Raw genomic sequence first — 106,840 nt, 5'->3', positions numbered from 1 at the left:
TGTCGAATAACAGGGCTTGTAAAGTCTTCTTCTGTGGAAATGTAGCTGCTTGTATTGTTTGTCTCGGCGTGGTTCTGGAATGGAGTTGATATGCATTCCTTTCGTACAGCATGATTTGTAAAGTCTTCTGTGGAAATATTTATGATGATGCTTGGATCATTTTTATCATCAGGGTTCTGGAGTGGATTTGATATATACTGCTGTTGAAGAACATGGTTTGTGATGTCTTCTGGGAAAATATTCATGATGATGGTTGGATCATTTTTATCATCAGGGTCCTCGAGTGGACTTGATGCATACTGCTCTTCAAGAACATCATTTGAAATGTCTTCTGTGGAACTACTCATGGTGATGCTTAGATCAGTTTTATCATCAGTGTCCTGGAGTGAACTTAATATATACTGCTCTTCAAGAACATCGTTTGAAATGTCTTCTTCTGTGGAAAGACTCATGGTGCTGCTTAGATCATTTTTATCATCAGGATACTGAAATGGACTTGATATACACTGCTCTTCAAGACCCTCGTTAAAAATTTCTTCTTCTGTGGAACTAGTCATGATGATGCTCAGATCGCTTTCATCATCTGGGTTCTGGAATGGACTTGATAAATACTGGAATGGACTTGATATACAATGCTCTTCAACAACCTCTATAAAATTGTCTTCTTCTGTGGAAAAATTCATGATGATGCTCTGATTGTTTTCCTCATCATGGTTCTGGAATGGACTTGATACATACTGGAATGGACTTGATATACACCGCTCTTCAACAACCTCTATAAAATTGTCTTCTTCTGTGGAAAAATTCATGATGATGCTCTGATTGTTTTCCTCATCAGGGTTCTGGAATGGACTTGATAAATACTGGAATGGACTTGCTATACACCGCTCTTCAATAACCTCATTAAAAGTGTCTTCTCCTGTGGAACTATTCATGATGATGCTCAGATCGTTTTCCGCATCAGGGTTCTGGAATGGACTTGATACATACTGGAATGGACTTGATATATACCGCTCTTCAAGAACCTTGTTAAAAATGTCTTCTTCTGTGGAACTATTCGTGATGATGCTCAGATCGTTTTCATCATCAGTGTCCTGGAGTGGATTTGATATAAACTGCTCTTCAAGAACATCATTTGAAATGTCTTCTGTGGAAATATTTATAAGGATGCTTGTATCAGTTTTATCATCAGGGTCCTGGAGTGGACTTGATACATACTGGAATGGACTTGATATACCGCTCTTCAAGAACATCGTTAAAAATGTCTTCTTCTATGGAATTATTCATGATGATGCTCACATCGTTTTCCTCATCAGGGCTCTGGAGTGGACTTGATACATACTGGAATGGACTTGCTATACACTGCTCATCAAGAACCTCGTTAAAAATGTCTTCTTCTATGGAACTATTCATGATGATGCTCAGATCGTTTTCATCATCAGGTTCCTGGAGTAGACTTGATATAAACTGCTCTTCTAGAACATCGTTTGAAATGTCTTCTGTGGAAATATTCGTAATGATGCTTGTATCAGTTTTATCATCAGGGTTCTGGCGTGGACTCGATGCATACTGGAATGGACTTGATATACACTGCTCATCAAGAACCTCGTTAAAAGTGTCTTCTTCTGTGGAAATATTCGTGATGAGGCTCAGATCGTTTTCCTCATCATGGTTCTGGAATGGACTTGACACATACTGGAATGGACTTGATATACACCGCTCTTCAAGAACCTCCTTGAAAGTGTCTTCTTCTGTGGAAATATTCGTAATGATGCTTGTATCACTTTTCTCATCAGTGCTCTGGAGTGGACTTGATACATACTGGAATGGACTTGATATACACTGCTCTTCAAGAACCTCGTTAAAAATGTCTTCTTCTGTGGAAATATTCATGGTGATGCTCAGATCGTTTTCATCATTAGGGTTCTGGAGTGGACTTGATACACACCGGAGTGGACTTGATACACACTGCTCTTGATGAACAGGGCTTGTAGATTCTTCTTCTTTGGAACTATCCTTGCCGATCCTTAGATCATTTTCCTCTGCAGGCTTCGGCTGTGGATTTGGAATGAACTCTACTATACGAATTGTTTTTTTACGATGTAGTGCTCTGTAATATTCTATGTCAATGGTTTCGTTTGTCTCAGCATTGGGGTTGTTGTCCATCTGAAACAAAATGAAATATTTCAGCCAGTCTGTGTAAAATGTACTCCACCTCCATCCCCAACCATCAACCATCTATCATCAGTAACCAATACCTCCTGCTAAAAGATTGCTTCTGGAAACCAGCCCTTACAGTAACTCATGAAGGTGGGAACCCATGCAGACATTCTTATCACAGAGAAAACAAGAAATAGAAGTATTGTTTAACATACGTTTCTTGTGTTGTCCTCTGCAGAACCATCTGAGGGTGTCTTCCGGAACCTATGAAGGTTAAGACGACGAATTAATATCTTCAAGGGATGTGTGTCCAGAAGTGTGGTATCGCCTTCTGGGTCATTAATCTCTCGCTCAAAAAGTTCATCCTCGTTGATCTCACTGTTTGTCACTGGATTCCACCAGATAGAGTTGACCACATCATCGTTTTGCTTTGTTATTGTCAAATCTTTCACAATGGAGACCCTTCTTTGCTGAGGGTGAACAAAACATTGGTTTTGACCTTCCCAATCTAGATTCTCTCTGAAGTGTAGACAATGAGTGATGATGTCTTCATTGCCATATACATCCATAATGTTTCTTGAATCCGTACTGAGATTCGACATACTCCATGCTGGGTCACTATCAGAAGGTGAACTCAACTCGATTTCACATTCTTCTTGGATATCCTCATTCTCCATGGTACTACACCAGCACCAAGAGCATTTTCTGCCTAAATGTACTATTAATCACTGTCCTCATAAGAGAAAAATATATTCACTCTTACTAGTTGTCCACAACGGACTGTGTACAAAGTTGCAGACTCTAGTTACTGGGGAAACCATCTGCTGACATCATCATTCTTTGTCTGTGTCATAAACATGAGTCAGCCAATCTGGACAGGGCTCCCTGTTCAAATATGGGGAACAGGGAGAGGGTGCAGGCTCAAGGTTGTATATTGTCTCAAAGGGTACAGATGAGCAGGTGAAAATCCCAGAGAAGTTTCTTGTCTACTGGCTAGCACACCAGGTCATAATACCTGGTCCAACCTGATTCAAGAAACCAAGATTCCATTGTCCTTACCACTCCCGATGATAAGGGGAGGCCTGTTTCTACCTGAGAAGTTTTGATGAAGAAACAGCCCCTAGAGAGTCCAAGCTAGGGTATTATTTACACTACCTGGGTCATGTTGGTTTCTTGGTTTCCAGTCCTCTAACGTAGGTTTGGCCTGAAATTGGTTGGTAATTTGTTGGTAATTCACCCTCCATCTTGTCTTTCTTTGGTCTCTTCCAAGTGCTCTAGCTGGTTGCTTGTGTGTGCTTTGATAGGTCCAAGGCAGGAGTGTGTTTTGATGCCAGTTTGTCAGTGTCCCCATAGTAGGGGAACACCCAGTCAAGGGCAGACAGGAGAGTCCTTGTTCATATTTGATAGTATTACTCCAAGATGTGGAGTAGAATGGAAGGGCCACAGCCTTGGCTGTACCTTGTGATCCAAACTGACCTCTGCTTGTCTCCAAATCTCATTTATCTGTGGATCCTCATAGAAATGTCATTGATTGCCATTTCATTTCTGAGGCCTGATCTTCATGGATTGTACCCCAGTGAAAATTCACATTGATAATTTAGACATGCCTAATCCAGAAGTAAAATGCAACGCTGTGCATATGAAAGCAGAAAACCTGTATGGTGAAATAAAAGTAAAATATTCTAATGACATTCACTCCCCATAACAGATGAGATTTGTGTGTGTGTGTGTGTGTGTGTGTGTGTGTGTGTGTGTGTGTGTGTTTGTGTGCATATGTGCACACATCCCAGTTCTGCAGCTTGAACTCATGGAACACAGGCTGTCCTAAAACTTGTGGTCATCCTTGCTCATTCTTCCTAGTGCTTGGATTTCATTCTTTAACTACTTCACCTGGCTTTGACTTTTTACCTTGCCCATTCTAATTGTTCATGTGAAGAACATGGTACTTAAAATGGTGAAGTAAAGGTAGTATGTGCTTAAAACCTTATTTATGCAGAGAACCAGAATATACTTGGTCCCACAAATTAACAGCAGGAGAAGAGCTTTTTTGTAGGCCATTCTTTTTTCATCATTTTGCAATTACCTTGGAATGTGGGAAGAGCAGGGCTTATCAATAACAATGTTATGGAGACCTAAACTACCTCAAACGCATAATAGACTTTCCTCAAGACAAACTACATACTAGGAAGTGATGACTTATTTAACCTGACCAATGATGATAGTCATTACAGCTTCTCCAGAACCTTTCCCAAATATAGACTGAAATAATGATCAATTAGACCAAACTTTTACTAGGTTTAATAAGTATTCTTTATTTTTCTTTAATAATTATTCATTATTCTTCCATCGCTACTTCCCTGTTCATGTATGTACCTCACGTCTATAGCCCAAAGGCAGCTGAAAATATAGTAAGTCTACTGACATGTAATAAATCTCCCTTCTCAGCCCTTTTCCTTTTCTCCTTATTTGACTTGAACTCCAGGAAATAGGAAATGGGGGTCTAGAAACTGTTGTATCATTCAGAAATATTTTTATTTTCCGCACTATGAAATGTTAGAAGAAATTAGATTGAATAATTTGTATAGGAGTTTTGTCACAAAGTAAGTGATATATGTAGTTTTAGTATCTGATTTTTGTATTTTCAGTTCAGTTATTTTATAGGCTTTCATTTATTATCTTGGGGATGGGGAACTGGGTAGATTGAATCTTCTAAAATAGACTTCTCAAAGTGCATAAATAACATACTGTAAGAACCAGTGTCACTGTTGGTAGCCTGCCAGTGCTGTAAAAGGAGAATCCAACCCCAATTTTAAGTTAGGATATAAGTTAGTATATCAGATGGTAGTGACACTGTAATAGAGGTCAATCTCTTAACAAAGACTCGGAGACATTGTAAACTTTTTGTCATCACTTAGACATTGGGTATGAGCAAACATGTACACACTTCATTAAACTATTCTTAGTCTTTCTCTTCTGATCAAATTTATTTAGAAGGATACATTGAATTCAAATTTTGTTGTTTTATCATGGAATTACCTTTGGGCCCTCAGAGAATTTTGTAAATGCAGCATTTTCCTGTTTTACGTAAAGCAGCACAACAATAATGCCTCTAAATATGTCCTCCAATTGGAGGATACTCTGCACATGTTAAAAATTAACCTTTGGATAATTTTCCTCATGAAGAAATTAAGCCTTGCCTTTGAGACCATGTTTGGAGGTTAGGTAAAGTCTTTTAATCATTACCTGCTTTATTTTACATCTAAAATACTAAAAATATGAAGCATCTAGATAAAAAAATTTTAAGAACCTACAGTACTGGGTCATGCCTTTACTCCTTTTCAAACAGATCTGATGATCGGGGTTCAAAGCCACAAGCAGGGAAGCCCATGAGACTCTTACCTCCAATTAGCAACCAAAAATGTCAGAAGTGGAGCTGTTGCTCAAGTGGTTGACTGACTCCTATTTGTTCATACTAAATGTCTTTACAATACTGCTGAACGGACATTACAGTTATTTACTTGACCATAACTCTAATGAGGGTATGTTTTCCCTGTAAAGATATTAAGGAGTTGCTTCTGAAAAAGAGAAAAAGTATTCGAATGAAAGTCAGTGCTTCAATCAAAACCATTCATTAGAAAATTGAGGAAGGTCTATTGCCTTAGGAATTTACATCTCTGAAGTTGTAGCATTTGTAAGCTATAACATGGATTTAAGGAATAGCTATGCAAACCATTAGTGAGTCCTGCCTGTAATCTGCTACAGAGGAGACTGAGAATTGCGAGTTGAGGCCAATTGGAGTAGACAAATCTGAGAGACTCTTATTTTTAATTAACCATCAAAAAGCTGGAACTGGAGGTGTGGCTCAAGTGGTAGAGTGCCTGGAGTTTAGGCCCTACAATATTCCCTACCTCCTTCCCTCCTTCTTCTGTTTCTTTATTTTCCCTTTCCTTCTTTTTTCCTCTTGTTTGCTTGCTTGCTGTCTTTGTACCGGGCTTTGAGCATAGGGACTTCCAATTGCTAAGCAGACACTCTGCTTCTGGAGTCACTTCCAACATTTTTTAGCATTTTTATTAGCTCATATTGGTTGTACAACAAAATTTTATTGTAACATTTCCATACATATATGTACAGCAATCATATTCATCTTCTCCATTCTCCCTCATCTACCTCCCTTCAGCTTGGTTCAGTGTTCTATTTTCATATCTGCATATAAATTATGCTTGTCCCTCATGCACCCTCTCCATTTCCCTCCCCATACTCACAGTTCCTACTACCACTGGAACCTATTTTTTTCATTGCCTTGTTTTAGTGCATGTTAATTGTGCAAAGGGATTTTGCCCTGGCATTTCATGAAAATCAAATGAGCATAGATTAAACTGTAAGCAAATCCCCCCCTCTATTGCTATCTTTCTTTTCGTTCCCCTCCTACCCCTTATTGTTAAAATTTTACTGAGCTTTTGCCACTTTTTCTGTTCATGGCTAATACTGTACCACTTGAGCCATGCCTCCACTTCTTTTTACTGATGAATTGAAGCTAAAATTCTCATGGATTTTCCTGCCCAGGTGGCTTTCTTTCTAGCTCCTCAGATCTCAGCCTCCTGATTAGCTAGGATTGCAGGTATGAGCCACTCATGTCCAGCGGCACGTTGTATTTTGGTATTATCCATGCTCCTTGATTTTTTTCCTGTCCACCTCTCCCTGGTTCCCCCTACACATTCCCACAATTAAAAATATGGTGTTTGTGTATGTGTATGTTTGCATATGTATAGTGATTAGGTCTGGTTTCTACAAATGGAGGAAACCATATATTTGACTTTATCACCTGGAGTTTCTTATCTCAGTTAATATGATCTTATCATCAATCCATTTTCCTGTAAATGATATTTCATTTTTCATTATACCTGAGTAATATTCTATGCTATATATGAACCATATTTTCATTATCTGTTCATCAGTTTGTGAGCACCTCAGCTGATCCCACAGCCTGTCTATTGTGAACAGAGGTGCAATAAACATGGTATGTAGGAATCTTTCTTTTGTATTGACTTACAGTTCTTAATACATATGCCCAAGAGGGGTTTGGAGTTTCTTTAAAAAACTGAAAAATAGTCTTACCTTACTTTTTTTTCCAGTTACTTGGGTTTATACTCAAGGTCTTATGCTTTCCAGGAAAGCATGAGTGCTAGACAATGTGTTGATGGGCACTGATTAAATCTTATACTTCAGCCAAATCCTTGGCCCCTATTTTGCTTTATGTTAGTTATTTTTTAGGTAGAGTCTCACATTTTTGCCCTGATAAGCCTCACACAGCCTACCTACCTAAGCTTTCCATATAGCTGGGGTTATAGGTATGTGCCATTCTGTCAGCTTATTTGATAAGATGGAGTCTCACTAATGTTTCAGTCAGTTAACCTTGACCTATGATCATATCTCTGTTTCCTGAATAGCTGGGACTATAGGCTTGAGCCCCTGTGTCTGGTCCAAAATTTTTATTATACACACCAACTAGATATTTCTAAGATATTACATGTTGTTGCTTGTGAACTGATAAACGCCTGCTATTCTATGTCCATCTTAGCAAATTATTCTGAAACCCTTGACTTCTGGATTCCACAGGGGTGTACTTAGGATTCAATTAAATCACCTACATTCCTCTTCCTCCTTTCCAACTTCTTCTGTTTCTTCATGGAGTATATTTGAAAAATCTTGTTCATAATCATGTTATAATTTCACATTTCCAAACCAATTTTGATGGTCTAAACAATCCAGTTTAAAAGTCATCCGGAACCAAATAACAAGCGGTTCATGACTATAATTCTCAGCTACTGGGGAGGTGGAAGTTGAGAGGCTATCTGTTTAACGGCAGGCCAGATAAGATGTTAACTACAACCCCGCTAAACAAATAACTCAAGAAATTATAGTACATTATAGTACATGTCTGTACTATCAACTGTGTAGGAAACAAAAATAAAATTCCTGTCTAGGCCTGCCTGAGCAAAAATTTGAAAATATCTGAGCAAAATACCTGAAAAATAACTTCAGCAAAAAGAGCTGGAAGCATGTTGAAGCTCTGGTCTAGCAAGTCCAACATGGTTACCAAACCCCAATACCATAAAAAAGAATTTGTTTTATTTTTCATGACTTAAAGTAGTTGTATAGATCATTCTATTTTCTCTAAAGGGGTCATGTTTAATTGACTTAGTGATAATAAATGGACTAATACTTTGTAGTGTTTTGTTTGCCTGCTTGCTTGTTTTGAAGTGCTGGTGGTAGTGCATAATGGGAGGCAAGCTCTGTACCACTGAGCTATACCCCTAGCCTAGTATCTCACTTTTTGGAAGTTTAATAATGAATTTGAGACTTAGTACATCTATACAGCTTATTCTCCTTTTGTATTTGCTCCATCTTAACTTTAAAACGTTATTGTCCTGCCAGGTACCTGTGGCTCATGCTTATAATACTAGCTACTCAGGAATTGTGATCTAAAGATTGTAGTTCAAAGCCAGCCCCAGCAGAAGAGTCTGTTAGACTCTATTTTAAAATATTTTATTTTATTTTTATTGTTAAAATGATGTACAGAGGGGTTACAGTTACATATGTAAGGTGGTGAATACATTTCCTCTCAAGCTTGTTACCTCCTCCTTCATTTTTCTCCAACCTTCCCTCCTCCATAATTCCTCCCCACTGAGTTGTACAGTTGGTTTACAACATATTGTCTTATAAGTATTGCTGTTGCATTGGTTCATTTTTTACCCTTTGTCTCACCATTATGATATTCCCCTTCCCTCCCCTAATTCAGATAAACATACATACAATTCCCAGGGTACCAAAATAAAATACAGGTTTAAAATAGGGCTTAAAACCATAGGGAAGATAAAAGAAAAAGACGTAATTTCATATAGGGTGTTAGAAATAACTACAACAATGGTAAACCATTTATTTCCATAACAGAGTTCATTTCGCTTAGCATATATCTTATGTGATCATATGTACATAGCTATTGAGCTATTGTGATCATCTGTTACGACTATCCTAGACATTTACTAATTATTACCAATGAAGGAACTACAGAATCTGTATTTCTTGGGGTCTGTCTCACTTCACTTAGTATGTTTTTTTCCAAGTCTTTCTATTTCCTTATGAACGGGGCACTGCCATTCTTTGTGATAGAAGCATAGAATTCCATTGTGTATATATATCACGATTCCTTGATCCACTCATCTATTGAAGGGCATCTGGGTTGGTTCCATATTTTAGCAATGGTAAATAATGCTGCAATGAAATTCAGTGGCCATACAACAGACAAGGGCCTCATATCTAAAATATACTTAGAACTAAAAAAATTAAATTTCCCCAAAACAGATCCTCAAAGAAACAACTGTTGTCCCCTTAATAAATGGGCTAAAGACCTAAAGGAGACTTCTCTGAAGAGGAAATGAGAATGGCCAAGAGACACATGAAGAAGTGCTCTATATCACTGACCATAAAATAAATGCAAATCAAAACAACACTCAGATTCTATCTCACCCCAGTAAGAATGTCATATATCAAGAAAACTAATAACAACAGATGCTGGTGGGAATGTGACCAAAAGGGAACCCTACTAAACTTTTGGTGGGAGTGTAAACTGGTTCAACCACTCTGGAAAGCATTATGGAGATTCCTCAAAAGGCTAAACATAGAGCTCCCCTATGACCCAGCAACCCCACTTTTGGGCATTTACCCAAAGGTCACATTTGCATTTCTTTTTTTTAACCAGTTGTGTGTGTGTGTGTGTGTGTGTGTGCACACGTGTGCGAGCGTGCACGCACGCTGGAGCACAAACAGGTCTCTGAGCTTATTTGCTCAAGGCTAATGCTCTACCACTTGAGCCACAGCTCCACTTTTGGTTATTTCGTAGCTAATTGGAGAAAAAAGTCTCAAGGACTTTCCTATTCAGGGTGGCTTCCAATTGTGATCGTTAAGTCTCACCTTCCTGAATTATTACAGGTATGAGCCATTGACTCTTACCCATTTTAAATAGTTTTAATGGGTTCATGATTCAGTTTTAGATATGTTTATGAAATTCTCCCATCATGTTCATGCCCCCTTTATCCCTTCCTTTTTCCCTCCCATCAGGTCTACCACCAAACAGGCCCCATGTTACTCTCATGTTTTCATTTGTTTTTAGGTACAGATTTCACTTATGAAGTATTCACTTTGGGATGTTTGTCTTTCTCAGTCTGGCTTTTTTTGGTCAGGCATGGGGCTGTAGGGGTTGAATTCTGGGCCTGGGCACTGTCCCTGAGCTTTGCTGCTCAAGACTAATGGTCTACCACTTGCACTTTGGACAACAATCATCACATCTAGCCCTCCTGAGTAGCTAAGATTACAGGCATGAGCCACCATCACCTGGCTTGGCTTATTTTGATTACTATAATGATTTGCAGTTCTATCCATTTTACTGCAAATGAAATTTCTTTGATATATTTTATTAATACTCCAGGATTTATAGCAGACCTACTTGAAGTTTTTTGAGGAATCTCCATATATATTTCCATAGTGGCTGCATTAATTTATATTGCCAACAACAGTGCATATCATATAGGTCCCTTATTCTCTACATCCTCACCAACATTTGTTGTTTCTGTTCTAGATGGTTGCCATTCTGGCAGAGCAATAGTAATACTGTTGCTCTTGTTACTTGAAACATCATATATAAATACATATGTATATTGATGTACACACAGAGGAGGAAGGGAGAGAAGGAAGAAAGGAGGAGCAGAGGCTGCTCGGAGATCCAAGACAGGCTATGAATAAAATGAAACATTTCTTAGAACTCCACAAGTCTTTGCAAATAGAAAATCCATAGTTTAACTGTTGAGAAAAGGCACTTGTAGAAGTATCCAATGGTGGGACTGGGAATATGACCTAGTGGCAAGAGTGCTTGCCTCGTATGCATGAAGCCCTGGGTTCGATTCCCCAGCACCACATATACAGAAAATGGCCAGAAGTGGCACTGTGGCTCAAGTGGCAGAGTGCTAGCCTTGAGCAAAAAGAAGCCAGCGACAGTGCTCAGGCCCTGAGTTCAAGCTTCAGGATTGGCAAAAAAAGAAGTATCCAATAGTAATTTCAGGCTAGATTATAGCAATCGTGAGGCTTCCCGTCAAGCAGAAGTAGGATGGAGTGTTCTGTCTCCATCATGCAAAGTATGGATGTTGTACTATCTCAGTGTTATTGCTGGGATGGGAGGAACTATTTCCTGTGTAGTGACTACCAGGCTATGAGAACTGGAGTATTACAGAATAGGTGAGGACGAGAAAAGAATAGATAGCATGAAAACACTTTTACACGGGACCCTGAACTTGATTCCAGCTGGGGAAAAATAGACTATATGGCCACCTCCAGGAAAACTGGGTGGTGAGGCTTTTGTGAGCTCTACTTGATGGTGACATTCTTTATGCATGGTCTCCACTTTTAGAGGAATCAAATGTGATCCTTCTGGAAACTTGTGTATGATTGTCTTGAACTTCCTCGTATGCATCCATCCTCTTGCTGATTGTGTCCAATGCCATTTTACTGGAATGACCTGTAGCTCTGAGTTTATTCCATGTCTCTTGTTATTTTCCCTAGTGTAGTGGGCCTTCAAACCTGATTCAGTGATTTGCAATCCCCCATTTGGTACTGAGGACTCAGCCCCTTCATCTTCTACCCATGGTGTTGTAGATTGGGACACTGCTGAGAAAAATGGCAATGGAAAAGCTTTCATGAGTACTATCTAGATCTCAAGGTCTGTTCTCAGTGGTTTCCAAACATCCAATTTAGTGCTCACCACTGACCTTTGCAGTGGATTCTGTCATTTTCCACACTTGGTGATAGAAATGACTTGCACTTTTGCTGTAAGCCTGGCACTACACTAAAATCAAAAATTCCGTTTAATGAAGAATAGATGCTAGTGGGAGAAGATTAGGGAAGGAAAGTAGTGCTTAGAATATGATTACCATGGTGGTAAAGGTCTTGTGTTAGTTTTTTGCTCTTCCATCTACTAGCCTGGCCTCAAAGCAGCCCAGATTTGAAAGTTATCACATTGTGTCTAAAGAAGGAGGTCTGTGTAAAGGTCCAGCCTTTACAGTCCACAAATGGAGAAGGGGCCTCTGTAGAATACAGGGAATGGGACAAAGCATATTTGGATCCTGAGGGCCCTTTCCCCAACTTGTCCTGGCAGTATCTGCAACAACTGGGCAGACACCTAAAATTCTCAAAAGAGGGAATCCAACTCCTGAGAAGAACATTGGTTCAAACATGAAATGTTTGGATGTGAGGAAATCACATGCAGGTACAGGCTAGCAAAATGACTGAGACCTCCAGAAGGGTATTAAAATCCTTCCTTTCTCTCACAACTCGGTCCTATGTCAGTAGGTCTCCTTACTGACAGCATGGGAATAAAAAGTGAAGGAACTGTAAATCGTTTACCTCACTTGAAAGATCCTAAGCCAGGTATAGTGGTGCCTGGCTGTAATCCCCACATTGAGAAGGCTGAGGCAAGAGAATCTGGAGCTCACTGCCAGCTTAGACTACATGAGTTCCACACCAGTCTGAATTACAGGGCAGGACCCTACCTCAAAGAAAGAGAGAGGAAAACCAGAGGAGGTGGATAAGAATAAAAAGAAAGAAAGGGGGAGGAAGAAGAGGATAAAGAGTCCATAGTGAACCTGAGGCAAGTGGACAGATCCAAAAAGAACAGCAGAGGAAAGTTTAATCTCTTCATCTTTCATATCAACAAACAGTAAACACAGCCTAGCTCCTACTCATATAGAGAACAAATTCACATTGAAGCCTACTTTCCTCAGTGTCATGTAGTTAATACATGGAGTATTGCTTTCAACACAAATTTACAACACATTCGAAGAGATTAAAAGCACAGAAACCAGTCACTGGTGGCTCACACTTACAATCCTAGGTATTGAGAAGGCTGAGATATTAGGATCATAGTTTGAAGCCAGCCTGGGCAGAAAAGTCCATGAAACTTTTATCTCCACTAACCTATCAAAAACGCCAGAAGTGGGGCTGTGGCTGAAGTGGTAAAGTGCCAGCCTTCAGCAAAATAAGCTTAAAGAAAGCATTCAGGCCCTGAGTTCAAGTACCAGGACTGGCAAAAAGAACCAAAACAAAACAAACAACAACAAAAAAACCTGCACAGGAGGAAGTAAGGAGTAACTATCCGAAACAAACTTAGATATGGAAGTGATTTTGCTTATATTAGACCAAAACAGAACATTACAGAATCTTACGGGCATGAAAAGGGAAGACATGAGGGCTAGTAGTGTGTGAACTTTTTTGTTTACCTGGCTGAGTTACTGTTGTTGTTAATCTAAGTATCAGGGGCTAGTTTTCCTTAAAGACCTTTTCTGAAATGCACTGGTCTTCAGGTTTGATTTCCTTGCTGACATGGGCTTCTGTAGGGCCCATCAATTGTCTGTGTTACCAGTAGGACAAGTAACTCTAGCACCTTCCAAGGAAGGGTTCAGGAAGGGCTAGGAAGCAGGAGAGCAGTGTAGAATTGGAAGGGAGAGCACATGGAGAGTGAAGAGGTTTTAAATCAACGAAGTATTGACAGAAATTTCCACATGTGACCAGAATCACATCTCAGGAACCAACTGCAGGCAATCTGCTACAGTTTGGTTTGCACTGTTACTTGTTTATGGTTGCTTTTAATGTTGGCCTTTTCAAGGCCCTTATTTGGTCACTAAAGAGACATTGTGAAATGTTGAGAAGAGACATGACTGTGAGTCAGAAGGTCAGCCCTAGGCTGGTATGGATGAGTTGGAATAGCATGCCCTCCGGATGAGACCTGAGGTCTCTTTTTAACCTGTCACGTACTAAAGTGATTAGAGGAAATTCCACAGGTTGTGGGCCTCAAGCTCTTCATCACTGAGGAAAGTCTGACAAGGGTTATCCCGTAGGACTGCTTGAATAGGATGCATTCTCTATGTTAGCCCCCTGATGTAGTGGTTTTCGTCAGAGCTGCAGTTAATGGCAGTTGACTGTCGAATAGTGTTGCATCCCAACCCTGTCTACTCTGAGATGTATCACATTCAGTACATATTCCTATTAAGGGACATTTTTTTCAGTTTTAAATTTTTATTTTTCAATTTCACATAAAATTGTCATATTTCTATATACAGTTTATTGTCTTAAAGTATATACATTGTGGAAGAACTAAATCTTGCCTGGTAATCCATGCATTACCATTTTTTAGTGTGGAAAAAACTATGCTTTTGCCACTCAGCATTCTTTCAAAGAAATAATGTATTGCTACTGTAGTCACATAGGGTAAATGGAGTAAATAAGACGTTTCTCACAACTTCTGAAGGGCTTTCTTTGAGCCTGCACTTCCCAAGGACTGGGATTCAGTGAGGGAAGTATAACCATATAACCTTGGGTCATGTATACATGCATTACCTTAGATAACCCTGAATGTAGCCTTGATATTGGGTGAACATTCATAGCCTTTTGCGGCCATCCTTTTCCACATGCCACTTGTGTTTAGAGAAGGAATTAACATATACCACTGGAGGAGGAGAAATGGGATGGTACCACTGTTGGATACTGTGTTGCCATTGAAGGACAGAGGCTAAAGGTGTACTGATGGACAGAATGTGAGCCTGTAAAGCGGGCTAATATTGTTAATTAGTCTATGAGCAGGACAGTCCATGAATAAAACTGTGATTCCTATCTCCACCATACTTGGCATCTTTGTGTGGTCTGGCTGAATCAAAGGAAAACCTGAGCACCTACAACATAAGTCACCAAACTATACAGTAGATCTGTACAGTAGATCTCGAACTTACTCATCCTACCTAATTGAAACTGTATATATTTCAATAAACATTTTGCCAACTCTTAGAGGATATATTTTAAAATCTGCTTTGGAAGACTCTGTCCTTGCAAGGAAACTAGAATTTGAAGCAAAGGGCCAGTCTTTCCTCCATTCCTTCCTCCCACCTTCCCTACATCCCTCCCACTCTTACTCCTGCCTCTCCCTCCAAGGTGCTTTTCCATCCACACAACTATTTGTATTCAATTCATCACCACCTAAAATCTGGTGTTTACATCTGGGTGCTTGTGGCTCATGTCTAGAATCCAAGCTACTCAAGAGGTAAAAATATGTAGGTTCAAAGTTTAAATCCTACCTAGGAAGAAGAGTCCATGTGACCCTAATTAACCAACAAAAATGCCAGAGCTGATGTATAGTTCATGTAGTAGAGTGTCAACTGTGAGCCAAAAAAAAAAACAACCTCCAATGAGACCATGAGGCACCGAGTTCAAGTCCTTGTACCAGCCCCTCTCTCCCACTGCACTAACATAAAATCCAGTATTTGCTTACAGTGGGACAAATTACACTTGATATAACAAAATAAAAATGTTTTTTAATAATAGATTCTGGCACCTCAAGCTAGGCAGAGAGCACTTGAACAGGAGGTTCTAGACCTTACGTAGTCAGATGACTCACCTACGTACTGTACACTTTAATTGTACTTCTTGTATTTGCCTCAGGAAGAGATTCTTCCTTATCTTGTACCCAGAAGTAACTGCACATTGCAGCTTACCATTCTCTCAGACTTAAGACACATCATCCTAGGATATGACCCTGCCCACCATGCTGTTTCAGAGCAATCGACTCCTACACAAGGAATTAGGATTTTCACAAATGGTAGCCTGACTTGGCTATGGACATTGACCATGGGCTGCTATTCCTGGATCCCCAACTCCTCATCCAGACCTCATGTGTTCTTTTCATCTTTGAGGACATCTCCACAGCCTCCTGACGTGAGTGCTACTCCTACATACCACCATCTATGCGGAAATGTGGACCTGACTGAACCCAGTTTACTAATATCTCCACTACTAATCAAAGACCATCCAAAGAGCAAATGCTCAATGAAGAATTGAAGACTGAATCAAACAGTAAGTTGAGGAAAGTATTTATTAAGATTTAGTTTCATCTATATTCACAATGAGCCTAGCAACCCAGGAAAACATACACATTTTTTTTTTTGGCCAGTCCTGGGGCTTGGACTCAGGGCCTGAGCACTGTCCCTGGCTTCTTTTTGCTTAAGGCTAGCACTCTGCCACTTGAGCCACAGAGCCACCTCTGGCCTTTTCTATATATGTGGTGCTGGGGAATCGAATCCAGGGCTTTAAGTATACAAGGCAAGCATATTTGCCACTAGGCCATATTCCAAGCAACATACACATTTTTTAATGTTACAGAGAAGACAATTGAAGAAGGCAACAATTAACATTCATTTCTCCAGGTCTTTATATCATGTTTAAATCTTCAGTTTGTGCAATTCGTTGGAAAATTAGAAAGATTTGCTCCTAAATTATATTAACAATAGTAGATGTGACTACTGTCACTAATAATCGTCCATTCTGAAGTTAGATAAACATTCAGTTGAAAGGGAGAGTCACACAAATACAATAGAATGACACAACTGTATACAGTACTTTCTCCTCAACATGTCCTGGGCTCTAGTAAGAAGTCTTTCTTTTTTCAAATACAATGTAAAAAATGGTTTCATGTGACACAGAACAGGAGAGGTTACTGGCAATTAATGAGCCTCCTACCCCAATACATGCACGACTATTATTCATGGGTAGGTGCTCTGTTGGTCAGCTCTCAATGCTTCTTCATATAAAAATGGAAAGCTTCTGGGATCACACCCAGTAAACTTAGCCCAGTGTTCCAAGACTTTAACTTTGGTAGTTTCAGCATGGGCTCTTGGGCCCCACAGGAATTCAAAGCGGGCAGGAAAACTGCTGGGCACATGCTGGTACTCCAGGTACTGCTCCTGTATAAAATCTACCATTACTAATTTTCTAGGATCTCCATAGACGTCGTGGTCTTGATCGACACACACACCCATCTTACAAAGAATATTCCAGACTGCAGCTTCAGGAGCATGGTTGCCCTCCATAAATACTATGGCCAGGATAACTATCAGGAGGCCAGTCTTGGGCAAGCCCTGGATATCACTAAGCATGCCATCATACGTGAGCCCCAGGGCAATGGCAAGGATGTAGGAGTGACTGCTGGGCTCCACTTCCTTCACATCAATGCCAAATACTAGCTGCATACAATCAATCACTCTACTAAAGATGACAGGAAAATAATCACAGTGGCTTTTGATGATGCAGGTCATCATTTCTGCCCTGGTTATTACCTCATTTTTCTTATATTTGAGGATCATGAGGAGCACTAAAGATAGTACATCCTCCTGCAGAGATTCAGGGTCTATCATGCTACCCTGGAGACATAGGTTTTCTTGGGTCCAGGAAACCTGACTGAAGTGGCTACGCAGAATGGAACTCAAACCCATGGGGGTAGCTGACACTCTCTGAGAACTCGGGAAATCATGTAATATCCCAACAGGCAACCCAGTATGGGTGATGGGGATCTGTGCAGTCGGGAAAGAGGTAGCAGCAAAAGTGGACACATGTAAATGTATGGGAATCTGTTGTATCATTGGGCTCGGTGCCTCTCTTTGGGCCATAGGGCCAAGTACATGCTTGCTGTGCTGGCCTTTCTGAGCAGGACGCCTCATAACTTTTCTTGAACACAGAAGGCCACAGTTGGCAAGACGTTAGTGATGGGGACTCAAAGACCTGGGAGAGAGAAGGAACATGTGAATGACCTAAGCTGAGAAGTGTAGCCTTAGCAGCTCTCACAAAAGTCTGCTGCTAAAATGCCTATTACTGGACTTCTGTTTGTGTGGTAGTCTAGGGTCACACATTTCTCAGCTGGTCTTGTCGCATGAATGCCTAAGAAAAGAAATAAGATGCTAATAGTGCTAGTAGTTCTCACAGTGTGAGAATCTAGAGGCATCAAAAGAGCATGTGCAGATGGACAATGTTTGGTGTCCTGTGTTCTGGGATAGGTAGAGACCGTGGTAGGCATTCAGGGTGTAATCTTGCTTTGACCCCTGAAGTTGTCTGAGCATTATCTCCTGTGTAATCAAAGGAAATGGCTCAAAGCATTCTGTCAACTCCTGGCTTTGGAGCTCTTGTCGTTCCTTGATCTCTACTTGCATGTGCAGCTTTCAAAGACTCCAATCATATGGGAGAAGGCGTTCCTCTCTTTGAGATCCATACTCCTCTGGGGAGGGATAATAAGGTCCCCTCTGTGCTTACTCTGGATATGAACTTTATCCCACTTGGGAGGAGATCCCACATTCCCTTCAGCTGGCCTGAGGCAAAGTCTTAGAACAAAGTCTCACCTCTCCAAGATGGAGCAAAAGGCAGTGTGAGAACTTCATATGGCTACAGCTGCCCAGGGGCAACTCCCAGACAGAGGAATTTTGTGGCCCCTTTGGATATGGGACCAGTAGGTTCTCACCCTCACTCCTGGAAGATTCTGGGGAGCTCCTTCTGTGGTCCAAGAATGACTCTTGTCAGTCCAAGGTTACAACTGTGGGAGAACTGAGGCACAAAAGTAAGGATGTATTTCATGTGAAGTAGGGGGGAGGGGTGGGAACTATGCTACTTTAACTAGAGGGTCCCTTGTGGTACTGCTGGGAGAGGGGTAAAAAAGGGAGGCAGGGATGGATTATCTAGGAACCTCCCATGAGGGGCTTTCACTTTGATCCTTCCTCAGCTTTCACCTTGATTGCACAGAGTCCAATGCCTTGCCTCTGTATAGACTTCAGAACAAGACTATCTTCCATCCTTACCTGAGGTGAAAGGAGTAGGGGAGGGGTGGAGGATGACAGGGACAAACGGCAATGGACAGTTAGACCCTTTGTGGTCATGGGGTAGAAAGGAAGGCTGAGGTGGATTATTTAGAGACAGAAGGAGGGGGATCGCTGTGTACTCTTCATTCTCAGTAAGTCCTAGGCTGTGACTCATGGTACCCTGGGGGCCAAAGTAGGCGTGGTGGCAGTGATCTGGCTATACACCCTCATGTGTGGCTCAGATGATACTAAAGGTAAGGTATAAGTATTTGGGCCCCTCTTTGGGGAGACATCCATTGCCCACCCTCATATTTTACCTTCATCATTTAGGGAATGTGAACTCACCTCGGAAGCATTTAGACCAACGCTGCAACTGTCCAGCTTCCCTCAGGCAGAAGAAGTGAGGAGGGGAAAGAACGAAAGGTGAGGTGGGAACCGGGAATGAGGACACAACTGTGCCAATTCACTGACGTGAAATATATTTACCGACTAGACTTCTTACAGCTCTCTCCCTTCAGGGCGGAAGTGGTGAAGTCGTATTAGCTCCTTTGCTCGGGTTCTCCAGAGGCCCTTCGAGGCTCCCTCAGCGCCTCAACTCTGTGGTACCTGGGATAGAAACGGAGGCAGGGATGGAGGTCGTCCACCAGGACATGGGTTGGAGGCTTCCTCCGCAACTCTGCTCTCAACTCACAGATTCCAGTGACTCGTTACTCGTCCATTTACTTGTCCATCCACAAACGCCAGCGGTAGCGCCTGCTCCTCAAGATGGCCGAGGGCAAGTGCAAGGGAAAGGTGGGAGAAATGGGAGGGCTGATTAGAAACAACGACCGGAAGCCGGTGGAACAGACCAATACCCTAATGGCTCTGCCCCTTCAGGGCGGAAGTGCGGAGGTTGCTTCAGCCTGTGGGAGGGGCGGAGCTCCGTTCTCTGGAGTCCTCTCTAGTCTCCTCACACCTCCACTCAGTTCATGGCCGAACCTTCACCCTTGTCCCCTATGCCTGCCACAGTCTCCTGAGCTGGAAGGCAGCTGAGGGCCACGTCACGCCGACGGCCTTTTCAGGACTCTGCAGAGCTGACCCCGTGGGCGGTGGACATGATGACATAGTGTCGCCAACAATGGCCCACCTTGCTTCCTCTGAGCACACTTATCCCAAGGTTTCTGGGGTTCAGTTCAGGGCCGAGGTGCAACACCCCACGACTGCGCTGCCAGTGGGAGGAAAATCTATCAAGCCTTACTTACTGTGGGGGTTTCTTAGCCTCGTGGGGCACAGACAAATTTCACTCTTACATAAACGTGTCAGCATCCAATGATCTGGGCAGGTTGGCTTTTGTGAAGTTACTTCACACTTCAGAGTCAAGTGTTGATCTTCATTTCACATTTTCACTAAGAGTCAAAAACTTATTTTTTTAACTCAACTATACACTAACATAGATTTTATGGATGTGTACACACATATGTAACTTGAATGGATTGAACTGGATTGGCCAAGGTGATTACTAAAAGGTGTGTGTGTGTGTGTGTGTATGTGTGACAGAGAGAGACAGAGAGAGGAGATGAGAGGAGAGAGAACTTCTAGGGATAGATACATCACATGGGCTCTGACATTATCAATGGTTTATGTAAGAGACAGCCAATGTCAGCCACAAATTGGTGATCTTCCACCCATAGATACCAGGGCTCCCGTTGCAGGCTTATATTACCAACCATGGTCTAATCAACTCTTTAGTCCATTCATGGACTTAAATTGCAAATGCACTATTGACACTGCGAATGGAAGGTTGTCTCAATTACTATCATCCCAAACTCTTGGTGCCTCAAACAAACAACCGAACAAAATGCACACAAGAAATTTGAGAAAAGCACAGTTTTCTAAAACTAAAAGTAAACCTGAAGTGGGAATACACTCCACAGTTTGAGAGTGGGCCTCACCAGGAAAACTCTCGGTGTTTGCAGTACTGTCTATAATGACATAACCTTAGTTTGCACTCATGAAGGAAGTTCATAGAGTCTCTCCACACCATGATCCCTTCCTGATACCCATTTTGGATTGGCCAGTAGTGGCTATATTATCATTTTCTACCTTCACAGATCCATCGATGAAATGGGGAGTTAGGAGGGGTCTGGGGGCTTTTCTTGGATAGAGGTAGATCCGTGGGTCTGTCTTAAGAGTGGTCATAGGGATGGGGATATAGCCTAGTGGCAAGAGTGCCTGCCTCGGATACACGAGGCCCTAGGTTCGATTCCCCAGCACCACATATACAGAAAACGGCCAGAAGCGGCGCTGTGGCTCAAGTGGCAGAGTGCTAGCCTTGAGCGGGAAGAAGCCAGGGACAGTGCTCAGGCCCTGAGTCCAAGGCCCAGGACTGGCCAAAAAAAAAAAAAGAGTGGTCATAGACAGCATAAGCTTTGTTGCCTCAACGAACTGTAGTAGTTTGAGCCAACATGAGGAAATAGTCCCTTGCAGTCATGGTTTTTGAAAGTTATTGTTTATTTCTCCTCCATGGAACACTTTGTGCATCACAGATCACCCATGGTCTATGCTCTCACTGCAGACCCAGAAACAGGAGGCCAGTATGGTTGTACTGGCACTTCTGTAATCGTGACCTGGAATAAATGCTTCCTCCTGTATATTGTTCTTGTTGCAGGTGTTTTGTCACAGAGATGAAAAGCTACCATATAAACACACTCAGAGGCATTCCCCCCCCCCGTTCCCCCCCCCCCCCCCCGCACACACACAACCCTACTGGAAGTTGATGTGAGGCCATTCATGTGAAAGTGACTCATATAATTACATACAGGCTTTCTATGCCCTGAAACTTTGTGGGAAGAAAGGTTTTAAGGTGATAGATTAATTATTGTTCAACAGGACATCTGGAGGAAACTTAGCATTCAGGCTGTGCCATGAGTTTATGGGCTCCTTTGGGGCCCATTTATACTGAGAATTGTAAACAAAAGTGCAACAGATACATTTGAAACCTTGCAATTTCCCCAGAAAATAAATGCTTGTGAAGTTGGAGCCAAGGAAAGTGTGGTTGCTGAAGAAATGAGGGCCAGGAAACAAAAACGCAGTATTTTGCAATGGAACTAAAGGATATATCTCCATTGGGTATCTTAGTAATTAGCTAGGTCTCACTCATCACAGCTGCAATAGTGGAAATGTTTTAACTCACTTGAAAACTCCTCTCCCAGAAGAAAGAACTACAGGGTATCCAGCTGGCAGAGGACACCCAGGGAAGTGTTTCCCTGTGTGCATCCCTCCGGGCACTCTGAAACCTGCCCCCAAAGCTCACAGGATTGAGACTACTGAATCCACTAGATGAACTGTTTGAACTAGCAGCAGAGCTACGCACTGTGGGTGTCCACATGATGCTTGTTTTCAGGCATGCAGAATACATAACTTTCAATAACATGACGGCATCCACTTATTGCCAAGGAAGACCTGGTGAATCCTGAAGTTGTAAGTTGTAACAGTGGACTCACAGATGCAATGTACAGCCTACAATTTTATATTTGTGTGTGTGTGTGTGTGTGTGTGTGTGTGTGTGTGTGTGTGTGTGTATGCTAGAATTTAGGGCCTCATATTCTCATTGGACTTTTTGACTCAAAGGTGGCACTCTACATTGTGGGCAAAACGTCCACTTTTGGCCTCTTGCTGGTCCATTAGAGATAAGAGTCTAACTTTTTTTTTTATGGATCCTGGCTTCAAACTGCAGTTCTCTGATATCAGCCTCCTGCACAGTTACGATTCCAGGCACGAGTCAGCAGTACCCAGCTATAACAACAGGGTGTGCAACAACTTCCAAGGGGCAATGAATGGAATCAAACCCCCAAAGAGGCTCTGTGAACTGAAAATGGCCATAGGAGTAGTGCTGCCCAAGTCCTTCACATGAAAGGTATGGAGCTCCACGATTTTCTGTTTGCCCTTCTAAATTTTCTTCTCAGTTTAGTGTAGCCTCTCATTATGACTATCCTATTACCTCCTTTTAGAATTAGTCATTGTGTCTTGGGAGAATATTGTAACCAGAAGTTACTGCATTTGGTACGACTCCAAAACTTTAATTTCCCTGGATGCATTTATTTCTTTCATGCTTCATCTCTAATGATTTCCTAGTTTACTCATTCCTAAAATAGGGATAACAATAGTATAACATGAGACCGTTGGTATGATGTTGCCCTTCCCTGGGGACTGCTATAACAATATACCATAAACTAGGAATTAAGGAAACAGATTTTCATTCTATCGTGATTCTGGTAGTTGAAAGTCTAATATCAATGTGTGGGCAGGGCTTAGCATCCTTTGAAAATTTATAGGGGCTGATACGTTTTGCCTTTTTCAGCTTTTGGTTCCCCACAGCATCACTCTAGTTTCTACCTTCATTTTCACATTGCTGTCCTTCCTGTTTCTGAGTCCAAATTTCCTTTTTCTGTGAGTCATATGGATTAAGAATCCATTCCAATGATACATGTCAACTTGACTACATACACAAAGTCACCATCATCTAATGAAGTCACTTCACAGGCATTGGGAATTAGGTCTTCAATATATCTTTTGGGGGGGGAATTTATTTATTTTTGGTATAGTTTTATTTTCCTTAGGCAGTTGTACAAAGGAGTTGCCATTTGGCAGAGCAGTTTATAAACACAGTGCCTCTGACCATGATCAATGTAACCCCTTTCAAAATTCCCACCCCCCCTTTCCCTCACTTTTCTTAATTTTCAGGTTATCTATTGGATGTTTACCATTTAACACAACAATTTATGTATACAATGAATCTTTATCTGTGTCATCCCTTCAACATTTTCACCCCCCTTCCACCCATCCTTTCTCTTATTTTTCTCAGTTCTCTGACATATACAATGCATTCTTTCCTACATTCTACCCGTTTCCCCATATTCATTCTTTGACCCTTCTCTTGATTACCCCTAACTTGCAAGGTCCCATTTCCTAGTACTAATGTTATTAGGCTTTGAGTTAGTCTTTCTAAGGAATTATACTATTTGCATTCTCCATAGATTCTATTATGATTCAGTTAATTAATTTATAAGTGCTTGGGTGCTACCTAATGTACTTACTTCTAGATTTATAGGCATATTTTAGTTCCCACTAATGAGGGAAACCATTAAACCTGTGCTTCTCTGGGTCTGGCTTACTTCACTTAACATAATCCTCTCCAAGTCTCTCTATTTCCTTACAATTGATTCAATGTCATTCTTTCTGATGGAAGCATTGAATTCTATTGCATATATACACCACATTTTCTTGATCCATTCATCCACCAAGAGCCATCTAGGCTGATTCCATATCTTGAGTAGGGTAAATAATGCTAGAATTAACATGATTGTGCTGGTAGCTTTAGTGTATCCTTGTTTGTGCTCTATTGGATGAATGCCCCAAAATGGAATTGCTGAGTTATAGAGTAGTTCTATGCTTCATTTTTTGAGGACCCTTCATTCTGTTTTACAGGGTTGTTGAACAAGTTTACGTTCCCACCAACAGTGTAATAGAGATCCCTTTTGGCTACATCCATGCCAGAATTTGTTATTTTTTAGTTTTCTTGATAATGGCCACTCTAACTTGGGTAAAGTAGAATCTCAATGTTGTTTGATTTTCATTTCCTTTATGACCAGAGATGTTGAATATTTTTTTCATGTATCTATTGGCCATATTTACTTCTTTCGAGAAGTCTCTCTTTAAGTCATTAGCCCAATTATTAATTGGGTTGTTGTTTCTTTGAGTGTTTATTTTTTGAGGGTTCAATTTTTTGAGCTCTAAGTATATTTTCAATATTAGGTCATTGTCTGGTGGTTAGCTAGTAAAAATCCTTTTCCATTATTTGATCTATTTAGCTTCTCAATTATGTCCTTTACTGTGCAGAAACGTATATAAGTTTGATGTAGTCCCTTTCATCAATTATTTCTGTGATTTTTTTTGTGTTTCTGGATTTTTAGTTACAAAGCTGTGCCCAATAGCTCTAGTATTTTCCCTACCCTTTCCTGTAAAAGTTTCACGGTTTCTGGCTTTGCATTGAGGTGTTTGATTTGTTTGGAATTGATAGTGGTACGAGGTGATATATGGGTATCTAGTTTCAGTTTTCTGCACATAGATGTCCAGTTTTTCCAGCACCATTTGTTGAAGAGGCTACCTTTCTTCTAGCCTATATTTTTTCTGCTTTATAAAATATTAGGTTACTCTCGGTCTGTGGGTTCATTTCTGTGTCTTCTATTCTATCCAGTGGGTTTGGAGTGCAATTTAAATCTATACTAAAGATTATTAAATTTCACACAAAGTAGGTGGTTAACACAAAGGAATTAATTGTACTGAAGGTCTAAAATGAGCTTTTTGGGGATTTTAATATTTCTAAGTCAGTATGTCTCATCAGAGTTCAGGCCGTTTTCTGTTTTCCTTTATTATTTGATGTCAAATGGATAGTTCATTTCACATCTTGGAATTATGTGAAAGTGGTACAATTTTTTTGTATAATAAGGTAAAAAAACCCAAACAGACTTAGTGTGTCCACGACATGAAAGAATCTGGTAGGAAAACTGGAGGGTGGTTATCCACAGAAAATACACAGCCACTAGAACCCTAGGAAGAAAAGATTACTGTCCCAGCAGAAGTAGGGCACCCATTATTTTCACTATTCTCCCTTGAGGACCTAGTGTATGCCAAGCTCCATGGGCCTAGGCACAGCCTCACCACATTACCTTGTAAACAAAAAATGATTCCTGCTCCCTTCAATTGGAAGCTTTCTGCATAAAGGATGATGGTATACTTTCTCCCAGGGCCATCCTGGGTTATCCAAAGCCCACTGGTGCACCGCCTTCTTTGTCTCTCAAGAACTGCATTTTGCAAGTCCCAAGAGAAAGTTCCCTGAGGTAGTAGCTCTTTATAAGCTCTGGAAGGAGACTAGAGGGCATTTACAGATCCAATTCTGAATATATCAATTTTACTGGTCTCCTAACTATTCCTCCATACCTTTAAGCCTCCAAACTCAGCACTGCATTTATCTAACCCTTGTCCAGACTCCAGACACAACTAGAAAGCTTGCATGTGTAAACAAGTCAGGAAAAAGTTGCCAGGAACAATAGTTTGTGTTGGTTTGAAAAAGCAGGTTGTATTTTGTTAGTAGAAAATATCCTGTGGTCTCCAACAATTTCACAATTGAATGCACTCAGAGTGTGCAGTTTAGAGAAATTACAGTTGAGCATATAAGGTTGAGAGAGGGCAGTCTCATGTTTGCAGGCTGACACAGTTGTTGGTCAGACAGGGAGGAGTTCTTAAGAAGGTCTAGTTACCTTCCCTAGGGCTGGACACCAATTGTTCCTCCCTTACCAGCAGTGGTAAAAGTGTAGTTTAGTGGAAGTATTCTAGTTCCCTATTCTCTCCAATCTACCACTGAATTCCAGGGGAGGAACCCTGGTGGTATGGATATCTGATCCACAACCACTTCCTTCTCAACCTCTGGCTGATAATCAAAATGTCTTAATGTAGCAGAATTCTCTCCTCCAAGGCCCTGCCTGGTCTTTAGAAGTCTATCAACCAAGTCATCACATTGGAACCAAGATGTATACTAAAATCGACAAGCCACCGACTTATCAGAAGTGTGGCACACCTCCAAGGTAATCTTTAAGCCATGGTCCAGACATACACTGATGTTTGGGAACACTGTAAGATATGTCAGGTCCCAAATCACATGGATATACTCATTGGCTTATTTTAATGCAGAACTATAACTTGTCCTTGGGTGGAGAACGTTAGGAGCCTATCATAACCTGCTCCTGGAACACATTGGTATATCAAAGGGAAGGATACAACAAAGTTCAAATCAATCTTTGCTAGAGTCAAGGATGAAGATGTCATCCTGCATATGGGCAAGGGCCTTTTCTCAATTTCAAGGTCACTTATAGGTCTGTGTATACAGGTCAGTGAAGCTTTGGACCTCCATTCAGAATGAGACATCAGGCATGGCATTGAACTGAGCAGCAGATTAGCAGAAGGTTCCTTTGCAGTTGCTGGAGAGAGGGCACTAGTTTTTGGCTTTTGTTTCCATAAAAACACTGGCACAAGACAGGGTTGTATGTTCAGTGCTTTTAAGGCAGTTGAGATTATCCATGTCTTTAAGACCAACATCCTTAAGATAGTCCATTTTTTTTGTGTGTTTATTTTCATGGGCTGGCTCATGTGCTTCCCTTGGCAAAATGGTCAACATAAAAGAACACACTGACAATGGTTTGTGTATTGGTGTCAATATAGAAGGCAGTCAAGCCCCATGGTCTAGCCATCTTTAGGGGCACTTATAACATTGAATCTGTGGGCCTTCAGAACAGTGGTTCAGCTGCAGAATTCTCTGGCACCTTATCAAAGTAGCATGTGGACTCTGAGCAATCTGCCTGGATGGTATTCTTGGCTCCTCCATATCCACCTGCTAGGTGGCATGTGAGAGAAGCTAGTCTGTGGTTTGGTTTCTTTTCTGGTTTCAGTGTTCATCTGTAACCTGCTTATTGGTAGACCTTGAGCATCACGTGAAAGATGAGCATGGGAGCTGACACAGGGTCCTGGTGGTTCGGTGGCTGAAAACTTAATTCGAGTTACTCATCTGTAAAAGCAGCTGGTGTAATTATATCCATTTCCAGTGGGCGTTGGAAAGCCTAATTACCACTTGTGAAATGTTTTGAAGTTCTCAGAAGAAAGCTGACATATTATGGCAAAGTATGACTCTGACAATTGCAATCCTTTTCAGTTTTCCTTGAGGCTAACCAGTATTAATATTGCCAGTCATGAAACTCTGTTGTAACAAAGTATGACTACTATACATTGTGATACTAGATTAATGGTTAAGGTATTGCTATCGTCATGAAAAACTCTTAACTAGAAATGAATATGACAAAGCAGATTCCTTATTATGAAGTTGTACTGGTTTGGGATTTGAAAAAAACAAATAGAAGCTTTATGGGGCATTTGAATGAGCATGATATAGCAACCATATTCTTTGGACATCTAGTATACACCAGCGCGTGTGTTACGCTGTTTTTCCTTGAATGTACTCATGAAGGTGGTAGAGTGTGATTTGTTGTCTCTCTTTTGCAGAAGAAAAAAAGGGGAGGTTTAATAGCGTTGACTCTGGAATATGAAGTTGTCCCTTGTAAGCAGGATGAAAGGTAATGGAGATGAGAATGTGAAATAACCACAAAGTCCAGGCAGAAGATAACTTTCGCATGGTCCAGTTTAGACATCACCATCAACAGGGTTGCTGCCAGAAAGAGTGAAAAGCCAGGAAAAGTCATTCACATGGAGAAGCGATTATTTTGATTCAGGGTCATGTGAGTTTCAGGTTGCCAGTGAATCAGGGTGCCTGAGGTATGGAAGGGAAGTTGGTACACAAAATGTGGCTCCCCCAACAGAGCTGATGGGTGAGATTTGAAACACATCAACCAAATGCAACATCTTACTCATTGCTATAACTTGTGTGTCCCCAGACTCAGTTGTCTCAGGGGAAAGCTGTGGACAGCAACTTGAGGCAAGGTGACAAGCGTCTAGGAAGACCTTACCAAGGAATTACTTGGTGGAGTGCTCCCTCCTCACAGGCGTTCGCCCAGTCAGCGTCTCCGTGCGGTTTTCCACTCCCTTCCTCAACCTCCCAGTCTCCACCTCCCCACGGCGTGCAGTGCTGACAGCTGGAGTACAGAGCTACACCCGTCCCCGAGGCCGGAGATCTCGAGGAGCGGCTCCGAGCGCATGCGCGTTCGCTCTACGGAAGCCCGCAAGGAGGGGCGGAGGGTGTGTGTGTGTGTGTGTGCGGCGGCTCAGGTTTCTTGGGGCGGCGGCGTTGTCGTCGGGGACGCGGCGAGCGCTGGCAGCATGAACCCGCTGTAAGGCGCAGGCTGTGCGGCGCGGGGGGAGGGGGGAAGAGGAGGACGCCACCGTCAAGTTCTCCGCCATGAACCTGAGGGGCCTCTTCCAGGACTTCAACCCCAGGTGAGGCTATGGCGTTGGCCGCGTTTCCAGGGCTACGGGAGGGCGGGGGACTTAGGCGCGAGCTGGGGCTTTGCTTGTGGGGAGGCGAAGCGGCCGAGATGCTGCAGCCTGGGGGACCCCGCGTTCGCCTCCTTAGGGGAATCCGCGGTGCTCCGGCCAAGCTAAGGGCCTCTTGGCTGCCTGAGCGCTCCTCCCGCGCCGACCAAAACCACTGGGCCACGGCCCAAGTCGCCCAGCTCCGAGTCCTGTCCTTCCCCGGGGGAAGGCTCCTGCTCCCTGCCTGCCCACCTTCAGTGGGATCCCAACTTACCCCCCTCGTAGCCATCGTTTCCAGTTCCACTTTCACTTCCCATTCTCTGTGCCAAGGCCATTCCCTTCCTCAGACGCCCACCCTCCCACACCCGCCTCTTTCCTCCAGTTCCTGTCACTCCCTCAGGTTTTCCTTCCATGGGTGCCCATCCCTCCTTGGCTTGCTTCTTTGTTGAACGGATGTCTAAAACTCTACGCTCCTTGAAGCCCATGGCAGGGTATGTCAGTGCCTTACATAATTTGGGGGTGAACGCGATAATTTTCTACACACATTTTCCCATCCATCTTCACTGTTATTTGTGAGAAGTAGATACTGCTGTCCTTATTGCCCAGATAGGAAACATCCAGTCGACAGTAAGGAGAAAACTCTAGCGAAGGAATTAAATCTATATCCTTGCACTTCCTAACTCTTCTAAAACTCCTTCCTTTCCCACGCTGTGAGCCCTCTGAAGTAGAAACCACCTCCTCTCTTCTCCCTTTCAACAGAAATGTACTGTGTACCTGGTCCGGTACATAGTAGGCAGTTTCCCAAATACCAGTAAAAATAAACTGAGCCAACCTACCTGCATTGTACATCATGCTATATGGAACCAAATGATTGTCTGCCCTTTGGCCCATCTGTAATATAATGAATTAGTCTAATACAGCTCTTATAACCTGTACTCACGGTAGAGGCTGTCTCCTTTATTTCCAACTAGGAAGCCATACAACCAATAAGCCGTTTGTGTTCTAAGTCCTATACTAGGTACTTCAGATACTGGACATTCCCACCGTGTGAGTAATGAAGGGCCTTTAAATACATCATTTGCCAAATAGTGCAGTACTGAACTGTGAGAACATATCTTGGCTGCTTGTTACAGATACAAGGGACTCTTTGGACAAATGTACGTGTGTTCACGGTGTACTCTCCTTAGGGATGATGACTTTTTAATTTTTTTATCCTTAACTGTTGTACAAAGGAGTTTCAATTCAACATGAAAATTTTTGAGCACTCTTATCAATGTCAGGGGACATTTTAAGCTATGAACTATTGTGACTTCCAAGGTACTCTTATTACTTTGAGTTCATATTCTAATATTGTGTAACAACTCCTGTCCCTGAGCAGTGATTATGATTGTTGGCATTGAAGGTACTCTGGCAGAGAGGAATTTATTTAGGGTACATACCAGAGAACTAACTGTATTGCTTTTCCCTTCTGCTTGTTGGAGTTAAGCTTGGTTTCTAGGGGAACAGCTGGAGCTGGACATGCCTTGTGTGTCGTCACTGTTTGCAGAGAGGGTAATGAGAAAGAAATGTAAAAGCTGAATTTGTTTTGTGTCCCTGGGTAACCCTCTTATCTGTCTGTTTAATCTGTAGAATAAGTGTAATTCCTCCCTAGTCCAGGGAGACTCAATTAATGATTGACTGCAAATGATTTACAAACAGAAACTTCCCAAACTTGTTTGCCAGATGATGAATCAAATAAATCTATCAGCCAAACAGACTTGTGACACAAAAATAGTACTGCACTGTTAAAACCTTTAACCATTTTTTCCTTTACACTTGTTTTTCCCCAAGTACCAGTATATGAACATTACAATGAAAGACTGTGAGGAACATATTTATAAGAATTACCAACAGGGAGGGAAGGGGGTATGAGGGAGGAGGTAACAAACAGTACAAGAAATGTACCCAATGCCTACGTATGAAACTGTAACCTCTCTGTACATCAGTTTGATAATAAAAATTTGAATATAAAAAAAGAATTACCAACATACTTATCTGTATCTGATTTATACCTGGTTAAAATGCATCTCTACCTAAAATGTTTAAAGGTATTTTTTTTAATTTTTATTATAAAACTGATGTACAGAGAGGTTACAGTTTCATACGTTAGGCATTGGATACATTTCTTGTACAGTTTGTTACCTTGTCCCTCATACCCCCCTTCCTCCTCCCCCTTTCCCTTCCCCCCCCCCCAGGTGTTCAGTTCACTTACACCAAACAGTTTTGCAAGTATTGCTTTTGTAGTTGTTTGTCTTTATTTACCCTGTGTCTCTCAAATTTGGTATTCCCTTTCAATTTCCTACTTCCAATACCAGTATATACAGTTTCCAATATACTCAGATAAGATTACAGAGATAGTGTAGGTACAACCACAGGAAGGTGATACAAGACCAGATCAAAGGAGCCATCTACAAAGGTATTTTTAACTATGCCATTTTTTGGATTAACACTTGTGCAGGGCTCCCAGCTTATCCTCTACCTGTTTCCATCTCTGGCAATATAATTGGTTGATTATCAACTCTTTTCTACCTGCTTTTTAGTTACAGATGTTAACACGTACTGACTGATATTCTGGACCCACCAAGAAGTTCTTTCTTGAATATCTGAGGCTTCCTTAACAGCTTATTAACTCTGTTCGTAGACTAGACTAATAGATCTGATTCCTGGACATTCCTGGGAGGTAGAGGTCTAGGAGTAAGTGGATTTCAACAGGCACTCTGGACAACATCACAAGATCTTAGATTTGCTTTGTTTCTTTTTTATTGTAAAGATGATATACAGAGGGGTTGCAGTTATATAAGTAAGATAATGAGTACATTTCTTTTTGAAGTGTTACCCCCTCCCTCATTTTCTCCCGCTTTCCTCCCCCTGACTCCCCTCCCCCCAAGTTGTAACTTTCATTTCCGACAGAGTATCTAGTGAGTATCCCTGTTGCACTGGTTCACCCTTTGTCCTACCATTTCTGTGATTCCCCTTTCCTTCCCCAAATCAAATGAAGTGAAATACAAAACAGGGGGCACCGAAATAAAAAACAGTGACAATGGGGCATAAATCAAAGGGGGAAAAAAGAGAAGAAAAAGAAATAACTACAAACAGTACATTATAAAAACCTCTTGTTTCCATTTCTTGAAGCTCATTTTGGTAAGCTTCATTTTATATGGTCATATGCTATTGAGCTATTGTAATCCTCTGCTAAGAATATCATAGACATATTTTGGTTATTACAATGAGGGTAAACCATGTAGCTTGTGTTTCTTTGAGTCTGACTTGCTTCGCTTAATATCATTTTTTCCAACTCTATTTCCTTATGAATGAGGCAATGTCATTCTTTCTGATGGAAGCATATAATTCCATTGTGTATGCATATATATATATATCATATTTTCTTGATCCATTCATCTACTCACAGACATCTGGGTTGGCTTCATAGCTTAGATATGGTAAACAATTCTACAATGAACATGGTTGTGCGGTAGTATTAGTATGGTCTTGTTTGTGGTCATTTGCATAAATGCCAAGGATTGCTGGGTCATAGAGAAGCTCTATATTTAGTCTTTTGAAGAACCTCCATACTGCTTTCCTGAGTGGCTGAACAAATTTACATTCCCACCAGCAATGAAGTAGCATTCCCTTGTGGCCACATCCCAGCCAGCATCTGTTATTACTAGTTTTCTTGTCCATTCTAACTAGAGTAAGGTGGAATATCAATGTTATTTTGATTTGCATTTCTTTTATGGCCAGATATTGAACATTTCTTCATAAGTGTATTAGCCATTCTTTCTTCTTCAGAGAAGTCTCTCTTTAAGTCTTTAGCCCAAGATCTTTATTTTCTACCACGCTCCTGGAATTGTGAACAACTAAGGACCAAAAGTCTTTTAGCTCTCCTAGCCAGGCAGCACTGGAAGGCTGTGAGAGCTTTGCTAATCATTCTGAGTGATCTTTACTGGGCTCCTGATGGGAGTGTGGTACATTTCTCAGATATGCTAAACTAGGAAAAGGCTAATAAATGCCTTGGGGGTTCATAATAAAACATGAGTGACTATGGAGGATTGATAAGGTGAGTGTCTTTGAAACTTCTGTGTTGTGTGTGCCAGCACCAGGGCTTGAACTCAGGACCTCATCGTCTTACTCGGCTTGCTCACAACTGGCATTCTACCACTTGAATCACACCTCTAATTCCACTTTTTCTTCCTTTTTTGTTTTTGCTGGTTCACTGGAAAGAAATTCTCTCAGACTTTTCTGCCCAGACTAGCTTCAAACCTCGATCCTCAGATCTCAGCCTCCTGAACAGTTAGGATTATAAGTGTGAGCAACCAGTGACTGATATTTGTCAATATGTGTATGCTGCATCTTCTGAAACCATTCTGTGGACTTTATAAATTATCTTCTTTTATTTGAAATCAGCAAAAATGAATGTGTTTGCTGTGTACAAAAGGCAGCTTACCTGGCCTTTGTGCTTTGTAAAATATCTTGAAAGCATCATTCATGGAACAGCTCCCAGGTTCTTGCCATGTGGCAAGAGGTACTCTTGGTGTTCTAAGTACAAAAATAAAAGGATGTAGCCCCTTTTCAATGTTCAAGCCTAATGGAAGAAACTTTTGATGATTAATTCTTGGTCAGCATGAACGTATTGTCAGTTCTGTTAACAAACTACTCATTACTGAAACGATGGCTTTTCTCTTCTGCCATATTAAGCCACCTGTAGTTAGAAAATTATCTTAGTATTACTGGTTGATAGTTATTAATAATAGGTATGACTCAATGAGGAACTACCTTGTGCCAGACATAATATATCAACTTTGTATGCATTGCCTCTACTCTTTTTGTGTGCGTTGGTTCTGGGGCTTTACTTCAAGTCTTGGGCACTGTCCTTGAGCCTTTTCATGCCTAGCATTTCACCCCCAGCTCCATTTCCAGGTTTTTGGGTAGTTCATTAGAGATAGGTGCCTCATGGACTTTCTTATGCATGCTAACTTCAAATTCTGTTCCTCGGATCTCTGCCTCTTGAGTACCTAGGATTACAGGCATGAGTTACTGGTGCCCAGCATCATTGTGTCTTTTTAAAACTACAATATCAACCTCATTTTTAGAGAATTTTACAGAACTTATGATTTCCCTAAATTCACATAGGCAGTAAGGAACCAAGTCAGGATTTTAATTCAGATCAGTATTCTGAAATCTGGGTTCGAAATCTGGGTTCCATCAGCCCAATCAAGGCTCTCTCTCCCATTTAGTGACAGCCTTTTCTCCCCATAGCAGAGTAAGTGCAGGGTACTAGGGAACATTCTATTTATGAGTTGTAAGTCATTAATAAAACAGACCTTACTTACATTTGAGGTTGTGTATCCAAATGATGAATGTCACTCAGAGAACTTACTTAAAGAAAAATATTTTATAATATTCTAAGTTCCTCAAATATATAATGTGTATAAATATATGTAATATACAAATATATTTATGTACACGCATCCACATATACACACATGTATAGTATGTTTATATGACATAGTATACTATGTTGATGTGTATACATACACACACCTATTTTATTGCTTATATTCCTTGTTACTCATCTGAAATTCCCTTTCAAATCAGTTTTACAACTCATATAAGAAAATCTGCCTCATTACATTATAATCACACACTATTTTGAATCAAAAGAGTGCCACCTGATTTAATCATGTATCTTATTCACTACACTTGGCTCTAGTTGACTTTTGGCAGTTTATAGAACTGAAATCCACTCTTGGTGAAGGCTTGGCACCATTTCGGATATTCAAAATAATAGACTGCAGGCACTTCTATGAGGAATGATCCAAAGATGGGTTAAGCCATTGCATATTGGAATTTAGTTCACTGCCTCCCAAAGGGGCCACTTAAAGCAGTACAAATGTAAAACTTATGCTTTTGAAATTAGCATTTTTACTACTTTGGTAGCTGTATATATTTTTTCCTTGGCTGTTCTTCGAGGGCCAGTCCCTGAGTAAATGTGTTGAATGAGTAAATGTTTCCTACAAACTCAAATTGAGTCATGTACCTCTACAAAGTCCTTGCATTTCCTAAGACTTTGGGAGGTAACCTTACTTACATTGAAGCTAGAGATTTCTAACTGCTTTATCTGGTTCAGGATCATATTTGTATATGCTGACTAGAATCTCAAATAAAAGCTGTGATTCTACCTCAGGAGATAGATGCTTTATAGCTGGTAATTACTCCATCCTTTGTTGTGAACTGCTAGTGAGAAACATGATTACTAAATGAGATTGCTATGACAATGTGAAAATTTCCTATATCCTAATACTACTAGAACTATAATAGTTAAATCGTATAATAGATACATTGTATCGTTCACCCATGCTTTCACACACCATTTTCCTAATGAACCAATACATGAGAAATGAGGAAATAGACTTAGAGGAAATAATTCACCTAAAACCACAGTGTGAGAAATGGCCGATAAGGAACTTACACATGCATCTACCCAGTACTGTGGGCTCTTTCTAGTTTTTCTTAAGAGTGATTTGGTTTCATTTGGATTTTGTGGTTTTAAATATTTTATTTTATACTTTTAAAAGATAGCTACTAGTTAGGTGTCCTTAAACTTTTTTGTTTTAATAAATTAAGACAGTTCAAATTTCTACTACAAGATTATACATTTGCTTAACAAGATAAGAAGTACAGTCTGTTTTTAACAGTTTATGAGAATATGAGTAGTACTATGCCAGTTGGAGCCATTGCCTCAAGCCATGAATGTGTGTGTGTGTGTGTGTGTGTGTGTCTGTGTGTATCTGTGAGTGTCTGTGCATTTGTACAGGCTCCAGTTAAGCCAGAAGCTTCCAGTAGAGATACCAGATGAGCCTAAGAGTTCAGCTGCATTTTACATTTTTTTCTGGTATTGGGGCTTGAACTCATGGACTGTTACCCTTGCTTGGCTTTTATTTTTTTTAATTTTTATGATGACTGGCACTTGACCACTTAAGCCAATGTCTCTACTTCCAGCATCTTGCCAATTCTTTGGAGATAAGACCTCTGAGGATTTATCTGTACTGCTGTTAAAATTTAGGCTGGTACTGGGGCTTGAACTCAGGGCCTGAGTGCTGTTCTTGAGCTTTTTGTGCTCAAGGATAGAGCTCTACCACTTTAGCCACAGCTCTGCTTCTGGCTTTTTTGGTGGTTAATTGGAGATAAGAATCTCATGGACTTTCCTGCTGGGGATGGCTTCAAACTTTGATCCTCTATCTCAGCCACCTGAGTAGCTAGAATTACAAGCATGAGCCACTGGCACCAAACTTTCAGCTGCAATTTTTCGATTTGCACAAAATAGATATTAGACCTTTTACACTTAGGTAATCTTTTTACTACATTCCCTCTCTTCCTTCTTCTCCCCATCAAATTTAGCAGAAAGAATTTGAGCCTAAGTAGAAAACTGTATATAATTTTCAGAGAGGACATGAGGTCTAGCCCATGTTATACTACTCAGTAATAATGTACTGACATTACTGATTCAGAGGTAAGTCTATGTTAAAGATATTGCTAGTTTGTTTCCTCATGTGTTGGATATCTTATCCAAAAATTCGTATTTGAAGGTGGAGCCATTGAGAGGTAATTAGGATTAGATAGGATTATGAGGATAGCATAACTCATCATGGCATTAATGATTTTATAAGAGGTGAGATCCAAGCAAGCATACTTATCCTGTCTTGCTTTGTAATGCCCTCTTCTATGTTATGATGCAGCAAGAAGCCTAGTTCCATGGTCTTGAAAGTACAAGATAATTTGGACTAGTATCTAAAATGATAAGAAATCAGTTTCTCTAATATATAAATTATGTAGTCTTAGGTAAGTTATACTATATGGAAGTTTTGGCAACTGAAAATTTGTGTTGTACAAATACCTAAAAATCTGGTAGTGGTTTTGGAACTAAGTAATGTCTATAAGCTAGAACAGTTTTGAATCAAATACTAGAGAAATTCTGTATTGCTGAGAATGGTATTAAGGACAATTCTGGTCAATGCTCAGGAGAAGAGTAGGGAAAGTCTGGGATATATTACACATTACCTTAGTGGTCATGACCAGGATATTGATAGACCTATGTACACTGAAAACCTTTCAAAACCCGATTAAGTCTTAAATGGAACTGAGGAACAGATATTGAAGCCTGAAATAAGAAGACCATGCTTATTACAAAATTGTAAAGAACTTGCCTGCATTGTACCCATTACCTAGGAGTTAGTAGAATGCAGAATTTAAGAATAATAAATAATGCTAATCCAGGGAAAGTAATTTCTTTGTATGCTTGAACTCAGGGCCTGGGCCCTATCACTGAGCTTTTATACTCAAGGCTAGTGCTCTATCACATGAGCTCCACCTTCAGCTTTTTTGCTAGTTGATTGAAGATAAGAGTCTCGAGGACTTTCCTGTCCAGGCTTGCTTTGCATAATGATCCTTACATCTCAGACTTCTCAGTAGCTAGGATTACAGTACAGGCTTGAGCTGCCAGCAGCTGGCTTAGTGGAAGTAATTTCTAAGCAACAAAGCATTTAGGTTAGTACATGAACATTTGTAAATGCTTAAAGTGAATAGAGAGAGCAAAAAGGTGACTTAGAGCCAATTTATAATTAAAAGTAACTGGTTATAGTTGTGAAATTCTCTGTAACAGTGCCATAGAGAATGAAAGAGCATTTCCTGGAGAGGAAACCAAGAAAGTGGACAGATGACTGTTTTAGCTAAGTAGACCAGTTTTGGATTGGGTGGCTCATGGACACAATGGGAGAAAGACTCCAATGACATTTTAGAGATCATTAAGGTTTCTTTTCCCAGTTCAGTTCCACAAGTGTAAGAGGACAGAATGGTTTTAGGGGTCAAGTCTGAAGCACTGGCCACAGGCCTAGGACCACCTGAGTCTCTGTTCCTCCAATTCTGGAATCGTACTCTTTGACATTCCAACTAGGGTACTTGTTAAGGCCACAAACCTTAAATCTGGATAACATCCATGTAGTACTAGTTTTGTGAGCCCTCAGCTTGCAGAAGTTGAAAGGGTATGGTTTTGTCCACCCAGATTTTAAGGTATGGATCGGATTGCATATAGGCCCAGACAGAACCTGCCACAGAAGCCCAACTGCCGCTGAGACCTCCACTAAAGCAGTGGAATGGAAATGCAGGGTTGGAAGTAGACCTCCTCAGAGGGCATTCCTAGTCAAGCCATTGGAGCAGGACCACTGCCAGGACCCCCAGAAATGTAAGGTCACCAGAATTCCACTTCAGCTTGAGAGAACTAAAGGCCTGGGAGGCTGCCCTGGAATTGCTGAGTGGACTAAGCTCAGAAAATTCATAAAGTTGGGGCTTTCTAAAGTCTTACAATAGCCATACCAGCATTTCTAGGAGGCAATATATGGTTTGAAGGATGATTCTGGAGTCTTGGGGCTTAATGTCTGTTTCATTGGGTTTTGTACCTCATTTTAATTTTCACCCTTTCAAATGGCTGGGCTATTCTTGTGTGAACCATCATACTTTGAAAACGGGTAACTTGTTTAGATTTACAGGCTGGTAGGTATCTTCTTCAAGGTGAATCAAGCCTTAGTTTCACCCATGTCTGATTTACGGAAGACCTTGAACTTTTGAGTTGATACTGAGATAACTTAAGACTTCGGGGGCCATTAGGGCAGAAAGCATGTAATTTGCATTATGTGAGGTACGTTGATTTGGAGAGGGGGTAAGAGAAGAATTCTATGATTTGAATGTACTCAGTGTGTCGATGATATCTGGAAGTGGAGCCCAAGGTTGCACTACTTCCTTTGGGGAGTCACTAGGACTGGAGGAGGTCACGTGGGTGGAGCCCCATGATGGCCTCCGTGTTCTTATAAGAAAAGGCAGGGAGAGCCAAGCTGGCTTGCCCTGTCTCCCCATGTGATGCCCTCCACCAGGTTTGCTGCAGCAGCAGGTAGGTCGTCACCCAATGCTGAGCTCACCCAGGTGCCGTGCAATGCGTCTACACCTCCCAGCCTCCAGAACTGGGAGCCAAATAAACCCAGTCTAGGGTATATTGTTATAGCAACAAGAAAGCGACAGAGACAGATATAGTTGGAAAAAAACACAAAATTTTACAAGTAATAGTTAATGCTAAAGCACCATAATTTGAAACTGTAGTTTGTAGACAATTAAGGAAAGTTTAGGCTCTGACCATGACTTTTAAAACAAAACAAGCTTTCTAGTCGCTCTGTTAACAGCATCATTCTCTTGCCAGTCAGGCTTTATATTTCTTATTTGCTATTCAGTCAAATAAGAACTTGGCTCCCCCCCCTCAAAATAAATAAAAATTAAAAAAAGAATTTGGCTCTGAAATATATTAATATAATTGAGATAAAATTTCTTTTCCCCCAATTAAAAATATATGTGCATTATGTACTTTAAATTTCCTTTGTTATGAATATGTTTTATTTGGTCAATTTTCTACTATTTTTTTAAGAAACAGTAAGTTTTCCTTACGAACTGTTCTGTGTTTCTTTTTTCTTACTTTTGGTAGTATTGCCATTTGAGTTTAAGAGTTTGTGTTTACTTGAGCCAAGCCCTAGTCCCTTTTGCTTTTAGTGTTTTTCAGATAAGGTCTTTAATTTTTACCCAGGGTCAGCCTTGAACAAGTAATTTTCTTACCTAGCTGGGATTTTAGGGTTCTACCACCATATCCAGCTTGTTCATTGAGATTAAGGGCTCACTAAGATTTTGCCCAGGCTAACATAGAACAACAGTTCTCCTGATTTCTCCATTCATATACATAAAGGGGGTTACAATATAATTTTATATGTATTTCTACTTTTAGTTCTTTATTTCCCCGCTTTGACTGTATGCTTAGTCCCTAAATTTCTTAGAAACACTGTTCATTAGGGTTTTGTTTTTTTTTTTTGCATTTTTTCCTTCAGTTTTTGCTCTATTTAAACTTTTGAAATGGCTACATTTTTCTCTGTTTGTTGCTTTGGCAGCAGCCAATGAGATTTTTAATATCTTATTTGTGTTTTAAATATTCTTCAATAGCATTATGTTTTAGACTTAATCATTATTGGAGAAAGGAAACTAACATTAAGTGTAATCCTCTCAGCTCTACAATAAGTGCTAATAGGATATTTACTTCTTTGCTTTGATGAGATCTGCCTCTTGTCTGCTTGCTTTTCTTTTGTGAGTACAATTTGTCTTACACATATGTATATCCCTTCTGTTATTCTCTTTTTGTGTGTGCTGGCCCAGGAGCTTGAACTCAGGGCTTGGGTACTGTCCCTGAGCTTTTTTGCTCAAGGCTAGTGCTCTACCACATGAGCTGTCGCTCCACTTCTGACTTTTTTTGGTGCTTAATTGGAGATAAGCATCTCATAGATTTTTCTGCCTGGGCTGGCTTTGAACTGGGATGTTCAGATCTCAGCTCCCTGAGTATCTAGGATTACACATGTGAGCCATAGGTGCCTGGCTTTTTGTATATGCTTTTAAAACTTTCAGGTTAATTCTGTGTTCTGTGGTCATGTGGCTCAATTTTCATCACTTATGCCTTTCTTATTAGTTTTTTTTTGAGTATTTAAATAATTTTCCTTTAAAATATAACTTACCAAATTACTTCTGTGTTAGACTGCTTCTCTTATCCCTGTCTAGGTGTGCCATCTCAGATTTTCTCGTAGTCGTTTTGGTCTTTGATATTGAATCCAAGTGTGACACTTGAGGACAAGTTTAAACTTTGTTTTTTAATCCAGTAAGTGACATTTGACACGTACGTGTGTGTGTGTGTCCTGGTCCTGGGTCCTGTCCCTTAGCTTTTTTTTTTTTTTGCTGAAAGCTGGCACTCTACCACTTGAATTATAGTTCTACTTCTGGCTCTTTTGAGTAGTTATTTGGAGAAAAGTCACAGGCTTTCCTGCTGCTGGTGGTTTCAAACCACACTCCTCAAATCTCAGCCTCCTGAGTAGCCAGGATTACAGGTGTGAACAACTAGGTTCCTGAGTGACGTTTCTCCCCCCACCCCCCTTTTTTATAGAATGGCAGTAAGCAGAATAATTGGCCTTCCCAAATATACTATGTCCTATTTCTTAGAATGTGGTGATATGCTTCATTTTGTGGCAAAGGGAATTATGGTAGCTGATAGAGTTAAGTTTTCTAATTCGGATAGCCCTGTATAATCAGAGTCCTTAAATGTAGAGGGAGACAGAAAAGGTCAGTGTTTCTGGATGAGGACTGAATTCTCTCCAGTGCTGACTTTGAAGGTGGAAGAAAGGGCTGCTAAAGAATGTGACGCATAGGACTATACATAATGAAGTGTATCAAAATGAACTCCAAGAATTGGAAACAATGGGTTCTTTTTATGTCCCATATGCAGTTACTTCTATTTTTTCTTTCTGTTTTCATTTTTTCTGTACCATATGTCTTGTATTCTAAGCTCATCTGATCTGTGGAAGGGAAAGGGAATCACAGAAACAGCAGGAAGTTGAGGGAAGTGGAGAGTGGTAAGCCTGAGAAAAAGAGCAAAGGAGAAACAGTGTTTAAGAAGAAATGTACGCATTACCTTACTTATGTAACTGTCAGCCCCATGTTCATCGCCTTTACAATAAATAAGTAAAATAAAATCAAAAGTGAAAAACTACAAGAATGTGGCAGCCTATCTTAGCTAGAAAAGGCAAGAAAACACTCTTTTAAAGCTTCCAAAAGGAATGCAGCAGCCTTGCTGACACCTTCAAATTAGAGAACCATAAGTGAATGTCTGACCTCCTAAGTGAAGAAACTTGCACCCTTGGCTTTTATAGTAGCTTTGTACAGGAAATAAACACCAAGGCCATGCAACCCATTTATGTTCTTCTAACTCCAGTAAGTGACTCACAAATTCCACTTTATATCATTATTTGTCTTCTTCCAGATTCTTCTTGTTTCTTTTTTTTTTTCATGGAGTGCACATAAAACTGTTAGTTTCCCTTGAAATTATGTGAAAAACCTCGAGATAATAACTTTTCTAATATTTCAAATATTTTGGTATTTGTATTTTTATTAATTCTCCTCTTATTAAGAAAACTGTTTTACAGAAGATAATGAATTTAGCTCACAATGTTTATCCTCCCATTTATTTTTTGTTATAGAACTCTTTTAGAAAACGTTTTACTTCTGCATATTATCTAAGTGTCATATCTATCATTATCCTTGTATCTATTAATTTTTCAATGCATTGATTTCTTTAAAAATTGTTTTCAAGGGGGGCTGGGGATATAGCCTAGTGGCAAGAGTGCCTGCCTCGGATACACGAGGCCCTAGGTTCGATTCCCCAGCACCACATATACAGAAGAAAAAAAACGGCCAGAAGCGGCGCTGTGGCTCAAGTGGCAGAGTGCTAGCCTTGAGCGGGAAGAAGCCAGGGACAGTGCTCAGGCCCTGAGTCCAAGGCCCAGGACTGGCCAAAAAAAAAAAAAAAATTGTTTTCAAGGGCTTTGCTCTAATGATATGTATAACCATAGGTTTTGTTTGACAAAGTGGTTCTGATTTTCTCAATTTTGGGACACCTCTTGTGGTTTAAGAAGTGAAAACAAAATTGTCTAGCCTCTGTACTGTCTTTTATAACAAACAGTACAAGAAATATATCCAAGGGCTAACGTATGAAACTGTAACCTCTCTGTACATCAATTTGACAATAAAATTTTAAAAAATAAATAAAGCAAAGAAGCACAAAAAAATCTATTTCTTAGTTTTTGGATCTCCTCCTCCATAAGTCCTTTTCTTCTCCAAAATCTAAAGAATGAAGTCATTCTTACCTTGACATCCTTCAGTGTTAGCCATCTTATTCTTCGTAACATCTTGTAAAAGTCTGTCTTTGAATGGACCCAGACTTCTCCATAGACCCCCGGAGGACCTTGGGACCCTTTCTAGTGATCTGTAAGGTCAAATTTGTTTTCATTATAATACTATAATTTCCTTTGTTGTTTTCTCTGTGTTAACAATTGGCAGTGGTAGTGCAAAATTAGTGGTGGGTCAAACAGTAGATAACTGCACAAGAGTTAGAACAGTGCAGCCAACTACAGTAGTTATCATGGGATAGATCATCAAACACACAGTTAAACTAAATGCCTGCTTCCAAAACAGAAAATAAACACTACTCTTATTTCATTTTAATATCCCATGTGACAGAATGGCATTAATAGGAAGTCTGCTGTATAGCTATGTGGGAAGTTTTGAGTCAAGGAAAAACACTTCTGCACCTCAGTTTCAAGCTGCTGTTTTCATGAAGTACTATTTTTATTTGAAGGACAACTAGCTGACAAATGTGTAGTTATTTCTGTTAGGATTTTCTTTTGAAAATGGCAGAACTGAGCCTGCTCATTGAAGGAAAACTATTCAGTTTTTGGACAGGGTGAAGATAGAGGTCAAGTTTCATTCTCCTTCCATCTACTTTTCCTGACATCATTTGTTGAAGAGGCTCTTTTCTCCCGTGTATATTTTTGGCTTCTTTGTAAAAATTAGATGGTCGTGGCTATGTAGAGTTATGTTTGAGTTTTCAACTCTGTTATATTGGTCTTTGTGCCTGTTTTCATGTCATTACTATGCTTTCTTTAAACTGTGTCTCTATAGTGTAATTTGAAGTCCATTATTGTGATACCTTCACTCCTGTGTTGCTGTTTTTACTTATGATTGAGTCTTTCATTCTACTATATGAATTTTTGGATCAATTTTTCTATTTCTGTGAAGAATAACATTTGGACTTTAATGGGTAATGCACTGAGTCCATTTTAAGGCTATGATGAATGGGGTGGTTTTTCCTATTTCTTTCTCCGACTATTCATTGTTACAAAAATCTGCCAATTTTTGTATGTTGATTTTGTATCCTACTAAAATTGACCTACCTTATACCCCTGTCATATTATTATTGAGTGCAAATCAATGGAGTGTAAAGCAATATGCAAGGAAGATAGCTGCATAGCCATGTTTATTACAGCACTGTTCACAGTAGCACAATAGTAGAATCAGCTGAGTTGCCTAACAACAAATGAGTATGTAAAGAAAACATAGTATGCATGTATGTATGTATGTACATATGTATATGTATATATATATGTTAGAGTATTACAAAGAAACAAAAATATATTATGTCTTGTGCAGAAGGATTATGGAATTAGAAATTATTATGTAAAAGCTGAGGCAAACTTGGGCTAGGAATGTGGCTTAGTGGTAGAGTACTTGCCTAGCATGCATGAAGCCATGGGTTCGATTCCTCAATAACACATCAATAGAAAAATGTGGAAGTAGCACTGTGGCTCAAGTGGTAGAGTGCTAGCCTTGAGAAAAAGGATCTCAGGAACAGTGCTCAGGCCCAGAGTTCAAGCTCCAGGACTGGCAAAAAAAAGCCTAACTCAAAAAGCTAACATGATGTGTTTGCTCTCTTTTGTGGATATCGGAGCCAAAGGCATATTCATGGACATACACATATGACTATGTATGTAATATCAAAATATGTACACATATGTAGAAAATAATTCTAACTGTGGAACTCTGCAAGGGGATATGGAGAAGAAAGATATGGGGAAAAGATAGAGTGAATAAGTTTGAAATACATAACTGTGTATGAAGATGACATAAGCAGTCTTAAAGTGCATGATTGATAGGGGATTGTAGGGCTGTGGAAAAGAAAGCAGTAGACAGTATTCTAATTAACATAGCATATGCACCTCTGAAAAATCATGGCAAAAACTCTTGGTACAATTAGGACACACTAAAAAACATAAATGAGAGGAAAGTAAAATGAGCTCTGTAGGGGAGGCAGGTAGCAGTGGGAGGGGATAAGTGAATAGAGAGTGAATGAGGATGAGTATGGCCAAAGGAATTTATTTGCACATATGAAAATAGAGCAGTGACATCTGCTAAACTTGTTCTAGAAGGTGAGTAGTGAGAGTGATTGAGGAGGTGAGTTTGGGGATACAGAGGCCTTCCTTGGATGCTAAAAAAATGTATGCTAATAAAAGAAGGAGAAAAGCAATTTGAGCTTTTCTGAGAAAATCATATTTTTCTTTTCTTTTCTTTTTTTGTGCCAGTCCTGGGGTGTGGACTCAGGGTCTGAGCACTGTCCTTGGCTTCTTTTTGCTCAAGGCTAGCACTCTGCCACTTGAGCCACAGCACCACTTCTGGCTTTTTCTATATACGTGGTGCTGAGGATAGAACCCAGGGCTTCATGTATACGAGGCAGGCACTCTACCACTGAGCCACATTCCCAGCCCCGAAAATCAGATTTTTCTAACTTGTATCTACTTCTATGAATTTGATAACTTCCAAGTACTTGAAACATTGCTGGTGAACTAGGTAATAATCATAACTAGTATGATTATTTTGGATTATATAGTGAATTGTGTCATCATTTGATAGATCTTCATGACCCAGTGAACCAATATTTTCCAGTTGACCTACATGGCATTACACAATCATGTAAGAACAAAGGAGTCATTCAGAATATAAAAGGGACTCAAAGATTTTAACATAGCAGAGTACAAAAACATCATTGATAAGGTTCCACACTTCACATTGCAATTAACCTTTAAGAAGCTACCTTTTGTTGAGTTATGGTATTCTATTGAGAATATCTACCATTATCTGAAAGTGCTATTTTAAATACTCAGTTCTTTTCTTACCACTTGTCTTTATAAGGCTAGATTTTCATTGTATATTTGGTTTTGAAAAATAATTTTAATAAAAATTTATTTAAGGTGCCGTGTAATGTGTTTACTCAGGTTACTTTTATTCTTTTTGTGTGGTGGTGAATTCAGGGCCTGAGCACTGTCCCTGAACTTTTTTGCTCAAGGCTCACACACTACCACCTGAGCCATAGCCCCGCTTCTGGTTTTTTAGTAGCTAATTGGAGACAAGAATCTCATGGAATTTCCTGCCTGAGCTGGCTTCGAACCATGATTCTCAGATCTCAGCCTCCTGGGTAGCTAGGATTGTAAGCATGAGCCACTAGTACCTGACTTATGTTACTTTTAAATAGTAATTTTTATAACTACTTAGATATCTGAAAAATATCAATATGAACAACTACTATGAATAAAGCTCCTTGGGCTTCCTCAATAATTTCTAAGAGTGTAAAGGAGTCCTGATACTAGGATTTTTCAAAACTATAATGTAGTATTTTATTGAAACCACTTTTCATAGCTATTATTTTATAATCTTCTATAAGATACGAATGGTGACCTAATTTTATGAATGAGAATACTATGATACAAATTCCATATATAATTATATACATATAAAATATATACTATGCATTCATGTATAACATTTAATAATAAAATAGTGATAATATATAGAAACCCATTCAGTGATGATATTCCTTTAATTTACTCTCATGTGAGGTTTGCCTCTGAGTTTATACATTCCATCTCCTACAACTTCTATTTACTTTCATCCAATTGAAGCTTCTTATGTCATTTTTCAGTGTAAAAGTATTACTTGGACCTTGAAGAAAACTAAGATATGCCAAGCAAAAGCATGTAAAGACCATTGTTAATCTTCCCCAGAGGAGGTAACTATGAAGTGTTCAGTGTATATTTATTTATTTATATAGATGCTCTTCTAAACATATTTATCAGTGTGAAATCATTATAGCCTAGTACTCAATTAAAATGACTTTGGAGTAAATAGATGTTTAGCTTGATTGTTGATTCCAAGCCTTTAAAAAGTAAGCCTCTGTTCCTCGTGGAATATAATTTTTTTCTTTTTCTTTTCTTTTTGTTCTTAGTTTTGTGCAGATACTCAGGCTTGAACTCGGGGCTTGGGTTCATGACTTAGCTTTTTTGCTCAAGATTAGTATTCTACCACTTGAGCCACTGCTCCACTTCCAGCCTTTTGATGCTTTGATGGAGATAAGAATTTTAGGGACTTTCCTACCCAGGCTGGCTTTGAGCCATGATCATCCTATCTCAGTTTCCTGAGTAGTTAGGATTATAAGCATGAGCCACTAGCACTTGGCTTGGAATTTTTATTTCCCGAAATGGAAATAATTGCAGTGCCTATTCCACAGGGTTGCCTTGAGCCATAGGTGAGATCATGCATGATGAATAGATTAGTGCCTGACATTCCATAAACATTCAGTAAATAGTAGGTCCTGATTTTTTACATATATGTGCAGATGTATCTGTAGATATGTTAGATTTAATGGGAACATAAATATACCCTTTTTGTTGTATAGTTCTACGAGTTTTCTTAGACCCAAATATGTAAATGCCATCCCAAGGTACAGATATAGAAGAGTTTTGGCACTGCAGATAAGTCCCTCATTCTCCTTGGTAGTCAGATTTTTCCCCAGAATAACCACTAGTATCTACACTGGAGTTTTCTCTGTCTAACAGTTTTGTCTTTTCCAAAATGTCAAATAAAAAAATGGAGTTATATGTTGTGTTTTCACTCTGTTATTTTACTTAGCATCGTGCCTTTGCGGTCCATTCATGTTGTGTGCAGGTTACCATTTCATTAAATAGTTGTGTCACAAACAGTTTAATGCTTGACTAATGGTTGTATCACAGTTTAATGGTTCACTAGGTTATATACATTTGGGTTATTTTTAGTAGTTTTCATGATTTAAACATTTGGCTATAGGCCTTTATATTTTTATTTCTCTTTTTCATTGGTAAAAATCTAGTTGTGGGATTGCTGGGCAAAGAGTTAAAACTTTCTAAGTAACTGCTGACATGGTTTTGAATGTGACTACTCTTTTGTGTTCCTACCAGTATATGAGAGTTACAGTCCTCTTTGGCCTTGACCTATATTTTCTTGTGTTTTTTAAGCCTTTGTATATTTTCTGTGATGGTGTATCTCTTTGTAATGGTTGCCCAGTGTTAATTTTTAAGTTGTTACATTGTCAAAGTTGTTCTTATAAACTGGATACAGGTACTTGTTTATATAGTTTTGGAATATGTTTTCCTGATTTAGAGCTTTACTTTTCATTTTCTTAACTTTATATTTTGGAGCCTAAAAGTTTTTAATTTTGATGAAGTACAGTTTAATATCACATCTAAGAAATGTTTTCCTATGCCTAGGTTGCAAGTAGTGTTTACTATTTATAGCTGGAGGTATTGCATTTAAGTCTGACCCATCCATGCCACAGGAATTTTTGTATGTGCTGTGAAGGTAATAGTTAAGGTGCATTTTTCTCATTTATCTTGCTGGTCTAGCAGCAAAGAATTTCTGCAGTGGCAGGACTGCTCTACTACATCTGTATCTTTTGGTAGCATTTACATAAGTATATGTATTTGTCAAAATTCACAAGAATGTACAGTGAAAAGGGCAAATTTTACCATATGTATAATGCTTTCTCCACTGACGTACCTTGACAGTGTCTTCTTTCAGAAAATTTCCTAACATAAAGTCGTTTATAATATTTTTTACTTCTACGTATGAGTAGTACTTGTAGTGATAATCCCTCCTTTCATATTTTTGTGTTCTGGTACTGTGAGTTGAACTCGGGGACAGGGTGCTGGCCTTTAACATTTCTGCTGAAGGCTAATGCTCTACTACTTGAGCCACACTGTGGTCAATTGGACAGAAGAGTCTCATGGAGTTTTCTGCTTGGGCTGGCATCAAACTTTGATTCTCAGATCTCAGCCTCCTGTGTAGCTAGGATCATAGGTGTGAGCCCCCAGTGCCCAATGAATTAGTGGCTTTTTATGAGCTGAAAAGTATTGCTTTTATCCCTCCATATTTAAGTATGATAGGTTTGTAGAAATGCATCTTCTTGAGTAATTTTCTTTTTCTCCTAGTAAATTCCTCATCTACGCCTGTTTACTGCTGTTCTCTGTGCTGCTGGCCCTTCGTCTGGATGGCATCATTCAGTGGAGTTACTGGGCTGTCTTTGCCCCAATATGGCTGTGGAAGCTCATGGTCATTGTGGGAGCCTCAGTGGGAACTGGAGTCTGGGCACGAAATCCTCAATATCGGTAAGACTACCTTTTAAAATCCACTGAGCTCTATCCTGAGGAAATAATATCTCATTTTCTCTCATTCACGAAAAACGGAGTCATTTTCTTTTCTTTGGGATTTTACAAGAAGTGTTGTAAAGGAAAACTGAGCTCATTCAATTTTTTCAAAAATTGTTTTATCAGTAAGTATTTTCTTCTAAAAGCCACGTAAGTTGCAGTGATTGAGAAGTCAGCCAGCACACAAATGCCCACATATGATCCAATATGTCCCAAATACACACCTGTTAGGCTGCACTGGGCTGAGTTGTGAAATTACTCTGTGGTCTTCCAGCCTTGACCCCAAGGGATCTTTCCCCACTTTACTTTTAAAACTGGAGTTCCAGTTTGGCTCCACTCTCCTCACTCCTGGGTTTTTAAGACTGGAAGTGCTGTCAGGGAGGTAGAGTGGCCTTCAGAAGGCTATGAGTGCCTTGGAGTGGGGCTGGAGAATGAGGAAAATTAAGAACCAACTGCAGACACAGAAGGCAGCCCTTCGGGAAACAAGGCAGAGGGTACAGTGTGTTGTTGCTGAACACTATGGGTGGCTTTCCTTTCTCTCTCCAAGAAACAAACTACATAAAAGCAGGGTGTGGAGGACTGCAAAATTGGGCTTTTCTTAACCTTTACCAGAAAGATAAGGAATGAAGCAGTGCCCACAGGCAAGTGGAAAGGATAGGGGTGGTTCATTCAGCTGCTCATATGGGAAGAGTGTACAAGTTGGAGGCCGTCTCAACTTTAAAATATTTTAATTTTTTCATTTTAGGAAGGAATTGTAAGCACATTATTAAAAATAGAAATTTCTATTTAATGAATCTAAGGGACTTCAAAACACATACACAAAGAGACTTAAGTAGGTAAGGACCATTCATACAGAGGAATTTTTAAATTCTGAGATTTTTTTCCCCCTGAAAGATTGGTTGCCTGTATAGCAGTACTTTTGTTTCATTTTTGCATGTGTTCCTTTAAAAAAGGAAAGAAAAGAAAAGTTAACACTTCAGTTTCCATCAGTTGATATTTCAGACCTATTTTATCTGCTTCTCTGTTGGCTCAAGATGTTTGGAATTATGTATTTGGTTAAATTGAGGAAGGCCATATGAACTAGTGAAATCCTATGGAGGTCCTATGGAAATAACTTCTTTCCTGAGCTCATGTATACTGACCACTCATAAGGTATTTCAGAAATGTTCATCTATACTTTCAGTAAACATTATAGGCCTTTTATAGATTTTTAAATGTGTTATAAAGCAATTTTCTGATTTGTGGCCTTAATTTTAAGCTGATAATCTATTAAGTTCCTGATGGTATTTAAACAACAATTATAACTAGTTTAGTTTGTATACAGTATTAGCTCTTTGGTTCTTTTTCTTTCATCTGCAGGTTTTCATTTGTCCTAATGAAATAAAGAAAAAAATTTAAAAATTATATATTTTTGCATTTTAAAATAGCACGTAACAATGTAACTATGCTTTCTTGACTATAACCTATAGTTATTCATAAAGCCAATGTTATTACAATATTGCATGAAATGTGATTTATATGGTATTTCATTTATTGAGATATGAACATCAAGAGACTTAAGAGATATTTCTTGGTTTTCAACAGTAGAGACAATCCTTTTTTGTGCCAGCACTTGGGCTTGAACATATGGCCTCACATTCTCGCTTGGCTTATTTGCTCAAAGTAGTCATTCTACTACTTGAGTCATACCTTCTCTACTGGTTAATTTGAGCTAAGAGTCTCATGAACTTTTCTGCTTGAGCTGAGTTTGAACCAGTATCCTCAGATCTTAGCCCCCAGAGTAGATAGATTTATATACATGAGCCACCAAAGTGCAGCGGAAGCCATCAATTGAATAATCTTGAAAGTAGTTCTTATATTTGTTATGAGCAAAGTTACGTATATTTGTTATGAGCTAAAGTATGTATGAATATTGTCAGGGAAGTAACAAGTGTGACCATTACTTTTGAGAATATACATACACACATTGTAGCATTTATTTCTTCTTATATACTGACTGGTTCTTTGATGTTTGAATGACATGGCTGTTGGGCTGGGCATGGTGGTTCGTGCCTGTAATCCCACCTACTTTTGAGAGGGATTGGGAGGATTACTCCCATCTCAACCAACCAGTTATCCAGATGTGGTGGCATGTTTGTGGTTCCAGCTATGTAAGAGTACAGTTTGAGGCTGGCCCTGGGCCACAAGCATGAAACCTTACCCAAAGAAATAACTAAAGCAGAAAAGGACCCTAAATTGAAATGACAATATCGCAAAGAGAGAGAGAGAGAGAGAGATAATGGAGTGTTAAAGTTATATTTCTACATGATTTTCTTCTGTTTCCTGTCAAATTTCCAAGTAAAATTTAAAGTGCCAACTGGAGTTGACATTATTGTGGATTGCTTGCTTCCAGCAGAAGCTCTGAATTGAAGGTGTGTTTCTTTCTTCTGTCACTTTTCAGAGCAGAAGGAGAAACATGTGTGGAGTTTAAAGCCATGCTAATTGCTGTGGGCATCCACTTGCTGCTGCTGATGTTTGAAGTCTTGGTCTGTGACAGGATTGAGAGAGGAAGCCATTTCTGGCTTCTAGTCTTCATGCCACTCTTCTTTGTTTCCCCTGTGTCTGTTGCTGCTTGTGTCTGGGGCTTTCGACATGACCGGTCACTAGAGGTGAGAATTGGTGTATTTAAGGATATGCTCTAAACAGTGATTTTAATGTAATTTTCTTGCCTTTTGTAAGGAACAGATTGATCTTAACCCTAGGTCGTGCTATATAAAGAAACAAATGACAATAGAAATAGATGGTTCTCTTTCTTGACTTTCTCCCCAGGCTGTCAGGCTTCTGTCTTTCCAGTCCATCTGTATCCATCAAGCTTCTCCAGAAAAAAAAAAAAGGAATCAATAGGATGGGTAGAAATATAGATGTAAAACAGTTTTAAGGAACAGACCCACATGGCTTTTGGTGCTAGCAAGTCTGAGATGTGTAGGACAGGCAGCTAAGCTGGAGAGTGATCTGTTGATGCAGCAATTCTAAGGCTAAATTTCTTCCTTGTCAAGGAACCTTAGACATTGCACCCTAGATCCTTCAGTTGATTGAAAGAGACCCACCCATGCCACATTTTCAAGGATAATTTTCTTTGTGTAAAGCCAGTGCCTTCACAACAGTATGTACCTTATTGTTCGATTCAATGACTAGGTATTATACTTAGTCAAATAGATGTATAAAACTAAGTAACTCAGTTGAACACTGGCGGCTCACACAGGAAGCTGGGATCTGAGGATTGCAGTTTGAAGCCAGCCTGGACAGAAAATTCCATGAGACTCTTATCTCCAATTAATCACAGAAAAAGCTGGAAGTGACTCTGTGGGTCAAGGGGTAGTGAAACGGGGAATTCCCAGGAGCCACCACCCAGACAGAATATATAGCCAATGGAAAGTCTTCATTAGACTGTCGGCAACCACACTTCGGTGTCGGCTACCCAAGTGTGATAGCCCACCTTCCTACCAAGTCAGCTTAATATACCCCTCACTTGGGCTTTGGAAAGTCCCTTTGTCCTATCTACAGCTGCAACCAAGCAAGCAGGAAACAACACCATCAAATCTAGGTGTATTGTCTTCATCCACCCGAACCAAGCCATTTCCTAAAAGTAGGCTCTTTCTGCAGCTTTTCAAATCCAAGCACATGGGAACTAAGCTGTTTCCTGAAGCTTATTATCCTGGGGCAAGCAGGAACTGGCTGGGAGGAAGAAGCAATGTATACATGACCGGATGGAGAAAGTGCTTGCCAGGGAGGCAGGGCGATAGGGATGCTGGGAGGAGGTAAAGTGTATGTGACAGGATGGTGCTTAGTCATAAAATCTGTTCACTATGTTATCACCATAGGGCATTAGTAGTCTTGAGTAAAGGGAGGTCAGGGACAGCACTCAGGCCCAGAGTTAAAGCCCCAGGACCAGCAAACAAACAAAAACAACAACAAAAACCCTAACTCTCACCATCTCACATCTCATGATCTGACTCCACATCCGTGCCACTTACTCATGCAGTAAATCTTTATTGAGTATTTATTATATGCTATGCTCTTTTGCCTAAGAATAGGAGCTACACGGATGAATTCAACTTCAGCAGTAGAAATAGTGGTAATGGAAATAATTGTGGGGAATATTTATTGTCTTCTTACTTTGTAGAGAGGCACTTTACATGCAATACCTTTTTCAACATTCTCACCAGGCTTGTGAATTAGGCACAGCTTTTTTCCAGAAAACATAATTTGCTCATCATGTATTCACTAAGGTCCATCTTAGTCCCCTTGATTCCAAAGCCTGTGCAGTTTTACCGCATGTAAGATGAGACCCTAAAGCTATGTTGTAATGGGTTAAAGGAAGAACTAGAAGCATAGTCCCCCTTATCTGTGGTTTTGCTTTCCATGGTTTTAGTTGCCTGGACAACTGCTGTCTGAAAATACACAGTACAGTGCAATGAGATGTGTAGAGAGAGGGGGGAGGGAGAGAGAGCCTACATCCACATCACTTTTATTTCAGTATATTGTTACACTTGTTATATTTTATTACTTCTTTTGCTTATCTCTCCCTTGCCTAATTTATAAATTCAGTTTTATCACTGGGGGGTATGGACTGGGCAAACACAGTACATAAAGGGTTGGGAGTTCATCCTCTAGGAGTCTTGGACCGTATCACCTGTGGCTAAGTGGGGGCAAGTGTTGATGCCTTGTTCTAAATCATGTAGAGCAGAGTAGAGGAAGGAGAATGCTTGCTGTTGGACTGGAAGGGACTTAGGAGCTGAGACTGAGCCATGACCGCGGGTGCAGTTAAGAAAGGAAGGTGCCCAGAGAGAGGAACAGTGGTGGAGCAAAGCCCTGTGAGTTGGAGGGAATAGGACCCAGACACCAGGTAAGGTTTGACTGTGAATGGGGTCGGGGAGGGAGGGTTACTCCTCTGGACCTGGTGGAAAGCCATGATGTGGGTGTGGCTTCTGGGTCAGGGAACTGCCGATGGATGTGCTCCTGGCCCTCTGCAGTTCCCTAAGCCTTCACAAGTCCAACTACCTTTCTGCCCTGTTCTCTTCTAGCGGCTACCACATTTTGCTGATTAAATTCACAGGATGCATAGGCTGGGTCCTAAGTTTATGATCACCAACTTCAGCCAGACCTTGTATTAACAGTGCCATAGCTTGCTGGCCCTCAAGAGATGAAAAACGTTTGAAGGTTGGAGTGAAGAAAATCTTACTTTTTTACAAATACAGCACATAGGCAGGCATACTGCTTATTATTTACAAAATATTGGTAGTATGAACTTTTCATGAGAAGCATGATTAGGAAGCAGAAGTCTCACTTGGCTTCCCAGGATGTATAATGGAAGCAAGTTTTAGCAGCTCTGAGCTGTTGCTTCTTGTGCAGTTCAGCTCAGTATCTTCTTCTGTACCAACAGCTCCCTACTTTCTAGGGCCATTTGCCTCCTCTGCCTCTATTCAAGACTTCTTGTTCCTTGAGTGAGCATTTGCTGAGGAACTTAGCCACAGTTACCCCACCAAGTATATTCTCTGTCATCTGCAAAATAAAAGAGAGCAAAAGCAGTGAGCCACTTTCCAGCCTTTGCTTGATTGTTGTGCTGTCTCCCCGCTCATCCGTGGACGTCCCACGAACTGACACACATGCCATGGGCCGTGTTCAGCAGGCCACTGTGTTTCTCCAGGTGTTTGGCCACCCTGAAGCTCTGGTCACTGCCAAGCATTTCCTGACACTGCTTTCACTTCCCTAACTTGAAGCCTATGAGAGTTAATTTTCCTTGTTGACCTCAGTGGAAAGCACACTCAGGCCATGTCCATGAAGATGTTACCAGACATCTACGCTGGTACCCAGACGGAATAAAAAGGAAGGAGAAAGCCAGAGAGCACAGGTCTCCTCTCTTGTCTTCTACTCCCTTCCCCTCCCGCCTTCTGTCTTCTCTCCTTTGCCTCTCTTTTCCCTCTCCTTCATCTCTCCCTTTTCCTCCTCTTCTTTCCTCTCCCTCTCCTTCCCTTCTCCTCCCCCTCTCCTCTTCCCTTCTCTCCTTTCTTCTCCCTCTTCTCCTCTCCCCTCATCCCTTCTCCTCTCCTGCCCTCATTCTCATCTGTCTTTCTTTCCATCTTCTCTCCCTCATACTCTCTTCTCCCTTCCTTTTCCCTCCTCTCCTCCCTTCTCATACTCTCCCCTGTTGTCCCTCTCATCTCCCCTCTTTTACCCTCTTCTCCCTCTCTTCTCTTCCCTATCCTCACCTCCTTTCGTCTCCTTGGTCTTTCCTTGTCCTCCCCCACCCCCCTTCCCCTTTCCTCATAGTTTCACCCTGTCCTCCCCTCTTCTGGCTTTTCCTCTCCTCCTCCCTCCTCTCCCACATCTCCTCACGTCTCCTTTCTTCTCCCCTCCCTTTCCTCCCACCACTCACCTCTCCTCTACCTCCTGTCTCCCCTCTTCATTTCTTCTCCCTCTTTACCCACCCTCTCTTTGTCCCTCCCCTCCTATACCCTCTTCCTTTCTTCTTCCTTCCTGCCCTCCCCTCCACCTTTCTTGTCTCCTAATATTCTCCCTTTGCTCTCCCAGTTCCTTCCTGTCCTTTCCCTGACCTTTCCCTCTCCTCCTTTTGTCTCCCTCTCCTAGCCATCTCTCCTGTCTTTTATCCTCTCCTTTCCTCTTCTCTACATTCTCCTTTCCTCTTCTGTCCTCTCCATCTCTTTCCCTCTCTCCCCTCCTCTTTCTTACTGTCCATGCCTCCCCTCTCCTCTTCCTTCCCTTCACCCTTCCTCCCCTCTCCTCTCCTCTTCCTTCCCCTCTACCATCTTCATCTCCACCTCATCTCCTTTCTCCTTTCCTTTCCTCTCTTCTTTCTCCTCTCTTCCTCTCTCCTCTTTTTTCTTCCGTTTCCCTCCTCTCCCCTCTCCCTATCTTCTCCAGGTTCTTTCCTCTCCTTGTCCTCTCTCCTCATTTCCTCTCTTGTTTATCTACTCTCTCCTGTCCTTTCTCCTCTCAGCTCCTTTCTCCTGTGCCCTCCACCTCCTCTCCTCTTTTCTCCCCTCATCTTCTCTTCTTTCTCTCCTACCTTTTTTTCTCCTCTCCTTTATCCTTTCTGCTCCTTTTCCCCCTTCCCCCTCCTGTTTTCCATCCCTATCTTCTCTCACTGTCCTTTCTCTGCTTCCTGGGCACAATGGCAAGAGCTGATGTACTCCCTCTGGCCTTCCTCACCATGATAAACCAAAATGTCTAAGACTATGAACCAAAATAAACCTTTCTCTTCCTTAAGTTGTTTCTTCCTGTGTGTTGTCTCAGCAGTGAAAAGTCTGAATCACACAGAACCTTTGTCTCCCTTTGTCTTCCACTTGTGAGTTCCTCTTCCCTTGCTTATACCTTATAAATGGCTCTTTCTTAGTATTCTGTTTTTCAGTAGTCTTTACTAACTGTTCGTACTTGCTTGGAAGCACGTCTACTTCCATGCACCTCAGTTGCTGTTGCCCTGCATTCCCATTCCTAATGTCCCATTTCTGTACTCATCATATTTGCCTCCTTATCCAACATTCTTCCAGGTTAAGGGCACTATACCTTTCCACTTTGTGTCTGTATTGCCTAGCATGTTGTTTCTACTACTTGGGCAAATTAAGTAAAAGTGAATTTTAAAAATCAACCCAAAAAGCCAAGCATAGCTAGGCACTGGTGGCTCACGCCTACAGTTCTAGCCACTCAGCTACTCATGAGGCTGAGATCTGAGGATTGTGGTTCAATGCCAGCCCAGGCAGGAAAGTCTATAAGACTCATCTCTGGTTAACCACAAAAATCTGGAAGTAGAACTGTGGCTCAAATTGGTAGATTGCTAGCCTTGAGCAGAAAAGCGTAGGGACAGTGCCTAGGCTGTGAGTTCAAGCCCCACAACCAACAGTAACAAAAAAGCCAGGCATTAGTGACATATAGCTATAATCCTCTCTATTCAGGAAACTGAGATCTAAGGATAGTGATTTGAAGCCAGCCTAGGCAGAAAAGTCTGACTCTTATCTCCAGTTAACCTACAAAAATCTGGAAGTGGAGGTATGGCCCAAGTGGTAGTGACAGCCTTGAACAAAATCCTGAGAGAGTGCCCAGACTGAGTTCAAGCCCTACTAACCACACACACACATACACACACACACACACACACACACACACACACACACACACACACACCCTTACATCAAACGAAAACCACAGAAATCAGAAATGTTCCAGGTGGATTCATTTGCTCTAGCATTTTTCAGTGAAGGAAGGAAGTATGTTCTTTGATATTCTAGGTAGGAAAGTTTTGGTTTAACAAGTGTCCTATGTTTTGTAAGACACTTACCCTTGGCCCTTTTACACTGAAGGCAAGTGCCAGTAGTAAGGGTTTGTGACAGGAGACCCATCATGTAGTTCAGGCAAAAAAGACTTTATTGGAAGAACCACGCTGCTGGCCTGCACCAGATATACATGTGCAGAGTGGGAACTAATGGCGGAGAGAGATTATATACGGAAAGGCAAAGAGGACATATGGCCACAGTCAATGTGGAAGTGACCTCAGGATGAGGAAGTGACCTCAGAGAATGAGGAAGTGACCTAAGGTGAGCCTAAGGTCCTTTTACTGACTCACAGTCAAGTGATTGACAGTTACTGGTGATTACTGGTTTGGGGTAGGTGATTTCTGGTAACACTATGTGCTCTCCTTCACAAAGTGGGAGGGGGGAGACCTAACAGCAGTGCTGTCCCTCAGGCCTTTGTGACATCTAAAAGTAATTTTACACATTTCCACTAACTCTACCACCACTGATGAGTACTATCAGGTGGAGGATCACTGATAGACATAGTTATAAACTGTTTTGGACAGGTAGTGAGAGACAGGTTTAAGAAACCTATAAAACTATGTAACTTGGTTGTTTAGAAAGAGAAAGCAAATACCAGAGGTAGTAGGATGTTAAATGTGATTTCCAGAAATTGAATCTTTCGTATAGTCACACTTTCATCATTCCCAACTACAAGAAAAAACAACATTCCTGAGCCTTCCAAATGTGCCAAGGTACTCTGGGCACTATAGTGAACTCAAGGCACCAAGGATAGTGGCCACTTAGAGGAAAACTAATACTTCACGTCTGTCCAGATACCATACAGACTTATAGCCTAAATAGTTTATTGTCTGTTATTAGGTCATACTCCAGTCTTTTCCGAGATAATAGACTATTATAATGCACAGTTCTCAGCAGGTGCTGTGATTAAAAGCTATTATTGTGGGAAGATGTGGATGAAAAACAGGTAATAAGGAAGGGTAGATGTGTCTTATTTAAATAATTATAGGGTTTGAGGAATTGTATAGTACATAAAAGGCTCGTGGATCCTATCACTAATTGTAGTTTTTAAAGAATGAAATAAAACTTTTTATTTATGTAATTTACCTTTTCAGATGACTTAGGATAGGAATACTATGTTTAGAACTAATTCCTTAAATAAGTGGAACTAACTATTAGGTATTTCTTTTGGCTTACAGGGAGTCATGAAATACACCGTGGACAGAGAACTTTGGGGTAATCTCTGAGCAAGGTCATAAATTTCCAGTCTGTAGATAAGGACAAGTGCATCACCAAAAGGAAGAGCACCCTGAAGGCCTTTGAGGACAGAAAGCCATCTAGACTAGGAACAGGGCATGGGAAGTTGATTGGGGGAGGAGAGTGGTGATACAGGGGCTATCTAAGCAGTCAGGGCTAGAGAGTAGGCAGGGGATTCAAAACAAGTTTGGATGGCAAAGTGGATAAAATTTGGACTGAATATGAGAGTGAGAGGAATACAACAGCAGGTGCTCCCCTGGTTTGTATCAGGATACTGTGATGCTTTATGGAGATTGAAAGGAGAGGGACAGGGTACAGAGGATAATGAGCTCAACTGGGACTGGCAACATTCAAGATACCACCAGGATAGCCAAGTATCACTGTAACAGCTGGGTCTAGTGTGCACCAGGAAGATTAGCACTGACACAGGTTTGAGAACAGACCACTAGGCACTAAGGTAAGCCAGGGTGAACCTGAAACTACTCCCAATACCACGGGTGTGATAAGTGAGTCTGTGTTTGCATACATGTATGTGTGTATGTGGCTATGTCTGTATATCTGTGTTGGTGGATTTCTATTGGGAATTCAGTTTTTGACTCTGGGGTACATTGCCATTTAATGAGAAGGAAAGAAATCAAGGACTTGTCAGACCATTTGTAGGATGTAGAAGTCTGTGTGGTGGGATTGTGTGTATGTGTGTGCACACATGTGCGTGTGTGTGTGCGCACATGCGCACGTGTGCTTGAACTCAAGGCTTGGGCACTGCCCTTGAACTTATTTCCTCAAGGCTAGCTCTCTACCACTTTGGCTACAACTCCATTTCTAGTCTTTTGGGTAGTTAATTGGAGGTAATAGTCTCATGGGCTTTCCTGCTCAGGTTGGCTTCAAACTTTGATCCTCGATCTCAGCTTCCTGAGTAGCTGGGATTACAGGCATGAGCCAGCAGTGTCCAGCTTGTGGTGGTATTTTTGAATCCCCCAAACAGGGGTAAAAAAAGGAAGCAATGGTCAACCAAGGTAGATGCTGAAAAGACACTCAGAAAACGGCAAGTGGAAGTTTTCTCTTGCTTCGTGATACTGGAGACATTAGTGAAAGCAATTTCTCAGTGGGATGATCATGGGTGGGTTTAGAGTGGCAGGTGAGTCAATAAGGACTCATGTAGCCATTTCTGTCTCACAACGCTAGATAGCAGCAGATAAAGAGCTAAGGCTAAGAAGGGTAGTGGATCATGAAAGGGTAGGCTTATTTAGGCTTGGTTGTTTTTTCAAATGGGAAGTAGATAACATATTTCTGGATGGTAAGGACTGGATAAGGTTAGAGGTATGGTAAGCAATCTATAATTGATGGCTTCCTATAACCCATGGAAAAAACCCCACCTGCCCTCTGTCACCAAATAAATCATCTCAGTTTGTAACTACCCTTGTACTTCCTTTGTCTTGGACCCAGGACTTAGCCCTACATCATATATATAAATGTATATATATACATATATATTCCCTTCTTTTCAATATACCTGGAAACAAGGTCATCTTTGGGCTAGTAGTGGCTTAAGCCTCTAGTGGCAAAAGGAGCAGGACACTAACTAAGCAGAAGGATGAGACAGGTCAGCACACTTCTTAGCATTGCACTGCTGTGCTCTTCTAGTGCCCCAAATCAGGAGTTTCTAGTGTAACATGGTCTGGGTTTTACTATATTAAAATTTGCCATTCCTGTTAATGTGTTAAACAACTACAGAAGTAAATATATCTTTTACCATAACTGATTCTTCTCTTTATTTTTTAGTTAGAAATCCTGTGTTCTGTCAACATTCTCCAGTTTATATTCATTGCCTTAAGACTGGACAAGATCATCCACTGGCCCTGGCTTGTATGTAACTTTTTAAGTCCTTAAATAACATTTTAAAATATAAGAGCAACTCATATTTATTATAGAAAAGTTGGAAATAACAAGCAAACTTAGGTAATAGACCAATAATCACCAGTTATCCCACAACTGGGAAATAACACACTTAGTGTTTACTTAGGTTTTTTTATTCCTTTCTTATATACTAATAGTTTGGATTATATTACATGCAATTTTTTTGCAGATTTCAGAGTTTATTGATGGAAAAATACTTGATAATTTATTTATCAAACCATTCCCTTATTTCAGAAAGTTTCAGATGTTGCTAGCATTTGCATTTGCAATTTTAAGTTTTCTGAATTTTTAATTGACATATAGCAACTGTACATATTTAAGGGATCTGTTCTGAACTTCCCATACATATTACAACATGTAATGATCAGATCTAATGATCAGATTGGGGTAATTGGTATATCTGTTCCCTCAGATATTTATCATTTCTTTGTGTCAAAAATGTTTAAAATGCTCTCTACTATTTTGAAATATTCTGTTAATTGTTGTCAACCATAGTTTTCTTGATGTTAAGTAAACCGAAGTTTTTTGGCATGTGTGCCTTTACTGGGGCTTGAACTCAGGGTATCACGTTATTGCTTTGCTTTTTCACTCAAAGCCAAGAGCTCTCACTTGAGACACACTTCTATTTCCATTGAGATTCTTAAATATATGTTGTGTGCATATATACACACACATATATATATATATACATATATATATGTTGTACTGTCATGTTGCCTTTCAAAAACAACCCTGTGCTAAGTTACATTCTTGCTGGAAATGACTCATAAGTCATGCTTCAAGTCTAGTTTCAGTTAATGATTGTGGAGGTACATGCCTGGAAGGGAGGATACAGAGATAAATGACAAGCTGTATGTTACAGTATTATCTCAAGTACTAAATGAACAGAAAGATTGGGAGAGAGACAGAAGAATTATAGTGCCTTATGGGATATTAGGTTTTGTCAAGTGGTTTGGTTTTGATTCTTTTCCTTGCTGTTTGTTGTACACTGTTTTACCCAAAATATTCTCTGTACTAAATGTAGTTTACTTTAAAAAATAAACTAGCTGGGCTCTGGCGGCTCATGCCTGTAATCCTAGCTACTCAGGAAACTGAGGTCTGAGGATTATGGTTCAAAGCCAGTCCAGGCAGAAAAGTCCAAAACAACCTTACCTCCAATAAATTACCAAAGAAAAAGCCAGAAGTGCAGCTGTAGGTTAAGTGGGAGAGGAGTAGCCTTTAGCAAAAGAAAATTAAGAGAGAGTGGAAAAGTCTTGAGTTGAGGCCCCAGGACCAGCAGAAAGAGAGAGAGAGAGAGAGAGAGAGAGACAGACAGAGACAGAGACAGAGACAGAGAGACAGAGAGAGAGAATAGATAGATAGATGGATAGATAGATAGATAGATAGATAGATAGATAGATAGATAGATAGATGATGGATGGATGGATAGATGGATATAACCATACCACACACCAACAAAAAAGGAAAATTCTCACTTGGAGACCAGGACAACAACAAGGGAGTATAAGCTATAGAATTAAAGATATTTATTAATACTACCCACAGGATTTGATAAAAGATTCATAATAAAAAATACTTGTTTAAGTTCCTATCCTACATCTTCTGGGCTGTGTGAAGTTCAGAACTAATTCTGTTGTGACATAGAGGAAATCAATCTAGTCAGGACCAACTTTTTGACATTGTAGTCACCTCATAGGGCACCAAGGAGAGTGGTTACTTTGAGAAAGACTAATACCTCACATCTGTCAAGGTAGCACAGATACTACTAGATCAAAATAGTTTTTATTATATCATCCCCCATTCTTTTATAAAAGCTACTAATGTACAGTGTTGAATGAGTGAGTAAGAATAAGGCAATATATGTGAGTGAGCGCCTTGGGATATGCAAAGGCCTTGGTTCAGATGCAAGGCTAGCAGCTGAAGGAAGAGAGATTGATAACAGGCCCCATGGTGATTATTTTGTTTTTCATGTTGCTCTTATGGCAGCTGGACTGTCTATATATATTCCTGACATCACAGTGGCATCCCTGAGGCTGTGGTGGAATCTCTGAAGACTGTCTCTCTGCTCCTCCCTGCAGGTAGTGTGTGTCCCCCTGTGGATCCTCATGTCCTTTTTGTGCCTGGTGGTCCTCTATTACATCGTGTGGTCTGTCTTGTTCCTGCGCTCTATGGATGTGATTGCAGAACAGCGAAGGACACACATAACCATGGCACTGAGCTGGATGACCATTGTTGTACCTCTTCTTACTTTTGAGGTGAGTTTTCTGTGGGAAACCTGTGTGGCTTCTGAAGCCAACTGTTTCCTCTACCCTTGCCCTGTGTACTTCAGATGGGAGCCTTCTAATACCTGACATGGCGGTGAGCACCTTGGGATAGAAGGTCCAGAATATCTGCGCAGTGAGAACATAGTCTCTTTCCCCTGTGGGAAGGAGACAGGTAACCTGGCAGACAGTGTCCACGTCTCCAGCTATGTGTATCTGCATGCATCTAACTTCTACTTTTTTGAAAGGGAAAATTGGTATTAGAAAATTGGTATTGGAAAATTGGGTATTAGAGTTCTGTAGAAAATTCTAGAATGAACACTGTTGATTCCTTAGCACAAACCATAGAAGGAGTTTCTCATAAAACTAGTGATGAGAAATTCACAAGCAGATGGGACTTTGCTTGGTCCTGGGACGGGACAATAAAGTTCATCCAGTTCTTAACCCCAGGATGGGTGGTTTTCTGCCGTTTCCTGTGTTGACTTTCCCTCTTTAGAGACTTGCTGGGGGAGGGGCCGCCTACCGAGGCAGCTTGTGACTTTGTCTCTTTTCAAGTGATGCAGCAACAGGACCTTAACTATGTGTCTCTTTCTCTAGATTTTGCTGGTTCACAAGTTGGATGGCCACAATGCTTTCTCTTGTATTCCAATATTTGTTCCTCTGTGGCTCTCATTGATCACACTGATGGCAACTACATTTGGACAGAAGGGAGGAAACCACTGTATGTACTCAACTTCTCAAAGCTCTTGGGTGGGGTGTGCAGATGCATGTGCCTTAATTCTGTGAAAGGATGAGGTCTGAGGACCGCAGATGAGCAGCTGGAACATCTTAGACACGGGTCCACACCACAGTTAGCCTCCAGTGTATACTGTGATTAGAGAGTAGATGAAACAAAACAGCCCACCTGTCTGAGCTCCCGTTTCCTCCTGTGCAAGTTGAGGCTTGTGGTCCTTTATCCTAAGGCTAAGAAGGATGAATTAAAAAAAATCTTAGGCCCCAGAGAATTACCCCAGGTCCATTCTGCCCTACCTCCTTCCTATGACAAGAAGGGAGTCTTGTTAGCTGTTCCTGGTTGGACCATTCTACCTCTTCACCAGCATACTGTGGATGCAGTTTTGAGATGCTCTCTGAAGAGACCCCCTGGCCCCTTGCTCACAAACCTATGAAGTGCACTGGAGTCAAGTCAGAAAATTCACCCTCTGGCAATCTGGGGAGGGAGAAGCCAAAATTGTAACCCAGGTTCTGCTGCTGCTGCTTATGTCAGAAGACAGCCAGCCGCAAGCTGATGTTTTCTTGCAAGAGAGTAAAGAATGGACTTCAGGGAACTAGCCTGGAGGGGGCCCTGTAAGATTAGGTTACGTTCTGGCCTGAACCAATTCCTTCCTCAGACTTGAGAGGGTAGGAGAAAGCTTTTGTTTAGACGACACTCTTTATCATCCACGAGGTTAATGTGAGTGGGGAAGACAGGAGGAAGATTACGCAGTCTAAGCACCGTGTGTGTTTGAGAACTAGTGCAGCAAATAGGGACGTTTCAACTCCGTCATAAGCACCAGTTCCTAGAGGACCAGGAAAAACAGCTCGGCTAGCCCTACTCTATCCCACAGCAAGGTCATCTGTGAATCAGGGGGCTTAGGTTGGGGCCCAAGAATCCCCTCCCTCACAGGGGCCTTGGGATGCCACGCTGCCAGTCTGAGATTTCACCTTGAGAATCTGGGCTGGAGGTCTGACTACTTCCCCTTACTGGGCAGTTATGCCTTGGACCTTTACTTCTGATGAACCTAGGCAAAGTGACACACTGTGCCAATAAAACTTCTCATTCAGGAAAGGAAACTGATGTACAAGTCAATCCTAAGCCTTGAAAAGGAAAAATTCTTATTTTGCAGGGTGGTTTGGTATCCGCAAAGATTTCTGCCAGTTTCTGCTCGAAATTTTCCCATTTTTGAGAGAATATGGAAACATTTCCTACGATCTCCATCATGAAGATAATGAAGAAATGGAAGAAACCCCAGTACCAGAACCTCCTAAAATTGCTCCTATGTTTCGCAAGAAGGCCCGAGTGGTTATTACCCAGAGTCCTGGAAAGTATGTCCTCCCTCCTCCAAAATTAAATATCGAAATGCCAGACTAAAAAGCACTGGCAGGGCCAAGAGCATGAGTGGACTGGGATGCACACGCCCCCATTCCTCTGCCTCGCCCCCTCCCCACATCCAGAACGGAGCTGGGCCTCCAGGGACCTCCATCTCATGCCTCGTTCGCATTCAGTGTCGATTGGCCACTCACCACCCGTGGGACACAGAGGTGGCAGGGGACTCAGGGTGTCCACAGATACGACGCCAGGGTGTGTGAGAGAGGTTGGAGCCCACTTCCCTCAGTTTGGGCACCTGAGGCCTGTGCTCGTCCCCACGGTACCCACCTGGGGGAATGACTGCTCTCCAGTAGGCCCTCAGGAGAGCATCTGTGCACCAGGCAGTTTTTGAAGAACTAAATTTCCCATCAAAGTGTTGGAAGATGTGGTTTCCATGGGGCCCCCTCCAAGTGCAACTTCGAGTCAGGCTGCTCTAGGCAGCCAGTGGGAACTGCCCCCAGGTGCGCATGCACCTGTGTGCAGACAGCACAGCCATGCTTTGCCCTGTCCCTATGGTGGGTTTGTTGCCCTATGGCTATGCTGACCATAGGTCTTCTTGGCCTCATCAGCAAGCCCTTCCCAATGGAGTTACTCCATGCCTGTATAGTATTTATACAAATATTTTAGCATTGTAATATACAGTGTTAAATCCTAGTTCTGTACAGCATATTCTGTTATTTTTTTACAAGCTTGTGCTGGAAATGGACATGTTCTGCCACAAAAGTGGAAGCAGATGGCCTGCTGCCTCACTGCAGCTGGGCACCTCACCCCACGGGACATCACCATTAATGCTCTGGAATGCATTCATGTGCATAGTAGCTGTTACTGCCAGCATAGCTCTAAGTGAGAAAAGATTTATGCTGTTCCAATCCTTGGGAAAACGGGCTAGCAGAAGCATAGAAAGTACCTCCTGAGGCTCGGACACTGGACACAGTTGCTGACAGCAGAAATGTCCAGGCCACTGACTCCTGCCTCTGTTAAAGTCTGACTTTGTGCCTGCCGGCAGCCATGCCTTCTTGTCATCTGTCAGTGCAGTTTCTCCAGGCTCTGGAACCCAGCCTGCAAGCTTGGTAGCCTCTGCTCGAATCAAGTAGGTCACTTTTCAAAGGAAATAAAGAGGAGCATAGGTGTTCCTGAGCAGGAGATGAACACAGGTTTTCACTTGATCAATTAATTGTTCAGTGGTGTCAATCAGATATAACTGAAGTCCACTCTTTCCCTGACCCCATCCCTGCTGTGGGGGCCCATCAAGTCTGTTCTGTTTCCAGGGAAAGGGAGGACTGAATGACATAGACTTCCTTCCTTGGTGTGTAAAATATGTAGCGAAGTCCACTATTTTTGCCTCCTGTAGTTGTTCAATAAATTGGTTCCTCATTTTATATGTGCACTGGGAGTATCTTGTTTTATGGATGTCCTGGAGAACTGGAATTGATGTCAGTCTGCATCAAGGGCAGTTTCTTGGGGCTGTACACATCCAAGGCTAGAAAGTGTCATGGATGATGACCTTCTCTTCAAAGGGTAGCAGGAAGGATGCACAGAGAGGAAGACGATCATTAACATTTTACCATTGGCTGGGTATGAAGTGGGGAAAAGTGGATGCTATAAAAGAATCTTTCACTGGCTGAGTAATACCACCCTGCCATTGTTAATGCTTCAGAGGCTTTCTAGATTTCTTTCGAGGATCCAGGACCAGCCTGAAACTGAAAGTGCTTTTGGAGTACTGCTGACACCTTATCCAGCTGTGTCAACAGCCATGGATTACTTATTGCTACAGACCAGCCACACACACACACACACACACACACACACACACACACACACACACACACACCTTAGAGAAAGGTGGACTTAGAAACCAGGTGGCCTGTTAGCACCCAGAAATCTGAGGGACTGAAGACAGCCCAGGCTCTGGTTCCGCGTACTTATTTATACACAGTTTTTTCATAAGGAAGGAAAGAGACAAATCAAAATATAAAAACAAGTGGCATTTAGCAGGCACTGGCAGCTTTGGCAGCACAGGAAACAGAGGACCTGTGGTTAGAGAGAGCAGAGTTCAATGTCTAGCTCTAGCCACTGAAATGACAAGTTTTGTGAAACAGTTAATTCCCACTCTGGCTAAGTCTCAAGTTTAAATCATGGAATGAGGTTTGGGGCTAGTTAAGGGCTAAAGAAATGGGTAGTTTAACACGCAAGAATTATGTATGGTCTGCACATAAATCATCTTTACAGTTCTCCTTAGGATGCATGCTCAAAAAATGGCAGTGTTAGTATTCAGTGCTTATGCTCACAGTGCAGTTTTGCTGTCTAATATCCAAAAGTTTGGTCCTGGCTACCTGTGCAGACCCAAGTGACTACTTAATCCCTGAAAACAAACATAGTCAACTGTTATCGTCATGATTCACATGCCTGTCCAGTTGAGGTGATACCTATAGCTAAACTAGTGGTGCATTAATAATATGCTGCTCACATGATGAACTCCAAAATTGTGGAATTTCATTGAACTTAAAACGTTTCTACACAGCACATGAAACAGAGTGAAGAAAGAAACATATGGAATAAAGTATATGGCAGTCAATATCAAGAAGGGGTTGATATTTAGAATGTATAAAGAACTTGAAAAACTCATCTATGGCCATACCACCCTGAACACACCAGATCTTGTCTGATCTCTGAAGCTAAGCAGGGTCCAGTCTGGGAGAACTGAAGGAAAACTCAACAGCAAAAGGAAAGTCAAACTGAAATAATTAGAAATTGAGAAACTAATATAAATAGATATTTCTCCAAGGAAGACATACAAATAGCCAAATGGATATATGAAAAAAATTAAATATTATTAATCATTAGGGAAATGCAAATCAAAAGGCAAAAGGAGATACTACGTCCAATGTCAATGGCTATTACAGGAAGATAAGGGAGCCCAGGAGTACTTTCCATTGTGATGAAGGTTAAGGAAGGAGGAAGGGGAGAACAGTGAAGAGGAGGAGGCATCCAGGAAGGAAGGTGAGGCACTGATGTGGGGGGTGGTTGGGTGGAGCCCTTCAGCAGACCTCGGTTCGCATGATGAAGCAAGGCTGTGCTGGCTAGGCAGTCAGAGCACATGCAGCTCACTAGGAGATAGTTGGACTAGCCCTCTCCCTGAAAGTACCATTCCAGTGGGTTTTGTCAGGCTGCAGGTGCCCCTGCCTGGTCTGCTACCTGGCCCCAGGCCCCATGCCTGTGCCTCAGCTATTGGGAAGGCTACTGACTACCTTTCCTTACCCTGGTGTCTGTGCAGTCACCTCTCCTCACCCCAGCATCCAGCCCCAACCCTACAATTGCAGTGGCCTCTCCTTGGCCTTGCATGTGTGACCTGAGCCTGCTTCTTCTGGACTGGGCACATGCAGTGAGCCAGCACTGCCTCTCCTCTCTCTGCCTCACCTGGCCATTGCCAGATGACTAGTGATGCTCCAGGGAAGAGGCGTGCAAGAGGAAGGAGGCCTCTGCCGGAGCCTGGGGTACCAAGTTCTTGATGTTGCCACAGAAAAGAATGTAAGGACACATTGAAGTGTGCACCAAGAAAATGTATTATTAAAGCAAAGTGAAGGAAAGAAAGACAACACACCACACAGACACTTCTCCGCCTTTTTGTTCAGCCTTAGAGGACCACTGAACACAGTGTCATTTTTAAAGACTACAGATGAGGCCGAGCATCAGTAGCTCATGTATGTAATCCTAGCTACTCAGGAGACCTAGATGTGAGGATCATGGTTGAAAGCCAGCCTGGACTGGAAACGCCAAGAGACTCATCTCCAATTAACCACTCAAAATCTGGAAGTGGAGCTATGGTTCAAAGTGGTAGAACACTAGCCTTAATACAAAAACAAAGTTCAAACACATTGCCCAGACCCGGAACCCAGGACCCCAGGACCAGCACACACACACACACACACACACACACACACACGCACACGTGGAATACAGTTGAGGATGGCACAAGATATAGTGGGCTCTGCTAGGTGTGTTAGTCTTGCTCTCCCAGACACTGTAATCACTTATGTCATCCACTAACTCTGTTCTTGAGAGTCAGAAAAAGTGATGGGCTTGGTTGTAGAAGACAGAGCCTAGATTTTGAGGGAGAGGCACTATGATTCCAGGAGAAAGAGAAACCTGTGGACGCTGCCCCTGCTGACAATAAGGGAGACCCCATGTAGAGTAACCAGACAAGAAATGCCTTACTTCTGCTTCTGAATCTGAGAGGAGTTGGGGTTTGGGAGAAAGAGCAAGGATACATAAGGACCAGTGTGGGGCACTGGCTTGCAGCTTTAAGACGCGATCCTAGCAGGCCCGCCTCTTCTCCAGCCCTGGGGCCGCATGGCTGCTAGCCCCACCTCCCGCCTCAGACCGAGTGTGCGCCAAGATGACCGCTGGTGATGAACCCAGAGGCGGTCCTGGGGGCAGTGATGTAGATGTAGGCTGCCCCTTAGGGAGGGCCTTCGGAGCTCCACCCTGATGGACAGGTCAGGCGTCCATTCACAGCTCCTATGTAGGTGCACGTGCCCCTCACCTCCCGCCGCCCTCCGACCCATGTAAAAGAACAGCTCATTGCCGCCATTAAACGAGTCTTAGCTCTGACTTCGCTCCCGGACTGTCTGTGGGTCCTCCGACTAAAGGGGGGCTGGGTGGCAGTTCGTGGGCCCTTTCCTCTTCCTGGCCCATCTGGGCAGGGCATGTTTTCCCATCTCTCCTGCAGGACAGGAGAGCCCGGGAGGCTAAAAACCACTGACAGACCAGCACCGTCCCTGCTTTCAGACTGAGTTATTTTCTGCTGTCCATCTGACTGTAATCTGAGAGAGGAAGACGCAAGTTGTCAGAGGGTGGGGCTCCTGCCTAGAATTAGAGAAAGATCGAAAATGAGGAATGAAGGGACCGTACCCTTCAGACCAGAGAAAAATCTCTACTCTCCCATCAGACCTGGGAGGCCCTTGACAGCATGGCCAGATGTGGGATACCTTCACTTCTGCCTGTCAAGACAGGTATTGATATTGGTCTGAGAGTGTGGACTCTGGATCAAGAAAACTGATTTAAGATATAGCTGGCAAGAGTGGGGAACATATACCATGACCAGCTTCCTGTTGGGGGTTGGGGGAAGGGGCATGGAGATGGTCACTTACAAGATGGATATGCATGTCAGCATAGGGCAAAGGCACTAGCCAACTGTGACACTGTAGACAAAAGGGGTATCTTAAAACCTGGCCCTCTGGCAGCCTTAGTAAACCTCTGCAGAGGTGTCCACAGGAGTTGCACTGTTACTTCTGTCCCCCAGATCTCAGGAAAATGTGACTTTGAAGTGAGAAGAGCCATTGTTGCACAGCAGAAGAAGGTGTCCAAGATCTGCCAAGAGTCAAGGTGAGGACATATAGTATCCCAGTCCTATCTTGCCACTTCCTTCAGATATGGAATAATGTAAAGATTATAAGAGACTTGGCCTGTCTCTCTTCCTTTTCCTGTGTCTCACAGAAAAGGGATCTGACTTTTAAAAGATGGTTAATGGTCATGAGAGGAAATGTCCAGATATTTCCATTTAGGAAAATGAGGACTAAGCAGGTTCCCCATCATCATGGACCACAGTAAATTCACCTGCATCTGCCTCTGTGTCAGTGACACCTCCTCACTGCCAGTTAATTTCATCATGGCAGTGTGAACCCTTGTTCTAAGAATCTGCCTAAGACTAACAGAGGGAAGATTTGGTCCAGTCCCTCTAACAGGGACATTAGGATAGGTAAAGAGAGCACAGAGGGGCTTTCTATCCCCAGAACCATATGAACCTCACAGAGTACAGCCATATTCCCATAGACCTAGAGGCACAGTGGTACCTGTGCAAGCTGCAGACTCAAGTAGCAAGGGAAGAGGGCTACTTGATGCCTCTTCCACAGGTTCCAGGGGTCAGAAATTGACAGCAGGGTTTGAAATGGTGTCCTCTGGTCAGAGGAGATGATGCCCAGGGCCAGTCAGGGGTCAAGGTGAGGATCACAGCCTTAAAGTATAGCAAGAGCCCTACCCACTGCACAAGACACCTTGTTAAATCCTACTGGCAGCCCCAGATCCTCAAGCTCTATGAACCTCTCAGTCTCACTTCCCTTCAAATTCTCTAACTGCAAACCCTCTAGGAAGAGAGGAGCCTATGTGAGGCTAGAATACCACCCAAACACAAGGCCACTTATAGGGTTTGAAGTAGTAGACTTGTGAGACCAGCTAAGGTGCAGCTCTGAGCTGAGATCATTCACAAGTTCCCTTTTCTCCCCCAGATCTTTCACTCCCCAGTGCTGTATCCCTGAAACCCTTTTGCTTGCTGTCAGCAAGGAAATTTGTAGTGCCACATAATAAACACCAGCACTCCAAATGTGCACAGGGCTCTCATTCTCGAAGACATAGACAGGGCACTGTCCATGGGCAAGCTTCCATCGATGAGGAGGAAGAAAATGCTACAACCACCGCCACCACCTCCTCCTCCTCCTTATCATCATCATCATCATCATCAACATCATCCTTCTCATCTTCCTCCGCCTCAATAACTACAAGGAGATATTTGCTGATACACTTAGAGGTCTCCAGAATTTAGGGATATCCTCAAATCCCCTGCTTGCTACAATGTCCATTCCAGAGGACCAATTTAATCATTGTTCTAGAACTCAAGAAAATGGAAGGGTGTTCCCCCAGAGTTACCAGGTACAACTTGAGTCAGTGCAGGATACACTATCCTTAGTGCTCCATATGCTACTCAAATATGGAAAGAATGCTATGGCCACCAGGGAAGAAATGATGATATTCCGCAAAGCTGTTGACTGTGTGCAACTGGTCTTTGGCACTGGTGTAATTGAAGTAGACCCAATTGATGACTCCTATACCTTTTCCCCTAGCATAGGGCTCACATAAGTTGGGATGAACAGTGTTCTCCAGGGTATGCCTAAGACAGGCCTCCTGATAATTGTTCTGGGAATTATCTTCATGAAGGGCAACCATGCCTCTAAAGAAGAAGTATGGGAAGTTCTAGATAAGATGGGTTGCTTGTTTGGAGGGAGCAAACCATCTGTGGGTATCCAAAGTGATTAATTATGGATGATTTCCTGTATGAGCAGTACATGGATTACCAGAAGGTAACTAACAGAAATTCTGCTGGCTATGAGTTCCTGTGGGGCCCAAAAGCCAAAGCAGAAACCTGTAAGATGAAAGTCCTGAACCACTGGGCCAAATTCACTGGATGTGAATCTAGATGCTTCCCATCTGTCTATAATGACACTTTTGACAAATGAGGTAGAGGGCATCCAACCCCAGATACCAAGAGGAATGTTTTGGGGTAGGAGGCAGATTATATATTCCAGGCCCACATCCAGTGCTTCTTCTAGCCCATATCACAGAAGACATTTTGCTTACTTTGTCTTTAAAGAGATAAGTTTGGGTAGGTTAAAAAGAAAACATAGAATATAATTTTTGTCTCTCTACGTTGACCTATATTTACTTCAGAATGCTCCAAATGTCCCCTGGCAGATTGAGAATAGCATTAGTCACACACTTATTGCTGTTAATTTAGCTTAGCAATGAATCTTACTAATTGTTTGATCAACTGAGAAATTACCTTATTTGGTGACTTGGAACAGGTTAACCTAGTAACAGAGTGGACATTTCCTTGGCAATGATCTAGCAGTAAAAAAACAATAAAAAGTAAAAATGAAAAGCTAATTCTTGCCTGTTCTTATCCTTTTGTCTTCCTTGTAACATTAAAGGAATATGTTGAGGGCTGGGAATGTGGCTTAGTGGTACAGTGCTGCCTAGCATGCGTGAAACACTGGGTTCAATTCCTGAGCACCACATACACAGAAAAAGTCAGAAGTGGCGCTGTGACCCAAGTGGTAGAGGGCTAGCCTTGAGCCAAAAGAAGCCAGGGACAGTGCTCAGGCCCTGAGTCAAAGCCCTAGGACTGGCAAAAAATAAAATATGTTGACCTAGATTTGCCTGGCTATTGATTGACAGTGTAATTGAAATTAAATCTTAATAAATGCATCCTCAAAGTCACTGATTCATTCTTCAAATCTTCATTGAGCATATGCTAATCTTTCACTTGGTGGCAAAAGCACTAGCAAACTAGAATCAGTTTTGCCCATGTTTACCCATAGAATGGCAAGGTACATGAGCAACAGCCATATCCAGGGGATGTTGAGCTGTCTTCTAAGACATAAAGAACATATAAAGTAGGATGCTGAGGAGATGAGTCTCCAGGGCAAAACAGCTTAGTGTAAATATCCTGAAACAAGACAAGACATTATGTGGGGCAACTGAAATTCTGTCTATGGGAGTCGGTTGTTCAGAAGCTGAGTGGTGGCTTAGGCCTGATCCCTAGATGGTGTGACACGGGCCTGAGAGAATGGGAAACTGCTCTGTTTGTATATTCTTTGTAGGCTACTTAAGGCAGAATCTCTTCCTGGAATACATATGAAAGGTGAGGCTGAACTCAACACAGAAGCGAAGGTATTTGTCCCCATTAACTACAAACATTTCTTGAGAGAGAAGGGAAAATTTCTGTTGAAGCAAATTTTAGAAGCCCCTGGTGTGGTGCTGTCCTGCTTGGCTAAGAGAACTTGAGTTATTGAAATGACAATTCAATTTTTCATCTAGAGTGTGTTTCAGCCAAGTATAAACAAATACTCCATTGATGGTAGTAGTAAATGAAAATATCGTTGTGGAAGGAAAAGCAAAGGCAATTGAAAAGGAAGTGAGTGTGTAGAAGAGTGGTCCTTGACTTTAACTCTAGGAGCAAGGATGGCTCCTACCCACATAGGCTTTGCAATTCACCCATGAGTGAATATGTACTGACTGTGATTCATAAAATTCATTCTTGATGAATGAAATATTCCATGTCCCTCAGAGATGCCCTGAAGAATCACAAACACAGGAACAACATCCTAGAGTGGACAGGGCTGGGATGGAACACAGTTAGAAAGAAAATCAAATGCCATTTCCTGAAGGTCTGATACAAACCACTACACCAGGGACCTAAAATAGAGAATGTATCCAGCTCAAGCAGGGTTACAGGATAAGCCTTGTCAGACGTTTCTCAGAGATGAAGAACCTGAGGCTCATAGAGGGGAATTTTCTCGAATCACTGCTTAGTAAGTGACAAGTTTGGAAGGAGACCTCAGGACTCATCTGGAGGGCATGCTGTTTCCACTCATCCATACCAGCTAAACTTCTGACTCATAGTCCATTTCTCTTCTCAACATTGCACAATGTCTCTCTAGTGACCAAAGAAGGGCCTTGAAAAGGCCACATATAAAAAGCAACCATAAACAAGTTACAGTGCAAACCAACATAATTGTGCATGGACCCCAGGAAAAAATGATAAAGTTTTCAAGACAACATTGCTTAAGCTGTGTTGCCTATGAGTCCTCAACAGACCATGTGAAACAAGAAGGGAGTCACTATAGAAACAAAGTCCCTTCTGCTTTAGACTACAAAGAGATTAACTGCAAAAAGACCACTCCATTTTATCCTCCATTTGCTGCCTTCTGCCTTTCTGTCTGCAAGGTCAACCTCGGTTGCTCACATTAGCTGAAACACCCAGGCTATTATACAGCAAGAGGTGTTTTCTGCATCCTGAAACAAACCAATTACATCTTTAAACTTTAGGTATTGCAATATTGTATTTGGCTCCTTCAACTGATGATCAGCCCGAGAATGAGGTGAGCAGGCAACTGTCTGGACAAGTACAAAATGCCACATTTACAGCCCAAGAAATCTCTCCATGAGGCTTCCTCATCAGACTCTCAGGGACAGAGGACTGTCTTCACCCAAATGTCAGGCACTCAAATGTGGAGGCAGTTCCCACTGTGGGCTCGGCTCCCCCACTGGTCAGGGGGTAACAGGCCAGTGACACGCCCAGTCTTGCGATGCCACGCGGCAGCCTCAATGACCATGGGCAGTTGTGTGTCAACTGCTCAGGGAAGGAGCCTCAGGGGTGATCTGGAACCTGAGGACTCTGGGAAACAGAGCAGCCCGTGGATAGAAAGGTCTTCCCAGAAGAAGGAACAGTGAGAGATCATCAAGAGCAGGGTTCATGATGACCTCAGAAGACAGAATCGCGTCCTTAACGTGCACAGCCAGACTCCTGATTCAGAGAAATGCAGACTAAAGGGACTGAGGGGCAGCCTGGGGCAGATGTCTGAGTGTAACAGGAGAGCTGGTGGCCTCTGGGGTTGGGAAAGAGGGTTTTGGGAGTCATGAGGCAAAGGTGCCACTACCAGTTCTCACCCTTGACTTAGGAGTTACGTGAGTATACTGCAGGGTCATGGGTTTGGGTTGAACAAGGAGGAAGGTGGCCTCTGGAGCTGGGAAATGAGGGCCATGGATGGCAGGAAAGGAAGGTGCAAATGCCACCAGTACTTCTCACCTTTGACTTCCAATGAGGAAAGGAATACTAACTCTCAGGGACAATGTGTAGAGTCCCTCAGAGGCAGATTACAAGCAATGCCACACAAGCAGAGTGAGTCTTGATACATCTGCAAACCTAGTCCCTACCTCTAAGAGCTTGGCGCGGCTCTCCCTGGATGAATAGCAATACTGAAATAGCAGCAAGACATGGCAGCAATCAGATTGTCCTAGAGTCATGGTTCATCAAGCCAGATGGACTCTACTTGAGGTACCTCACGGTGATATCTCTTACCAAGTGGTGGTGAAGAGCAATTGCCCTCGGGGACTTTGGAAGTCTGTCAAGCCAAGCTACCTGGGAGGTACATACACACAGTGACGGAGCTGATTCCTGTAGTCTAAGTAATAGCCTAGCTTGGTCTCATGTTGGACTGTCTATTGACCAAAGTAACGCTTAGCTAAATAGGCCTCCCCAATCTTCAAGACTGGTAGGGGTGACAGAATCTTGGTTTCTCAATTGAGACACGACCATACCCTATGATCCTGACATGCCTGCCAGGAGACAGGAGATTTCTCAGATAATTGCAAATACTTATGTGGAAAGTTTGAGATAAGAAAGGATCTGGAGTCTGCTGCCCCTCTCTGTTTCCCACATTTGAATAGGGCACCATGTCTAGTTTTGTTTGTGACACTATAAGACACACAATGAGAATGATGAGGTCAGCAGATGGTTGCCCCAGTAATGACACTGATTCTCCAACTTGGCAGACATATTTTTGGGCAGCCCATTAAGAGAGAAGACATTTTGGATTTGCTACAATAGTGATGAATAGTGTAGGGGATAAAATGTTTTTGGGGTGCGAGTAGTTTGCTAGTCAGTCAAACCAAGGAGCCAAGCAGGATCCAACAGATGGTGAACAGCTAGCAAATGGTGTCTCATCAAATTCTTACCTGATCCTAATGTGCGCTCAAGAAAGCCTATGGATGAACGTGGCAAGCAAGACATGATGGATGATCCAGATATTGAAGAGAACCTACGAGTGGCAGAGGAAAGCCAAGCTGCAGAGAATGCTGAGGGGAACATTGACTTCCTTAGGCTTTCATTTCTGAGAAAGCTGTGGAATATAGAGGAGAGCAGGTCACTGGCTTCTAATTGGAAAAGTAAACTACCTAGGTCTGTGTTCATCTGGAACCTAGGTTGTTCCCACCTCAAGCATTTGACATGGATGACACATCAGTGAGTGTTTTTCAATTGTCTTCCAGCATTTACCATTATCTAATTTTTTATGGTTATCCTAAAAAGTACTTCCAAGATCATACATGATGTTGAGACTTTGGGAAGTGCTAGCCAACCCACTTTTTGCCTACATTTCACTTTTATGCATCCTGAAGGCCACCTCTTTTTAGCTACTAGCGGAGAATCTTTCTATCCACTTCCTTTCCCAGTCTACCCATAAATCTCCTCTGTTTTTTAAGTTCCCAATGTGAACTCACTGCCTTCAGTTTGTAAGACTACAGGGAATAAATGTTTTCTGCTGAATATCCTACTCTAGTTTCTAGTAAGACAAAGCAACATAAGAGATGCTTGTGCCAGCATACAATTTAACTAAAAGTGGGATTAAAGAAATGGGCACACAGCCTCCACCCCCTTTGTCCTTTGATCTTACTTATTTCCTCTTTCAGTCACTTTAGTAGCATCTTGGGTTATTCATAAAGACATTCTGAATAAACACAAACTTCCCCTCACAGAGGCAAATGCCTTCATCTTCTCTTGAAGAGAACAGCCAGAAGCTAGTTCCAGGCCTAACTTTCTCATTGCCTGCCCCCAGTTCTTCTTGTTTAACCTAAGGACAATGTCTATACCACCTAAAAATGGATGACAATGTACTGATTACAGTGTTCCCATGTGATTACCCTCCTTCCTATGTCCTTCAGCATGTCCCTTTCTTTAGAGGACATATAGGAGAAAGTAGTTGGATGGGAGAAAGAAATGGAATTTGCCAGCGTTCTAAAAGCCCAGCTTCAGCTTTGGTGAGCTGTGCCAGCACAAAAGCATGCTTTGAGCACTAGCTGCTAGCACCTAGTCAACCCTGGATGGACAGTGAAATACATAGTAGTTCTCTACACTGAAGGAAACAGTTCTAATCAGAGACTTCTTAACTTTTCACTTTGATCAGCATCAGCTTTTCATTTTTGGCCGGTCCTGGGGCTTGAACTCAGGGCCTGAGCACTGTCCCTGGCTTCTTTTTGCTCAGGGCTAGCACTCTACCACTTGAGCCACAGTGCCACCCCTTTTCTATATATGTGCCTTTTCTATGTATGTGGTGCTGAGGAATCGAACCCAGGGCTTCATGTATACAAGGCAAGCACTGTTGCCACTAGGCCATATTCCCAGCCCTGCATAAGCTTTTTTAAAACACCATTCTGAGAAGCAGAGAGATGAATACATTTGGAAGCCTTTTTGGATCCCTAGAAAGTTCCATACAAGATTGTACAACCTCCTCCTCCTCCTCCTCCTCCTCCTCCTCCTCCTCCTCTTCCTCCCCCCTCCTCTCCCTCCCCCTCCTCCCCTTCCTCCTCCTCCTCCTCCTCCTCCCCCTCCTCCCCTTCCTCCTCCTCCTCCTCCTCCTCCTCCTCCTCCTCCTCCTCCTCCTCCTCCTCCTCCTCCTCCTCTCCTTCTTATTGCAGCATGTGCTCCACCACTTTTACCAGGCCTCCATTAATTTGCTTGCTTTTTCTTTGAATGGGGTGTTCGTTTTTACAAGAAAATGTGAAATCTTCAGGTGTTTTCCTGGTTCTCTGTTGCTTGAAGCTATTTGGCCTAGGTCATTTGTTTAGTGCCAAGTCAACTTGAAACAATGTAGAATCAACTAATAAAATTTCTTTGTCTATTTTAATTTGCATAGGGAATTAAAAGTGCCCACTCCATTTTGAACCCTTGGTAGATGTCTACCAAACTGACCCACTGAGAAAATGTAACAGGAAGAAAAGGATGGTTGGTCCAATAGTACACTATGAACTGTAATTTTTTAATTAATTTTTGTTGGTCATGGGGCTGCAACTCTGGGCCTGCACACTGTCCCTGAGCTCTTCAGCTCACAGCTAGCACTCTACCACTTGAGCCATAGTGCCACTTCCAGAGTTCTAGTGGTTAATTGGCGATAAGAGTCTCCCAAACTTTCCTGCCAGGGGTGGCTTTGGACCATGATCCTCAGATCTCAGCCTCCTGAGTAGCTAGGGTTACAGTTGTGAGCCACCAGTGCCAGGCATGCAATTATTTTTGTATGTTATTTTTATTTATATCCATTTGTCTGTGTCTGTGATGATTCGCTTAAGTGCTAGCATTCTAATGGTGGTAGGAACAGTCCAGTCAATTAGAGATTGACTCTTGCTTCAGCAACCAATGGAAAGATCCAGACCAAAAGAGACATAAAATAATGGCACTGGGTGCAATGCAGTCTGCTCTGTGAACTCCTACAAACAACTGACAAATGTTATTTATAGACATTAAGCTAAGTATTGAAACACATGTACACTTAAATTTCAACACACAATGTAATACCCAGTTGTGGGTATGTATTTCTATGTAAATATCTTTAGCATGATTTTGTCTGAGTGTGTGTGTGTGTGTGTGTGTGTGTGTGCGTGTGTGTATGACCATGTGTGAGAATGCATGTATGCTAGAGTCAAAACTTGAACTGAGGGCCTGAGTGCTGTTCTTTAGCAATCTCATGGCTGGCACCCCACCAGTTGAGCAACAGATACACTGCTGGCTTTTTGCTTGGTTATTTGGAGATGAGTCTCACAGATGGCTTCTTCCCAGACTGGCTTCACACTCTGACTCTCAGATCTCCACATTCTTGAATAGATTACATTATAGATGTGAACTACTAGAGCCTGGCTTCGTGAATAGTGTGTGTGTGTGTGTGTGTGTGTGAGAGAGAGAGAGAGAAAGAGAGAGAGAGAGACAGAGAGAGAGACAGAGAGAGACAGAGAGAGACAAAGAGACAGAGAGACAGAGAGAGAGTGCGCACACAGTCCTGGGACTGGAACTGAAGCCTCGGTTCTGTCCCTGAACCGTTCTGGTCAAGGATAGTCTTCTACCATTTGAGCTAGCCCTATTCCACATTTTTTGGTGTTTAGTTGGACATAAGAGTCACACAGACATTCCTGCCTGGGCTGGCTTCAAACCACCGTCCTTAGACCATTGCCTCTTGAGTAGTTAGGGTTACAGGCCTGAGCCACCAACACCTGACAAGTAATGGTTTATATATTACTACTGTTTCACTTTAACACTGGGGAACAATGTGTAGCTACTTTCATTAGGACATTATTACTGCATCCAATTTCAGATATATGGTATCATACAATGAGGCTAGAAAGATGCTTCGCATTGAGAAAGAAGTCAGTGGTAGAATGGTACACATTCACAATCCAAAATGGGTATGCACAGCCCTTTTCAGATGCTCATGCATGCAGGAAGCAGTGTTACAAAGGTCAGCACCTCTCTGGGCACAAGTGCTTCATTGTCTGGTGTGGGCCGGGAGAAGGGAGAGTTTCACTGCCTATGCACAAACTGCTATGAGGGCAGCACCTGGACACAAGGTAAACAGCAGCTGGACAGGCCAGGGAGGAGTGCAAATTCACCTATCACAAACAGGGCGTTGTGGAAGTCGAGCCTTTGTACTATGTCCTCCCACACATGAAGATTTTGACAATTCACACAAATGCAGTGTATATTCCTTCTGCGTCAGAAAACTAAAGTCCAGGGAAGGCTCAAAGAAATTCAGCTATTCTCAGCAGATGACCAGCCTTTTGTTGTTGGCACCTGTAAGAGAGGCAGATGGTCCAAAGCATGTGCATGTACTCATAGCCTCGGACCCAATGATGAGTGTCCTAGAGCCTGCGTGAGTCTTCTTCTCTGTTCAGATGCCAAGTGGGAAAAATCCCACAATTGGCATTTCAGGATTCTGCTTAGAGTGCAGACAAGTCTGTTAGTATTCTTCAACAGCACTATGGCTAAGAGTGGGACAAGAGCCGGTCAGCAACCCTCCAACAGAAGAGGCTGGCCTGCTGTACACTCCTAAATCCTTTCAGCCTTGTCCATCTCAGAGTGCAACGGCCATTTAAGAACTACACAAAGGATCAGATCATCATCAACCTTGAAGGTCAGATACACCAGTGCAGGAATGGTCTGAATCACAAGCTAGAGAAGGCACACAGGAAACCAGGGCTAGTTAAGAACAAACATAGGAGCATCAGCACTGGAACAGGGGCAGCTATAATTCTGGGACACCCTGTAGAGTTTCAAAGGCCAAGAGCCACCATGTGGAGAGGAGGAAAAGAGGGTAGTGGCCAGGACATACGAGGACCTGAGAGGGAGCTTTGGCTTCCAGGTGATGCTGTTCCCCAGCCAGACACAGAAGTGGCCTGTGACTCTCATGAGCACGCTGATCCATCTCACCTACCTTGACCCCAGGCTATGCGACCCAGGCGGCCTCTGAAGCTAACTGCTGCTTTAGCTGTGTGAAGTTGTTGGGTGTATGACAATCTGAGTTTGGCCCCTAGGCTTTTGGGCCAGCAGGTCTGTGTTAGGATTAAAAAGTAACAAAGAAGAGAAGAGAAAAGAAAGCTAAACAGCCAAAAACTAGTGAGGCTTCAGGAAAACTCAGATGCGCCAGCCACACAACTGCAGTATTCCAAATCCCAGCCACAAGGGAGCCTTACTGCCATCTAGGGGGTTGTGACTGCCACCTAGGGGCCACTACACACAGGCCATCTTTGGCTCAGAGCCAGAAAAGGGAGAGTTTTCATGAGGACTGTTGAGATTCATTTCAACCCAGTTCCTCACAGTAACTGCCCTAAAAGAGACAGCTCAAACATTGTAGGAGAAAGTCAGGGGGAAATTTGGGCATCCAAGTCCACCTATGTACCGTAAGGGACAGAGAGGGGCAAGGTCTTCAGCCAAGCTTTGAGGTGCTGCTTAGTAATACACATTTGCTCCTGTAGACCTTGGCAAACAAGGTTCTCAGGACATTGTTTGGGCCTCATTGCTCTAAACTTAACAGCACAGCATGTCAAACTACAATGGAGAAACTGCAGAAAGTCCCTTCTGCTTTGAGCTACAAGGATAGTAGCTCTATTTTGTCCTCTCTTTGTGCTACCTAGATGTAAGAGCTTGTGATGGAGTGTGGGGCACAGCGGCCGGATGCCTTGCATCATTACCAGGCTGTTCTAGCTTGCCCGGCCTCTTTTCCTAGCCTGGGACCACGTGTGAGCGAAGATGGCCGCTGGTGATGAACCCAGAGGCGGTCCTGGGGGTGGTGATGTACACGTAGGCTGCCCCTTAGGGAGGTCCCTCGGAGCTCCACCCAGACGGACAGCCCAAGCGTCCATTCACAGCCCGTATGTAGGTGCACGAACCCCTCCCCTTCCGCCACCCTACCACCGCTATAAAAGAACAGCTCATTGCCGCCATTAAACAAGTCTTAGCACTGACTGGCTCCCGACTGTCTCTGTGTCCTCCGATGAAAGCGGGGCTGGGGTGGCAGTTCGTGAGCCCTTTCCTCTTCTTGGCCCGTCCAGGTGGGGCGTGTTTTCCCATCTCTCCTGCAGGAAGGAAAGCACAGGAGGCTAAAAACCCCCAACAATGGAGAAAGTAGCCAGTCAGGACAGCACTGCTGTTCCCCAGGCTCACTGGTCCTCACGTCAGATGGATGCTGCTGGGCGCTCGTCACTATGCTGATTCACTTTTGAAATGCCAAGATATGAAACAATTTATTATAGAGAGCAAAGAGCTTTTTCATCCAAAATATAGAAATCTGTACAAGTTTGCAACATCAATACACATGAGATGTACAAATTTACAGCAGTTCATAATTTACCGAATAAACGATGATTAACAAATTCTCAAAATAAATGCTCTTTTCTGGATAAAACACTTTTTCTCAAGTAAGTACAACAATAGTTGCGAACCAGATTTCCAGTTTCTAAATGTAACATGTTTACTCAGTCTTAGAAAATTATAAGCTAGCAAATGTTCAGTGCTGGCTGGTGCTAATACCACAGTTGAGACCGTGTCATTTTAAATATTTTAACGATGATTCTAAAAGCCTTGTTGTCAAGGCACATTTTGGTCAGTTGATACTTTTAAAGTCAAAACTATAATAGAAAGTCTGACCATTTTCCCCAGGTCATATTTACTAGGTGGTTTTATATATATTTATACATAATATAGTGCTGCTTAAAAGTTTTGTAGTAAAGTTTATGGTACATTTAAATCATTGAAAGGTACTGTCCAAACTACGGTACTGTTACATCAAAGCATTGTTTAACATTCTATGTAGCACAAGATCTTAATACTTAAATAATAGTATAAACCCATAATCTAGCCCCTGAATGGAGCCCACTCATAATAAAACTTTAAATTCCCATTCAGTGTAACATAACCCAACCATAGACTGTATCTTATGTAGGTACAGTCATCATATTGCACGGTTTAGAAGGGCTGGTTCTCCGCAGAAGTAGTTCCTCCTTACAGCTGCTTCTGCTGTCTCCCGTTTGCATGTCAGAGCTGTTCTGAGCGCCCTCTCCTGCGGGTGCGGCCTCATACAGCACACAGATGGAGCCATCTTCTCCAATTCTGTAGGACACTTCATAAGGGTCAACCCAGAGTGTGAGTTCACTTGGAAGAAGCCTAAACAGCTCCTGACTGCTCATTCCAATGCTCTGGGCAGCCTGTCCAATTAAAGGATCCATTTTATGATTGATGCGAATACAACGGTAACCTGATCCCTTGTATGGCACGTCTGGAAACCAGTGGTGTTTATAATGTTCTGCCAACAGCTCCTGCAGGGTCTGGCTAAAGGTTTGCAGCTGCTCTTCGCTTGTGAGCCCATTGGTGCGGAGGAACTTGGAGATGAAGGCAACTGCAGCTGCGATCTCGCACGTCATGCTGGGAGCTGGTATGGCCACAGGATGCGGATGCGTGGGGACAGCAACCGGGGGTGGCTCAGGTTGGCAGGGGATGGGTGGCAAGACCCCAACAGCACAGTGGCTAGCCCATGCTCCCTCAGGCACCAGGCAGCTGGGAGAAAAACAAAGAAGGTATCAAAAGGAGAAAGCTACTTATTTAAGAATAAAAATGGTATTTTAATGCCGGAGAGAGAAAGACAAAGGATAGTGGTCTGGTAACTAATCAGACTTCCCCGATGCCTGTGTCTCCTGTTCTTCAGCCTCTGAAGATCCTGACAGCTGCACTTCCACCCCCAGGGACTATGACTGTGCTGGCTTTTCTCAACAGGTAGTGCTGCAAAGCAGTTGCCCCCCAAGCCCCGAGGGCTTTTGCTGACTATGGAGAGGAGCAGTCCTTGTTCTCCAAGGGGCTGACAGTGCCAATGTCTCACAGACACTGAACAAGGGATGGTCAAAGTGCAAGAGACGAAATGCAGGACCCTGGAAAGAAAGGAGTCTGGCTTTCCCACATGGCTTTTCTTGACTAGACACCTAGAAGCACTGATGAACATAGAAGCAGCTAGAAGAAGGCTGATGTGTTAGAACGCTATTCCTTGTGGACACTAGGCCACTCTTGAAACTGAGGAGAATGTGAGCTAAGGGTCTGTGAGGCCACAGGACATCAGTGTGCATAAGTCAAATCAGTAAACACCAGCTCAGCACTGAAGGCCAGAGCTGTGGGTTCCCGGGTCCCTTTCTACACTACCCTCATGGCTTGTCCCGAGGGCCATACCTGTGTATGAGTCAGCAGCAGCTCACAAGCTTGGGCTATGCTTTGCATGGTGAATGTTGCCCAAAGGCCTATGTGTCAAGGGCTCCCTCTCCACAGTGCTCACACTAGAAGGTGAGGCCTTGTTCAGTGAGGTCTCCGGGCCCCAGGGACATGCCCCAGAGGAGAACCGTGAGACCCCAGCCAATCAGGTCTCTTCTTCCTGGCTGCTGCTGCAAGTAGATTTCTCCATCACATTCTTCAAGCAGGATGTGCCCTCGCCAGAGGCCCAAAGACATGGGACTGCCTGATCTGGGACGGACATGTCCAGACATGAGCTAAAGAAACTCTCTTTATAAAGAATTTCTCTCACTCATATATTTCACTGTGTTACTAATAAACTCACTAGCATAGTAAGGCCACAAAAAGTTTAGAAAGGTTGCCTAATACAAGACTACCTAAGAGAAGGAAAGAAGGGCTTTCTAGCTGAAAACTGTTAGCGCCTAACTTCAGAGGCAGACTCAACAGTGCCACCAGTGGTAGAAAAAAGGCTAGCCTTGAGGAAAATCTTCAAGGACAGCCCACAAGCCCTGATTTCAAGCTCAAGGACCAGCATTCGCCTCTCCCAAAAAAGAGTAAGTGGAAGGGACCAAGGAAGGATAGATATGGGAAGAGAAGAGAAGAAAAGTTGAGTTACCATCCACAGGAGAAACACAGGGGCCTGTGACAATTTGGGTCCATCCTGCGGAGCTCATGGAACAGGAGGAGACAGGTAGAGAAAGCCACAGGAAGGACAGTGCGCAGACAGTGATGCCAGGGAAGTCACTGAATCTAGAAGCACAATGCAGGAAGCTCCCCTTCATAGCTGGCACATGGCAGCCAAGCAGCTGCATTTAATAGAGTGACAGTCTCACCTCTGCTTCTTTGCCTGCCTGTCCTATACCATCCCCACCCGTACTCTCAGCCCCTGCTCCTGCCACCCAAACGCTTCAGGCCCAGATCTGCTTGGTTCCTACCACAGAGCTTCCAAGCGCACATCCTTTGCATCGAGCCAGACCTCAGGACTTGGACCATCTGTGATCCCACATGGACCCAGTGCTGTCACAGACATAGGGCTCCAAGGGTCAACACCTCAACTACATGCCCCCCAACAACTGTCCTTGTAGGGTGACTCCCTGCCTCCGGGCTTGTGCCATAACTCCGCCAGCTCTCTCACTTCTCTTTCTCCTAACCATGAGCTGTCACCCAGCATGGTCCCCAAAACTTCCAGTGTGTCCACAAGCAGCATTGCAGCCCCATGTCCTGCCACTTCCTCCCTGATGCAGCAGCACCAGTCCCCCCTCGATCTGCCTGTGCTCCTCAACTAGGAGCTTGTGTGCTGCAATGTAACAGTCACGAGGCAGTCAGAATGCCTATGGGGCTAGGAGAGGCAGGTCCTGTCACTCCTCTGCTAAAACCTCCCAAGGCCTCCTGATTGAACCGGGACCAACTCAACACTTCTAATGTGAGTCCCTGGGGTCACTCCTGATCTGACCATTTCATCTCCTTCCTACTGCAACACAACCCTGCTGCCCCACACACACCTTCATTCCACCGTTGGAACTGACTCTGTTCCTTACTCTTGGTCTGTGAATTGGGCTAAGGCATTACAACATGTCACTATACAATTCCTGTCCAAGTGTGCACCTCTCGTACCTCACAGTGAGACCGGATATGGAGATATAGGGTGTTTCTAATGCAATAACATGACAGCAAAGTCATTAGGATGGCCCACACCCAACATGGATGACATCCTAATAAAAAGTTGTAACTTAGACATACTCATGCACACAAGCTAACAACCATGAGAAGGTGAATGCAGAACTAGATGAAAGCAACTCTTCACAGATCAAGAAGTGCCAATGTCTGCCAGCCAATCAGCAGACATGGAAATAGCGACAGGGCAGAGTCTTTCTATCATATAGGAGTGGTCCTCACCAAGAGCTTACCTTCTGACTTTTACCCTCCATAATTGAGGGGAAAACCATTGTTTCTTTTGGTAGAATGAACCATATCTAATCCAGGCCAGCAAGACAATGCATGAGTACTCTTTTTATGGCACAAGTAAGTGGATCCTCACATATCTCCACTGCCCCTCTTAGGCTTACCCACTTCCATGTCTTCTACTTCAATACATGACCAGAAATTTGACTACTTCCCACCACTCAGCTTCTAAGCTCACCCAAATCTTTTCACTATCACCACCAACCCCCAAGAAAGAAGCATGACTCCCTAGGTGGAATTTCTAGTGTAACTGTTATAACAACGGTTCTTTTCCTCTGCTACAGAACTCACCTGCCTTGTGGATGAGAAGAAAAAAGTCTGCAAACTGTCTGCCTGTTTACCTGCAGAAGCAGAAGGGATAAGAAGCAATTTCACATACAATAAAGCAAGACTTCCCAACCAGACAGGAGCATCTTCTAGTCAGTGAGCACTGGAATCCATTAAGGGCTAGGGGTTTATGCTCATAGGGAATAGCCTTGTACATCTGCTTTCACAGTGAGAAGTTCCTTCCCAGCCTGCACCAAAAATCACAAGATGCACCATGTAGAAGAATAGAAATCCAGTTCAATAAATGGGGTGTGCTCTTAGGAAAACATTCAGATTCTGTCAGTAGAAAAATGCCCCCTCACCTCTCTCACACAGATACAGGGTCATGTATAGGGGTTTCTTTCCTCTTAGTCCTCTTAGCCCCACCTGCTCTGTGATAGCATTGACCACAGAGCTGGGAACTTCACAGTCTGGGTTTGCAGGGATTACCCAGCATACAGGTAGTGTGGGATGGGTAGAATCACGCTCAGCCAGCAACACATTGGCTTTCACTTGAGGACATCAATGAAGTCATTTGAACACACAGTTATAGAAAAAAAAAAGTGATAGTCTTGTGGTATGACAGGACAACAAAAGTTGCCTCCTGAAAAGGGTTTCAATCCCAGTGAGGGAAACCTCAACCCAGAAGTACCTTGTAAGTGCTGAAGGACAAGTCTGAAAGCTTTCCCATGGCTATGTGTGAGTGTGATGAGGCTAACCAAAGATTCATAGAAGAATTTATGGCATTCATAAACAGAGAGCTGAATGAATACCAACAGAAGGAAAGGGACACCCACAAACATATAAGCAGTCACCTAAAAGATTTGAGAGAGAACACTGCAAACCAAATCAAGGAAGTAAATAAGCCCATATAAAATCTAAAACAAAGCTTCAAAGAAGTAATTGAAGGCATCAAATATACCCAATTAGAAGGCACAGAAATAAAAAAAAAACAAACTAAAAAGTCTTGACAGACGATTAGACAATGCAGAAGAGTGTTTGCAATGAAGATTGTTTGCAATGAAGATGGTCTAAACTTTATAGAGAAAGAAGTATTATTCAAAATACATACAAGTAACAATAAGATCCATTCAAGAGCTGCAAAACAAAATCAGAAGGCCTAATTTAATGCTTATGTGCATTCAGGAGGGTCTACAGACAGAAGCTAAAGTGATAGGAAATATATTTAACAGAACCCTAGCAGATGTTCCCGAACGTCCAAAAGGATAGACCCATTCAGACACAAGAAGACTTTAGAACTCTAAACACACCAGACCTGTACACAACATCCAGCCAAATTGTAATCCACACAGGACCAATAGAGACCAAGGAAAGGCTCCTTGAACGTGTCAAGGAGAATAGATCAATCACTATAAATAAAAAACAACCAGAATAAATGCAGATTTCTCAGTAGAGAACAGAAAGCAGAAAGTCTGGAAAGAAGAATGCCACTCTCTAAAGGAAAACTATCAACCAAGAATACTGTACCCAGCTAACACCTCCTTCATAATCAAGGGACAAATATAAACCTTCCACAGCAAAGAAAAATAGAAACAATATATATCCACCAGAACAGCATTACAAAAAGATACATAAAGGCATTGCACACATTTAAAAAACAACAAGGACACTATATATGCAAAGAAATGTCCCCTAGACAGAGAAGCAGACAATTATAGTAACAGTAGATGAATCACAGCCCCTAAGAAAGTGGATTACATGGCAGTAACTACCAAACATCTCTCAATTGCAACTCTCAATATTAATGGACTTCAGTCTCGAATTAAACGGCATAAACTGACTAGTTGGATAAAAAGGCAAGCTCCATCTTTCTACTGTCTTCAAGAGACACACTTTGCCCACCAAAACACATTCTGAAAATGAAAGGCTGGAATAAAATCTATCAAGCAAACATCCCTCATAAGCAGGCCAGAGTTTTAATCCTAATATCAAATAAAAAAGACAGCCAATTAAAATTAGTGAGAAGAGACAAAGAAGGATATTACATACTAATAAAGTGATCACTCTTACAGACCGATATAACAATTCTAAATATCTGTACACCAAATGCTAGACCACCCAAATTCACAACAATACTTACTCTAAAATCACACATAGACCCAAACACATTGATTGTTGGTGACTTCAACAAACAACTGTTACCTCTGGATGGATCAACCCAGCAAAAACTCAACAGAGAAACCACAGAATTAAACAATTGCATAGGACAACTAGACTTAACAGATATCAACAGAACATTTCACCCAGGATTATCAGAGTATATGTTTTTCTCAGCAGCACATGGAACATTCTCCAAAATAGATCACATTTTAGGTTACACAGAAAATCTCTCCAAATTCAGAAATATTGAAATTATTCCCATCTTTGGTCTCATAACAAAATAAAATAAAATTAGAGCTCAACACCAAAAGCCACCATAGAAAATTCTATAACTCATGGAAACTGAACAACTCATTGTGGAACCACCAGTGGGTCACTGAAGATATCAGAAAGTAAATTCAAATGCTCATGATATTTGACAAAAATGAACGCACAAAATATCACCTCTTCTGGGACACAGAAAAGGCAGTACTCAGAGGAAATTTCATAGCTCTGAGTGTCTACATTAATAAATAGGAGAAATCTCAATCCAATAGTTGAATGATGCACCTTAAGCACCTTAAAATGAGCAACAAACCAAACTCCAATCTGTAGACAAGAACAAATAATCAAAATCCAATAAGAATTAGAGTCCAAAAACAACCAGAGAAAGAATTAACAAAATAAAGACTGGTTATTTGAAAAGTTAACAAAACTGACAGATCCTTAGCAAATCTGACCAAAATCAAAAGAGAATACAACCAAATAAATCAAATGAGATATGAGAATGGGAACATCACAACAGAAATGAACAAGATTCAGAGTATTATAAGGGAATACTTTGCCAACCTTGGTGCCAGTGCTGGGGCCTCAGAGCCTGAGCACTGTCCCTGACTTCTTATTGCTCAAGGCTAGCACTCTACCACGTGAGCCATAGTGCCACTTCCAGCATTTTCTCTATATGTGGTGCTGAGAATTGAATCCAGGGTTCCATGCATGCTAGACAAGCACTCTACCACTAAGCCATATTACCAGCCCCCTTTACAAACTTTTATGCTAACAAATTAGAGAATTCCCAAGAAATGGAAGAATTTCTAACAAATATTGATATAGCCAAACTAAACCAAGATTTACGCTATCTAAATAAGCCCACATCAAGTATTGAAGTAAAAATGGCAGTAAAAGACCTCCCACCCAAGAACTTCCCAGGACCAGACAGATTCACAGCTAAATTCTATAAGGGCTTCAAAGAAGAACTCACTCCAATACTCCTCAACTGCTTCAATGAAAGTAAAAGTGAAAGATCACTATCAAACTCATTCTATGAGGCCAGCATAACCCTCATCCCAAAACCACACAGGGACTCATCAAAGAAAGAGAACTATATACCCATTTCTCTGATGAACATTGATGCAAAACTTCTCAAGAGATTTCTGTTCAGAAACAATTAATTTAAAAATTCATACTCTATAATCGATCAAACATGATTCATTCGAGGGATTCAAAGCTGATTCAATATATGCTGCCAATTAGTGTCAACACATCAATAGGAACAAGAACAAAAACCACACAATCATCTCAATAGATGCAGACAAAGCATTTGACAAGATCCAAAACCCCTTTATGATGAAAGTTCTGTAGAAAGTAGGAATCCATGAAACATTCCTCAGTATAAAAAAGGCTGCATGTGACAAGCCTACAGCCAGCATGATACTTAATGGTGAAAAGTTAAAACTATTTCCTCTAAAATCAGGAATGATAAAAGAATGTCTGCTCCCTCCACACCTTTTCAATATAGTATTAGAATTCCTAGACAGAGCAATAAGGCAAGAATCAAACAGAAAGTGGCTCCAAATAGGGAAAGAAGAAGTAAAACTCTCCCTATTTGCAGCTGACATGCTCCTGGATTTAAAAAACCACAACAAGGGGCTGGGGATGTGGTTTAGTAGTAGAGTGCTTGCCTAGCATGCATGAATCCCTGGGTTTGATTCCTCAGTACCACATAAACAGAAAAAGCTGGAAGTGGCACTGTGGTTCAAGTGGTAGAGCTCTAGCTTTAAACACAGAGAGGGTCAGGGACAGAGATCAGGCCCTGAGTTTGAGCCCCAGGACTGGCAAAAAAAAAAAAAAAAAAAAACACAGACTCATCTCCCAAGTTACTTGAGCTGCTCTGAAACTTTAGCAAAGTTGCAGGATATAAAATTAACCCACAAAATTAAGTAGCTTTTCTGTATGCCAACAATGAGAAGAATGAGGCTGAAGTCAGGACAGTAACTCCTTTTTTTAATAGCCTCAAAAAAAGCCCCTAGAAATTAATTTAGGCAAATGACCTCTACAATGACAACTTTAAAAAGCTAAAAAAAAAAAAAGAAATTAAAGCAAATTTAAGGAAGTAAAAACACTTCTTATGCTCCTGGATTGGGAGGATTAAGATTGTGACAATGGCAATACTGCCAAAAGCTATCTGTAGATTCAGTGCAATTCCCATCAATATCCCAACAACATTCTTTAATGAAATATAAGAAGTAATCCAAAGATTTATACGGAATTGTAGAAGACCCCAAATAGCATAAACAATCCTTAGCAGGAAGAACAGTGCTGGAGGAATATCACTATGAAACTTCAACTTCTATTATAAAGCTATAGTAATAAAAACTACATGCTACTGCCTAGAACATATCCAAGAACAAATGGAATAGAAATGAAGACCAAGAAATGATCCCACAGACCCATGGCCACCTAAACTTTGATAGAGTAGCCAAAATTATCAGATGGAAGAAAGACAGCCTCTTCAACAAGTGGTGCTGACAGAATTTGTAATATATGTGTAGAAAACTGAAGTTGGATCTTTATATTTCCCCCTGTCCCAGAATCAATTCCAAATGGATCAAAGACCTCACGGTAAGAGCAGATGCGCTGAAAATATTACAGGAAATCATAGGGGAAACACTAGGGCTCCTTGGCATAGGTTGAAATCTCCTAAATAAGGATACATAAACACAACATATCAAATCCTGAGTGAATAGGATTGCATTACATGGCAGATCTTCTTCATGGAGAAGGAAATAGCTAGCAAGATAAATAGAAAGTCCACATATTGGGAGAAGATCTTCACTAGCTGTACAAAAGACAAGGGCCTCATATCTAAAATATACTTAGAGCTCAAAAAGTTAATATTTTACTCAAAACAAATCCTCAAACAACTACCCCATTAATAAGTGAGCTAAAGAATTAGAGAGACTTTTCTGGGGAGGAAATAAAAATAGCCTAAAGACACATGAAGAAATGTTTAACATCTCTGGACATAAAAGAAATGCAGGGGCTGGGGATATGGCCTAGTGGCAAGAGTGTTTGCCTCGTATACATGAGGCCCTGGGTTCAATTCCTCAGCACCACATATATACAGAAAACAGCCAGAAGTGGCACTGTAGCTCAAGTGGCAGAGTGCTAGCCTTGAGCAAAAAGAAGCCAGGGACAGTGCTCAGGCCCTGAGTACAAGCCCCAGGACTGGCCAAAAAAAAAATGCAAACAAAAACTACATTGAGATTCTACCTCACTCCAGTTAGAATGGCCATTATCAAGAAAATAAATAACAGATGCTGGCTGGGATTTGACCAAATGGGAACACTAGTACACTGTTGGTGCTAATGCAAACTGGTTCAACCCTTCTGGAAAGCAGCATGGAGGTTAGTCAAAAGACTAAGCATACACCTCCCCTATGACTCAGAAATCCAGCATCTGGGCATTTACCCAAATGATCACCAACAAGGTACACTAAAGCTACGTGCAGAACTGTGTTCACTGCAGCATTATTTACCATAGCTAAGATATGGTATCAGCCCAGATGTCCCTCAGTAAATAGATGGATCCAGAAAACATGGTATATATGCACAGTGGAATTCTATGCTTCCATCAGAAAGAATGCCATTGCCCCATTCATAAGAAAATGGAAAGACTTGGAAAAAATCATATTAAGTGAAGTAAGCCGGACCCAAGGAAACACAGGTTCCACAGTTTCCCTCATTTGTAATAATTAATATATGTCTAGGATAGTTCCTGCTGAGGATCACAATAGCTCAATATAAAATGATGCTAATTGAAATTATCTCCATGATATGGAAAACAAGAGGGTGTGTGTGTGTACTGTTAGCAGTTATTTCTTTTGTCTTTCTTTATTTTCTGCTCTAGTTTATTCCCTGTGGTGACTGTTTTTGATTCTGATCCCCTTTGTCTTGTATATAAGCTTATCTGATTTCAGAAAGGGAAGAGGAAAAGGTGGGGAAAAGGATGAACCAAAGCAACAGCAATATTCACTAAACCCTCTGTTGGAAATGAACTTTATAACTTGTACGGGAATGGACTGGGGAGGAGGGGAGACAGGGTGGAGGGAAAGCAGCAGAAAAATGAAGGAGGTGGTAATACTGTTTGAAAAGCAATGTACTTATTACCTTACTTATGTAACTAACCCCTCTGTAATCACCTTTACAATAATTTTTGTTAATTACCTTGTGTGGATGATCCAGTGTACAGGTTTTTGCTCCCTTCTACCGGGAGCTCAGTGCCCCAGACACTGGCTTTCCTTGGGCTTTTTAGGGCTCAGAATTGAGTCCCAGAGCTGGGTATCCTGAGCCTCCTTGGGACACTGCCAGTGAGGCTTTCAGCATTGATTAAGAAAGATGTCTGGGACCTGTGAGAAGAAGAGGGAGAATGCAATGCAGGGAGGAGGATGTCTCTCATACTTGTTTCTGTATTGGGCCAGTGCTGATGTCACCTAGGGGACCAACAATCGAGGCCAGGTGCTTTCCAGCCTCTGTCGCCTCTTTTACAACAGGAGCCAGAGATTCCTGTTCAGACTTATGGCACTGGTCCCTGATGGTCACCGACCAGTTTTGTATCCTGGATAAAGAGTTGCCATTACAAAATCGCACCATGACATAAAACTGTACTTGTGTACACTGATATATAAGAGATATAGGGCACACTATTGAGGGACAATTGGCTTGCACCACGGGTGAGAAGTCAGGTAGCCTTGGGGTTGGGGTGGGGGTGAATAGGGAGAGGAGGAAAAGGTGGAGGAAAAGAGGAGCAGATGCAGAAGGAAGGGAAAAGATTCAGGCAGGAAGTGGGAGGGGTTTAGTATCAGTGCAGCCAGCAGTTCCTGAGTGGGAAGGGATACATAAAGGTTTTCTAGCACTTTGTACATGGGTGGAAAGTGAAGATGCAGCAGTGAGAGTTGAGGTAAATTAGAAGCAGGGCTTCAGGTAGAGCCAGGTATCTAGGAGGGAGGGAGATTTGCTGAAGTATTTCTGGTCAGAAAAGGCAGGACCTGTAGGGAGGAGGCTGGCTGAGGGCAAGGCTTTGGATGGGTTAAGAAGGAGCTATGAGGAATGAGGCTAGTGTTTCTGGTGAAGCAGTGTGGGGCTTGGAGGGAGGGGGTTGGGGGTAGAGATTTTAGATGGAAGAGAGGGTGTATGAGAGACTAAGTGAAGCTGAGGCTAGGTGGGCCACATTTCCAGGGATGGAGGACGCAGGAAGGAGAGGGATTCCTGATGGAGGAAGGCTGGATGACAAGTGAGGGGCTGCGCCGTGGAGAGGGAGGGAAGGTGGATATTTCCGTATTTCCATTGGAGCAAGGCAGAGCTATCAGCCAGAAAGGTGGTTGGGAACCAGGCTACAAAAGCGCAGGCTACTTAGGTGGGGAATTTATAGTGCAGCAGGTTGGGTTGGGTGGGGGGTGAGGGAGCTGATAGGGGACAGGGTTACAGTTTGGGCTGTTCTGTGAAGGAGGAGACTGAGGAGGGCAAGTTTTCCACCAGAAGAAGGCGGGGTTTTGAGTGAACAACTAGAATGAGGGAGCGTTTCCGTTGGAGCAGGGCGGGGCTTTGAAGGTGTACCTTGGTGGCAGGATTTCCGGTGGAGGAAGTCGAGGCTAATAGGGGAAGGCTGGTTAGGGGCGGGGTTTAGCCATCAGTGATTGCCAACAAAGGAGTACAGAATGCGGGGTAGGGCTTCCGGTAGAAGAGGGCAGGGATTGGAGGATCAGCAATGAAGGTGGGATTTCCTGTGTGGGAAGATGGACTTCCGGCGTAGAAGGGCACAGTTTCGAGTGGGCAACTGTGGTGGTAGAGCGTTTCCCTTAGAGAAGGGTGGGCCTTTGAAGGAGGAGTGCCTTTGTGACAGGATTCCCGGTGGAGGAAGTGGAGGCTTCTACAGGAAGACTGGTTACGGGCGGGACTTTGAGATCAGAGCTGGCCTATGCGGGAGTAGACAAAGGAGGGGCGGGGTTTCCAGTAGAAAAGGGCAGAGATTGGAGGATCAAAGAGGATAAAAGTGGGATTTCCTGGAGCTTCCGGTATAGAACGGCTCGGTTTCAAGAGAGTAACTATGGTGATAGAGCATTTCCGTTAGAGAAGAGCGGGGCTTTGAGCGATGAGTACCTTAGTGACAGGGTTTCCTGTGTAGGAACACAAGGTTTCTAGGGGAAGTCTGCTTAGGGTCACAGTTTTCAGACCAGAGATGACCGATAATTGACTAAAGAGGCAAGTTTCCGTGAAAGGATGGCAGGGATTAGAGGATGGGGAGAATGAAGGCGGGATTTCCAGTGTAGGAAAATGAAACTTCCGGCATAGAAATGGACGGTTTCATGTGAGCAACTATGGTGATTCAGCATTTCCATTGGAGAAGGGCTGGCTTTGAGGGAGGAGTATCTGATGGCAGACTTTCCAGTGGAGGAACTCGAAGTTTCAAGGAAAATGCTGGTTACTGGAGGGGATTTTTGAGACCAGAGATGGCCAACGAAGGACTACAGAAATGAGGAGCAGGGCTTCCGGTAGAAGAGGGCAGGGATTGGAGGACTGAGAATGAAGGTGGGATTTCCTGTGTAGGAAGATGGAACTTCCGGTATAGAAAGGTGCGGTTTCACATGCAAGACTGTGGTAATGAAGCCTTTCCATTGGAGAAGGGCAGAGTTTTGAGGGATGAGGCTGGTCAAGGGAGGGGTTTTCAGAGACCAAAAACCACTTACAAAGTACTAGAGAAATGAGGAACAGGGTTAAGGTAGAACAAGGCAGGGATTGGAAGGTCAAGGTTGATGAGGCAGGATTTCCTGTATAGGAAAGTGTTTCCAGTGTAAGAAGGCATGGTTTTGTGTTGTTATGCCAAGTCGCGAAACGACCACCGAGACTCAGACATTCCGAAATGCAAAAGCAAGGCAAGACTTTATTCAAGTGGGCTGCGGCCCGGGCCTCGTCCTCCCCACCGACACAGCGGAGGTTAGGAGGAAGCCCCGAGCTGCGATTGCACAGGGCTTATAAAGGCAAAAACAAAGTTACAGCAATCAGGTGTTCAAACAAGATTAGGACACGGGTACAAATCTGATTGGCTCAGGGCTCAAGACATTCTGGGGACAGTTAGAGTTAAGCATTCCCAGGTGGTTAGAGTTCTTGACCGGCTGGGCCCTAATAAGCTTGCCCTGGGTTTGCTCATAGTTTAAACAGACAACAAAACGGGGGCTGCCTGAAAATGGGGTTTACTTTAACTCTTCATTCTCCCCTTCATTCCCTGCTTCTGATAGGTAACTTGAGAACCAATCGTGGTTCTCCTTGCTTATTAGTTTGATTCTGACTGAGAATCAGTAGGGATAGATTGGTATTGTGCCTGCAGTACCATAAGTTGTCGGTGGTGCTTTACTCAGTTGGTAGCGGGTGTGGCTCAGGAGGAGGTCCAGTCTCATAAAGGGCCATTAGCTTGAACCAGATCTCTTGGTGGACTTGCTATAGGGCTCTGAGGGGGCGATAAAAGCTCATAACAAATGCAATTGCAAGTTAGGAATAACATTTAGATGACATCACACAAGTCCCTTAGCCCTGCAGATACAGGTACAGATACACCAAAGCCCCAATTCTGACCCTATTTACTCATATACTCTAATTTTAAGACATACTGATACCATTTGTTACATACTCAAACTTTCTAGGGATTGTCTTTCTCACTTTTAAATCCCTTTCTTATCCTGAGGAAACCATTTCTCTATCCCTTTCTCCAAGACTTTCTATACTAACTTTCCTCTTTATATTTCCTGGGGCTTCTTTGCTGCTAGAGTTTAAAACTGTCTACATTTTCTTTTCCTCTGGTTTGTAGTATCCGGTTTATCTCAACTACATCAGGCAATTTACTGTGACTCCACCCACAGGCTGTTGGGGAAAACAAAGGTAGGGCAAGTGTCAGCCCGATGGGACTGCTGCTCCTAAGAAGCCAGACCAGAGCCAACTATCATGAGTTACTATTTTAGAGTGGATTTCTCCAGTTTCCAGTGCCTCTAAGTGCCTAAGGTTGGCCAGTGGCATCTGTAAGATCCACCCCTAGGAGGGCTTCATGAAGATGCCCCCAGCAGTTTAAATCTCTGTCCAGTTACCTTGGTACCTGGCACACCTGATGGCAGTTACCTCCCTCTCTTCTGAGGTCACACCCTAATCCATCTGGACACATTTTAATACTCTTGGACACCCCTCCCACCCTAGGCATTGCCTGGAAGTGACTCTCCAGCCTGTCATACATGCTTTGAATTTAGCAGCAGGCCAGTCTGCTTGAAAATTTCTTACAATATCCAATTTTCTTAATATAGCTAGTTAATTCCAGTTAACTCAAGAATGTCCCCACAAAATTTGAGTTTTAGCAGATCCAAAGCACTTTCCAGCAGAAATCAGCTGCGTGTGATATGAGTCTGATCTGAAGATGTAGATTCTTCCAGATGACTGTTGACTCTTGATCCTCACTCAAATGCAATGGGCAGGGGCCATGGTGGTGTCAGGCAGCAGTGGCTCCCAGTGGTTCCAGTAGAATGTCACACCTTCTGCTGGGTTACCTGCAACTTTCTCCAAAGACTGGTTAGAGAAGCTTAAACTAAGTTAACCTAAAGCCTAACTTTAGTCAAATTTCCTAGTATTTTCCCAATTCCTTCTTAAGCACACTAGCTTTTGTAGGCTGGAACATCACTGAAAGTCAAGACAGCTTTAGGCAATCAATGGCCCTTGGGTCATTTTGCCAGGGCAATAAGTTTAAATCAGATATTTCCAATAAGCTAGGATTTTTTTAAGCCAACAAAGAAGGCTTGGCCTGTAACCATTTCTCACAAGTGCAGTCTCTGTATACTGTTACCTCTGTTTCCCATGCCTCTAGTTTATCCTGCCTCATCTTCCCAAAAACAACTCTGGTCCCTTGGTCCTAAAAGGGGAGGCTGATGGGCGAAGATCATCCATCTTCTGTAACTTCTTCAAGCTGACTCAGGGACGTTGACCTTACCTAGCCAGGAACCTATAACCGTAGTCTACTTTACCAAGGGGCTGCAGGATCAGATGTCCATTAGGAGCTTTACTCCAAACTGGAAATTACATTAAACATTTTAACTTTCAACTATACAGACTTCTTTTGGGGCTACTGCAGTGTAGCCTTTTAATATTCTAGTTTGTAAAAGCTTTTTCCTGACTGGCTGGGGAACTGATCTCTGTTGACCTAAAATAATGCCTACATTACCTTTGCAGGCCTTTAACAGATCTCAATAAGGACACAATCTCAGGTCCACAAGCTTTCTTTCCTGAACAGATGTATCAGCTTAAAATTCTCACTGCCAGTCAGGGCTTTGAGTAGATGCAGAGGGTTGAGATTTTAAACTATCCTCTCATTTCACAAACTTACCCTTACTACCCACTAGTAAGTAAGTACCCACTAGTAAGCTAGCAAGTTCCTGCCCAGTAGACAGACATGGGCATTAGAAAGGCATGCTTACAAACTATTCTTCTAGGACTTCCCGGCTTTGATTAACTTTTGAAAGGCCAAACAGGAGTGACTCTAGGATCTGACACCATCTCTGCCATCTAAACAGTGGCTTACTGCCTCTGGATGCTCCATCACTTTTGTCCCAGGAGTGACTTTTCACTGGACTTGGACTCAGGGCCTGAGTGCTATCCCTCAGCTCTCCAGCTCAAGACTAGCACTGAGCCTCAAAGTGACTCACGACTCTGTTCCCAGCACTCTGCTGGCTGAGTAGAGATGAAGACTCTCACAGGGACCTTTCTTTGCCTGGGCTGGCTTTGAACTGCAGATTTCAGATCAATGAGTCTTACAAGAGGCCACTTTACTCCAATTAAAAGCAACAAAGTGGTCCACACAGAAGTAGTTTTTAAGCATGCTCTTACCTGGAACTTAAGGGCCAATGTTGCATCTTGACAAACTTGTAGGAATCACCTGTCCTTCTCTGTGGGTCTGCTGGAAACTGTTACAACAAACCCACAAAGAAACTGGGATGGCAATTAAACATTTTGGTAGCCATAATTCTCCTTTTCTCACTTTGCAATAATCATTCAGGACAATTTTACTTCCAAATTTCTTATCTACAAATGTAATCTTGATTTCCAAAGCCTTTTTACTAACCTCTGCTTTAACACTAAAACAACACTTTAGCTTCTATCTGCATTGGAAAAACTCTGAAGCTTACAGGCATTCTGAAACCAGGTGCCGCCCTTTGCCTCCAGGCTGCTTGTTTCAAAAGAGCCTCTTTTTTTTTTCTTCAGCCCCAGTTACCACATGGCATGAAGACCTTTGAACTCAAATGACATTTTCCTCAATGCAAGAATTATGATTACAGAATTAGAAATACTTATCCATTCAGCTTTCCAATAAATTAGTGAGAAATGTTGGCCCATTTTGCCATTTCTTCCTACATACATAGAGTTAATGAGAGTTTACTCCTATCCCCATTAGTTTAATATATATCCTTTAAAATCCAAATTACAAAAATAGCACAGGAATCGAATTACATCAGATAACTAAACTTTTCAACCATTTAAAAAACTTTTCCAATTCTTAGTACCTCTCAAGGGGCAGTTTTAGAAATTCCAGTCAAATCATTCATTTTTACCACAAGGTTTCCAATGTTCACCTGAAAACAAAGACGAAAGAAAGGCCTCCATTGGCCTGTCCTACCAAACGGCATATCTCCATCCTATTCCTCAGAGCTTGATGAACTGTCTTGGTGCCGGATTGTCCTCTTCCACCATGAATGGACGCCCGCTTATGGCTGTCCTACCACCTGGATTCCCTCCAGGGCCTGTGCCACCACGTGGGCTGGCTAAGCTGCACCTTTGCCAGATCACCCCTCACTCCTGTGGATAGGCACACAGGCTCATCCCAGATTTTTCCTGTCCTTTCCTATTGGTCTTTGAACTGAGATACCCAAGAAGTTTTTTTTTTTTAACAGTGATAAACCTTTACATCCATATTTCTGACACTTAGCTCTGATTTTTTTTTTGGGGGGGGAGCCAGTCCTGGGCCTTGGACTCAGGGCCTGAGCACTGTCCCTGGCTTCTCTTTGCTCAAGGCTAGCACTCTGCCACTTGAGCCACAGCGCCCCTTCTGGCCGTTTTCTGTATATGTGGTGCTGGGGAATCGAACCCAGGGCCTCATGTATATGAGGCAAGCTCTCTTGCCACTAGGCCATATCCCCAACCCCTGATTTTTTTTAATTAAACATTTTTTTAACTATAGTTCCTCTTTAAAACAATGCAATAATCCTTTAAAGCATTTGGTAATGCCCAAACTTGATGACCATTTGAATTTAAACTTAAAATCACTCAATTTTACATCATACTAACAGTCTTGAACATGTTCACACTCACACATGCACACACATACATATTCAAAAGATCTTAAAATGTACAAAATAAGCATCGGCCGTACATTTTCCAATGGCAAGAGGTGTTTTGTCAGTCTTACTCCTGCAACACCCAAATTTTAAGACAAAACCTTTAACAAATGATTTTACTATTCTCCAGCCTCATTTTCCAGGGCTTGATAGTCTTAGTAAAACATTTTAGCACACCAAATAATTTTCTGCTTAAGCAGGCTGGGTGGGGGTCCCCCCAGAGTTCTTTTAGGGGACACTCACACTCTGTGAACCGTTGCCTGTACATCTTTCCAATAAGCTATGCAGGTTTGACACAAAAGAGACTGTCAGACTTACAAACAACACAGAGACAACAGGGCTGCATGGTGGGGTCAGTCCCCGCCGCCTGTGGGTGGCTTGGGCTGGCCCCTTGTCTGCCCCTGTCAGCGGCTGCAGGTCAGGTCGGGGCCGACACCTCTGTGCCCTGGGCTTCCGGCACCAAGACTGGGTGGGCCCCTCCAGAGCGGAGGGCACAGCTGAAACATTCTCCTCAGAGTCCTCCTCTTGTAACTGGGGTGGGGAGTATGGCGGGGGAAACATTTCCTCCTCTGTGCTTCCTCCCTGGAGGACAGGTGGGTACAATTTCTTCTCTTCCTTCTTGGTTTCTCTCTTGTCTGGATGGCCCAAACGAGGGGTGTAGATTAGGCATTGCAGAGTCCTGATCTTACCTATGTCAAAGCTCCCCTTGGGTGGCCAATTAGTTCCCTTAAAGGTGGGCCATTCTGACTTGCACGGGGTGATCCACTTTTCCTTCTTAAGGGCCACACTCTGGTTCTGAGCTATCTCCTTAACCTCCCTCCAGTGAGCTAGGATCAAGTCTAGGGGGCTAGATGGAGGTTCCCATGATAGAACGTTACCCATAGCTCTGATCAGATGTTCCGTCCAAAAGGCTACAAAAAACAAAACAATTAATACAAAAGGAGGAAAACACACAGGCCTGAGAACAAGAAAAGCTACGAGTTGGAGATCTCCCAAGTTGGCCCACAACCTCCTGCAAGGGTGCAGAAGGAGTGGACTCAAGTTCAAGGCGGGGTTCTAGGGGTCCCCCTTCAAGGGTGGAGAGTCTGGGGCATCCCAGGATTGCTGAGTAAGCGTGGCCACTTCGACAACCCCTCCAAGAAATAAGCAAAAGCAAAACAGATGAACAGATAAATTACAGGACAAGACAAATGAACAGTGCTGTTTTCTTACCTTCGGAGTCTGGGGTCTGGGGGGTCTCTGGGGCTATCCAGGACAAAACCCCAAATGTTATGCCAAGTCGTGAAATGACCACCAAGAAGCCCACCAAGACTCAGACATTCCGAAATGCAAAAGCAAGGCAAGGCTTTATTCAAGCAGGCCGCAGCCCGGGCCTCATCATACCCACCGACAGAGCGGAGGTTAGGAGGAAGCCCCGAGCTGCGATTGCACAGGACTTATAAAGGCAAAAAACAAAGTTACAGCAATCAGGTGTTCAAGCAAGACAAAAAACAAAGTTACAGCAATCAGGTGTTCAAGCAAGCAAGATTAGGACACAGGTACAAATCTGATTGGCTCAGGGCTCAAGACATTCTGGGGACAGTTAGAGTTAAGCATTCCCAGGTGGTTAGACTTCTTGACCGGCTGGGCCATAATAAGCTTGCCCTGGGTTTGCTCATAGTTTAAACAGACAACAAAATGGGGGCTGCCTGAAAATGGGGTTTACTTTAACTCTTCATTCCCCCCTTCAGTGTGAGCAACTAGCATGAGGGAATGTTGCCATTAGAGGAGTCAGAACTTCAATGAAGGAGTACCCTTGTATTTGGAAAAAATTATACTAAGTGAAGTGAGTCAGACCCAAAAAAGCATGGACTCTATGGTCTCCCTCATAGGGAATTATTAGCACAGGTTTAGGCTAGTCACAGCAGAGGATCACAAGAGCCCAATCGCTATGCCCTTATGAACGCATAAGATGATGCTAAGTGAAATGAACTCCATGTTATGGAAACACTGTTATATCACTGTTGTAATTACTTTCCATATGCCATGTGAAACCGTAGCTTCTATTGTTGATGATCCTCTTATATCCCCCTCCTGTGGTTGGGCCCAAGCTATCACTGTATCTCATCTGAGTACCCTGGATACTGTATATGCTAGTATTAGAACCAGGGAAGTGAAAGGGAATATCAAAATCAAGAGACAAAGGATAAAAATACCAACGACTCCAAAAGCCAAAAGCAATACTTACAAAAGCGCTTGGTGTAAACCAACTGAACATCTCATGGGGGGAGATGGAAAGGGGGAAGGGGGAGGGGGGAAACAAGGGAGGAGGTAACAAATTGTACAAGAAATATACTCACTGCCTTACGTATGAAACTAACCCCTCTGTACAACACTTTGACAATAAATAATTATTCAGAAAAAAAGAGTACCTTTGTGTCAGGGTTTCCGGTGTAGCAAAGTGGGGCCTCGAGGTAAGAATCTGGTTAGGGATGGGGAGGTTTGAAAATCCCGAGACCACCTACATAGGATTAGAAAAATTAAGGAGGGGGCTTCTGATAAAGGAAGGTAGGGACTGGAGGGTTTAAGAGGACTGAGCTTCAAGTCAGTGAATAGGGTGGTTGAGCATTTTTATTGCCCCAAGGGAGGAGGCTGTTTTGGGAGGGACTTAGAGAAGAAAGGGCAGGGCCACAAGAGAGTAGGGTAATTAGGGGCGGGACTTCCAGTATGGGAGGAGGAACGGCAAGATGATATTTTGGGTGGAGCAAGCAAGGTAGGGCATTGAGGGAGTATACAGGGAGGTGGCATGGTATGTGATAGAGTAGGGTGGGGTTTTGAGGGAAGTGCCATGCTCTGTGAGTAGTTTCTGGTGAAGCAAAGCAGGTGGAGCAGGTCAGCGATGCTAGTGTGGACACTGACTGGCGATGAGGATTGAGAGGTTAAGCTGGGGCTACAAGGCAACAGGATAGTTAGGGTTTTCAGTGTAGCCGGGCAATGCTTCCAGGGAGGAGGCTGACCAGAAGTGGGACTTCCGCTGGATCAAGTCTAGCTTTGTGGGAAGGGATAGGAAAGGGGTGGGCTTCATGGGTGGAGGCTAACTGGGCAGTGTAATTTTTCATGGAGCAAGGTAGGGCTTAGAAGAAGGGGAGAGCATAGGAGTTCTGGTGGACCAGAAGGGGGCTTCAAGGGAGGAGGCTATTTGTGCTTTGAGCTTTGAGAGGGAAAGGTAGAGCTACAGGGAGTAGGCTAGTTAGGAGGATTTACAGTGGAGCAGGATATGATGTTGAGGTAGAAAGTAGTGTGGGGCTTCAGGTAGGGAAGAGCAGGTTTCAACAGAAGAGCAGGGTTGGGGTGGGGTTTCCAATTGGTAGGGGTGAGACTGAGCAATGAGGGCTGGTAGGGCGGTGCTTTGAGGAAGCAGGCTGGTTGGAGGCAGGGAGTTGGGTAAGGAAAGTTGGCTTTAAGGAAGAAGGTAAGGAAATGCTTCTGAGATGAATGAGACTGGGAAATGCTCCTGGCATAGCAGGGTGTGGACATGCAGGCTGAAGAACATTGTCAGAAATTTTAAGGGGTGTGTTAACATGAGGGTGCAGCAACAGGAAGAGCTAGAAGATGCTGTAAGGGGTAGGATACAATGGGGTGAATGGAGAGGGCATTGTCGGTTTGACAGTGTAGGTATAGGTGGATGCAGGACTGCTTCAGTGGGATTAAATGACATAAATCGAGGGTGGGCTTTACAGGATTAGGAGACTTGTGCTGGAGTCCACGAAGAGTAGGGGAGAGAATTCTGTTGTGCTTGATGTTGATGGTTGCTGTAATAGGGAGGTCAGATCTGGCCAGTGCACTCATTAACTGTGGAGGGACTTCAGGTTGACTCCAGCTCAGGTAAGTGCAGAAGCCAACTCCATCTGCCTTTCCCCCACCCTATTCAGGGAAGCTCCCCTTTATTATGATAAGTTATGTAGATTGACCACCTGAGGCCTGGGAGCTTCAAGGGAACCTGTGCCCTCTTTATTATGATAAGTTATGTAGATTGACCACCTGAGGCCTGGGAGCTTCAAGAGAACCTCTGAGTAGGCATATCCACCTGCATCATGTGAACCCCGCCAAATCCATGCATCAATTCTAACTAGAATGATAGGTTAGTTCAAATAGATATTATGAGACAGACTGTAACTCTATTGGCCACCTGCGTGCGGCCTAGCATGCTCTGTAAGTGTTGTATCTTCATTGGACACCTGCATGTGGCAAGTTTGACTGTGATGTTTACTTTATAACCAGGCTGGAAGGCCACACGTGCGCGTGGTTCCAGCTCCTGAGTCTGGGCTGCACATGTGCTGGCGGTTCCAGCTCCTGAGTCTGGGCCCTGACCCTGCACACGTGGTCGGCAGATTCGGCTCCCGAGTCTGGGCTGCGACCAAGGCCGGTTGGTTCACTTTTTGTTCACTTTTTACTTCCCCAATAAATCTGTCTTTTTGTCATTGTGTAGCTGGAGACTGTGTGGTGGACTGTTGGGGGAACCAGGAATCCCCTCCCTTGGAGGGGACCCCATTTCATTGTAGCCAACCCCCACCCTACTTCATACTGGTGCATTGGCCGGGAAGAGTCCTTAACCACAATATTTTGTTGCGGAAGACGCCCAGGTGAAGAAAAGGAACCTCCGGAGGTATGAGGTATGTCTAGGGCCGTCCGAGTGGGCGCGTCCTTAGGGCCGCCGAAGTGGGCCCATTCGTAAAGGGGCTGCCAAGTGGGCCTGTCTGTAAGAGTGCACAGGAGAGTACACAGGCCCTAAAGGCCATCTGTAGGGCCGCCAAAGCGAGCCCGTTCGTAAGGGGCGCTGGGCTGCTGAGTGGGCCCCCGCCTATAAAGGTGCACTGGGAAGTGCACAGTCAGGGACTGCCGAGTGGGCCTGTCTGTAAGAGTGCACTGGAACGTGCACTGTCTGTAAAGGCCGTCTGCATGAGTGCACTGGCCGTGGAGGCCGTCTGTGGGGTTGCCGAGTGGGCCCGTCTGAATCTGAAGGTGCACCATCTGAAGGCCTAAGACAGAGAGAAGCTGGACGCGGCAGAGCTCTCTAAGGCCAGGGTGGTCGAGGGACGCCTTGACTCCCTTCTGGAGGTCCTCATTGGAAAGGACATGTATAAATTTTGTCAAAAAGAACAGGAATTCTGACCTTGTTCCTTGTTCTACACATGGTCTTGTCTGTGTCTGTTCATACTTATACTCCTGCTTGCTAGTGCTGTGATTGACTTTTCTCTGCAGGGAAGCATGGGATGAGCAAAATCCACCGAGGAACTGCTCCTCAACCTGTGTCTGTTCTTGCTTTTGCTTTGCTTATTGTTGTTACCAGATGTGTTTTACAGGAAAATATGGGACCCCCTGAAGAGAGGTTCAGGCTCACCCTTATGAGGTTCCTGTCCCCTTCACTTCTAATGACCTATTACATTGGAAACAGCAGAACCCTCCCTTCTCAAAGAAGCCTCAGGCACTGTGGGGGTGCTGGCTGTATACATAGAGGGGCGGTCCCCGATTGACCTCCCCTCCTCCTGCCCAGGGACCGAATGGCCGGAAGCCACTCCTATGCCTTCCGGGTCCGGAACCGGAAAGAGTAGTTCTGGCTTGGCCCACCTCCTGTCTCAATCTCAGGTCCATGTGGATGCCTTCAAGATGGCACCGCTGGTGCCCAGGGGCGGTCCTATTGGGGCGTGACGTCAGCCCGTGGGGGGAGTCCCAAGATGCCACTCTGGCCAAGACAGCCCGGCTCAGCCAATTAGCAAAGCCCGCCTTCCCGCCTTCCCCACCGTAATAAAAGTCTTCCCTCCACCCCCTGGGCGAGGAGTTCAGCTCAAAACCCCAGACTGCCTCCCTGGAGTCTTCTGTTTCTCTGCGCCTATCGCCGACATGTGAGAAGGGGCAGGGGCGGGAGATTTCAGTAGCTCACTCTCCTTGGCTAAACGCAGCCCAACGAGAGCACGCCTTCACCTTCTGCAGGCGGAAGATAAGGCCGAGTGCTCTCTTATAGTTTTTGGGGATCGGGCATTTCACCGGGAGATAGGGGAAAAGGGATTCATCAGATCCCAACAAGGCACTAACCTCTTTGTTAGAAACTCTCTTTGTGATTCATCGACCCACCTGGGCCAATATTCAGCAACTCCTGGACGTCCTCTTCTCCACTGAGGACAAAGACAGGATTTTCCGGGAAGCCAAGAAGCTAGTCCTAGGAAACAACAGCAGGTCATCAGAAGGCCCAGCTGTGCACCAAGAGAGCCACATATTTCAGGTATGATCTCGAAGGGGGACTCAGAACCTTGTCGAGCTCCAGGAAACAAGCAATCATGCAGATCCCCACTCCCAAGACTAAGAGACAAATGAATTTTTGGTAACTGTGGGGTACTGTAGACTCTGGATTTTGGGGTTTGCTGAAGTAGCATGGCCCTTATATGAGATTACCAAAGGGCCAGGAGAAAATATTAGATGGACAGAAGAAGAGGAACGGGCGTTCCAGACCCTTAAAAAGCAGCTAGTCTCAGCTCCAGCCCTGGCCATTCCGGATATCCACAAACCTTTCCACCTATTCGTGGATGAAAAGGCTGGAGTGGGAAAAGGCGTGCTAACTCAGAAGTTAGGACCCTGGTATCGGCCAGTGGCCTACTTATCTAAAAATTGGACCCTGTTGCATCAGGATGGCCTACCTGCTTTAGGGTGATTGCAGCAACAGCTCAGCTAGTCAAAGACTCTAATAAGCTAACATTGGGGCAGGACCTAGTGGTAACTACTCCCCATGCAGTTGAGAACTTGTTGCAAAGCCCCCGGACTGGTGGATATACAATGCC

General features: G+C 42.7%; 3 protein-coding genes across 7 annotated transcripts; 1 reads left to right on the top strand and 2 right to left on the bottom strand.

Annotated features, from left to right (window-relative positions):
• Positions 1-16,392: 16,392 nt before the first annotated feature.
• On the bottom strand, positions 16,393-19,442 carry LOC125343770 (melanoma-associated antigen 10-like). 3 transcript variants are annotated; one of them, XM_048336309.1, is made up of 4 exons: positions 19,359-19,421; positions 19,190-19,253; positions 18,539-18,621; positions 16,393-17,808 (listed from the first exon to the last, which is right to left on the bottom strand). In XM_048336309.1, exon 4 carries the CDS (start codon positions 17,745-17,747, stop codon positions 16,794-16,796), a length of 954 nt encoding a protein of 317 aa, XP_048192266.1. In that variant the 5' UTR covers positions 17,748-17,808; positions 18,539-18,621; positions 19,190-19,253; positions 19,359-19,421; the 3' UTR covers positions 16,393-16,793. The 3 variants fall into 3 exon arrangements, with proteins under 3 accessions (XP_048192266.1, XP_048192268.1, XP_048192267.1); XM_048336311.1 differs by lacking the exon at positions 19,190-19,253 and having other exon boundaries at positions 19,359-19,442; XM_048336310.1 differs by lacking the exon at positions 19,359-19,421 and having other exon boundaries at positions 19,190-19,266.
• An 8,984-nt stretch (positions 19,443-28,426) lies between these two features.
• Positions 28,427-66,134, top strand: Tmem185a (transmembrane protein 185A). 3 transcript variants are annotated; one of them, XM_048336308.1, is made up of 8 exons: positions 28,427-28,850; positions 46,360-46,446; positions 48,680-48,856; positions 51,341-51,543; positions 60,241-60,324; positions 62,454-62,630; positions 63,234-63,357; positions 64,520-66,134. In XM_048336308.1, exons 3-8 carry the CDS (start codon positions 48,739-48,741, stop codon positions 64,762-64,764), a joined length of 951 nt encoding a protein of 316 aa, XP_048192265.1. In that variant the 5' UTR covers positions 28,427-28,850; positions 46,360-46,446; positions 48,680-48,738; the 3' UTR covers positions 64,765-66,134. The 3 variants fall into 3 exon arrangements, with proteins under 3 accessions (XP_048192265.1, XP_048192264.1, XP_048192262.1); XM_048336307.1 differs by lacking the exon at positions 46,360-46,446; XM_048336305.1 differs by lacking the exon at positions 46,360-46,446 and having other exon boundaries at positions 51,336-51,543.
• A 16,492-nt stretch (positions 66,135-82,626) lies between these two features.
• LOC125343999 (protein BTG1-like) lies at positions 82,627-83,112 on the bottom strand. Its single transcript, XM_048336612.1, has one exon. It carries the CDS (start codon positions 83,110-83,112, stop codon positions 82,627-82,629), a length of 486 nt encoding a protein of 161 aa, XP_048192569.1.
• Positions 83,113-106,840: the final 23,728 nt, after the last annotated feature.

This window comes from Perognathus longimembris, chromosome 28 (genome assembly GCF_023159225.1).
Source record: "Perognathus longimembris pacificus isolate PPM17 chromosome 28, ASM2315922v1, whole genome shotgun sequence".
NCBI classification, from domain to species: Eukaryota; Metazoa; Chordata; class Mammalia; order Rodentia; family Heteromyidae; genus Perognathus; species Perognathus longimembris.
The sequence above is the reverse complement of the archived record's forward strand: the minus strand, read 5'-3'. Positions and strand labels throughout refer to the sequence as shown.

Coding starts and splice junctions, on each gene's coding strand:
- LOC125343770 (XM_048336311.1), bottom strand. CDS start 17,747: ATGAGGCGTCCTGCTCAGAAAGGCCAGCACAGCAAGCATGTACTTGGC.
- Tmem185a (XM_048336305.1), top strand. CDS start 28,813: ATGAACCTGAGGGGCCTCTTCCAGGACTTCAACCCCAG. Junction 28,851..48,679: donor TTCCAGGACTTCAACCCCAG/GTGAGGCTATGG, acceptor TTTTTCTCCTAG/TAAATTCCTCATCTACGCCT. Junction 51,544..60,240: donor GACATGACCGGTCACTAGAG/GTGAGAATTGGT, acceptor TTTATTTTTTAG/TTAGAAATCCTGTGTTCTGT.
- LOC125343999 (XM_048336612.1), bottom strand. CDS start 83,112: ATGACGTGCGAGATCGCAGCTGCAGTTGCCTTCATCTCCAAGTTCCTC.